This window comes from Procambarus clarkii, chromosome 10 (assembly GCF_040958095.1).
Source record: "Procambarus clarkii isolate CNS0578487 chromosome 10, FALCON_Pclarkii_2.0, whole genome shotgun sequence".
Taxonomy (NCBI): Eukaryota; Metazoa; Arthropoda; class Malacostraca; order Decapoda; family Cambaridae; genus Procambarus; species Procambarus clarkii.
Genome location: NC_091159.1, coordinates 47,243,288 through 47,349,899, shown reverse-complemented (window position 1 = coordinate 47,349,899; position 106,612 = coordinate 47,243,288). Strand labels below are relative to the sequence as shown.

The following is a 106,612-nucleotide window of genomic DNA, read 5'->3' as shown; positions in this document are numbered from 1 at the left end:
CAGACAAAAATCAGAAGATACAATTGACGATTTACTATAAAACCAAGAAAACTGCCAATCTACTCATGAAAAACTCTCCAGACACAAAGCAGAACGCTTTGAAAGAGACTAATGTCGTCTATGCCTTCAAATGCCCACTTGGGGACTGTAAACCTCAAAGAACTCAGTATATAGGCACGACAACTCAGTATATAGGCAAGAATGTAACAACTCTTGTATATATCTCAAGAACAACAACATCTCTTTCCAGGCGATTAACGATGCATAAGCAACAGGGTTCCATTAAGGAACATATAATCTCTTCCCACAACCAGACCATCACCAGAGAAGTCTTAACAAAAAACACGGAAATCATCGACAGATACAGCGATAGCAGGCGGCTTGATATCTGCGAGGCACTACACATTAAGAAGTCAACACCAGCAATCAACAGCCAATTAATGTACAACTATAGTCTACCCACTTCAAGACTCCGCACCAATATAGAAGCATCAAGAAATATGGGCCAATAGGCCCTTTGCATTTACTTCCATTCTTCCCCTTTAACTTTACCCAATATTACCCAATATTTCGTGTTCTATCCTGTGTTGAAAGTTTGTTTTCACCTCATCCAAAACTGTTGCGACATATCACCTCACCAAAATGCAGGTGTATAAAATGAAAATCCGTTTGAATTATAACATAGTAAGAAATCTGTTTAGTGTTTGCAGGTTATAGTTGTGTGTGTGTTAACTCAAGTTCAAGTTCAAGTATGTTTATTGAGATAAGCAATAAATACATCTCAAAGGGATAGAGTAGCTTAGGCTATTTCTACCCCCCCCTCTACTTCAAGTCCCTCAAGAGGCGCACAAATGCAGTGAGTACAAATAGACAAATAACATTACAAGAATCCCATTTAACATTGCAGGTTAATATAGTAAGTACAGCATATAACTGTTACACTCTTGGGGCAAAATTCTTGTAGCTCCTAAGTATACTGTCTATCATACCATTATCACACATCCAAACAATTTGATGTGGTACACTATTTATTTCCTTATTTCTATAGTTTTCAATAAGTTGACACTCTAATACATAATGTTCTAAGGTGTGGGCGTGCGGCATACTACATAATTTACACACCTTATCTTTTTCACTGACATCAACACCATATTGCCAGATATATTTGTAGCCTAATCTTAATCTCATGTAAATTGAATCCTTCCAAGTAGACTTTCCTTTACCATAAGTGAAGGACGAATTTGTATTTATTATTGAATAATTCTTAAGTGTGTTACTACTGTCCACCATTGCCATTCTCTTTATCATTTCTTCACCCTCCTGGATCATCTTGATTCTTGTTTTTATTTGTTTCAAGGTTAACTGACATACAACATCAACAAGAGTTTTTTCAGTGGCTCTCTTCGCTATGTCATCAACTACCTCATTCAACAGTATTCCCACATGTGAAGGGATCCACATGACTTACTTTATACCCAGTTTTTTCTAGTCTCTTAACATTCTCTCTACACTCTATCACAATATTCTGATATACTGGGCGTCTGCTATTTAAAGACTCTAACGCTCCTCTTCTGTCAATAAAGAAGCAAGCATTTTTACCACATTTGACTACTTCCTGTAATCCTGCTAATACACCTTGAAGTTCAGCCTGCGTTGAAGAGACATTGTCAGTTACGCGGCGTCCAATAACAGTATCTACAGTGCCGATGTCAGTGTACTCCCTGATCAAGACTCCACATCCTGCCTTCCCATCCCTAGCTACTGACCCATCACAATATACATGTAGAGTGTTTTCTGTGGGCAGTTTTCTAATTATACAATCATATGTTGCCCTCAGCTCTCCTATTTCACACATACTTTTTTTCTTTTGCAAGGGAGTAATTACTACATCTACATTACAATCCTCCCATGGTGGTGTGAATTTTCTCTTGGGCACAGCAATACACTCTGTAATAACATCATACTTTATAACATTAGAACATAAGTTATTCATATATACTCTCTGCTTCATCATACACTGTTCACTACTTCCCACCTTTTGAACCGAGAGGATTAATTCATTAGCTCCCCCACCTCTCATTAATCTAATGGCAGAGGCTACATTTATCTCTGCAATTCTATCCCCAATACTCTGCAGATTCAACTCCATCCTCATTATCTCAATCATAGCATTTCTTGGGCATCCTAAGATAATTCTCATGGCTTCATTTTGTACCTTCTCCACCTTGCCCATCCTACCTTTACCAAAACAAGAAATGACAGGTGCAGCATAATCAATAAGAGATCTTACAGTACTCAAGTATATCATTCGTAGCACAGGGACTCCCACTCCCTTTCCACAGCATGCCAAGGCCTTCAGAGGTTGTAATCTCTTCTGACATTGGCCCAACAGTTTGTTCATCTCAGCTTCCAAACTCTCATGGGTATATCCAACATATATGCCTAAATATTTATATATATTAACTCTCTATATTTTTACCGTTTATTTTCAATATAATGGGCCTCCGACTTCTACATTCAAACTTAGTTTTGTTTTCATTAACCACCAGTCCCATATGGTGACACAGGTTTCCGAAATTGTCAATACTGTTTGAATTTTTGAAATATCTTTGCCCTGAAAGAAAAGTCTAGATCTCTCCTACACACTCATCTTCTCTTCCGAAACACATACAAGTCCTATCTCTGCGCGCGCGTGCGCACGCTTCCCGTTTCTCCCCCTTCCTCTCCCCTGTTCAAGTGTTGTAACTATTATCAATGCACACTGTCTTCACTGTAAACATCGTCACACCACATCCCCTCTACCACTCTTCCCATTTACCCCTCACCCTTCCAGTCTACCCCTACACACCCCCATTTCTCTCCACATACCCTCCCCATTTCCCTCTACACACCCTCCCCATTTCTCCCCCACATACCCTCTCCAGCTACTCCCATCACTCACACACCCTCCCCTGTCTGCCCCCTCCCTAACACAAGCCCTTCTCATTCCCCCTTCCCTTCACACACACACTCATGCATGAGGTGTTTGCCAGGTGTTGCGTATGAAGCAACACCTGTCGGGGACGGCTAAAAAGTAATTAATTATCAAATTAGTAAGTAATTAGTAAGTAAGTAATTACCAAAGAGGGTACAAAGCCAGGGGAACTATGTAGCACAAAAAAGCTGCTGAAAGAAAACATCAGAAAGCTCTGTTCCACTTTTCCGAACAGTGGTAGACGGTTGGAACAAATTAATTAAGAAGTGGTGGAGGCAAAACCGTCAGCCTATCCTCCTGCTTTGGTAGTACTTATAGTAACGATGAGGACCATAGTACATATACCGATGTCCACCGCAAAAGGAAAGTAGAAATCGGTACTATTGAATTTGGACAAACTGGAAAAGATTTATGTTGCAAAGACAAACTAAACTAATGTAACCTAACCTTCCGAGGCCTAATACACGATATATGAAGCCTAATATGGAACATATGTGTGTTATACTATGCCTAGGAATCATTAAGTTTGTTGCAGGCGATGAGTCACAATAACGTGGCTGAAGTATGTTGACCAGACCACACACTAGAAATTGAAGGGACGACGACGTTTCGGTCCGTCCTGGACCATTCTCAAGTCGATTGTGTGGTCTGGTCTGGTCCATTCTCAAGTCTGGATTGTGTGGATTGTGTGGTCTGGTCAACTTTAAGTTTGTTTTTTAGATTTATTTTTCGGACTATAAAGTGAACAGTACAAAACTCTACTATCTAATTGCTTAGTACGTCAATATTTGTACTATTTCGCGGTTACAAAAGTTACAAAGTACAATACTATCTAAACAGGAGGATGGGTTGAAACCGTCAGTAGTTCCAAAGAACATAAGAATAGAGGTAACTGCGGAAGGCCTATTGGCCCATACGAGGCAGCACCTATCTACATACAAAGATTAATCAGGTGTAATTGGCCTGTTATGTTGAACAGTGTCTTCTGTGTTGGCATCGTTATGTTCTGGTCTTGTCCTTACTACAGCATATGATAGAGAACTAAGAAGGGACACCATGAGCGTAGCTATAATCCTGCATAACCACACGTAGGTAATGACAGACAGATAGACAGACATGCAAGATTCTCAGAGGTATTAGGGTAGATAAAAGTTAATTTAACACAAGGGGCACACGCACTAGGGGACACAGGTGGAAATTGAGTACCCAAATAGGCCACAGGGATGTTAGAAAGAACTTTTTTAGCGTCAGAGTAGTTAACAAATCGAATGCATTAGGGAGTGATGTGGTGGAGGCTGACTCTATACACAGTTTCATAAGAACATAAGAACAAAGGTAACTGCAGAAGGCCTATTGGCCCATACGAGGCAGCTCCTATCTATAACCACCCGATCCCACTCATATACTTGTCCAACCCGTGCTTGAAACAATCGAGGGACCCCACCTCCACCACGTTACGCAGCAATTGGTTCCACAAATCAACAACCCTGTTACTGAACCAGTATTTACCCAAGTCTTTCCTAAATCTAAACTTATCCAATTTATACCCATTGTTTCGTGTTCTGTGTTCTGTTGATATTTTTAATACCCTATTAATATCCCCCCCTGTTATGTCCATTCATCCACTTGTAAACCTCTATCATGTCACCCCTAACTCTTCGCCTTTCCAGTTGAATGCAACTTAAGCTTTGTTAATCTTTCTTCATATGAAAGATTTCTAATTTGGGGAATTAACTTAGTCATCCTACGTTGGACACGTTCAAGTGAATTTATATCCATTCTATAATACGGCGACCAAAACTGAACTGCATAATCTAAATGGGGCCTAACGAGAGCAAGATATAGCTTAAGAACCACACCAGGTGTCTTGTTACTAACGCTTCGATTAATAAATCCCAGTGTCCTATTCGCCTTATTACGAACATTCATGCATTGATCCTTTTGTTTTAAATTCTTACTAATCATAACTCCCAGATCCCTTTCGCAATCTCAACACCATCTAGCTCGTATCTTGTAACTCTATCATCATTACCTAGCCTCAGAACTTTACATTTATCAGCATTAAACTGCATTTGCCAATCATTTGACCATTTCAAAACCCTATCTAGATCAACTTGAAGTGATAGTGAGTCCTGCTCCGAATTAATTTCCCTACCGATTTTCGTATCATCGGCAAATTTGCAAATGTTGCTATACATTTTTCAAATGTAGATATGATAGAAACCAATAGGCTCAGAAATCTTTACACCGGTAGATTGACAGTTGAGAGGTAGGACCAAAGAGCTGAAGCTCAACCCACGCAAGCACAACTAGGTTAAGTACAATTAGGTGAGTACACACACACCATCTCCACCACTCCCTGTCTCCCCATCACTGTACTCATTTTTCTCTACATCACTATAACCAAAAGCTCCATTTAGAATAAAAATATACATTTTGAAAATCAATTCACTAAAATTGAGACTAATGCTAGTCTTGAGACTCGTGGCATAAAATCTCACATTCACAGATTTCATGAAGGAGAGGTTATTGTGGCAATGCCCCCCCCCCCTTCAGGGTGGGGCAAGGCCAACCCCCCTCCCTTCCCCTCCATTTGACACCCGATAAAATCACAATTATTCTTGCAAAGTTTAATGAGGCTAGTACTAATTATCTGACTTCCGTCCTCGAACAGAGAAACAGACATCCTCTCTGATAGATATTTCTTATGTCTCATAAATGGAAGATGGTCAGTCTCTAGTAGCGGTAGAGATGATGTCCTACACTCATTTTATTTTATTTTATTTTATTTATTTTTATTTTATTTATGCATATACAAGAATGTACATAAGGAATGTGAGGATACAAATATGGTAATTACAGTCTTGTAAAGCCACTAGCACGCGCAGCGTTTCGGGCAGGTCCTTAATCTAAGAAAATTTTAAGGAGGTAAATACTTGCAAAATTATAGACAAAAAATGATAACAGATTACATGAAATGAAAAAAAAGATGAGAGAAAATTGTAGGTACAGTATATTAAAGCACATAGGTAGCTAAGATTGATTGCAATGACAGCTTGAATGGTAGTTGACAAAAAAATTGGTAGGCATAATACAGCAGAAACAATATAAGATTGGTTGCAATGACAGCTTGAATGGTAGTTGACAAAAATTGGTAGTCACAATACAGCATATGGCTAGCACATAAAAGAAGACAGCAATGAACACAATGATAAGGTTGTTTGAAATTACATAAAAATTAGGAGATTGGGTAACACTAGGTACAGAGCAAATTTAAAGCTCAGTATAGGAAAACTAAGAAGATGAAGTTAGGTACTTTTTGGTTTTGCTTTTAAATAAGGCAAAAGTTTTACAGTTTTTCAATTCACTAGGGAGTGAGTTCCATAAACTAGGTCCCTTAATTTGCATAGAGTGTTTACACAGATTAAGTTTGACCCTGGGGATATCAAAGAGATATTTATTTCTGGTGTGGTGATAATGGGTCCTATTACATCTGTCCAGGGAGAGTTTCAGAGCATGGTTTGCATTTAAGAACAGGGTTTTGTAAATGTAGTTGACACAAGAGAATGTGTGGAGGGAGTTAATATTTAGCAAGTTTAGGGATTTAAACAAGGGAGCTGAGTGTTGTCTGAAAGCTGAGTTAGTTATCATTCTGATAGCAGATTTTTGCTGTGTGATGATGGGCTTAAGGTGGTTTGCAGTGGTAGACCCCCATGCACAGATACCATAATTAAAATAGGGGTAAATTAGTGCATAATATAGTGAGAGGAGAGCAGAGTTAGGAACATAATATCTGATTTTGGAGAGTATACCAACTGTCTTAGAGACTTTCTTAGTTATGTGTTGAATGTGGGTGCTGAAGTTGAGTCTCTTGTCTAGGAATAGGCCAAGAAACTTGCCATCATCTTTATTACTGATGTTAATGTTGTCTATCTGTAGCTGAATTGCATTTGATGATTTGCTTCCAAATAAGATGTAGTAAGTCTTTTCGATGTTTAATGTTAGTTTGTTCGTTGACATCCATAAGTGGACTTTTTTTAATTCATTATTCACAACATTATTTAGTGTATGTGGGTTGAGGTTTGAATAGATAAGAGTAGTATCGTCAGCAAACAGTATAGGTTTGAGAATAATAGAGACATTAGGCAGATCATTTATATATATAAGAAATAGAAGAGGTCCTAAGATGCTGCCATGTGGCACTCCAACGGTAATTGGTAGAGTGGACGAAGTTGTATCATTGATGGTTACATATTGGTGTCTGTCACTAAGATAGGATCGGATGTAGTCAAGGGCAAGGCCTCGGATTCCATAATGCTGGAGTTTAAGTAAGAGGTAGTTGTGATTAACAGTATCAAAGGCTTTTCTTAGGTCAATGAAGAGTCCAATCGGAAACTCATTTTTGTCAAGGGCTGAGTAGATAACGTCAAGGAGACTAATGATTGCATCGTTGGTGCTCTTTTGGGACCGGAAGCCTGCAAATTCTACAAATTCGCTGGTCGGCTGTTGTTTCCATTTCGAAGCTCCATGAGTACTTGTATCTATGACGAATTTGTGCAATTTCGGATTCCCTCCTTCGGCTGTGATGAGCAAGCTAGTTGTCGGCTGCGACTGCATTGTGCCAGAGTACAGATTCAGTGACTTGCTCTTCTATCCTCCTTTCATTGGCTACCTTGCAGTGATGTGTGATGATGCCCCTGATTTGCAAACGGGTCTTGGGGAATGCAATATTATATATGGTACTTTCAGTACCTTGGGAAGCCAGCACATCTGCTTGTTCGTTTCCACAAATTTTAATATGAAAGGGAATCCACAGGAACTTAATCATCCTTTCTTGGATCCATAGCACTTTCACCGTTCTGCCTCTGTTTTCAGTCTAACTTTCTGAGGCTTTGCAGTGTCGCTCTTGAGTCAGTGCAGATCACTGGTTTCCCTGGGCACCGTTCAAGATATATTAATGCATTACAATGACAGTGAGCTCTGCCTGCATTCAGAAGGCGTGGTTATTTAGGGTGAGGAGAAAAGTTCAGTTCACCGTGAGAACAGGATGGCGGTGGGTGGTATTCGCGGTAGTGCAGCGACCATTTGCAGCGGCCAATGGTCGCTGTGGCGATTGGTGTTGGTAGTGAGTGAAATGAAATAGTGATCATTGTGGCGTCGGGCGGTGATGATAGCGTCGGCGGTGGCATCATGACCGATGTCGACGGGTGGAGGTATGTGGTAGTGGTGGCAACTAGCGGTATTTTTTTTATTAACACATTTAGGTACATCTGTATTTGTGCAGCTACCCTAGACTATATGAAGGGGAGTACAGTGTGTGTCAAAAACTAGTTACGTGATGCTAAAACTCCCCATCACACAGGATGGTTAGTCATACAAGGCCAACATGGTCTTGTATGACTAACAGGGCCATATGATGGTCCAGCCATGTGATCAGTAGTCTGCAGTGGCAAACTCTGGGTGCATTATAAGGATATCAAGAACACGAGAGTGAATAATGTAGCAGTGATACTAAAAAGTTCCCATCTCGCAGGATGGCTACTCATACAGGGCTATGTGATCAGTAGCCTACACTGACAAATTTTGGGTGCACACTGAGGATATCCTCAAGAACACGAGAGTTAATAAAGTAATTACAAAGCTCCAGGTATGGGTAAATACTGGTTCAGTAACAGGGTTGTTGATTTGTGGAACCAATTGCCGCGTAACATTGTGGAGGTGGGGTCCCTCGATTGTTTCAAGCGCGGGTTGGACATGTATATGAGTGGGATTGGGTGGTTATAAATAGCAGCTGCCTCGTATGGGCCAATAGGCCTTCTGCAGTTGCCTTTGTTCTTATGTTTTTACCTCATGCCAACGGGTCTGAATTGTCTAATAGCTGAGCATTCAGTGATGTAGTGTGTGAGATCATTACCCAGTTCCTGCTCAGAGGTTGTACCTGGAGTACTAAGGATTGGGAGATCCGTCACCTGTAGACACCTGCCACAGGTAACGGTAGGCCCAACCTGATTCTGGAAACGACTGTGTCGCACAGTGGTTGCGAAACAATGGTGAGGTACCCCACCTCTTTATCTGTACCCCACTGGTGAGGTACAGATATTGAGGAATATCAGTGACAGGTAGATTGCATTTAAAAGGAACGCTCAGCTGGATGAGATTGTAGACATTTTTATTCAGCATTTATCATATAAGGAGTGAGTTGGTAAGTTGGCACCAGTCAATAGCTTTACAGGCTTGGATACAACATCTAATAGAAATGAAAATACAGTACAGTAAGTGTGAACTATGCGCTATGTTAGAGCCTCACACCCCCACCTATTATGTTCTTGATCGCCCGTTGATTAATGTATATAGAGCTAATGAGATAATACAGTTCCTGGTCATAATGGGAAGATGATATTCTGGAGAGATACAAGAATTTTGCACCAAGATTGTAAACTTTTTGTTGATATGCCTGAATGTATATTGATAGACATAAATAATAATAAAGACTATGTGCTTAGTTATAAAAGTATTGTGTGTACGTTTGATATAATGCCCGTGTACAGGAAGAAAATGTATATTTATCAATCAATCAAAATGAACAGCAATATAGCGAGTGTTTGTGATGTGTGTAGAGATATGAAGAGGTACGTTGTACTAAACCCAGTAGCTTGACTTGCCACATCACTTTATTTGTATTTATATTGTAATAAGCTTATTTCAATCAATAATCTTATTATTTACCACAATCGACTTGATATAATGGTCCACGACGGACCGAAACGTCGTCGTCTCATCTTCTGCCGTGTGATTTGGTCATCATCTTATTTCAATTTCAATTTTAGTACTTGTTCAATGTTCTGTATACGCTTCACGAGTTAGTTTAGTTCATTTATTATGCACCCCATATCCATCTTGTGGGCGGTAGTGGAAAGGGTTACAGAGGCACATAATGGGCTCAGGGACTGAACCCCACAATTCATTTAGCTAAGCAAGTTACAATCTTGATGAGCTAGTTACAAAATTCAATATAAGTCGTCACATCAACAATGGGTTCGAGATCGACCTCAAGTACAGTTTCTAAATTAAGCAACTGACATATGTGGAGAGCCTAGTGTCACAATTGATGTTTGTCCTGCACACCGCCCCCCATCCAGGGGCGGTGGATAGGTTACAATCACTCTTAGTTACTACCTACAATTAGCAAACTGGGGATATTTGGCTAAAATTTCTGGTAGCAGATCATTTTGAATGAAATATTGACACATCGTTGGTACATTTGTTATAGAACTGTCTCTAAATTCACGTATTTTTTCGCACTCTATCACATAGTGACGGAGGGTGTGCGAATAATTTTGTTGACACAGTTTACATTTGGTCAGATCTACATCGGCAGATAATGAGAATTCCCAGAGATACTTGTAACCGAGTCTAAGCCGAGCAGTAGTAACATCTAGAAGTCTGCTGATTTTATTGGATGAACCATAGATGTGTGGCTCCTCTTGCATGATAGTATGATGATAGATGGAATTACTGGTGTCAATTTCACTTTGCCTCAGATCTACAAGATCTTGTTGAAGTTCTCGGTGTACTGCTGCTCTCAGATTGCTCATTGACAATCCAAGGTTACACTCAACATCTCCTTTATAGGCAGATTCTTTGGCTAACTTATCAGCTCTATCATGCATTCGGAGGCCAACATGAGATGGAGACCGCATGAAGTGGACTCTGTTACCATCCTTAATAATTTTGTTGTATTTGTGTCTAGCTTCGGACACGAGCATGTTACAGTTATGTCTTAAAGAGTTGAGAGCAATTAAGGATGATAAGGAGTCACAATTAATGTATCAAGTTTGGAGACTTGTACACATTTCAGTGCAAGGATCAAGGCAAATAGTTCGGTCTGAAGGGTAGAGGCCCAGTTGTTTATACGGACTCCCCACTCAAAGTACAAGCCATCGCCCATTGTCAGAACAACTGCACTTCCAGCTGCACCCGTGGTGCGGTGTAGGGAACCATCGGTGTATATGATTTGAGAGAGAGAATGCTCTGTGGACAGAGCATCAACGAGGCGAGTTAAATATTGGGAGCTGAATTCTTCAGGAAATGTTGTTAACATGCTCGCCAATTTCCTATGCACCACTAATGTTATCATGTTAGGGTGTGCCTCTGGTACAAGTGTTTTAATTACAGCTACACAGATTCCTTTTTGTATTTTTGTCTTGAAGTTTTCTTTCTTTTATGCAGAATATTCCTTTGGTTTCTATTATGAATTTCCCATCTTCATTACTTTACTGTTAACTGCTTTGAATTTAACAGCCACCAGTGTGGTGCCACATCTAGAGTATGTCAAAGTTTTCATGCAGGACTGTACAGTCTTCCTCAGTCTTTACTGTCTTTGTTATATTTGTATCATGTGCAGTTGTTGAAAAACAGAGGTGCAACTGGTACTCTGAGAGAGAACTCTATCAACATCAGAGGTCCGAGACTGTTCAACACGCTTCCACTACACATAAGGGGCATAACTGGCCGACCCCTCACAGTGTTCAAGAGAGAACTGGATAAGCACCTCCAAAGGATACCTGACCAACCAGGCTGTGACTCATACGTCAGGCTGCGAGCAGCCGCGTCCAACAGCCTGGTTGATCAGTCCGGCAACCAGGAGGCCTGGTCGACGACCGGGCCGCGGGGACGCTAAGCCCCGGAAGCACCTCAAGGTAACCTCAAGGTAGGCATCCATAGCGTTTCGGGCAAAAACTTAAGCATTAACCTACTATAGTTTTAATATTTATAATTTTGTCCTGGAACATGCTAGCTAATCGGTGTACAACCAGATCCCCATTTTCTGCTGAGTGAGTAACTGGCTTGTGGTCAAGGATCGGTGTCCAGTTGACTCGATCCCTGTCCAGGGCTCGATCCCGGATGAAATTGCTTGTGGTTTTTACAGCCCGTCCTCCAAACAAAGATCCAAAAATGATTCCATGCACCCGCCAAACTCCCTGTTTATGAATGAAAAGCGGTTTACACACGACTCACAACTGCTGACGTTCGAACATATCCGGAACAAGTGTTTCACTGACGATTTTTGTTCGAATGACAACGCTATAAATGCTTCACCCACGTACTACAAATACAAATAATCGCCAACAGAACCTAAACACCTGACCTAACCTAATCTATGCCTATATATACACAATATGCCAATATATTATAATATTAATTTATACTTGAGAAAATTCCCGTTTTGAATGAACAGCATGTAAAAATTTATGAATGCGTCTGTGGGGTCGACCGCTGAATGTAATGGACTTGAGTCGAGGACGGGTTGTTTTTATGAGGGACATTAAATCCTTCTTGGCAATCTAAGATGTAGTCTATCATTATTTCATTTCGTGTATTTGATGACCTTGTTACGCGAAGGAGGTCGAGGGTGGTGAGAGAAACATAAGAGTGGCAAGGAGCAGAGGGCGGCGGGAGGAAGATGTCGTCATGTGGCGGCGGCCTGAGGTCACTGGGTGGGCGGGTGGGGCTAGGGTCGGTAGTGGGCGGGAGGGGATAGGGCTGTTTGTGGGCGGGCGGGGCTAGGGTAGATAGTGGTAGGGGGGGGGGACTAATGGCGGTAGTGGGAGGGCGGGGCAAGATCTAGTTGTGGGCGGGCGGGAATAGGGCTGGTTGTGGGCGGGCTGGGCTAGGGTAGGTAGTGGTGGTGGGTGGAGGAGGGACTTGTGGCGGTAGTTGGAGGGCGGGGCAAGGTCTAGTTGTGGGCGGGATGGGCTAGGGCAGATAATAGGCGAATGGAGGGTGGCGGCGGTGTGAGGAAAGCGTGGGGAGGGTGGCGGAGGCGGCCAGAGATGGCTACTGGAGGAGGAAGGGGGCAGTGGGTGGCGGCGAAAGATGAGGGCGGCAGGAGAGCGGTTGCTGGGGGCGGCGGTAAGGTGTCGGATATAGGTTGTGGCGGCGGCCATGAGTAATGGTGGCGGGTGGTGACAGCGGGAGGGTGGCTGTGGGTGGCGGAGAAGAGTAACGACAGCGGGTGTCGACGGTAGGTAATGGCAGCAGGAGATGGCAGGAGGATAGGTGTTGGTGGCGGCTATAAGTGAAGACATGGGTGGTGGCGGCGGAGGGTGGCGGCTGGGTGGCGGGTGGCGGCGGGGTGCGCACGCCGAGGCTCGCGCGTCTGGACATTCAAACCTGGCGGCGGCTCGACCAATCACATTCGAGTAAGGTTCCCGCGCCACCAAACACCAATGGCTGTCAGCGAGGAGCGACGGCCAAGTAAATACAACCTGTAATATTGGGTATGTTGGTGATATTTGTTGTTGGCGGCGGGGAGGAGGGCGTGTAAGGGTGGAGGCGAGGCCGCAGGTGCGGGCTGGCTGCGGCAGGAGCGGCCAGGAGCCGCCCTCGAGGCTCCACCACCTCTGAGAGTGGCACAAGTCTGGAGGCTGGGGGGAAACAGGCCGCTCATCTCCTCACTATTTCACTTACAAATCGAAATGGCGGCTGTGTTTTGGCACTCACCGGTGATTTTGTTGTGGTTATTCTGTGGCAGTGTGGCGTTGGTGTGGTAGACGGTGGCGGGAGGCGCAGTGGCTCGCTAGAGGTACAAATGTGGCGTGATTACCAAGGTGCGTGTGGAGGAAGAGTATTATGTTTGTGAGTGACTGGTAGTGACCCCCAGACGGGCGTCCATTAGCCCCCCCCAGCACACCCTGGCCAGCACAGGGCCGTCCTGGGCCTCCCACCTGCCTAGTGCCACCTGGCTTCACCACCCAGCTGGCCCCCATGGTGGGCTGGGCGTCTCTGGTCCACCAACACTCCTAAACTGCCCAAGTCAACACCTCAAGACATATTAGGTTTGAAAATTAGACAAATATAATTAACTGGTTCTTTTTTTTGACGTGTATGAAATTCGAAAAGTAAATTGTTATATTTAAATTTTGAATGGATCAATTTTTACTTTTTAAAGTTTAATTTGTTTACTTTGAAAAATGTGGAAAAATTGAATGTTGCATAAATGCAGAAAATTCCAGAGCTTGCTTGCCTAGTTTGTGTTTTGAGTTGTCTTTGGTTGATGAGGGTCGTGACGGCATGCGAGGGTCGCAGCCTTGTGCCTGTGGCACCCAGAGTGCCATAAGGGTACCGTAAGAGTATTAGAATTTGCAGTGTTTAAATTTTATTAAATATAATTGGAGAAAGGCAGAAAGTAAACTTTGTGAAAAATTCAAATTTACCTAAGTATTCTCAAAATTATTTAAAATTTGTGACTATACCTAATTTGAGATATATACAAGAGTTGTTGCATTCTTGTACAGCCACTAGTACGTGTAGCGTCTCGGGCAGGTTCCTGGAATACGATCCCCGCCGCAAAGAATCGTTGTTACAACCAAGTACACATTTTACTGTCGAGTTAAACAGTCTACAGTTATGGATTTGTGCTCGGTAAATCCTTAATATGTAATATGAACTGATGGGATATTGCGTAATTTCAGTTGATGATACAGCGGTACGTCGCTTACATACCACCTCTTACATTTTCATGACTAGATTTGAAAGAAAAGTTTAGTTGTGTCAACTTGAACTATGTAATACATATGGTTCATATGGCTCAATTGCCAATTTTTTGTTAGTATTACCATGGTGATATGGGCAAATGAGGAATTTTACTCTTGGTCCCTGTGATACAAATTTAGTACTTGATAGTCTTATGATCTCTTTGGAGAAAGTTTATAGTGATTAGTGTTCACTGTGATGAACCTTGTGTATTACTAATCATCACTCGCATGCTCGGCAGGGCATCCGCATCGTACGGCAAGTGGGCCGAGCATTGCCAGTGAGCACACAACCCAATGTTAAACACTCACTCACAATGTTTATACTTAATAATAAGACTAAGCAAAAATTAATGCATGATGCCGAGAGCGTCATCCCCCACTCTGTGTGTATTGTTTTTATGACGCTGAGAGCGTCATCAGGACGCCAAAATGGTAAATGCCAGAAAGAGACCTACATTACAAAGTGATATATATAACCTTTGGAATGTGGATAGTTCAGATACAGGTTGGTATTAGGATACAGGCCAAAGGAATGTGCATTTTACATGCTGGCTGAAAGGATTTACTGTTGATTAAACACTTTACATAAGTTCATAAGTGAAGCACTTGTTTAATAATTCATTTTATCAGAAACAGGCAGCCTGTATATGCATGTAAGACTTGTATCAAGGTCCCTCGAGGTTAGACTGCTGACCCTCTGCAGGATGTGACCCCACAGCAAACTTACTCTTGGGCACCTATTTACTGTTAGGTGAGCAGAAGCATTAGATGATAGGAAATGTGCTCAACTATTTGTCTCGCCTGGAATTTGACCTTGGGATTCCCAAGTGAGAATCAAGTGAACCCAACTATAGTACTGCAGATTTATTACTAAATACCACATTCCTTACAGATTCAGTCTTGCACTTAATGATCGTCAAGTTCATCTTGTTGGTGGCCCATTCGATTTTGTTCAGTATATTAGCCAGTCTCTAGTATTTTGGTCCAGTTGATTTATTATACATCCTATATCTGTCCTGTGAGCGGTAGTGTGAAAGGTTACAGAGGCACATGATGGTCTCAGGAACTGAAATCCAAATTAATTTAGCTAAGCAAGTTATAATCTTGATATAACCTCTCCTAAAAATCATGTAAAAAAAGTTACACGAATTAATACTTACGTCAACAGCTATTCCAGTTTTTACCAAACTAACGTAATGTAGTAGTGATCCCAAGAGGCTTAAACACAAGTAAGAGTTTGTTTAATTAGTTTACTATGGACCTCATTCTCATCTTGTGGGCGAATGGCAGAAAGGTTTGCATCATGGGTCCAACGCTACAGTCTCTCTGGCTTGGCGCCTTCTTTTGATAATTACTTACAATGGGTTGAAGAGATGGACTAATTACATATAGCAATAAAGTTACTTTTTTTTTTTTTTTTTTTTTTACTAAACTAATGTGTGAAATGGTCTGCAAAACTACTGTAACAGGTTAATGTTATCAAACTTATCCTCTTCTAAAAACAGCTATTAGGGTTATACAATTTATTTTAAGGAGCCTTTCTTAATGTTCTATTTTAGTAATTAATGTACTACAGTATGAGAGCCCCTCTTCAGTAACTTTAAAGTGAAATATATATATATTTTTTTGGAACCTATGTACTGTGCACAAAATATGCCGGAGAACAATTACTAATTATCAACAGATGGCACCAAGTTGGGTAGACTATGGATCACTGTTAGTACTGGAGGGTTGCACTGTTAGTACTGGAGGGTAGTTGCCAGCTATTCTTGTATTTTTTCCCCCTGTGGGAGCTTAAAACATAATTGAAACAATTCAATTAAAATAATTAAAAATATATACAGTATTTATAAAGTAATATTTTTTAATTTTACTGGTATCAAATTTTTGGTGGGAAAATTCAAATCATAATTTCATTATGTATGCACCATGGAACTTATTTAACTTTGCTTAAATTTTGGCACTGCACACTGAAAGTTTTTAGCACTGTAAGTTTACTGCAATAAGTCGTTGGAAATTTTTTATAATTTTCATTTCCAATTTTTTGGTCGGACATTATTTTTTTTATTAATGACTTTAAAAAAATCATTAATATAACACCTGTTTAAGGTCTTATTAAAAACAAACCATTTTAAACAGCTGTCCTCTAACTACAGTAATAGTAATGCTGCATACTAGTAGAAAACTAATGAATTACCATGTACTGTAGTATCATCTACTACAGTACTGGCTTGCCCACTGTATTGCCTCCTGTACTCACCTAGTTGTGTAGTCAGTCACCTGTACTTACATTGTCTTACAAACTCAGCTTCTTCCAAGGGTAGGGAAATTTGCCAAGTGTGGTCCACTTTTAAATAGGCCAGGTGGTTACTGCTTTCAAGAAAATCAGTAGGGGCATTGAGGAGGTTTTGAATCTGCACACAGTAGTACTTGGGTACTCCCAAGTAGATGTCCTAAACTGCTAGGTCATAATACAGTACAGTATGCTAAAAAATGTAACCTTGGATTCAACAGAATCCTCTAGGGTTCCAGAGGCATCCTCTGTTCCTACGTCAGGGTTTTACACATTGCTCTCATACACTCTTTGGCTGTGGTATAGGAGTTCTACCCCCCCCCCTTGTGCTTCTCTTCAAATGCACAAAGAGATCATTAACGTGAAGTATTAATGAGAAAATCAGTAGGAGCCATAAGGAGGGCGTGTGCAGGTTCAAATCATCCTCATGGCTTCTGATTTCCTCATTGATACTTCATGTTACTGTGGTTTCATTTTCCATTACTGTATTAATTAATACTGTACCTGTATCTATACAGTATATAACTAATTTTGTGGTAATGCAAACTTAACCAAGGAGGCTGATGGACACCTTTAAATTTTTCAAGCATTTGTTTCACGTGTACATTGTTTCAAATGTACAGCATTTGTTTCATATTTTTTCAATTAGTCCTTGAATGAACTTTAGTAATGCTGTAAATTTTGTATGTCTCCATTGAGATAAAAATCTTTGAAGTTGTAACTTCGTTAATTCTTTGTGGTGCAGTGCTTCAGTATGGGTATGTTGTAGCCAGGACTGGAATTTGTAGGTGTGTGTATGGGTATGCTGTAGAAAGATGTTAAACAAGTACAAAAATGCTGATACTGTATACAAGATGGGAATTCAGCCGTTCTGTTAGAATGCTATAAAAATCTTGCTAAATGTTTTGCAGGCATATTTTAGTTGAGAACTAAACAAATGACTATAAACATGTTAGTTGCAGGTTATATTCTGAATTCTGATTATATTCTGATATTCTGATATTTTTTTTTAAATACATACTGTAATGTAAATTCATTTTGAGCTGATCAATATGCATTATAATTGTATGAAACCTTGAGTAAAATGTGGGAAGCATCACGGTTGAGTTTTCCTTCTGTAAATGTTGGCACTAACCTGACAGCTGAGTGGACAGCGCTTCGGATTCGTAGTCCTGAGGTTCCGGGTTCGATCCCCGGTAGAGGCGGAAAATAAAATGGGCAGTTTCTTTTACTCTGATGCCCTGTTCACCTCGCAATAAATAGGTACCTGGGAGTAAGACAGCTGCTATGGGCTGCTTCCTGTGGGGGTGTAACAAAAAGGAGGCTTGGTCGAGGACCGGGTCGCGGGGATGCTAAGCCCCAAAATCATCTCAAGATAACCTCAAGATAACTACTGTACTGTCCAATATCATAAATTTAAATTAAATGGATCTGTTTAAAATGATTTTAATGTGAAATTGTTTTACAGTTGCCAGTGTTAATTTTTATTATAAACATTATTTAAACTTAGAATTTACTTTTTTAATGGTCAAATTTATTGGATTTAATTTAAAAAAAAAATACTGTAGTCATGTATTGCCATGTATACAGTACTGTAGTGTGTTTGCTAGATTAGCCATAAACTGATAATTATTTGGCCCTTCTCTTACAACTACTGTACAGTATTATATACAGTTCAGTAATACATTTTGCTAGTAAATTACTGTATCATTTAATTGTATGTTTGGTGATTGTGTACAAAGTAATGAACTACATACTGTAAATCAAGTTGCAAACAAATTATAAAAGTGGCATTCTTTAATTGTCCAATAATTTCTAAACTTTTCTGTAGGTAGTTTTGCAACAATATTGTAATTGAAGTTCTATTTTGTTAAAGCATTTGTTTTTTTTTAGTATTGTAAAATTAATTGAATTGTCTCTGTTGCAGTTAATCTGGACAACACGGCTTATAAAGCCTCGATGGATGATGTCTCTTCTGGATCTGGCATGGAATATGGCACCTTGTACCTCACAGAGGTTTCAAGAGAGCTAGAAAGCATGTCTCGAGACACAGAAATATGTGATGTACATTATTCCCGGAGACCAGAAGATGACGACCAAGTAAATATCCATCAGGAAAACAGCATGGAAAATTGGATTGCTGATGATGATGATAATAGAGAAGAAAAGATTTGTGATGGTATAAGTAACGATGATGGAATAGGGGAAGGTTGGCTACAAGGTGAAGCGAATGACGGTGTCAAGTCTAGCGCAGAGGAGGAAGACAGTTTCAGCGCAGAAAAGTTTGTTGCCGAAGATGAAGAGGAAAAGTACAGTGCAGATGATGAAGATAAATTTAGCACTGAGGAAGATACCAAATACAGTGCAGAAGAGGATGACACCAACTTGAGCACAGAGGAGGAAGCAAAGTACAGTGCTGATGAAGGCAAATCCAGTGGAGAGGAAGATGCCAAGGATAGTGCAGAAGAGGATGAAGCAAAGTATAGTACAGATGAATGTAAACTAAGCACAGAGGAAGAAGGGAAATATAGTGCCGATTATTTAGATGATGAGTGGCTTGGAAGTAGGGGTCATGTGGATGGTCATATTGAATTGAGAAACAAAAGATGGATGAGAAATAATAAATATGAATTAGGCAAAAATGTAAAAAACTGGCATAGTAGTAGTGAGGACATGGAGCACACGTCAACAGAGAGCGAGGCAGAAATAAGTGAGGAAGATCAAGAGCAAGTAAATGATAAGGTGAAAGTTGATTTTCCATCTGCTTCTTCTGGCAACTTAAACGAAACAGCTGTTGCTCGGCCAGTATTGTGTTTTGATGAATATGGGAATCTAACTACAGCTTATCATAGCCCAGAAGTCAGTACAGTTGACATTAAAAAATTAGCAACAGAAAGTGAGATGCAAGAGGCCAAAAGTAATTCCGAGTCTGTGGAGATAATTGAAGAGAAAACAAAAAGTAGATCGTTTGAAAGTGAAGAATGTGGTGATTATTCTCCTTGTAATGGAGAAGTCAGAGTATTAAGGAATAAACCGAAGATTAACCAGGAAAGTGGGGAAAGTGCATTATCAGACCAGGAATTGAAACATGTATTTAAGGAAGAATTTATGACTGCTGCTACTAGCCGTTATGGGAGACCACGAAAGCGTAAAACAGAAGATGGCTTTTTCTTTGGTACCATAAATTTCAACGAATTGAGAAAAATAACTTCAGGTAGTCCAAAGAAAACCAAGGGCTTAAATGTAAAAAACAGTCCTGAACAAAAAATTAAGCTTGTTAATAAAGATGACAGGAAACAGAAGCATAATTTTGCTGATGAGATTGAAGATTTGATATGTAATGGAACAGAGGACTATAAAGATATGGCAGATGAGGAAGAAGTGAAAGGTATTATTCCTACAAGCAAAGTACAAATGTGTGAAACCAAAGATGAAGCTGTGTTAGTACAAAACTTGAGTGTTGGGCAGGGTGATGGTAGTGATAAAATCTTAGATAAGTGTATTAGTAGTAACCATGACTCGCAAAGAGAGCTGCAAAAAAATGAAAAAGCCTCTAAAAGTTCTGGAAAGAATGATCTTACAGAGGAGCAACTGAATGTAAGTCCTAAGCCACCATGTATATTTACACAGGAAGGAAATTCTTTTGCAAGTGTGGCAACCACTGAATCTGCTGAAAGTAGTGGGGCCTCGGTAGGTTTAAGTGCTCGTGAGAGAAGAAAAAAATTAAGCCTCAGAAGACGGTCGGAATTGCCTATAAGCTCGGGAACAAAAGCTACAGAATCACATTCCACCACCTCCGACAGATTACTTAGGGGTAGATCAGATGTGTGTAGAATAAAACGTTCTATCCAAGCACATGATGAAGTAGTTCCATATAAGCGATCTAAAAGACTATATACAAATATAGAACCTGTGTGTGTAGTTAATTCACCTTCTACAGATTCTCAAGATTCACAGGACGAGTGTCTGGAGAATCATACATCATTAAGAGAAAGTTCTTCCCCAACTAAAACATCATGCAGATCTAAAGAAAGTGCAGAAGAGGTAAATACTAGTCATTTTACTATTTTATTTATAATTTTGAAAAATAATTTTCAAGTTCAGTCCTATTTAAGTAGCCTGTATATGCAGTTTTGCAGAGCATATTATCTCTCTAACCCTTTTATTACCATGATTATTCCTGCAAGAGGCAATATATGTACATAATGTGTGTGTATGTGTGCGTGTATGTGTGCATGCATGCATGCATGCAAACAAGCCTAAATGGGCCCCAGGCATACATGCAACTGAATGTATGACTCTTGGGGTGTGAGTTTTCAGTTATATATACATATGTATGTATATGTATGGGGGGGGGGTATCACCTCTGCTGCAATTGCAGGGACCCACAGCTTCAAAGAAGGGAACACAAAGCATTCAGAGAAAAACTTGCCACATAACTGTGAATATGTATGGGTGATCACTTCTACCTCCTCCCTTTTATGTTGTACACTTGATTATGCAAGGTTATACAGTTACATATCTGATTGTTTGCAAAAAATGAACATTAAGAGGAAATAAGAGGAAGTTTGTTTCCTAGAGGCTGTAGATTTCTTCGAACTCCTCCGACGCTGGGCAGGAACTGAGGATGCAGCGGGCATTTTCCCCTCTGGATCATGACACTGAGGCGCTGGAAGAGTAAACTTGCCCCTCTAGGTTCTCTTGTGTCAATTAGCCTGGAACCATGATCCTTAAGGGGCCAAGTTACCTCTATCTCACAAAAATAGACAATAAATGAAAACTCATTCGATTTCAATCAAACTTTTTTGACAAGTTGTATATGAAAAGGGTTTCATCTGGTCGAAGTCTCAGCGTCGTAGCATAAATAGGAAGGGAGAAAAAATATTGAATAATGTGTCAAAAATGTTCCAAAATGGTCAAAAAAGATTATCAAACACAAGTGTCAACTGAAATCATGTCTGACTCTCAGCTATCACAATAGTATATATTAAAAACAAATTATAATTAGTTTTATTAAACAAAAATTAGTTAATTTTTTTATTTTATTTTTCATTTTTGTTTATCAGACGATTTGCATGAAACTTACACTGTACTGTACTCCTGACTGCATGCAAGCCTATCTGTAAGGGTGCCAATTTTGAAGGAAATTGGTTGATGTCATCCTCTGCCACAGATGGCAGCACCTTAGACTATATTTTAATGATTTATTTTTCAAGTAACATAAACGACTTCAAACTTTTTCATTTTTATTCAATTTACATGAAACTTATACCTTATATGTAAAGGTTATGTCTCTAAAATCTATGGCTGTTTTGTTTCCCTAAGTTCATTTATTGATTTTATAATAGCAATAAACACGATATATTTGCATAATTTTTTTGGGGAACTTTGACTATTTGTATTAAGAAATCGAAAAATGTTTTGGAAAATCCCCGGCTTCAGATCCTTTATTATATGCTAATATGTCAGAAAAGTGTCATAGAATGATTATATCTGAAAAGGTGAAAGTTTTGAACTCGCTTGAAAATGTGTAATATTTGTTGAAAAAAAAAAATCTCCCTTTCTATTTAGGCTGCAGTACAGAAACTTGGAACAATTGCAGCCCTTTTCATATACAACTAGTCAATAAATATTGGTTGACATTGAACAACTTAAAAACTTACCTATTGGCTCCTTAAGAAATCTTCTTGCACTCTCTCCCCATGGGTCTAGGGACTCAGATCCTATTGGAACAAAGTTGTACTGGTGATCTAATTCCATGTACTTGGTCGACTTGTATCTTTCTGTGTCGCTTGGCCAGCAGAGAGGTTGATGTATGTGGTTGCCAGGGTGGATATGCAAGTAGTCTCACGCCAACTGTCTGCCACCCTTCCAAGGGTGGCAGACATTGGAATATGTGATTCCATCTAGTCGGCCAGCAAAACTAGCAGAGTTATGGTTCAATAGATTGTGCAGCACTCGCCGCTGGACACTGGGCAGAGGCAAGGCTCCTCTTAATGATGTCATTGACTTCGTCGTGTCTAGAGTGCCACCCGTCTGATTTTCCACAGTGCAGGCCATGCAATCAATATTCGTCTGCATCTGCCTCGCTGTCTGACACTCAAATTTTTCATCACATGTTAATTTTCGTGATTTACACTCTTACACTCCCTCGGTATTTTTTCCCAAATAATATCGCATGTTACAGTAGTTGTATGAGGATGTCTGTAGTGTTATGGTATCCAGTGAAGGTAGTAATTTACCAGTTATAAATATATTGATCACTCTGTTGTACTGATAATATTGTACTGTACTTTTTTTTTTTTTTTTACATAGTTCTGTTTGTCAAGTTTCTGCAAGGGGTTAGTTAAAATTTGGTGAAGATGACCACTAAGCATTGTTTATAGTATTTTTTCCTGTACATATTACATAAGAGTGTGAGATTGACAAATATTATTGTTTTTAAAAGCTGGCCTCTATAACAAAGTCGGGGAGAGTGATAAGAAAACCTCAACTAATGGATATATCAGATGAGGACAAGCGGCAAAAGTTGTCAAGGGAACAACAAAAACAAAGTGAAGCACTGCTTAACACAAGCCTAGATGAGGTGAGGCTCATGTACTTTGCAGTATACATTTACAGTATTTAATGCTATAAATTAAATGGATATTCAGTATGCTTCTATCATACCTGTTTTTATATAAAAAAAAACGTTCATTTGTTTTCAGCAAGGATATATTCTCATTTTTTCTCTTCCCACCATGTTTCTGGACTATATCTTAAAAGCAACCAATCCTCCAAAAATTATAGTTCATATAGTTATATGGTTGAACATACAAAAATATACTTTTGTAATGAAAATGTTTTTATTTTGTACTAATGGAATACTCCAAATGGTACTGAAGTATTCCAATAGTGGAACGATAATGGAACAAAAAGTGTAACAATAATTAAACATCCTAACGTGTCTTAGGCCTTAATAAGCAATCCCAGGCATAATATACACTACGTTTGTTTGGTTACTTTATCATGACCTCAACAAGATTAATAAAACAGTATGATCTTTTTTGGGAGAGCAACAGTTCATTTTTGTATGTTCAGTCAATAATTGCTCCAAGTACTAAACTTTTTGGATGACAGGGAGCTCAACACACATGTTTGCATCGACTTGAAATGTGAAATGCTTGCATATACGCGTAACTTCACCACACCTAAGTTATTAAAATTTCACAGCATTTTTATCACAGTTTGGAATCACTTTTGATTATGTAATAACTTGAAACCAGTTTTAGTGAATAGATTAAGTACTATATTGTACCTCCATGCCTTTATATTTTTCAATTGTTCTTCAGTTTGAATTATTTCTTGAAACACCTGTGTATGGTGATAAACCAAATTGATGATGATGATAATACCGTACAGTAATAATACTACTAATACTCTATAGTAGTACTGTAGTAATAATAATACAGTAATATACAATAATACAGTAATAATAATAGTAAAGTACTAATACTGTACAGTAATAATATAATTTGTACAGTAATTATAATAGTAATACTGTACAGTTATAGTAATAACACTGTACTGTAGTAGTAATAATATTGTGTAGTAATAATAATAATAATAATGTACGGTAATTAATAATAAGAATAATGTTCAATAATAATAATACTGAACAGCAGTAGTAGTAGTAATAATAATACAAATTTGTACAGTACAGTAGTAGTAGCAATAATAATCTGTAATAATAATGTACAGTAATAATGTAATATAACTGTACAATAGTAGTAGTAAAATGTACAGTAATAATAATAATACTGTACAGCAGTAGTAGTAAAATGTACAGTAATAATAATAATAATCAGTAAAAGTAGTAATAATGTTCAATAATAATAATTACTGTGCAAGTAATCATCGGATAAGGATTTTAATTATGGATAAGGTAGGTATAATGCCTATGCCCACACAACACTCATCAGGTTCACAGTTCCAGGCGTTATTGATAGTTGTGTGTACTTGAGTTTTTTTTTTTTACTCGTAATTGGTTGCAGATGATCAGTGTAAATATACACATATACTGTATTTATGTGTGTACCTTCATTCATACATCCCTTTACAAATACTGTATAAACTGACACACTTTTCAGACAAAATTTACTTGCCTGCTTTCCCAAAGTGTGTCGTGCAGAGGATGATGCACCTGAAACATTTATAAAACCAGTGTAAATATTGTTTGTTATGGTCCTAATACAACAAAATCTAAGACCAAAAATTTTTAATATATAATATTACGTACAAGCAGCCTCACTTAATGAATGAAATTTTTCCTAGAAAAGTTGTCAATGTAGTGTATCATAAAATGCTGCATAGCATTCAGTAAATAATAACAAAAAAGTGGTTTTCCATTAACTGTTGACTAAAAAAAAAAACATCCCACCTCACCTCCACCCCTTCACCATCCTCACTTCACCACCAGAAGAGTGAGTGGATATTTATATTTTATCTGTAAATCAAGCATTTGTAATTGTGGCATGAACAAGCCTCTCATCTCCACACCACCCACATGACACTTGCTCTGGTTCCAGTTGGTCTGCTCAAGGTCACATATACCAACTCTTCATAATTCACAAGTAATTCTCTTTTTCTGAATAAACAGGCAATAGTAATATATCTACTTAGTAATAATGTATAGTACTCAACACAAAAAAGCATGGGTACGTTATCTACTTATTGCTTTTATGCCTAACATGCATGCATGCTTGCATGCATACATACATACATACATACATACATACATACATACATACATACATACATAGTCATTAATGATGGCTTAAACAACACAATATAAAAATGTGTAGATGACACTGAGCTAGGTAGCAAAGCTGCACCATCCATAATGACATTGCAAGCTAACCCAAACATGCCAGTAAACAGGTCTGACACATGACAGGTTATTAATGTTGATAAGTGTAAAATACTGCACATTGCAAATTGGAATGAAAAAGCGAACTATGAAACGAGCACTAAAATTCTAAAAGCTTAAAACAAGGAGAGACCTAGGAGCAATGCTAGCTATTGGCATGAATCCAGGAAATCATAGTTTAGAAGCTGTGGGGAAGGCAAACAAAATTCTAGATTTTATTTGCAGACATGACAAATTTTGATTGAAAAAGGCTACAATTAATTGTTTTCCTATTCTTGAGTATTGCATATTGTCATGGTCTGTATTTAAAAAGGATATTGATAAGCTGGAATGAGTTCAGTACCTGGAATAAAGATGATACAAAGACTTAAGAAATTAATCATATGAAAACTGCTTAAAGAAACTACAGTGGGTCCTTGCTCTGACAAATTCCTGAATAGTCCAAAGAATTTGTTTGGTGTAAGTTATTTAATGGAACAAATGTTTCTGTAAGGATTGTTCGCCTAAGCCGCTGCAAATCCTGGCTATTAGGGCATGGCAAGCAGATTTTATCCAACTGTAAACTATTGGTCAGTGCATATAATCTTTTTAAACTTAAATACAATATTTTATGAATTATAAATTAATAATTAAAAAATACACAACAGCCAAAATTGAATGTTGTTGCATCATGTATTATTCTGGATTGTCCATGCCTAAAGGAATTTTAATGCCAGGTCAAAATGTTGATAAAATACATAACAATTAAAAGAATACAACTTATGTAAGTACGGTTATTGTCAGACAATGACACCTCGATGCCTATGCACAAAATTACCAAAACACGTTCCCAAGCCACATTCTTATCATGCATTCAAGCACCAGAGATGTGTTTGCTTGCTGTCTACAATTTTATTGTTAATTATTGCACTATATGCATTGTATTTGCTGTTTTTCTTAATGAGATGTCTTGCATCATGATGGTTCTGAATGTATTAGCAAAAAGCAGAAATTTATTTCTACTTGGCAGTAGAACCCCATCAAACAAGCAGAAAAATTGACAGATGCTGCTGACACCACCAATTTTCATGGTATGATAGAGGCAGGTGAGGCAGCTCACCCCTGCGCCATGCACACACCCACACATGCTACCTCCCTCCACTCATTATCATTTGCTGAGACAGTCCTTTTATCTGTTTTACATTTTTGGATCCAAGAATTTTAGTTTTCTATAAATGGGGTGTCAATATGTATAAGTATTAAATTCGTTTAGTGCCCTGTTTCTGAAATATATGTAATACATTTTTTTCCCCATTTCCTCAGGAGCTAGCCCTCTCTGGTGTGGATATGCGTCTCTATGAACAAAAGAACCCATGTAAGCATCTAGTTGGTGATCTTGTTTGGGTCAACATTCGGGGAAGTCCTCTCTGGCCTGCAATGATATCTTATGATCCTGTCCTTGGCCAGTTTAGTAAACTATCATGTGAGTACTATTATAGAATTTGTAAGTATTTTGATGCAATCTACAGTAATTTCCATCTCCCCTTCATCTCTCCCAACCTCCCTGATACCCTTCTCATTCCCCTTGCCGTCCTTCTCATCCCCCCCTGCCGTCCTTCTCGTCCCCCCCCCCTGCCGTCCTTCTCGTCCCCCCCCCCTGCCGTCCTTCTCGTCCCCCCCCTGCCGTCCTTCTCGTCCCCCCCCTGCCGTCCTTCTCGTCCCCCCCCCTGCCGTCCTTCTCGTCCCCCCCCCTGCCGTCCTTCTCGTCCCCCCCCTGCCGTCCTTCTCGTCCCCCCCCTGCCGTCCTTCTCGTCCCCCCCCTGCCGTCCTTCTCGTCCCCCCCTGCCGTCCTTCTCGTCCCCCCCTGCCGTCCTTCTCGTCCCCCCCTGCCGTCCTTCTCGTCCCCCCCTGCCGTCCTTCTCGTCCCCCCCTGCCGTCCTCCTCGTCCCCCCCTGCCGTCCTCCTCGTCCCCCCCTGCCGTCCTCCTCGTCCCCCCCTGCCGTCCTCCTCGTCCCCCCCTGCCGTCCTCCTCGTCCCCCCCTGCCGTCCTCCTCGTCCCCCCCTGCCGTCCTCCTCGTCCCCCCCTGCCGTCCTCCTCGTCCCCCCTGCCGTCCTCCTCGTCCCCCCTGCCGTCCTCCTCGTCCCCCCTGCCGTCCTTCTCGTCCCCCCTGCCGTCCTTCTCGTCCCCCCCCCCCTGCCGTCCTTCTCGTCCCCCCCCCCCTGCCGTCCTTCTCGTCCCCCCCCCCCCTGCCGTCCTTCTCGTCCCCCCCTGCCGTCCTTCTTGTCCCCCCCTGCCGTCCTCCTCGTCCCCCCCTGCCGTCCTCCTCGTCCCCCCCTGCCGTTCTCCTCGTCCCCCCCTGCCGTCCTCCTCGTCCCCCCCTGCCGTCGTCCTCGTCCCCCCCTGCCGTCCTCCTCGTCCCCCCCTGCCGTCCTCCTCGTCCCCCCCTGCCGTCCTCCTCGTCCCCCCTGCCGTCCTCCTCGTCCCCCCTGCCGTCCTCCTCGTCCCCCCTGCCGTCCTTCTCGTCCCCCCTGCCGTCCTTCTCGTCCCCCCCCCCCTGCCGTCCTTCTCGTCCCCCCCCCCCTGCCGTCCTTCTCGTCCCCCCCCCCCCCCCCCCTGCCGTCCTTCTCGTCCCCCCCTGCCGTCCTTCTCGTCCCCCCCCTGCCGTCCTTCTCGTCCCCCACTGCCGTCCTTCTCGTCCCCCCCTGCCGTCCTTCTCGTCCCCCCCTGCCGTCCTTCTCGTCCCCCCTACCGTCCTAGTGTGATAGTTATATAATAAAATGTGTGAATCATCGCTATACTCAAAAGTATGGTGTTCATATTAGTGGTTCAATTATTTTGTTCATAAAACAATAAACAAATAGTTTTGCAGTTATTACACTATACTGTATACACACACATTATATATACGTATCTATATGTTTTGTTCACCACAACTGCACAACTAAGCTTGATATAGTTAGTTCAGGCACTAAGAGACCACTACACTCACAGTCAGCTGGTGGCTGCCTCCCTCACTCATTCAAGTTCAGGCGCACTAAATTTCTCCCCCAACAATACTGTTTGGGGTGTTATTACACTATATACACATTATATATAAGTATCTACATGTTGTATGCACCGTAACTGTACACCTAAGCTTGTAGGGTGCATAGTGGCCACCCTCTACACTGCTAGACAAGTCATGCAGGCGACTCCACCTCCATCACCCAAATGGCTCCTCCCAACATAATCCTTTTGCTGTTATTACACTTAATACGCACATTATATACAAGTATCTACATTTGTGTTCACCATAGAGAACCACTTGAGCTGGTATGTTGAATACAGACAATAACAGGTGACAATAACAGTCAGTAAACGACGTAATACTGAATATTATTTCTGCAAAAAACTAAGAAAAAATCAATCACATTGAAATAATTAGGTAATAATATCTTTGTGGTAACTCCCACCTGTCAGCTTTGGTGACGCTGACCGCTCTGTCAACGCCCATATTTTGCCAGACTTCCACAGCCTATTGCGCCCAAAATATGTCACCAACGATTTATTTTTTATTTTTCCCGTGCTCAGGGAACACAAATTAAAATTTTTAGATGAAAAAATTAATTTTTTTTTTCTTGAGCACGGGTGTAAATCTCCTCAGGACCCCTTAGCAGCTTAAGGGTTAATTATTAGCACAACATTGTTACTCCACAATTCCATTTTCTGCTTGTCAAATGATTTAGTAAATATTAAAGCTAAGAACTTGCTAAGCTTATCTTTATATTTTTTTTTTTACGTTCCCATCAAAGACTTTCTGGTCCCGGGGACTTGTTGGCTTTAATTTATCTTTGTTCATAATTTTGTTTTCCTGTTCTTATTTCTTTTTTAACCATTCTTGATAGCTTGATTTATTGTTTTTCTACATTTCCCCTCCCCATTTTGAGTTAGCCTGAATTCATTGAAGTGGACTGTATATTCTTAACCACTGTGCTGCGCAGAGTACCTTGAGGTGCTCCGAGAGTTGTGCTATTTTTTTAATTGGGCTATACTGTATTTAAATTTTTTTTTCATCACTTTGTGTTTTGAAATGAAAATGGTTGAGTTTGGAAACTTTTTAACATTAATTTTACCTTAACATTTATAAAAACAAAAATGTCCTTAAGAATTGCACTATGAGGTTTTTGCCGAAACCAGGTGCGCAGTGCGGTGGTTAAGGTATTAAACATAAAATTGCATGAATTATGAATGATCTCTTGAGATTTCATAACCATAAATGGTTTCTCAACAGTGATGCAAGTTTGGCACAAGATTCGCAGTACACGAATGTACCATGTGCAGTTCTTCAGTGACAATGCTTTGACTTATTGGATTGCCCCTGGCAATGTTCTGCCATTTGAAGGCTTTGTGAAGCTTAAAGAATTCCTCACAGAGCAAAAATCTAAGGTAAATATTTAATATGTTACATTTAGCTCTATGATATTCTGATTTATTCTGAACAAATTACAAATTTCTCTATGGTAGCAAGAGTGATTTGAAAATTCACTAGGAGTGTTATCATCATGTACTGGGTGGCTGTGTAATGTGATCTAGCAGCCTTCACCATGCCTTATTGTGTACTATATTCTTCCGTGTATATATTATTTTATTATAATATATTATTATTATATTTAAGTTGTGTGTGGTTGTCCCCGGAGGACTTCCAGTCCTCCCCTAGGAGGTTCTGCAGGGGCTCTTAGCAAGGCTACCAGCCTGCTGCAGGAGTAGTTCCAGGGGTGGCCCTTCAGATTCTTATCCTCGTGCATGACAAGGTCTTTAAGGTCATTACCTCAAGGTTAAGGTTATTATTGTGCCTTTACAACCTGCTGCTCCGGGTAAATGGGACTCCACAGCCTGGGAAGGTAGTTCATCTAGGGAAAGGAAGCTGTACTGCTCCCTCTTTTAAATGTTGACAATGCTGTAGTGCACAAAAAGAAATTGTTCTAAAATGTGTTTTTTGTTTCACATTGTTAATTAGCATCCAAAAAACATGAAAATCCAAGTAAACATTAGCTCTACCTCCTGTGGTTTTGCTTTAGTGGCTAAAGCTGTATTTGTGTTTACAAATAAAACTCCTTTGAGGAGTTGTATTTGTAAACAAATTAGAATTGAAATCTGGGTAGAATTGAGGTGAGGTGCCGCATGGGAGTAATTTTGTTAGATTACTGTATTTTCGTTAAAATCCAAAATTACTGCACACTATGAATCGGATGGACATGTAATAGCCCAATAAAAATCTTCCAGATAGACCACCCAAAATGTCAACTTCTTTGTATATGCCAATATACTAGGCTTAATCAGTGAGAAACAAGGTTCTCTTCATAAATGGCCTTGATATAGAGTAACATGTAATGTTTGGAGAAGTCACTGAAACTCGTACTTGAGATTACCCAATTTACCTGAAGGCCACTAACCCTAGTATCCTCGATGAGCACAGGAAGCTGGCAGCTTGTCGAAGGTCCCCTCCCCTTGCTCCCCCATTTGCATTGATCTTTTCCAAGTACATTATATTTTAAAAATCGACTCAGTTTTGGCAGCTACGGGTTTGACTGGTAAGTGGTTTCATGGGCTAATAACCCTGTGGATGAAAAAGCATCTGTTCTCATTTCTGCATTGCGTCTTGTTGAGCTTGAAACTGTTGCTCCTTGTTTGTGTTACAACAAACTTGTAACTTGTCTGTATTTGTCATCTGACCAGACGAAAATGACAATGAACATCCTCTAACTTGTTCAGCATTTTAAAAGTTTCAATAAGATCCTCCCTGTCATGACTGGTTTACAATGTTGTTAGCCCTGGGGCCTTCAAGCGTTCTTGATATGAGAGTTGATTTAGCACTGGAATGATTTTTGTTGCCCGATGTTGCATTTTCTCCAGAGCAACTATATCCTTCTGAAGATGAAGTCTCTATGCTTGGATACAGTAATCAAAATGGAGGCACGTCAGAGATTAATGCAATTGAATCACTACCTTTTTTTCCTTGAAGTCAAAGGTACACTTGATTATTCCAAGTGTTTGGTTAGTTTTTTACTGCTGCCCCAACCTGCTGTGCAACTTTCATTGAGTGGTGGATTTTGACTTTCAAGGTCCTTTTCTTCATCAATCTGCTATAATGTAATTTTATTAATTTGGTAATTGTGGCATGGGTTCTTATGCCCCACATGAAGGATTGCATTTGTCAATATTAAAAAGCATTTGCCAGTCATCTGACCATTTGTGGAGTTCCTGCAAATCTCTTTGTAAGGCTTTAACATCATCATATTTCCCACCTTACCATAAATCTTTGTGTTGTCTGCAAATTTGATGATGTGGTTTGTAATATTCTCATCTATGTCATTGATGTATATGGCAAAAAGGGTTGGCCCCAAAATGTGAACCCCTGTGGTATGCCACTTACCACATTTCTCCCATCAGATTCATTCTCATAGCACCTCTTTTTTTTTTTTTTTTACCATTGTTTTGTCCATTCTAGTATTCTTCCATTTATTCCATGTGCCTGTAATTTATCAGTTCCCACGAGAAAGGGAACCACTGGTCGAAAGGCTTTTTTTCATATAGAGTGGAGCTGTGGTGCAGTATTGTCATTTCATTGTGTTTTGCGTTGTTCCTGCTGTTCCTCTGGTGTAATATTGCTGCCATTTTCACAATGACAATCAAAACAAAACGGGAAGCAATATGAGTTCAAGCGAAGAGAACATGATCCGCGCCGCACCACACAATCGCACCACTACACGCTCCTCACGTGTTGCTGCGCTGTTCGGGCACTGGCAGGCACTTTCCTTGCACATGGATCAGTGCCATTTAAGGCTGTGAAAGAGGAGGCAGTGGTTGGCACTGCCATCAATAAAGTTCCTAATATGTATTTGTTTTGTAAACCCCAGCTCCCAAATATTATGCATACCATACTCATAAATGGTGCCATCATAACACAGGTGCCAATATGTGATACAGCCATGCCAGTAAAGCCAATGTATTGAAATCAATGCTGAAAACTGTTATATAATTAAAATTTATGTATATATGTATTTATTCATATGTAAATATATGGAATTCACTTTTTTTTTGTGTTCCAAGAGGTATTGACCTAATTATTGTTGAACTTCAATTTCAATTATTTTTTTAAACAAAATTACAACCTTAAAATTTGATAGAGCTACTAATTACCAGTCGATTCGCATCTTTTTCACGTATTGTTTGAAGCTTCCTTCAGTCTAAAAGTTGTCTGCACATTTTTCCAATAAATGCAAAACTTTTGGAGTTACAGATTTTTAAATAAATATGATAGCATATTCCATATTAACTATTTTCTGATTTAGGACTTCTATCTTACTAGTGTTCAGAAAATAGTTAATACGGAATATGCTATCATATTCAATGAAACATGCACAAAAGAAAACCTGCTGCCAGTATACAGCAAAAATTTTAATTGTCTATATTTGGTATGTAATTGGAAGGGTTCGTTGATTTTTTTTGTTTACGACAGACTATACTTGATAGAAGTATTCCCTGTACACAACATGAACATTATGTTATTCTGATAACATACTGAAAAGAAAAGAAATTCTGAATATTTGTGGTCGATGACATTTTTTTACAACTGCAAAAAAAGTTAAAATGATGAACATTTAGACAAAGTTAGAGTATATAATAAGTAGATCAAGCCCCCCCCCCCCCCCCAAAAAAAAAAAAAACATTAAAAAAATTAAAATCCATGCATAAGAGCACCTGCCCCCTTAAATGTTCTTAGGACGTGTTAGGTAGTCACAATGAGTTTGTACATAATTTCTGGCTGCTTTGCAAATTACCTGAATTCCAGTAGTTTCTTTTATACAATATTATAGTTCAATCATGTGTGCATATTTTCATTGAGAAACTCTTTGATTTATGTGATATTGAAATGTTTATAAAATGGAAGATAAAACAGTATCATGACAGGTAATCAAACTGGAAATAACCAAACAGGTTAAGGGATTTTGAATTTTGTGAAGATATTTTGCATTACCAACAAAAACTCCCAATGTGATCTTCACAACAATGAAGAAATTATGAGGGACCTTACTACATTGGCACCCCTATTGGTTGGATTCTCAGGCTACTGTATTTGGCATAAATTTCCAGTTCTTCTACTTTGAAGCAGACCATGTGCAGTTAATGGGTCTTAATCACTATTATCTGTGAAGTCTCGGTGCAATTCAGCTGTAGATGATGGATATTTATATAAACTAAAATAACTTGTTGGTTTTTATATATTCTGGTACCAGTATGCAGTACATTTGTATAAAATACTAGTAATGGTTGTATAGTAAATTTAATTTCAACATTAAAGGAAACATTAACCAAGACAAAAAAAATAGCAAAAAGTGGACTGACTTACAAAAAGAATGTATAAGGCAGCACAAAAGGATAAGAATAGCCTAAATGCTCAAATGGGTACAAGTATTTGAACAAAGATAAAATTTCAACAATGAAAGATTACAGAAATAAAGAAAATGCTAATGTTCTACCAGACAAAAGAAATACAAATTGAACCAAAAGCCCTACAAAGTAGGGAAAACAAAAAATCCAAAATAATTCATATTTGCAAAAGAAGCAAAAAAATACCACTAGTATTGGACATATAATTACAATAAGAGGGTAATACACAAATGGTGACAGGAATGAGTGCTATCTTGAAAGAAGCAGTATAAAGCTATGTTTTTCTCCAATACACATTAAAGTTTATAATTGTGATTAATTCTTCATTAACAAAATAAAAAATTTAGGTAATGTAATGGATATTATCACAAAGAGCAGACTTGTATATTATTTTTTTTTAACATACTGTACCTATGTACTTGGTCCTGGGTTACATAGCCTTCCCAGTTTAGTGCCTTCTTTTGATAATTATTTACTTAGTCCTGGGTTCTGATTCCTGGAACGTAATCGCTATGAAAAATGCAGTCGGTAACACTAGTGCTAAGTGTAACATAAAGAAATAGTTTGGGTTTCGGCGAGGTACCAGAAGCATTTAATTCGACAGATAGAGCGAGTGTCACATTACTAAAATCCTTCACACGATGGTTAGGATTTTAATCTTCAGTTTTATTTACATAAATGAACTACACAAGCCAAGCAATAATGCATATGTATACAATGAAAGGCATTTTATAAACATGATCATGGCGTGATAGCTTCAGTGGTAAAAATAGGTGTTATTGCAGTCTTCTCTAGGCAGATGGAATGCCTGTCACAAAATTAAAGTAAAAAAAAAGTTGAACTGCAAGTTGTCTTCACTGTGAGGTTAATTGTAAGAGAAAACATACAACAAAAATTTAAAAATACTTTAATAGAAATCTTTAAAACAAATTACAAAATAAAAATGTTATTAAACTTGGCTTTATACAGAGTGCAAATTAAACAAGATAAACAGACAATTAAATTTACGTTACGTTAATACTAGAAAATATGGTGCAGGAATACTGAGAGCTAGGCTGACTAAATTCGTTATCACACCGAGATGTGTTAAAGGGGTCTATTCAGTTGAGCACGCAGGAGTAATATAATTTGTAGTGGGCTAGACAGCCCTATATATATATATATATACACAATGTCAGCCGGGTAGATGGTGCTGGTGACTACTTTAACTATTAACCGGCTCTTAAACTGGTTGTTTCGGGTGGCGTGAGCTCCCGGGGCGTCGCCAGGTGTGAGGTGGGGTGACGGGCAGTGGTGAAGGGGGGGAGACTGGTAGTACTGTCTAGACGTTTGGAAGTTGTTGTTGTTGCTGCAGTACTTGAATATATAGATGTGGTAATGGGTAGAATAGGTGATAATGGAGCAGGCCGAATCTCTTGCTAAAGATTTTACCATGACATAGCCTTTAAATGTTAAAAAAAAAAAGCTATTTATGTTTGTTACAAACTGGTCACAAAGGGTATAAGTAAGATAAGCTCACTATCTTTGCCCCATTACTCTTAACATGTATCAGACAATACACATGTACAATCCATATATACAAACCAACTAACAGCAGCTTCATGGGATCCTTTATAGATGTAAAAATTGGCTTGAAAATCACTTTCGTATAAGACATTGGGCAACAGATAACTAGTGAAAAAATGCAACTGCTGTACATAGACATGTTAGAATCTCATAAAATGAAAATACAGTATGTAAAGGCTATATCATACGAAATTTAGCATCTGAAAAAAAAAAAAAAAAAAAAAAAAAAAAAAAAAAAAAAACCTGGGTAGGTTATGAAAACCTTCAAATCAAGGCAGGCAAAATATCTGAAATGCAAGAAATAGAAAATATGTACTGTACACTTGACAGTAAAGCATCTAAATTACTGAGACTGTTTTAAAACAATATGAATATGCACTGAAATGGAGACAGAGATGTCGCATTATACATACATGCAGGAGGCATGAAGGTCTGGTTCCAATTATAAGGAAAAAAAAAATTGCATGAGCAATAGCTATTGTTTGAAATGCAGAATATACCAGTGAATAGCATAGGCAGACAGAGCAGTTGACTGCTATGGATTCTTGTGACCCTTAGCTTTTCAACCACTTAATATTAAATATAGTTAAATATTTAATTATATTAGTATACAGGTGTATATATATATACAGTATACTAAAATTAAATATAGTAACCACTCAATTTAATGACCTATAAGGGACTATACCCGACTCCCCCAACCAGGACACAGTAGTTGCTAAATCTGAAGTTGTTGAATGTCGATAACACTTGGTTATTTTTGGGCCCGCAAAATACTTTCTTAATGAAACTTATTGTGTTTATTGTGAAACACACATTCAACACAAGGAATTAAAGCAAAGAAAATAAAGGTGCCCCAAAAATATTAATGTTATCTTTCGCAAAGAGACTGGTAGGCGGAACAAGGTAAGCGAGAAGGTGGAGAAGGCCATAACCGTCGGTAGTTTAAAAGCGTTATATGACATACTGGGAAGACAGATGCCACGAGCATAGCCTCATAACGTAACTACACTTGGGTAATTAAACATGCATTCACATTTTGCCAACTAATTACACCCATTGTAATTTTACCGGCCATGTTATGGGGGTCTAACAATTATGAGAGGTGGGCACACGTCATTCTGAGCCTTGTGTCATTCAGATTTAGGTAGGTGCTATGATTCCATGTGTTTTCTGATCTTACTTTTTAGCACCTCAAACATTTTAATGATATGTGATGTTAGTGCTATTAGTCTGTAATATTTTGTGTCTGATTTATTACCTCCTTTGTGAAGTGGCACAATTTGTACAGTTTATATGTTTTAGATAACACCAGTGTTGACTCTGTCTCCAAGTACCGTACTGTACTGTAATGTTTAGGGCCTGCAATAGTGGGATTTTTGCAATTTGTGATGAATATAAATTCCAGAAATCTGGGCAGGGTGCAAAGTGCATGGGTGTGCTATAAGAAATTACAAAACATTTTGAGATAAATTACCAAAAATGGGGCAGCTGTTTGGTAAACTGAAAATGCAGAAATGCAAATCAGCCAGAATTGTTATCCTGACTTTAGAAGGTACTGTACAGGTTCAGACCAACTGCATCTAGGTGACTAACCTGTACTGTACAGTATTAAGGATATCTTGTCAAAATTTTGATTATCTTACCACATACTGTACATACATACTGTACATACATACTGTACATACATACTGTACATACATACTGTACATACATACTGTACATACATACATACATACATACATACATAAATAATTGTATATACTGTATAGATATCTCTGAAATTTGACACAGTAGATTCTCAGCTTTGTGACCATCTTGTGGTGTTACTTTAGAATTAGTAATATATTTCTATTGTACTGAACAGTTGCAGCAACCTGGGCATGTGGAGTTGTGCTAATATTCCAGGGTACGGGTTGTACTAATATTCCAGGGTAGCAGGATTATTATAACTTGTGTACATCATCTGTTTCCCACACACGAAAATTATTTAATAGTCCCAATATTATTTGTATCATGAAATATTGTACCTTATGTAGTTCTTTTGTTTCCAGCTGAAAACCTTGAAGAGTAATGAGAAAGCACAGACAGAGAGCCTGCTGAAAACATTAGGGTATATGAACAAGATATCTGCAGGACACAAGTATGAACGGTGGATTAAGGCTATTGAGGAAGCAAAAGCTGCTTCACTAATGGATAGGTGAGTACTTAATCATCAACTGAAAACTGCTTACTTGCACTTGATCTTGGCAATATCTAGTGGCTTTCTGAAATTAATGAGGTGTTACATGCATGTGGCTTATTTCATTCCTGTACATGTGTACTTTTTATAGTGGGGCAAATGAGGCCTTATAATCTATCATCTGCTACAATCTAGTATTTAATTTTTAGCTTATTATTTTTTGTTAGCTCCTATTGCTAATAAATTTAGCTCCCTTTGAAGATTTTAATTTAGGCATCACTGCTTCTCAGTCTTGCTAGAGCTTCTGTGGTGTGGACATGTGGTGCAAGGGACTGGTACAGTACTCGCCTAGTTGTGTTTGCGAGGTTGAGCTTTGGGTCTATGGTCCCGTCTCTCAACTGTCAATCGACTGGTGTACTGATTCTTGAGCCTATTAGGCTCTATCATATCTACATTTGAAACTGTGTATGGAGTCTGCCTCCACCACATTACTGCCTAATGCATTCCATTTGTTAATTACTAACACTGAATAAAATCTTTCTAATGTCTCTGTGGCTCATTTGGGTACTAAGTTTCCACCTGTGTCCCCTTGTTTGCCTACCACCCATGCTAAATAGTTTGTCTTTGTTCACCCTGTCAGTTCCTCTGAGAATTTTGTAGGTGGTGATCATGTCTCCTATTACTCTTCTGCATCTGTGCATGTAGTGATAACTTGATAAAGTGTGAAGCAACGGATAAGAATTACACACACAGTGCTGCAATTCATTTATTTTTAAAGGCCACAGCAGCACCAGAAAATAGTTAAGGCAGGTGCTACCGTGGATGATAGACAAACTGCCGTATGCGAATAAGAGTTATCTGGAGTCGAGTTGATTTCGGGGCTTTTTTTAGTGTCCCCGCGGCCCGGTCCTTGACCAGGCCTCCACCCCCAGGAAGCAGCCCGTGACAGCTGACTAACTCCCAGGTACCTATTTACTGCTAGGTAACAAGGGCATAGGGTGAAAGAAACTGCCCATCATTTCTCGCTGGTTCCCGGGATCGAACCCGGGACAACGGGATCACAAGTCCAGTGTGCTGTCCGCTCGGCCGACCAGCTCCCGTGAGTGAGCAAATAATATGTGACAGCTGTAGAGAAAATAATTGGTGTTGAAGAAATGCAAGGAAGTGTTTACTTAAAATATGGATTATCAACAGTAGAAATGTGCTGAGCTAAATTGAGCAAATAAGACAGAACTTGTTAAGAGATTCCAAAATATAGCCGGTAAAGATAGTTTTCTTTAAACAGTAAGCCCAACCACTTGGGCTGGACGGTAAAGCAACTGTCTCGCTTCATGCAGGTCGGCGTTCAATCCCGACTGTCCAAGTACCATTTCTCCCCCCCCCCCCCCCATCCCAAATCCTTATCCTGACCCCTTCTAAGTGCTATATAGTCGTAATGGCTTGGCACATTCCCTCTCGTAAACAGTAAGTGCTAGAATCACTACTACTATGATAACTACATCATTACCACCACCAGCCTTTTTTTGCTGTTACCAATCTCATTTCATCCACCCTATGTCTGTACAATATTGTGCTCATCATTCCACATCTTTGTGTTCTGTGAGATATCATGGCCTGGGGGATACCTCAGTTGGTCAATTATGATCAAAACATACCTGTTTAAGTGTCATTATTTCTCACAGTGCCACCTTCCTTTAACCCCGTCTCCCTCGTACACACTTTCCAGCTCTGCTTATAGCATTTTGTATTATTTCCACCATTGCTGTACAGTACTTCACTGTTCTCTGCATTTTATGGAAAGTGTTTTAATATAAACGTATTATTATAATGCATTATTGAGTACCTTCCACCTTATTATGCAGAGATCCATTTCTTTATTTGGTTTTGTTTAGAGTTCTGTGATAGGTACAGTGTGTTATTGTGTGCATTGATATGTAAACATTTTATTTTGGTCTTTTTCAGATATGAAAGAATACAGAAGTATGCCTTGCAAAACTCTGAAATTAAGGCTCAAAATGAAAAGAAAATTGTTGACAAACTTTCCCACAAAAATCTTTCTATGGTTAAATTCAGGAATCCTGCTGTTGAGGATAAACCAGAGAAGAGGAAAAGAGGACGTCCAAGAAAAATCCGTCCAGAGGACCTGCCTGTTACAAAATCTCTGAAGTCAAATGGTGACTCGACAGACGGGGAGTTTTCTGGTTTTGATGAGAATTCTTCATTTGAGGATAAGAAGAAAAAGGCTGACTTAGTGGCTAAGCTGAGTAAGGAAGGTGACTTTGCTGTGTATGCTGAAAATCATTTAGAAAATTTTATGCTAGAAAACCCAGACACGTGTGAAGAAACTGCTCGAAACAAATTAAGATGGAAATGGAAGATGTCAAGTTCAGCGACAGAAAAATACAAATCGAAGCTTACGTATGAAAATAAATTGATATCAAAAGACTGTGATATGAATATGCTGAAGCGTAAGCTTGGTAGTCCTATAGAGAAATATGAGGAATGTGATGAAAATGATGCATTGTCTATAAAACGTCAAAGAACAGAGGATGAAGTAGATGGTATACGTGGTGTTTACAAAGTAGTTCGTAATGAGAAAGTGTGTTACCGGTGTGAAGGTGTGAGTGTAAAGGCTGGAGCTGATATGATTCGCTGTAAAGGACTCTGTTGTGGTGTTTTTCACCTCTCGTGCTTAGGTTTAAGTTCAATGCCAAAAAGGGATTTTAAATGTGAAGAATGTCAAACTGGACAGCATGCATGTTTCCACTGCAAGATAGTTGGTGGTATAATGCAGAGATGCACTGTACCTTTCTGTGGCAGGTTCTATCATGAGGAATGCTTGCAAAACTGGCCTCAAGTCTCCAAACAGCGGCAACAGGAGGTATGTTTGTGTGATTTTAATTTATTAGAATTTTATTGGTGTTTTGTTTTACATCATTTGGGGAGTAGAAGAACTCCCAGAACTCCATCAAGCAGGTATAAATTTTATAAGTTTTATTTGAAATGTCTTTTCCCCCTCATCAGCCTTTAGTTTTTTCTTCATCTGGAAATTCATCACCTCTGCAAAAATAATTATTGACAAGTCAGAGTAAGTTGCATGCATGAATCAAGCATTCTTGAAGTAAAAGTAGTTCAGGAAATCTTGTTAGATAACTTTTAATGATGCTGTGTAGGTTTAGCAACCTTCACAATCATTGTCGTTCTTAATGTGAGCCCTCTGCTTTTACACACATACCATAGCAATAATCTATTCTTTACAAATTGTATGGCCTGGACTAATTTCCTCGAATCTACTTGTTTGCTTCTCTGTTGGTAAACCCCTCCAAACCAAAACATGTTTCATCTGGATTGTAAACCATGCAAAGCAATTTTCAATTATAAAGTGTGGTTTTTAAAGTACAGTGTAATATACAGTTATATTTTGAGAATAAACCCTGTTTAGGACATGGGTTCACTTGCCAGTTCACCAAACACTAGTAATGGAACCTTAATAAGCTTCCAGAACGTCATAAATATCTAGGTGGTTTAAACAGGTAGGATGGACACTTACTAGTCACTAGGGTCAATTCATAAATGCTTTTTCTAAATAGTAAAATCCACTGTGTGTACTTAGTTTATAAATCAACTAACTTGAGGATGGGCTCCTGTATACACATTATACATAACTATCTATATTTGTATGCACCATACCAAACCACTAAGCAGTTCTGGTGGGCATTGTAATGAAATTTGAGCACAGCATAGTGCCACAAGCTACTCAACTGATGACACCACTTGACTTGGTAAAATTATGCCTCCCAATGTACTATGCTCAACACTAACTCTAGTCACAACAATGCTGTTATTAGAATATTGTTAACTAAATCATGAATATGAATAACTTTCCTCAAGTTTATTTTCTAAAGGAACATGAGGTTCCATTTCATGATGCATAGATGCATGATTCCATGATGGCATTTGTTTCCTGAAGATCTGGGGGAAGCAAATGTGAACTCCGTGTATGTGCAGGACTTGAATTTCCTGTGGTATTTTAAATCGTTCCTCATTGACTCGGGCAGTGGGATAAAAAATGGTGCGATTGTTACGGCCTCACTTGGCCAGTATCCGTTTTTTTTCAACTCAAACTTTTTATGGGGCCTCTTCTTACTTGATCCAACCCTTAGTCATAGGTAAGGTAAGAACTGGCAGTAATAGTCAATTCAGCAAGAATAGAGGTAAACAACACTAAACCCCACCATTACCACATGTACTTCTTAACTATATACACTTCTTACATAAAACATAATATCGCACGTGAAACGATGAAATGAAACCAACTAAGAATTAAAATATTCTATATCTGGTCTTTACAAGCAATGAAGACATAATCAGGGACGTTACGATCTCTGATACCACATACTTGGATCACAAGCTCATTAAAGTGCAATCTAACATCAATACTCATAATAGAGCGAGAGGGTTTATTCAGTAAATTCAATTTTAATAATAAAAGGATAGACTGGGGAAAAAATAAACAGGAAACTTACAAACATTCAATGGGAAACTTCTAAGTTTCTAACACTTTAGAACTTTCTAAAGTTAAATTTTTGAGTTGAGAGTTTCTTTAACTCTTCTAAGTTAAGTATGGATCCCAAACCTGCTCATAAAAATAACTCCACATGAAATCAGAAGGCATAGCAGGATGTGCAGAATACCCCTGTTGAAAAGCAGAGGTGCATTAGGTACTCTGAGAGAGAAAACTCTATCAACATCAGAGCCCAAAACTGTTCAACATGCTTCCACTACACTTAAGGGGCATAACTGGCCGACCCCTCACAGTGTTCATTACTTCGCTTTTTTTGTCTCTTCGGATACAACTGCCTGGCAATACATGTTGTCTATATTTTGTTGCAGTGTGGCTATTTCCTATACTCAAATTAATACTCTTTAGGTCCATGCCATTTTAGATCAGTCATCTGGAATTTTATACATGTGATGTTCTTGACTGATATTTGCCTTAACAGACAATAGAACAGTTACAGATAATGTAAAATAACCATTAACATGTAAATTCATTACCTGAATTGTTTCAGAGATTTGTTTGCCCTCGTCATGTTTGTCACATGTGTGCTGCCAATGCTGATGACATGGGTGACCCAGTTGCAAGAAATCCTCCATTCACTCGCTGTTTGAGATGTCCGACTACTTACCACACAGGTATGTATGTCAGTTGAATGCTCATTGTTCTTTTGAGTGTTGAGATGTGGCTGTGTCTGTGTCCACTCTCCACCATTTGATGGATGCACTCAGCTATATTTTTCCCTGAATTTTAGAAGTGTTTAATCTTTGCAAAATTTCTTCCTGCCTAAGATAAATAGTCTTTGAATTTGGGCTGACATTTGCTCAGGTCTCAAAGACAAGTGAGGGTTGTGTGGTTGTTTTATTGAATGTGGACCAGATGAGTCTGTAAGTGGTGTAAGTCTTTTAGGAATAGTTCAATGTGCTAGGTTTATGTAAAACAAAATGAAATGAGAATGAGACAATAAATGGATTAAATATTATAAGCATCGAAGTGAAAGAAAATGGGATTAAAGGCGGGGAGTGTGTGTGTATGTGCATCGTGTGATGATGCAAGTTAAAATGAAAAACTGTGTTTTTGGGGGTAGCTTAAAGAATGTAGCATTTTGTTGTAAGCTTCTTTCCAAATGTAACAAAAATAGATTAAAAAACAAATAATTCCATATACAGTAATGTACAGGTACTTGTATGGATATTTAGAATTTAAATTTAAATTCTGAATGATATCAGTTTCTGAAATTTTGATATAGTACACACAGAAATCACAAGAACGTGGTATATCAAATGAACAAATCCACAAGGGTCGAACCATGTCGTGGTACAGTTGACTAAGGACCATAGATGCTGGGAACATCCTGTGTGTGGGTTCGAACCCTCATCATGGCCCCTTTGGATTTGTTCATTTGATATAGTTTTATCTTAATTTTACCTTTTCTTTTCTAATATAAGTTCTTTTAAGTAAATTATGTTCTTTATATTTATTATTAATCATTATATCGGTGATAATGGTCAGTGTTCTGAACAGGGGACAAGGTATACGAAGGGTTTGGGTCAATCATATTGGCTGATGTGCTGTTTGTTCTCTTGCTGCTTCAGGACCTAATTACCTGTTTTGAAGGCTAGGTGTCTGAGCAAATATTACAGGATGTATACATTTTTTCTGATACATTTAGTAAAACTTAGTAGTGAAGTACATTTTTGTAATTGAAGTGCTTTCACTTTATCACATCCAAGTGTTAAAAGTACTTGTATTTAGTAACCTGGTTTAAGTTAAATACACGTCACAATTCGCCTATATATGTCAGATATTTATTGGCGTTGCAAATATTTTTAGATGATGTGGTATTTAGGTTGGTCGTAGAGTCTTACTTTCATTTTCAGCTACAATAAATATAGTCATGCTATCATATCTGTTTAGTCCACCCAGTTACAGATTTTGTCTAAATGAGTGCAGAATATCTTTTATGGTACAGTTTCTTAGCATAATCTTTGTATGCTTACATGGGTTCCCTCATCTTGGACAGCTCAAGGCTGCATGCTTTCGTTTTCTGTATCTTTCGAGTGTTTTGGCTTGAACCGCATGATGTATACATGCTCTTTGATTGCAGAAGGTCTTAGTGTTAATGAAGTTGGATTATTGTATTGATGTGAATGGATTTCCTCAGCAGCACCAGGTAGGTTATGAACCATAGATTCCGCCTACCATGTCTAGTCACCGATTGTCTCCAAACTTCTAACCTATTGATAGATGAATTTGTGATGTCAGTTACTGGATGCATGTATTGGTATTATATTTATATATGTCGTACCAGATTTTTTCACTTTTGCCTCTGCTTTAAATAATATCCAGCAATTTCTGACTTTGCTCATGTTTTGCACATCTCTTTTTGCTATTGGATAATTTAAATTATTAATTCCTTCTCAACCTGATTTTGTCTTGCATTGTACGGAAAAGTCAATTCTTCTATTTTATCAAAGATAGTTTACTGCAAATATTTTGCTGATGCTAAAGACTTCATTCCTCAAAGTTTCATGTCCATTATTTTTAGAGCATTTTTTCTTCCATAAAGACACTGTTCATGTATATACTGATGGCTATTGATCCTGATGCTCTACCAGATTTGGGCAGTCTTTCCTGGATGTTCTCTACCATAGCATCCATATTTACTAAAGAACTCTGCTATTCTCTGTTACATCAGCCTTCATCTGTTACTCAACGATCTCACTAGATTTGCTATACTATTCTCATAGCACCCTTGAAGCATTGCAACTCATACTCATTACACCAAACCCATTTTATAAGGTGTGCCTTCATGGGGGTACCTCGCTCGATCATTTTCATCTGAAATATGTAAAGTTGATAATTTTGTATTTTTTCTTCATTAGGTGAAGATTGTATAGCTGCAGGAACCGAGGAAGTATCCCAGAGTCACCATATATGTACCAAACATCTTAAAATACCCAAGAACGGCACCCACCATGTGAATGTTAATTGGTGCTTCTGCTGCTCGAAGGTTTGTGTACTTGTAACTAATAGTTTGCATTTACAATTACCCAGTGCTCTGTAGCTGATCATTTTCTTGATAACTTATGTTGTCAAATATTTTATATTACAAATCCTCATGCTCTGTTAAAAATTTATTGTCTAGATGCTGATAGTTTGGTAGTTTTAGTAGCTAGCATTCTTTTTTTTTGGTGGGGGGGGGGATAATATTCTGAAAATGGGCTAGACGTAGCATCAATGAACGACACTCATTATGTGTTAATGACTTCAACTGATTTTTGTTGGCACCTTACCTTCCTTGAGGGAGGGTAAACTCGTGTACAGTTTTGAACCACATTTTGATTGATAGCAGTGAAACGTGGTTTTAAGGTCAGATTGGAGATGAATTTCACTTGCTCTCACGAATTATTAAAGTTGCAATTGAAAACAGTGTGAGTCAACTGAAACGAATTATAAAGGGCAAAGCTGATTCATTGTAATGGGGTTTTTGGTCAACACTTTAGGTCCCACCAAACTTGTATGCAAAATTTTTGTGTGGTTTTGGAGGGCCTCAACCACTATTGCATGTGCAGGTTTGTTATTTACCCGGAGAGTATTATAGTGAGATATCATTATAGACACTGTGAAGCATATTTAGCTTGCTACAAATGCTGTATGCCATAAGCAACCATTGTCCAACACTGAATTAATAAAAAAATATATAAAATTATTCTACAATCGTTGAGTTTGCCTGTCAGATATGACGGGTGAGTCTCAAACTTATTTTGCCTGCGTTTCACTTTTGGAATAAATATTTGCGCACACCACATAGAATATTTAATTGATTAGAAATACGTAAAACAAAAAAAAATCCTTTTAGTACTTAATTCATGACTTGGAACACTGAAGTGCTTTATAATATGATTATGGAATGTCCAGTGTAAAACAGTACAGCTACATAAAAGCATGATTCATTCTCAAAATATACTTTTAAATAGGCTTTTTACGCATATAACCTTGAATAACTATTCGAGCAGTTACAGGTGTGAGGCTCTTTTATGCAGGTATTCTCATTTTTTTGGGGTCTGTTTTGAGACAAACTTTCATCTCCTTATGTACAAAGAAGTCTTTCTCTTTTCTGGTCTTTGTTGATAATAAAAATATCTGTATTATACTGTATATTTAAATGTTTCATCTAAAAGCTCTCAAAATGTACTCTAGAAAGGAGATGAGAGAGGTGTCAAATACATGAAAGGTACTGGAGGGTCAAGTCTCAAATTTGCACAGTATAATAACATCAAATTAAAGTGAATGATACACATGGTTGTTCAGTAGCCCCGCAGCAAGTGTAAGAAATATTGCCAGAGTAAAAGTGGAAGTGTTCAAGAAAAAACAGGATTTTTTTTTTTTTTTCCAAGAAGTGCCGGGCCAACCGGGTTGTAGTGGATATATGTGTACTTGTGGGCTACTCCAAGCAACAGCCTGTTGGACCAAGGTCCAGAGGTCAAGCTTGGCCCTGGGCCAGGCTTGGGGAGTACTACAACTCCCATAGCCTTACCCAGGTACTTGCCATCCTATTACTTAATCGTAATTGTTCTGGGCATGAATGAAATGCAATAAAGCATGGTGCAATGACTATAAAGTTTTACAATTCTGTGTAATCATGTTTTAAATCATAATATTTGTCATATTTGAATTTGTTTAAAAGGTTGCATGTCTGAACAGAAGTTTACATTTAAATTAGGTTGGCTGTTAAGACAGCTGTCTCAGCATTCTTGCTCAGTGACGGCTTGGGCTAACCATTTTCATAGAACTTAACATTTGTTCGATATTCTACAATTTGCACTGAACGTGAACTGTTGAGCTCATGCAGGGATTCAATAGAGTTAGTCAATTATTTATGTTGATGATGGGGGTGCTAACCTGGAGAGGGAGATCTAGCTCTTTATACCTCCTCCTAGCCTTTTATGGGTATGCTAATTTACTTTTCTTGGTGTTAAAATTTCCATCATATTTTTGCTTATACTACTATAATGCATTCAACTTGCTGAGCATCGTACAGGGTACGAGAATTACCTCACATCTCTACGACTCAATTGTGTATCCAGCTTCCATCGATGTCATTTGTCCTATCTTCCAATTGAAATATGCTACCCCTTATCTAAGTCTTATTTCCCCAAGTGTCTTGTAAGTAGTGATCACATGCCTTTTCTAAGGTTGTGAGGTTAAGGAACCTTAACTTACCTGAGCCCTCTCAATTCCCTCTCAATTTAATTGAGAGGGCTTTCCCAACTTTCTCTGGTTTTCATTTGTTCTTCTGGAGGTGTGGGTTTCATGCCGATACTCATCTAGTTGTGCTTCCCGTGGTTGAAAGTTGAGTTTTGTCTTTTGTCCAGCCTTAACTGTCAATCAACTGGTGTTTAGGTTTCTGAGCCTATTGGGCTCTGTATATAGATACCTATCTGTATGGTGTCTGCCTTCACCACAGCACATTGATCACTTCCTGATGCATTCCTTTTATTAACTAATCTGACATTGAAAATTTTCTGTCTTTGTGGCTATTTGGGCACTTAGTTCCCACCTGTGTCCCCTTGTTCATGTACCACCTATGCTAAATATTGCTGCATACTCGAGTAATGGTCACTCATAGTGCATGCGGACTTCAAATTCTCCTTATTTAGATTCTTGAATGTTATTCAAATGTTATCAACTTTCCATCTGCTTCTGACTTTATCCCACTTACATGGACTTCTGGGGTTAGGTTGGATTATTTCCACTCTCAGGTCACTTTTATCTGTTGGTTCTTGTAATTGCATTTCTCTCGGGTGTAATCATACCTATAGTTCTGCTATCTCCTTTCTCCATCTTTATTACCTCGCACTTATTTGGATTGATTTCTGGAAGCCGTTTATATGCCCACTCCTAAAGTTTGGCAGGGGTCTCTTGCAGCAAACTATACAGTCAATTTTTCTTTCCTCATTTAGTTTGTATTATCTGTAAATTTTGACATGTTTCAACTTGTACTTTTTGTATGTGTGTGTGAATTCTATGACATTCTGTAGTACATTGATATATGGTTTAGTTGTAAATTAGGCAGTGAGCTACAAAATATGATAAGGACCATCCTCATTTGTCCAAAAACTTTGACATATTGCTAAGCAAGAGTGTTTGAGTATGAGGGAAGTGGGGGTGAAGAAGCTGGTGAGCCATACCAACACTCCACATTTCAATCCAAAATATAAGCTATACGAAATGGGCTCCAGCTGATAATAGACAAATTATCAGATGGGCCCATTTTTCTTCTAACTTTGCTTTAACACCCGTCAACTACTTGTTACACAATACCTACTGGTGTATCTAAATTCTCAATTGTAGTTGAGCAAAAGACTGAGTAGATTCTGGCACATTACACTTTACATAGGCTGCATACAGCTGTATTTATACTAGATTGTCTATAAATCATAATATGTAGTGCAAGTGTTGCCCACTATAATATGTATGCTGTACATACCTGTGTAATTAATCAAGTTCAGAATATTGACTTTATCTAATATAGTAAATGATCCTTGTATGGTGTTACAGCTCGTACAGTGTCAACATGAACCTTTGTGTATCCATGCATAGTTATACCGTGATTTCTTGGGTAATTAAGATTTTTAACTGTTAAACATCATTTATACAATTAATTAATATTACTTCTTTGTGGTAAGATATACACCTAATTCGTGCCAGGCGTTACCAAACGGATCTCTCATTAATGTGATTGCAATTGGATATACTTTTCTTACATTATAATAGTCGCAAAATATACATAAATGTAACATTTAATTTTAGTGGACAATTCCTTGATACCAAATTCTCATCATATTTCAAGGTTTGAAGTATTGTGGGTAGCAGTTAAATGATGTTTAATTTATTATGATACTTATTATAATTATTAATAATGTTTTTACATTATATGCTGTTGGCTAGCTAGGCCTGTCACAGCAGTGTGGTAGTTACTTCCATACCAAGAATACATTGGTACTCATTCATTTACCCTCCGGAAGGGAGGATGAACAGCCTGCGTGAGGTGTGTGCCTGCTGCCCGCATCGGGGATTGAGCTCAGGCCTGTAGATTAGCAGTCAGCAACACTAACCATTGCACCACGAGGGCATGGATACTGAGAAATATCCAAGATAAGTCTGGAAGGTATACAGATGGCAGATGCTCTGAATAATACAAGGGGAAAATGTTGTGATTATAAAGTGTAGCCTAGCTTTTTGAAATGTGTAATTCACTCTACAGTATTTTGATATGTAGGAGCAAAATGGAAGTATTCAGTATTATACTAGGATTAATTGCCATGAGTTAAAGTATTGGAAATATTTGTGGATGTGGTTTTGTGATGGGTATCAAAAGATCTGTATGAAGTTGTGCAAGGTTATGAATGTTTGGGGGGTAGTGATTAAACAATGTTAGATGGTGAGAAATCGGGAATTAGGTCGATAATTCTCCTGGTTCGTATGTGATTGACCTAACTGAACTATGTATAATGTCCCCATTTGACTTTTGTATGTTAGTAAATCCATTATCTCTTGATCTTATACTGACATTTCGGACAGGTACATACATGGTACATCATATCGACAGGTACATCATATATGGGCATTTCTTTGTATTGATATTAGCATTTCATTGTTTATTTTTTGGTAATTAACACACACTCACTCATGCTCTCTTATACTTTTATTATCTCAATCATTCTCACTCATTCTCTCACTCTCTCACTCTCACTCACTCACTCACTCGCACTCTCACTTTCACTCACTCTCTGTCTCACTCACTCACTCACTCACTCTTTCTCTCACTCTCTCTCATAGGGTGCTTGGTGCCTGAGTGGACAGCACTCAGGACTCGCAATCCTGGGGACCGGGGATCGATCCCCGGCGATGGCTAAAAACAAATGGGCATAGTTTCTTTCACCCTGATGCCCCTGTTACCTAGCAGTAAATAGGTGCCTGGGAGTTACAGCTGTTATGGGCTGCTTCCTGGGTGTGTGTGTGAAAAAAATAGTAGTTAGTAACAGTTGATTGACAGTTAAGAGGCGGGCCGAAAGAGCAGAGCTCAACCCCCGCAAGCACAACTAGGTGAATATACACATACACACGAATCTGTAGACCAGATGATTGACAGTTGAAAGGCAGGACAAAAGAGCCAAAGCTCAACCCCCCCACAAGCACAACTAGGTGAGTACACAGCATATATTGTGCTAGCAGACTGAGTATGGAATTTGGGACCCCTTGAGTACCCCTATGCCCTTTGGACCCTTCCTACCTCTCAGACACCCCCTAGGTGGTCAGAACCTTTTCCCCCCCCTCCCCCCAGCTCCCCCCAGAGATCTCCCTAATTGCTTATACCCCTTCTGCACCCCCCCCTCCCCCCCGCCTTCCTCCTGGCTCCCAGATCCTCTCAGCCTCTTATCCACTTCCCTATTCCCAGGCACTTTCCACCTCACAACCACTTATAGGAGATAGGACTGCATCCATCTCTCACCTGCAGCTCACACAGAAAAAGACAGGTAGGCAGATGAGCTATATGAACTCTTGTTACCAGAGTTTCCAAGAAGAGTCTCAAGGTTTTGTACACCAATGCTGATGGGGTATCCAATAGAGGAGAGGAAATAAAAGAAAGTGTTAGTGAAGCAGATCCAGACATAATTGCAATAGTGGAAACTAAAATAAATTATATGATTTTAGATGCAATCTTCCCATGTGAATACCACGTGATAAGTCAAGAAATGACACAGACAGGAAGGGGGAGTGGCACTCCTCATAAAGTGGAAATAGAATTTTGAGGAACTAATGGAAACTCAAGCTTCATACTTGGGATTCTGACAGGTGATGGGAAAAGGATTTTGAACTTTATAATCTATCATCCCCCACCAAACAATAGAAGGCTCAGACAGGAATATAATGATAACAGCAAAACATGTATAAATGAACTGCATAGGGAAGCAACAACAACTCAATTATTGAGAGTGAAACTGTTGGTCATGGGGACCTAAATCATGGAGAGATCAATTGGGAATCAAGAAATCCCCATGTTGGGGAAAAAATGTGGGGAGCAAAATTAGTGGAAGTTATAAACAGGAATTTCCTAACACAACATGTGAAGGAAGATGCAAGGGAAAGAGCAGGGGATTCACCAAACCTATTAAACCTGATTTTCACCCAGAATGAGGAAGACATTACAAAAATTGAACATGAAATGCCACTAGGAAGGAGCCTGTGACCATTGTGTCCTGGTCTTTGACTTCATGATCTTGTTTATAATTGTGACCACAGGGCAAGAGGTCTGGGAAAGGATAGTGGACTATAAGAATGGAACTTAGAGGAAGATAAGAATATCTGGTAGAAGTTCAGTGGAAGGAAGAACTGAGAGGAAAAACAGTGCAAGATATGATGGACTTAGTCAAGTGGAAATGCAAAGAGGCCAAAGAGTTTTATACCAACAGTAAAAGAAAAAAGTAGGAGGTAATATAAAAACCCATGGTTTAATAGACAGTGAGAGGAAGCAAAAATGAGAAGCTGGAGGGAGTGGGGAAAGTACAGAGGACAGTAAGATTTATATGCAACAGATCTAGGAATGAATACATTAATATAAGGAGAGTATCGGAAAGGAATTATGAAAACATTATTGCAATGAAAGAGAAAAATTAACCTAAATTACTACATAGTGATATAAGAAGGAAAATGTCGGTGAACGACCAAGCGACAATACTAAGGAAAACAGAAGGGGCATATGCAGTAAGCGATAAGGAAATATGCAAGGTATTGGACGTCAATTTTCAAATTTCCAATTTCACAACCGAGCCTGAGCAGCTCCCATTGTTAGAAGAGTAAATCATTCAAGATGAGAGACTAATTGATATAGAAGTGAGAGCAGAGGGGGTAATGAGACGGCTAACAACACTGGATGAAACTAAAGCAGTTGGATCAGACAATGTATCATCGTGGATATTAAAAGAGGGAGCGCAGGCCCTCAGTGTGCCTCTAACAAAGATCTATAATGAGTCACTTATGAAGGGAGAGTTGCCCAGTTGCTTTAAGGGGGCCTCAGATTCCAATTTGCCCTAAAAATGCAACAAATGAAAACTCGTTCGATTTCAATCAAACTTTTTTGACAAGTTCTATATGAAAAGTGTTTCATCTGGTCCAAGTTTCAGCGTTGTAGCATAAATAGGAAGGGAGAAAAAAAATATTGAAGTAGTTGTGAAAATTATGCCAAAATGGTCAAAATCGATTATCAATCAAAAGTGTCAACTGAAATCATAGCTATGACTCTTTGCTATCACAATAGCATATATTAAACAAATATTATAATTAGTTTAATTGAAAAAAAAAATTAAGAATTTTTTTTTTTTTTTTTTGGCAATTTGCATCAAACTTACACACCTGACTGTACGTAAGCCTATCTGTAAGGATGCCAATTTTGGAGAAAATTGGTTGATGTCAACCTCAGCCACAGATTTTAGAACCTTAGACTATTCATTTTTTTTTTTTTTTCAATTGACACAAACGTTTACAAAACTGATTCATTTTTTATTCAATTTAAATGAAACTTACACAGTATATGTGGAGGGCATGTCTCTACATTGGAGAGTTTTCATTTTTCTTTAAGTTCATTTATTGATTTTATAATAGCAATACACATGCCATATTTGCAACAAAAATTTTGGGGAACTTTGAACATTTGTATTAGGAAAACTAAAGATGTTTTCGAAATTCTATATGTCAAGGTCCTTTATTATATGCTAATGTGTCAGAAAAGTGTCACAGAATAATTATATCTGAAACGTGTGTTCTGAAGTGTGGACTTGAAAATGTGTAAAGAAACGTTGAAAAAAACAAAACAAAAAAAATCTCCCTTTCTATTTACGCTGCAGTACTGAAACTTGGGACAATTAAAGCACTTTTCATATACAACTAGTCAAATAATATTAGTTGACATTGAACAACTTTGACCTGACAACCTGAGGCCCCCTTAAGATGACAAATGTGGTACCAATTTTCAAAGAAAGGAGATAGACACGTTATTACAGACCAATATCATTGACAACCATTCCCGTAAAGTACTGTACTTGAAAAAATAATCAGGTTGATTGGTTACACACTTAAGAGAACATTAGGTATGTAAACAAATGCCAGGAGTCATTGTTTTAAACAACTGATGGCTAGAAAGGCGGGATCCAAGAGCCAATGCTCACTCTTGCAGGCACAAATAGGTGAGTACACACACACTCACTCACACTTATAAAAGTCTATTAATCATATGTCAAACTCTTAACTGTTTTGTCTGAAAGTACCTGGTACACATCCCTCTTCTTCACTTGCTGCTCAAGCGTAACTGGAGCTGGTTTTTCTTATGAACTGTGATGTGGATCTAGCAATATAGCCTTCTTAAATTTTGCATAATTGAGTGTTAGAATCTTTTGACCCTTGCCACTAACCAGTTAATGAACAATCTCAAGGTTTTGTAATATTCTCTCATCTAACATTCATTAGCTTTACTGTATATATATATTTTAGCACATTTGACTAGCAAAGGTTCTACCATTTCTCCGTTTTAACTTGAAAATATTTTTCCTTATATTTTGCAGGGTGGGTCATTGCTTCTCTGTGATCAGTGTCCTGCAGCTTTTCATGCGGATTGTATGAAAATAACTGCTCCAGAAGGAGGTTATGTCTGTGAAGATTGTGAAAATGGAAAGTTTCCCATCTATGGAGATGTTGTTTGGGTCAAACTTGGATTGTACAGGTTTGTAAATTGGTGTATTAACATAATAATAGGACTGAGTTGATAGTTTTACTATAAAACTAATTTGTATGATGACTGGTATTTGATGTGTTTGTAATAAGCTAACCAAATAATTTATGTATGTACAAGTGGATGTCCATGTTTCATCTGATTGTATTAAATGTGTGGTAAGTGTGTGAATGCCTACGTACATACATATACAGTACTATATTTACATACCTCAGACCTCATGAAACATTTGATTTTGGTTGTTGGCAAAACTTGGTTTCAGGGAAGATTTTGAGAGGGATAGTTTTAATGCAAAAATGTTTGTGCATTTTATTTTACATTTCAATACTTGGCATTTATTTACCTTGAATTTGATTTGCATTGTGTTTCTCCATTCATTTGTTTTGTCTATGATATTTTGAAGGTCATGACAGTCATCCAAGTCTTTTCATTTCTTTATTAATTTTACATCGGCTTGAAAATATTCATGTAACTTGAATCCCCTCATGCTAGATCATTTATATAGACATTGATCATCATTGGCACTAGAACTAAACTTTATGGTACTCTGCTAGTTGCATTTCTTCATTCTAATACAATGCCTCTACATTGGTTTATTTTTGTTAGAAAAGTCTTTTATTCTGTCAGTAGTGTGGCTGTCACATCTTCCCATTGTGTTGAAGCTTCTAGAACAGCTTGTTTTTTGTTTGGGAGGAAAGGGGGTAGATATGAGTGTTTGTGTCTGAGAGTGCATGTGTTATTAATTAGTAAACATTGTAGTTGCAACATTAGACCTGTGTTGTGGTGTCCTTTCTTCCATATAATCTTTGTCATTGTTTTGAAGCTGCTGGTGGTTTTGGTGTCTTCCACATACCCATTTACATTATTTCACCCAGCTTCAACCCTGCAGAAGAGTACTTTTATAAAACAAGTTTATACTTTTATTTTCTTACCTTAAGAGTTCATGTTCTTGTTCTTGAATTTGCAGGTTTAGAGTAATTTTTCAACTTCTTTCTCAAGTGACTAAGTACATAAGAAAATTAGCGAATATTCACATTATAATCATTAATATAACTGTTTCGGTCGTATTTGTTAACACTAAGCTAGAGCACTGGGAGAACATATTCTATTGATTGCCATTGGAACAGGTTTAAAATGGGAAAATTGCAGAAGCATATTGTCTTTAATATTTGGTTGCTTATTCAAGTGAAAATGCTTTATTTTTTTTTTTATTTTTTTTTTTTTTTGAGATATATACAAGAGTTGTTACATTCTTGTACAGCCACTAGTACGCGTAGCGTTTCGGGCAAGTCCTTAATCCTATGGTCCCTGGAATACGATCCCCTGCCGCGAAGAATCGTTTTTTCATCCAAGTACACATTTTACTGTTGCGTTAAACAGAGGCTACAGTTAAGGAATTGCGCCCAGTAAATCCTCCCCGGCCAGGATACGAACCCATGACATAGCGCTCGCGGAACGCCAGGCGAGTGTCTTACCACTACGCCACGGAGACTTTTATATTAAAGCTGTGTGTGTTAGTCTGCACTTTTATCGATTACTTTGTATTCCTATGTAAATTACATACTTAATATATACAAATTGTGTTATTGGACAGATGGTGGCCTGGTCAAGTCTTGCATCCCCGATACATCCCAGACAACATAGAGAACTTGCAGCATCAACAAGGCATGTTCTGTGTTCACTTCTTTGGTTCCAATGACTATTATTGGGTTACCAGAGGACGAGCTTTTCTTTACCAGGAAGGGGTGAGTTGCATTTTTCTGACATTTAATAATTTTATCTCTAATTCTTTTAAGAATGATAGCATACAGAATGCACCCGATTTTCCATGGTGTAATTTAACATGTTATTTCTATTTCAGATTCAGATTTAAAGTTTTTGGTTTAAAGAACTCAACTCTTAGCGAGTTGTATGTACTGTACTACGAAAGTCTTTTTCTGAGCTGGGTCACTCAGTTGTGTTCTTTACAATGTCCTCCTCTTCCTAGGACACGTTTGGTCACAGTCGGGTACTGTACTGTCAAAATTTACTACTTCTCATGACAGATCTTCTTAAAAGTCCTTGCCAGATGACAGGGGGGGGGGGGAGGACCTACAAGACAATTTTATTCAGTCCAAAGATTGCCAGGCATTGCTCGGTGACTGTTAGTTGGTTCACCCGATTGTTACCTGAGGCCATCACCAGGTACCAACACCCTTTGTCAAGATTTTTGCAGTGAGTTCTTATCCCAACATTTAGTCTTGCCTTTCCCTAGCTGTATTCTCTTATGTTACAAATTAGAATTCATAACTCTTGTTCATCCTTGACACTTGTTTCATACAAAGTTGGAGAACTCTGCCAATGGTGGCAGCAGTTTTTAATGCATTTCGTTTGCTTGTCGTAATTCTTCTCTTTGTATTTCCTTTTTGTTTTCTGAAGTTAAATCTTAGTGGTGTAGATCAAGAGAGTCTGTTTCTAGCATACCTGGTCACTGGCTGATAAGGACACGTTGCTCCTCTTTGTGGCCTCTGGAGTGGTGATTGTGGAAGTGGAAGCAGCAGCACTGTTGAGTGGGTGCTGAGTTGTCCTGTTCTTTCCTAATTGTACAATACTTACCAAGTTTTGCTTTCCTCCTTTATTTTTTATAAATACAACTTCGTTTTTTATTATTAAAACTAATGTCATCGTCCCTCTACTTCCTTCCCTTCTCTACTGTGTCCCTAATCCTTTATTCCTGTATCTGTGTTAATGTATCCCATTTATTCTGTTTTTAAGAATTTCTATTCTAAAATTCTAGTGTTAACTTTCATTCTATATCAATAGGATAAAGGATCCAGAGCACAGTCAAGTAAAACTTTAGAGATGCAGTTTCGACGTGCATTGGAAGAGGCAGGAGAGGCATACAGAGCTCAAAAAGCCAAGAAAGCTCAACTGGAGCTGCGGTGGTCTGAAAAGGGAAATTTGGTATGTTTTGGTTAAAAGAATTGTTCAGTTTGGTAATTTTGGCTTAGCAAGTTTTTTTGTTTTCTTTTCATCTAAAATAAGTATTCATGTAGTAAATCTGACATTTGTTATGGAAATGTGAAAAGACGAGAAGAAATCAAGTTACATCATCTCAAGCGGAAGAATAAGTTTTTAAATTCAGAAGTAACACACGTATTTTATTGAAGCTTTCTTAAAAGTTGTGGCATACATGCTTATTTTACGGAAGTATATAAAGTTCTGTACACATGTTGCCTAGAAATGTAATACAGTACTGGATAGTTTTGGTTTTCATTGCTGAAGCAATAGTCTGTGAATCTGAGTTATTTAGAACTTATCATTATTCCTGCTTGCTGTTCATGCATGCATTGCTGTAGTTTGATAATTCCTTTGTTTATTTGCTTGTAACTTTCAATACTTTGTATTATCTTGTTTATTCAAATTTTGTGAAAGTGAATAAGTACCTGTGAATACTTCTAGTCTTTTTATCCAATAATACTCTTGGACGTAATTCATATAACATAGTAAGTACTATGAATTTCTTTACTCTTTGGACGGATGGTTAATTTTTTTACATTTGGAATGTTTATATCATAGAACTAACCATATACTGTATTAAGCTATGTGTATTTTTGTAATTCCATTGGTACTGTAGTTTTAATATTAATAAGCTCTAACATACTTACATTTGATAAAAGTTATGGGGTGTGTGTGTGTTGAGTATATCGGACAAATTTAGGCTTTTACCTAATGATCCACACTTTAGTGCTCCAGACTGGTGCTGCATGCATGCCCAGCTAGAAATGGTTCAGAGATGTGTAAAATTATATACACCTTTGTGTCAAATTGTTTGGGTGGGAGGAGGAGGATGAACACATACTAATGAAACTTAATCTGTCGGTGTCCATGAACACTGATCATGGACATCAGTGTTCATGAACATGACTTTTGAACACTGTCTTAGATTTATTAGCTTTGTGTGTTTCTAATGCAAACCATTCTGAACACCACTTCATCCAAGTTTATTTTGCTTTGTCTTTTGTCATTATAGCATCCGCTTTCACCACCACGAGCCTCTTATTTTAGCAGCCTCTTCTCATTATGCCAGCTTCTCACCTATGTCTTCTCATTATATTAGCCTGTTTAATAAAGATCAATTATTTAACCACTTACAAGCATTATTCATAAAATCATGCTATACAGTATATGTATTTTTTCCCCCCTACAGAAGCCACCACCATATGTAAGGATTGATTCTAATCGTCCTGTTGGGAATGTACGCCTGAGCAAGATAGACCTAGCAGCTGTTAATAGATGTGATTGTGATCCAAACTCTGAAAATCCTTGTGGTTCTGACGAGAAGTGTTTAAACAGGTTTGTTTCCATATTCCTAGGAGGTGCCTTTTGTATTTTAACTCGTGCATGCAAATGTCTTTCGTTGTCTCTCACATAAAGGTTTATATATATGATGGAAAAGCAGGCTTGTGTAACTGGAAAGATACTTAGACAAGGCTTAGGACTACTTGACACAGGAGTCAGTCATATCTAGAGTGTCTTGAGAGAATTAGAAAGGTCATATCCTTGACTTTAGAGATTTTTTATATATGTTAATGACTTGCATGTTTTATGTACATGTACAGAACAGCATTTATTGTTTTACAGAATGCTCATGTTTGAGTGCATGCGTGAGGTTTGTGGTGCTGGTGACAGGTGTGGGAACCAGAGGTTTCAAAAAAGGCAGTATCCTATGGTGTGCTCTTTTAGAACTGAAACAAGGGGATGGGGTCTCAAAACAACTCAGGATATCAAAAAAGGTAAATATGATTGTCATTCATTACACATTACTATGTTGCAAGATTACTTTACCCTTTGACCGCACAATACTTATATGATTTGACATAAAATATTTTAACGTAAGCTTTTAAAACTTGCTCAGACACTTTTTTTCATAATCAACTAGGCAAATGCTTCAACTTTGGGTAAATGATCACAGTGTAACATGAAAAACAAGAGAATCAAAATTAATTTTAAAATTGAATATTGAAAACTTCAGATTTTAAATTCAGACTAAAAAATATGAACTATCACCAATTGTTCATTTAATGTTGTTATTCTCTCAGAATAGGATATGATCTTCATTTTCAACAAATTAGAATATAAGTTTTCAGTATAGTTTACTGTAAAAAAAATCGTCAATAAGGCATTTGAAATATGCGGCAATTTAGACCCAAAAAAATTGTAACTCCAAATGTATAAAGTTTAGGAAAAATTCATTCTGAAGGTATTGTAGAACAGACAGCTGAGCACATAATATATCAAATGAGTGAGAATTGGTCAAAAACTGGAATTTTAGAAGCTACTCAAAGTTGACACTAGTTTCAGAGATAATTGAAGTTGAAGGTATCAACAATGAATAAAGGTAGTTTTAATTCGTTAATTTAATTGTATGCTTTAATAAACAATGTTTGGCATTTGTACTCAAATATGTGAAAGTTGTAGGTCAATGTGTGTTGAAATGAATTGAAAAACACTCATGGTAAATATAAATGGTTTATTTTACTACATGATAGGAATAATAGCATCAGGTGGATGTGAAACCCCAGAAGGAATATGCTGGCATCAGCAAATCCTCCCAGCATATCACCGAGAAGGTAGCAACATAAATATAGCAAGCAAAGCTACAAATGACCCCACTGAAGTCTCCTATCATATTACAGGTTTCCTCAGTATATCTCTTGACAAAGCATTAATATATAGTACAGTATAGACCTAACTCTTGATACAAACTATTTTTCCACCTCACTTGTTACCTCATGTGTAATTGTTACAGGAGAGTTTGTGATAGAATATGTTGGAGAGCTGATAGATGACGAAGAGTTCCGACGTCGTATTGAGGAGATGCATGAAATAAAAGAGGAAAATTATTACTTTCTCACAATTGACAAGGATATTATGATAGATGCTGGACCAAAGGGTAACCTAGCCAGGTATGTGATTTTTTGTAGCTTGTTTACTGCCTTCCATTTTATCCACTCACTATACTCTCATGGTCTCCCTTGACTTTCCTCACCATGACTCCATGCATAGTCATCATCTTTTGTTTTACCTATCAGTTGGAAATTATGCATTTATTTCTTAGTACTCATTATGGTGTTCTTAGATAAAAATATGGTGGATAAAAAATCACCTATCTTGTTTCATATCCAAATCTCTAAAATGTTATATCTATTAATAAACTACAACCCAGTGTTGGTGCCAGAGTTGGACTAGCACATGTTAAAACAGCAAAAGTGAACCTTTTTTTATATAAGCTTAAACATAAATGTGTTCAATGGTGTATCAGTGGAAGGCTCTTCGTGTACATAAAACTCTTACCTTTGTTTCACTATGAAAACTGCTACAGTATTTAAATGTTGACTTTATTTTTCTTCCCTTTCTAATACTTTTAACTCTTCAGATATTCTTCCTTCACCATTCATCAACACACATTAAACTGGATAAATCCCATGGTTCCCCGTTAACCAAAAATAAACAAGTACTAAATGTCTGTTACAAACAATTCTGAAAATGCAAGTCATAATCTGATCTACCTGTTGACCAATAAATTTTCAGAGATGGCAGGTCATTTAGCCTTTTGCCGTTTCTAGACATCCATGTGCCAATGCTAGTGTTGAACATATTTTTATCTTAAATTTTGCCATTTCATTGTTCAGTAGCATTCAATGTTGAACTTATTTTATAACACAACCTTTCCCTTGGAATCTCTCTCTTTTTTTTTTTATAGGCTCTATCTTTCTTGAGTGCTTGTACCCTCATAAAGAGCAAACGGCCCATAAAATTTCCAGCGTTCACAGATTTGACATTGCTGATAAATGTTAGGCATGGACTGTATATAGCAGTTTATAGTGCATATAGGTCAGTTTTATGTACAGTTCTGTTTTGTTATAATCAGTTTTCATTTCATTGTACAAGTTTAGATCCAAGGTAGCTATTTTTAACTTGTTAATCATAGATCTACTTTTGCAGTTACTGAAGGTTTTCAGGCTTCCAACCTTGCTCTAAGATGCCTATATTTCTCAGGTTCATGAACCATTCCTGCCAACCCAACTGTGAAACTCAGAAGTGGACAGTAGGTGGGGATACCCGAGTAGGCCTCTTTGCCATTGAGGATATTCCTGCCGGTTTTGAGCTCACCTTCAATTATAATTTGCAATGTGTTGGAACAGAAAAGAAACGATGCTGCTGTGGTGCTCCAAACTGTAGTAGCTTCATTGGTGTTAAAGTACAAAAGGTATGAATTTTCAAGAATTTTACCTGTTCCTTAATGTATTAAAATTTTAAGTATACTAGTGTAAAGTTTTGTCTTTTCTATTAAGTTCTTTTTCATGTGTTCACTACATTGGTTCTAAGAGACAATGCACCATTATGCTATTTAACATGACAATAAAAAAAATTTGGGTATATTAAATAATTATATATCAAATTTGTTGGTAAAGGGAGACTGCCGTGTATGTGGCCTCACCATCTTCACACGTATTTCAAACTGTTACCAAGTACATAATTTTGGGGTCCTTTCTGCAATATATCCGTACTTTAATTGTAGCAACATTATGGTGTATGAGAGCATATCACTGAGATCTAGTTGGTTATTATAATAAATACCCATATACTTTGATAACCAAAGGATTTGGTAGGGAGGTGAATGTAGGATGAGGATGGAGATTGGGCAGTTTGTGAAGTTTAGTGGACTGTCCTCTTTGGATTTGAAGTAGTTGTGTTTCTATTATGTAAGTGATGTGTGGAGTTTCTGGGTTAGCCCATCAACATAGTTGGCTGCTGAGGGGTGTTCGTGTTGGACTGCTGCCATTGTTCTGATTTGTTGGGCCGGACCCTTTGGCTTGTTCAAGGTGGTTTTTCCCAAATGCCAAGCTTTGCACTGCTTGCTTGCCTCATGAAATGTGTGTATTTTTTCTTTGTAATTATTTTTACTAGTCTTTATTTTGTTACGATTTCTGGGTCGTCTCGGAGGTCATTCAGGATATGGGGGGGGGGGTCTTAGGAAGTTAGGGTTATGAATATATCCAATGACTTTGTTGAAGGACTTTTCTTCTGGTTTATATGCAGGAGTTCTTGGCTTTCAAAACCACTTGTATTAATAATTTTGAGGGTTTCTTCAGGGTCAAGGATGATGAGGCATTTAATTTTGTACAGTTACCTCCTTGAGAGGTTGCAGAGTCAAGTGCTTATCAATCTTGGCTTGTGTGCAGGAGAATAGGTTGGTGGAGGAGTTGTGTGTCATCCATGGTGGTCAACTAGTAACTGATGTCCTGTTGGCATCTTGTATTCATTTGATTCATTTTCAAGATGGTAACCGACTGCTAGAGCCATGTGCTGGACACCCAGTAGACGATCATGGGAGTCGTAAATTTTAATCGGTGCTTCTCATCTTCTATAAGCACACAGACAGGCGTCTATTGTTTGAGGTGACAGCAGCAATTTAAGGGTTTAAAAGTAGTTTTGAAGTGCCTATAAAAATCGGAGTCCATCTTCACAGCATTAAATTTTTGAGGATTTGATTAAAAAAATTTTTTAATTTTGTTGCCTGACTGGTAATCTTGTTTCACTCCCGTTGATTGGAAACGGAGTGAGATGTAAACCATATAAAAATATATAATTTGTTATTTTCTTTCAGATAGCTATATCTTATTTTTGTTTTTTCCATCTTAATCATATATTTCTATTCTTTTCTGTAAAAAGAAAAGCTAATTGTAAACTAATTTTAATGTTCTTCCATTGTATGACAGACTGAAGTGTCCGGTCCTAAAAGAGAAAAAATAAGCAAGCAGAAACGAAAACGGCGGCGACGGGAGATCAAAGTATCTGAAGATGAATGTTTTAGATGTGGTGGCCCAGGTGATCTTATTCTTTGTGACATTTTTTCCTGTCCCAAAGGTTATCACCTTGAATGTTTAGGGCTTGATAAATTACCAAGAGGTAAGGCAAAAGATTGAAATTTGTTTTATGATAGCAGAGAGTTTTATTTCATTGAGTTATACTTTATTTTATGATAATAAACCACCTTCGGTTTGAATTGCAGGGAGGATAGAAAACTTACATGAACAAAATTTTAATATTGATTTTATTTCGTTCCCCAAATGAACATTGTATAACATGTGGACATTATATTCATGTTCAAAATTGTTCTTGAGAGAAGAGTACAGTTCAACAGGAGAGGGATTATGCAAGGCTAGCAGAGAGGGAGGTCGAGGCATCCCCTTTACACGCCAACAATGTTAAACTCTACTTTTCTCAATTTTACATATTCTAATTTCAGTAATTCTATTTCATGTCACATTATATTTTGTGGGGTAATTTTAAAAATATTTTAGCTGTTAAGAGAAACTTATAATGGTTATATATTAATACATAGTACAATTTAGTTTTTTTTTTATTATAAGGAGACTGATTATGCCATTGGCTATTGAATAAAGCGATCAATGCTGTCACTACGTGATGTGAATTTACTGTTATTTATGGTTTATGGCATAATAGAACTGGTTGTATTGATGGTTGTTAGTTTGTTCTTGCCCTCAATAGCTTATGGGTGCATTAGTTCGGGTACTACAGACATACCCACAAAACTGCTGGGCTTCTGGACTTGTGCAGGTCACAAGGATCACCAGGATTAAAATTTGGGGTGCTCAGAGGAATGTGGAATATCATAGATCAACCTTAAATTAAGACTTAAGTAAATCAGCCTATAAAGCACAAGTTAAGGGGGGGGGGGGAACTGATCTTGATTAAAGAGAAAAACGGAAACAAACAGTAGTAGTTTGCCCAGTGTCATCAAACCATGCACTTAGTATCTAATTTAACACCAGCTGGCAGCTCAGGTCACTCAAGGTCTCTCCTGTGGTAATACTGTATTTATTCATATCATATGTTCTAATGTACTAGACAAAACTCATAGCCTTAATCAACAGTTATACACTATAAAATTAATGAAACTTTATCTACAATTCAAATGCAAGTTTTTATGGTTTTATCTCTACAGGTAAATGGATATGCCCATGGCATCACTGTGATGAATGTGGACAACGGAGCACACGCCTTAATCGCTGCGACTTCTGCCCGAACTCATTTTGTCGTGTACATCTTGAGAGCAACCTCCAACACATACCTGGCATCGGCAGCGTGTGCCACGATCATAATTCACAAGATCTAGAAACGGTGATTTGAAAAGCAGCCGACTTGTTACTGTGTGAACATAATTTAGTTATGTTTGCACGAGTGTCAAGTTAATTTTATTGTTTTGTAATCTACTTAAAATTGTTATGTATTACTAGCTTTTCAATCATGACGTACTTTAATAATGATACAGTATTTGGTTTTATTAAATAATCATGGAGTTTCTTTACTTTCCAATGAGGCAGCCCATATTTTAATAAATATTTTACTTATCTCCAGATTACCATTCATTACATTGCATTGAAGAGTTTAGTTTTGCTCTTGATCTGTTTCCTTGTTCACTTTCAGAAATCGTGAAACATGAGGAAGTGTCCACATTTAGGACTTGCCTCACATTCCAAATGCTTTCAAAATTTGACCCTTCTCAGTGAATCTGAATCACTTGTCTAGAATTTAACATTTAAAGATTTGAATGGTGAAATATTGGCTTCATAAATGTGTGACTGATATAAATAGGGCTTGGCATTGCCTCCTTGAAATATGGTGTAGTTTCACGGAAGTTTTCCCTGTGTGCATTTCAATGCAGGTGTTACTCTATATAATTCTGTAATTTAATTTTCATTCAGTCAACATAAATATTCTCTGATTAGTGGACATGTTTTTATATACTGTATAATTATTTAGTGTATTCCATCCTACTGTTGTAATTATATCTTTAATAAAAACCCACACTTATGTATTTGTGAAATTTCTGTAAAGATTTAAAGATGTAAGTCTCATCCTATCCACATACTCAGACCTTGACAAAGCACTCAGGAGTGTGTGAAAGACTTGGTGTAAATCTTTACATAAATTTCAGAAATAAATTAGTGTGGGTTTTTATTCTTTGTGATGTCTGTGAGAAGACATTACCATTGCTTATAACTTGAAAAATAATTTATTATCTTCAGGTCATAATTTAATTTGGATAGCTTCACATTCAGTAACCTCGATATACTGCCAGATAACATCCAGTCAGGTTAATCAAATTGTGTTAATGAAATATAAATTCTTTAGGTTTATTATAATAGTTGACCTTCCATTTTATTCATTAATTTCAACCAACTGAATTTAAGTGTATTAGGTGATTTCAAATAACAAAAATTCCTTCATAGATAAGAAACTTAGACCTTTTCTATTTTCAGCTCAGAGGTCGGATGGAAATAACAGCAGTGACTGAAAAAGTTACATGCATGCCAAAGAAGTTGGAAATTGAAGATCCGGCAGTTGTCATGACTGAAGGAAGTTCTCAATGTACAATGAATACTGATTCATGTAATGTAGTGAAGTGCTCTCATAATGGCAGTGTTCATGTCCCCTCCAATGATATTTATGTAGATGCATTGGAATACAATGCCAGCACTAAGCCACAGGATGAAACTGACCTACATTCCCCTCAGGGAAAAATAACTGTTCTTCCTTTAAGAATGAAGACGGGTTCTGGAAGACCTTCGAGGCTCTCCAGTGTCGGAGATGGACATGAGAATAGCTCTGCTGTTATTAATGTTGCTGGGGATGGAGAGGCAGGTAAAACACCAATGAAACAAAAGCTGAGAGAGAGAAGAGTACCGATAAGAGGATTATTAGTCCAAAGAAACGGTATGTTGCGTAGAGTACACAAGTCGGAGGATAATTCTAAACAGGTGAACGAATCATGATTGTTGGTACTGTTAAAATTTACACAAAAGTTAATTTTCAAGTTAATTATTGATTATAGGTGATCAAAAGTGTAAACAAGATTGGTGTTATGTATTAGAATAAATTTTTCCAACTTACCAAACCAAATATATTTATTTTTATTTTTTTGTCTCTACAGTGAAGAAACTGCAGCACAAGTTGTTAGGTTCAGTGGTAGGGTTTTAGTTGCTTAGAAGCTAGTCGAACATCTGTTGTTTACAGGTGAACACAAAACTTAATGATGGTATTTATTTTGTTAACATATTGCCAGTTATCATTTTAATCATCATTTTATTTTAGCTATAAATATCAGTTATTATTCCTCTGTCATCTATCTTTTATTTTCCTTCAGTGATTTTTGATACTTTTCTCTCGACATGACAGCTTATGTAATTTATGAAACATTAGTTTAATATAAAGCCTCATTATTCTTATATTTGACTGTTTATGCCTCTTGATTATATATAATTTAAACAAAACTAGTATCTTTGATTTAACTAAAAATAAATTAGTTATTCAGAGATTATTGTAAGATAAACTATTTTGTCCCTTTTAATATAATGTAAAAGATTTTATAAATAGAATTAGGTGTTTGTGGGGGTTGACATGTATTACATACAAATCTTAATGTATTAGAGACTGTTATTACTTTTTTCTATTTTACAATGCACATTTTCTCAAGTACTTTCATATTGACTGTCAAGAGTTCATAAAATGTCTTCAATGGACAATAAACTCCCTTTATTAGGTTCGTTTTTTGTGAGCTTTGTCCTTAAATTTAAATCTTTGATGTATTTATAAAGGCCTGTTAATGTATATAGCCAGAATTATTTATATTTAAAGATTTATTTCTGTATGATTATTTTGGGAGGGGGGGGGGTGAGAGTGGAGGTGTTTGAAGTAATTTCTCATATTGGCTGATCTCTATCTGACGATCATGTATCTGTTGTGAATGCTTGTTTCTCTAATAATAAGCACTGTGCTCATTTGCCAACCATCTTTCATCCTGGAAAATGTGCTATTGAAGATTTATTTGTGCTAGCCAACCTACAGTTCACTGTCATTTTGAAAGTATACATCTGTAGAACCAGATTTTGAAATCTACACAATTTCCCACGTTGTACACAATGCACAGTCAGATGTTATGAATATCAAGCTGCATATTGTTAAATGTGGTGTATACTCATGACCATCCTCCTTCAGCTATAAGTGGTGGGAAATGGCTCTGGCTGCCTGTACATTGACCACTTGTGCTAAACTGATGGGCACTTATTGTGAGCAACAACCTTCTCCTTATTGTCTAAGCTACATTGTTTCACTTAGTCATGAACTTCCTTGCAGAATGTCTTGGTATGCAGGATAATTGCAAATCTTGCTTAGCAAATGTTACTTGTCTTTCAACAGAATCCTTGGTGAATCAAATGTCTTTGACAGTATTTGTGTGTTTTAATCTGATATTGCCATATTGAGAATTTTTAGGCCCTTTTGTCGATGCAGCAAAAGTACTAGTTTCCAGGTATTGGTACTTTCTTCGATAATTACTTCAATAAATGTCTAAAGAAAAAGAAGTTACGACATTGTTACTGGCACTATATTGCCTTTAGTACTTGACAAAAGTTCACTGACCTCAGTTGTATTAAGATAGCTTTAATCAAAACCAGTTTTCCAACTTCACAAGTTGTATTTTGAAACTTTTTTTTGTGTTGGAATATATGTATTGTTTGCTTCTCATTCTTCATGATGCACAGGGTCCTTTACTTATGAAGAGCCTCCAAAGTATTTTTTTTCTATTTGGAGCTGTTATACAATCTTCCTCTATCATCCCTTGTAGCATGAGTGTCTACAATTGATGATATATTTGTGTGGGGGTGATACAAAAGTATCCAAGAACTGCACTGCTCTAGTCAGCAGTATTCTTGTGTCTGGTGAATTTTTTAATCAGGTTTTGTTAACAGTTTGAATTTAAAAATTTGCTTGGTAAACTTTGCCCATTTAGTGTGGTAAAAAAGTTTGAATGTTATCTTTATTAGTGCTTGAAATTACTTTTTAATGGTTTCCCTAATTGGTCATGGCTTGAAAAAAAAAAGTTGTCTTGGGGAAGGCCATTTTCAGATCCATGTTTATTCCTCTGCTGCTTGTATCTGTATAAGTAAATGGTACACTGCCATTTCTCTCTCCCAGCATATTTCCCTTTTTCTTCCTGATCTTAGCCGCCTCTTTGACTTGTTACTGGAACCTGTGCCTTCGGGTGGTATTAACTATCGGCATGCCCTCTAGGGTGATGCTCTGATGAATACCTGATGCCGTCTTCTGGAACTTTTCATCCTTCCTTCTCCATTGTTTCTTCTGAATCTCAGAAAGCTCACACACTTGCACGTTTCCTGAATTGATCTATCCCTATGCTCATCTTCTGTTTATATAGACATCGTGGAGGGTCTTCAACGACCTTCATAACAGTGGCCACATTCCCGATTCTCTTTACCATCTTTTCTTTTCACCCTCCTCTTTCATTTCCTTGGTTGTGTCTGGAAGAAAATCCAGAAGATTGCTGGTAAGTTTGTACCAGACTTATCACCTGTCCATCTCCATGGTTTCGTTGTGGCAGATCCAGTGTTGGTCATGGATGAACTAGATTGCACTTTTCAGCCATTAGCTCCAGTGCTCGCCTTCCTCTTATTTTCCTTATTCATAAACCCCTTTCTTGAGTCTCGTCCCTTGGTTTTTCACACTCCTCCAGCTCCCCTATAATTGTCAGACCTCCAGTCTGCCGTCCCATTGTGGTTCTGTGGCAACAGGCTCGGGTGGCATTCATTATCAGATGCTTCACCTGCTTCCTCATGATGCCTTTCAGTATTAATAAATACTAGTATTTATAATTAGATTTGAGAGACATCAGTTTCCAAAGACTAGCTTGAGATGGTTGTTTGGAAATCCAGTTCTCTATGGACCTTCCCTTAGGATTTTTGTCCCATTTCCCTTACAAGTTACGTCTGTAAGCTTTCCAAACGTATGGTCAATGTATCATGTGGTTTTTAGAACACTATACCTATTCCCCCCTCTTAATTTGGCTTTCATAAGTGTCACAGTATGTTGAATTAAGGCCTAGAGGTCTACCTTTGTTCTGCTCCTACCGCAAAAACCTTTGGTTGCTGTTCTTCCCGACTTGCAAAAAGACTTATGACAACACCTGGAGGTGCAATATTTCAACCCATCCTCCTGTTTAGACTACTTTTTGTAACTATGTGCACCATAGTACAAACATTGATGTACTAAGCAATTAGTTGAACTTTGTACTATTCACCTTATAGTCTGTCTGTCTCTCTCTCTCTCTCTATCTCTATCTCTATCTCTCTATCTCTATCTCTCTCTCTATCTCTCTATCTCTTTATCTCTCTTTATCTCTCTCTATCTCTCTCTATCTCTCTCTATCTCTCTATCTCTCTATCTCTCTATCTCTCTATCTCTCTATATCTCTCTATATCTCTCTATCTCTATCTCTCTCTATCTCTCTCTCTCTCTCTCTCTCTCTCTATCTCTATCTCTCTCTATCTATCTCTCTCTATCTATCTCTATCTCTCTCTCTCCCTCCCTCCCCCCCCCCAAAAAAAAAACACGTAAATATTGCTAAGCCTAATATAGCACACTCTTGCACTATATTAGGCCTAGGAAGGTTAGGTTAGGTAGAGTTTGTCTGCAAAATGAGTAGAAAATAGTTTTCCGGTTTGTCCAAATTCAATAGTATCGACTGTATTTCTAATTTCTAATTGCGTTGCTTGTCGGTCTATGTACTATGGTCCTCGTCCTTCCTGTAAGTAATATCAAAACAGAAAGATGGGCCGAATGTTTTGACCTAGCTTCATTCTTCTGTCCTTCATGGCAATCTCCCACTTTTCCTTCATTCCTCTTATGTTGTTCCTTTAAAGTGTGACTTTGTGCCATCTTCTCTGCCTCTTTTTCACCAATTTGAAGGTGTTTCTCCAAGGATGATCCTTTCAGTCCTGAGCAGTCTCGGGTAGTGTTTTGCTTCCTAAATGTATCTCGTGGTCAGTTGTCCGTACTGATGGTGCTACATAGCCTCCGTGGCTTTGTTTTTTTTTTTTTGTTTTTTTAAGTACTTTGGGAAAGCTATTCACCATGCTAAAAATAAAATTATCACTTTTATTTTGAATTGGATGTAATTTTGTTCACCAGGTGTGTGGGGCTGCCTTTAAAAAATAAGGTTCAGTGGCTGAGATGTGGGAAACATGATGGTAAAATCTACTTACAATCAGATTTGGTAAAATTCACCCTTAGAGCATGGAAATAAGAAGGGTTGGCATTTTTTAGTTTAAATTTGCTCAGTGAGTTCTGAAGTTGCACTATTATCAAGTAAAATACTAACAAAAAAAAAAGTATTCTAGAGTAACTAGTGATAATGAAGACAACCAACAAAGATTTTTGTACCTCTTCCTTTAGAAAATAGGCCTCTTTACTGTTCTAAAAGCACAGACAAGCTGTGAAACTCCATCATTCAAGGTAAATATTAGTTTATTTCATTTACCCAGAAAATTTGTGCTATATACTGTGTTAATTTAGTGTGGTCTGTGAATACATCTCTATAGCATTGCACCGGTTGGTGCCTCTTCGAGCCTGGCCGGGCTTGGGGAGTAGAACTGTCAAGACCCCCCTTCAGATAGTATAACAGTGCGATCCTGAATGTAATATTGCTCAATCCTCGCTGGCGAGGTTGCAGAGTTGGAAAATAAGATGATTCTTTACTGCTTGCATAGAATGTATGAAGTACAAACTACAGCACTTGAGTCTGCCAGAAACCATTACTTGTACTCTTCGGAAAATGTATGCACAGGAAGTACTAGGTTAGGTGGTAAATCAAAATAAAAGGTACAACATGCTGGAGTGAGAAATATGGAAAGTGTAGAATTTATCCAGCATAAACTCAGGGTGCCATACACATTTAGAAAATGGTGAACTCGAAGACTTCAATCTCCTGCCCAAGAAAATTCAAGAAATATAATCAAAAGTAGAAACTTTCCAAAGATGTTTGGCAAGTTTGTTGGAGGTACTGGAGCAGTCTTAAGGCTACCAAAACAGCTTCATCCAGGAAAGGCTGGAATACAGCTCATAAGTACCCATTCTCTTGTTTACTCGTGGCTCTAAATCTGAGGCAAGTATTGGATTTTCAGCTGTTCTCCCAACACAAAATGCAAGTCATTTTTCTGGAGGCACCATAAATCTTAATTTTTAGTAAACAATGAATTTTACTGTAGTCATAACGACTGGCCACTATAAATGCAAAATATGCCATTTGGGCATGACCCTTATGCAGAACACTATCAAATAATACATTTAACCATATTTTTACAGTGATGACTAAATGGGTAGCTTTATCCAATAATAAACAACTGTCAAACATGATGTTTCTTATTGGCCATTCTTATTTATTCAGGACCGGAACCTTCCTTAATGTCCTTGGAAACTGGATCCTGCTAATTTACGATCATTAGTATGATCGATGGTCTGTCATCCATCTGTCTGCATCTATCCATCCATCTATATATCTTATCTTTATTTCATATACCTATCCATTTATCTATCAGTCTATCCATCCATCCATTTATTCATTCCTCTAAACATCTATAAAGCTATCCCTCCTGTATTTATCGACCTATCCATCTACTGTCTGTCTATCCTTTATAAAAAATGTAATTGTCTAATGTGTGTGAGGAGCTTAATGTAACATTAAAAATAAAGAATAGTTATCACTTTGATAAAGGTTGGTGGCTTGAGAAATGTTCAAAATTGTAGAAGAATCTCCTGTTTTATGTGAGTACGGGCAAATTATTGACGGCAGGAAATTGGTGTACATTTTTCCTAAAATCAATGAACCTGCTTGATAAGGTTCTGGGAGTTCTTCCACTCAAAACCCGGCCCGAGGTCAGGTTTGACTTGAAAGCTTTGTCCACCAGGTTGTTGCTTGGAGCAGCCTGCTGGTGCTACATAGCCTTCCCGGCTTGGTGCCTTCTTTGATAATTACTTACTTGGAGTGGCCTGCAGGTCCACATATCCACCACAGCCCAGTTGGTCCGGCACTCCTTGAAGAAAACTATCTAGTTTTCTCTTGATGTCCACAGTTGTTCCGGCAATATTTCTTATGCTCGCTGGGAGGACGTTGAACAACTGTGGACCTCTGATGTTTATACTGTGTTCTCTGATTGTGCCTATGGCATCCCTTCTCTTCACTGGTTCTATTCTGCATTTTCTTCCATGTTGTTCCTTAAGTAAGTTGCTATTTTACTGTGTAGATTTGGGACCTGGCCCTCCAGTACTTTCCACGTGTATGTTACCTGATATTTCTCTCGTCTTCTTTCTAGCGAGTACATTTGGAGAGCTTTGAAACGATCCCAATAATTTAGGTGCTTTATCGCGTCTATATGCCGTATATGTTCTCAGTCAGTTCTGTATATATTCTATGTATGCCGTATATGTTCTCAGTATAAGTCAGTACTCAAGATGGGACAACACAAGTGATTTGAATAGTACAACTATTGTGATGGGATCCCTGGATTTGAAAGTTCTGGTACTCCATCATATCTTTTTGTTTTGGCTGACTCAATATTTGCTTGGTTATGCTCCCTAAACGTTAGGTCGTCAGACATCATTATTCCCAAATCCTTTATATGCTGCTTTCTTACTATGGGCAGATTTGATTGTGTTTTGTACCCTGTATTATGTTTAATGTCTTCATTTTTACCATACTTGAGTACCTGTCATAGTGGTCAAGTAGCTGCGAGAGGCATGATCTTTCCATTCTAAATCCATGTTGGCCTGGGTTGTGAAGGTCATTGGTCTCCATGAAATCGATGACCTGACTCCTGATGACTCTCAAATACTGTTATTATGTGGGATGTAAGTGCAACTGGTCTATAATTCGTTTGGCTCTAAACCATTGTCTCAGAACAATGGTGCACATTGCTACAAGTAAGTGTAACTTACGGGCAATGCCAAAAATGGTCGCAGGGATCTGACTGCGACCCCGGGCACGCTGTTTCCTTTTGAAGTCTGGTGACCCTGACCAGTCTATGTTCATCTCGAACTCCAGACTATTCCCTCTGCCAATTTGGGTGAGGCTGCCTCAACCGTATTCACCTAGTTGTGCTTGCGGGGGTTGAGCTCTGCTCTTTCGGCCCACCTCTCGACTGTCAACCGTCTGTTACTAACTACTGCAATTTTTTTCCCCACACCACACACACACACACCCCAGGAAGCGGTCCGTGACAGCTAACGCCCAGGTACCTATTTACTGCTAGGTAACAGGGGCATTAGGGTGAAAGAAACTTTGCTCATTGTTTCTCGCCGGCGCCCGGAATCAAACCTGGGACCACAAGATCACGCGTCCAGCGTGCTGTCCTCTCAGCCACCGGCCCCACCGTGTAGTTCCAACTTTAAACATTCATTCTATCTAATAGTATATTTATATATATGTAGGTAAATTACAGGAAAAGTCAATAATTATATAAATAAAGGATTCATATTGTGTGCTGGAAAACAAAGTTCAGAATCTTTATTATCACAGGTAATTCAAAATCATTTGTACAGTAACAATAAATTATTTATATGATGCTGCTAACTCTGCAGCTATCAATATCAACCAACCCTTTTGGAATAACTCCCCTCCCCCTTTTTTTGTAGATGTAACTGTGTTGTACCTGATTACTTACTGGGGTCAGTTGCCCACTATCTTGTTTGACGTCCTCCGATTGTTCCAAGCCTACACACCTGACTATTGTTCAGGTGTCCACACTGCTGTGCTAACTGTCACGTGTTTACAACACCTTGCCAAGTGGTCCACATCCACGTGAGGAACGACTAGTATGATGCAGTCTTAAGAATGCCCTAGCTATAAGGCTATGCTATAGCATTGAGTGCGACTGGACGGTTGTGAAGATTGTCTGGTCTGTGCCTTCTTGATGTGCTCCTGGTGCCTGACCAGCATCAGGTAGGTGACGGCGCCGCTGGTCGCAAACAACACGGCACTGATGAAGCCCAGAGCCTGCCAGTATGAGACCTCCGTTACAAATGACTAAATGTAGTCCAAAATGGGAATATTAAGTAGAGAGAGTGTAAAAATGTAGTGAATATTAAGTCTGATACATGATATTAGGATAGGATAAGAGGATATAGAAACAAAGGTCTTGCATGTTGAAAATCACAGTCAGAGTGAACTCACAATTGAGCCTATGAGTGAACATACATATATCCTGTGAGTGAACATTTTTGTGGTTATTTTTATCTATTAGGGAGTTTTAAGCATATTGCTATATGGAGGTATGTTTACTTACAAGATGAGTGACGCTGCCTATAAACTCGCACCAAGGGGCAAAATTAAAATACTGTATCCGGAATACTTACAATAGCAGTGACGGTGAGGGAGGTATTTGAGCAGCCCTCATTGGTGAGGGTGATGGCGGAGCCCACAAGCATCAAGATCAGGGCTGCCACGTTGAACCACACGTCCTGTTGATAAATCCATCTCAAATCTCCACTCTCTTGCCTGGAATAAAGTATACTGGCAGCGAGTGCTAAGAACAAGACGCACCATAACAAAAAAATGTCGGGAACCTTATGATGCATAATAGGGAGTGTTTAGCGTAAAGGCAGAATAAGAGAATGGGTCTACGTCTGTCTCAACTTGTTCTCTCGAGTAATACGTCTCATTTTGTACATTATGGTCCTTAGCTTATAAATAACGTTTTCTATACGCAGGATGGTTACATTAGGTGGGTGGCTTGGGTTCGTGCGCTTTAGTACCCTTTATATTGTACGCTGTGACAAATCAAAAGAACGGACTGAGTAGGCAGCCATATTATTTATCTAACCGAAAAGAGTACTGGTGCTACATAATTTGGAAAAATAGACTTGGTGCACGATTTTGTAGTTAAGAGGCAGAAGAGAGCATAACTTAATAAGTAGACGGCGTATGTAATTTACCCCCGCCCTCTCCTGCTTTATAGAAAATTTAAGCAGATCCTGGGCTACGTAACTACAGAGGGGGCATAGTTACGTAACTACAGAAGGGGCACGGCTACGTAACTTCGTAATCTATCTGGACCAAAAAAGGCTTTCGACAGAATTCCACATAAGAGGTTGTTCTGGAAACTGGAACATATTGGCGGGGTGACAGGTAAGCTTCTAACATGGATGAAAACATTTTCTGACTGATAGAAAAATGAGGGCTGTGATCAGAGGCAATGTATCGGACTGGAGAAATGTCACAAGTGGAGTACCACAGGGTTCAGTTCTTGCATCAGAGATGTTCATTGTCTACATAAATGATCTACCAGTTGGTATGCAGAATTAAATGAACATGTTTGCTGATGATTCTAAGATAATAGGAAGGATAAGAAACTTAGATGATTGTCATGCCCTTCAAGAAGACCTGGACAAAATAAGTATATGGAGCACCACTTGGCAAATAGAATTTAATGTGAATAAATGCCATGTTATGGAATGTGGAATAGGAGAACATAGACCCCACACAATCTTTAAAGACTTCTTATAAAGAAAGAGATCTAGGGATGGTTCTAGAAAGAAAACTATCACCTGAGGACCACATAAAGAACGTTGTGCGAGGAGCCTATGCCACGCTTTCTAACTTTAGAATTGCTTTTAAATACATGGATGGAGAAATACTAAAGAAATTGTTCACGACTTTTGTTAGGCCAAAGCTGGAATATGCAGCGGTTGTGTGGTGACCATATCTTAAGATACACATCAACAAACTGGAAAAGGTACAAAGACATACCACTAAATGACTCCCAGAACTGAAGGACAAGAGCTACGAGCAGAAGTTAGATCAAGAAGTTTGTTTCCGTCTCTACAGGGAATCAAACCCGGGCCTTTAAGACTACGATTCCCGAGCGCTGTCCACTCAGCCGCGAGGCCCCCGTATGGAAGTACAGTATGTGTTAGTTGAGCCAATTCACTGTGTGTGAGCACGACTTAATCAAACTAGAAATGTTCTACAAATCAAGGGACCCAGAATGTGGAATGACCTTCCCAATCATGTTAAAGACTGTACCTCTCTCAACCAGTTTAAGATAAAAACTAAGCACTACCTAATTAACTCCCTGTAACCTACCTTACCCCTATAATGTCAACCCATGTCTGCTATTTTTAAACAACGCTGTTTGTCGACCAAAGTGTATTTTTTCTGTTTTTCTGCCATGTTCCCCCATTTTTTATTGTTATATTTTCTCAACACATTTTATACTTTAATCTCAGTTAGTATTAAGTTTTAGTCTTAGTGTTTTTCCTGCCCGAAACGCTTTGCGTAATAGTGGCTTTAGGCATTGTATGTACTAACTCTATCTATAAATCCATCAATGTTCGTATCACACCTTGTATGTATGTACTTTACCTGAATAAACATTTGAATTTGAATTTTGAATTTAAAAATTTGTGTGTAGGCTGCCTGTGTGGCCTGCCAGTGTGGCCTGCCTGTGTAGCCTGCCTGTGTAGCCTGCCTGTGTGACCTGCCTGTGTGTCTCTCACTCACTCACAGACTTACACCCTTGACCCAGGTGGGTGTGGTGAGGGGGTTCCTGCCGCCCGCCATCACCAGGAGGGCTGTGACGTAGGTGACAACTGTGACGGCGACGCAGACCCCGCACGGCAGAACGTACAGCGTCACATAACTTGTGTTGTTCCCACACTTGTTGCTCATCAGGAACATCACCATCCCCGTTACCAGCACCACCTGCAGGAGGGAGAGTGTCAGGCGCGAGCGTCACCGTCACTACCAGTGAGGGAGGGAGCGAGTGGCATCAAGGAAAGGGGCGCAGTGTCTCTTTATTGACATACTCAGGTACATTCATGCAGCTGCCCTATAATATATAACGGCTACATAGTGCGTGGCATGAGCTATATAATGCTAAAATATCCCCATCTCACAGAATGCACTGGTAAACTTTGAATGTATTATGAGGATATCCTCAAAAACACGAGAGTGTTTTTGGTTTGTGGTTTGCACAGATCCAGATGCTACTTACCACCAGGTCAGAAGGATGTAATGAATGAGCATTCAATAATGTAGTGTGTGAGATCATGACCTGGTTCCTGCTCACACAGTTTGCATATTGTTGTCACCTGTAGCCTCCTGCCCAAACGGTGCCCAAACTGGCTCCTGGCAACCACTAAGTTATACTGTCTGGTGGACGTGTTATGCTGCCCATATACATAGGTTTCGGAGCTAAACGAATCACAGTTATTTACACTGGTGCATTCAGGCCTTTAGGAGTCTGTATTTTCTCTCCTATCAGACCTGAGTGCTTGTAACAATATAGTCTTAGCAACAGTATATTGTTGCAAACATCAGTGCCTCAAGGTTCTCTGTCAGAGCTGCGGGCCACCATTTTGCTTCACAAAGTCAGACAACGAATTCAAGAGCGCTGGGAGAGTACTAACCAATCAGAGGAAGAGTGGCCATATTTCTGTGGCTTTCCTCCTTTGTTGGAATATGTGGAAATAAACGAGCAGATGTGCTGACTGCTGAGGGCATTGAAGGACAGCATAGTGGATACTTCACAACCAACATTTTTTTGCAAGTTAGAGGTATTATCAGGCTATATCACCGCGACAAGGTAACTGAGGAAAGGAGGAGAGAAGAACAAATCAGTCAATCTGTACAGTGGTACAATGTGGTTGCAGCTGGCAATCCCAATCATTATGGACGAAAAGGAGGTGGCCACGGGAGGGAATCAGTAATAGCAAGAATCCGTCTTGGATACAAATATCCATGGAGATTTGGTATAGAAACAACAGCTGAGAAGCGGAGTTGCAGAATCTGTGGTGAGAGTGATGGACACCGCCTTGACCACTATCTGAGAGAGTGTGAACATCTAAGGGACATTATAAATATATGTAGAATAATAAACCCCACATTGTTTGAGTTAGGAAAACGCTATTTGTTAAATATAGATACTGTTACTAAAAGATTTCCCCATTTCACTGGTTTTTGTGAACCAGATTGATTAGCACTTGAGACAGTTACCTTGCCCACAGGCGGCTGATATACAGTCTTGATGGTATTGTGCCTGGATGGTAATGATGAAAGCACATACAGATACACACACTTACACCAGTACAACTTGGTACACATACACACACGTGCCTCACCATCTCTATGACCTTCAGGAGAGCTGGTAGGGACACCAGGAAGTGCTTGCGGCGGTACACCTCCATCCTCAGGTGTCACCCTGGCACCACTTGCGTCACCTCAGTGTTGTCACTGGTGGAAACACACGACGACACTCGCTCTCCACATCTTAATATGTGAAGTGGTTGCTTATCCTGTCTCTATCACGTCCACGCTGCAGTAGGTAAGTTTCTGTTCCTATAGGCGAGTATATTCTCACGTAGGTGCTGTATACTCCTGAATAATGTGCATATATGCAATATTATGGCAAGCGTTCGTCACATTATCAGGGGAAGTATTACACACATTAAGGGTAGTATATTCCACACATTAGGCAAGTATAGTTCACCACTAAGGTAAACTGTTAGGTGAACTTCACTACCACCAGTATACCGCGCCCTGTGGTGCTAGGCTGTGGCCAGCCCGCAGGCCCAGGCCGTGGGTCTCCCGCCACCTGCCGCGGTACTCCGTCACTGGGAAAGATAAACCTTTGTTATGAACACAAGGCACCTGTCAGGAGCAGGGAGAGTGTCCCGAAGAACGGATTCCTCCTAAATATAAACGCAAAACGACTCTTGGTGTCCCAGGGCTGTTAGATCGTTATGTAGCTGGAGGTGGTGTAGATAATGATAGGGGCGGCTTGTGTCGTGGTGGTCGATGTTATCAGCGAGGACGTTATCACACACCCAGCCATCTTCCTTCCCCTTTCTCACTCCCGGAAAATATAACCATCTGGAGCTGCCGTAATTAAGGTAGGATGTTCTACAGTAAGCTGGAGACTCAAGCGTGAGCTCCACTCTACTGAAATGACACCCATTCAAAGCTTTAGCACCTGCTCATGCTGAACACCAATGGTACCTTAACATGCACACTGATTCGAGAAGTGTCAAAGTGGGAAGATCGAGTAGTATATAGCCTGGAATAAGTCCACCTGTTTGAGCAATATACTGCCACGAGAAATGAGACATCTTGATGACATTAATAGTGAGGCAGAATATGGATTGATTGATTGATGAAGATTAAGCCACCCAAAAGGTGGCACGGGCATGAATAGCCCGTAAGTGGTGGCTCTTTTCACCCATTACCAGTATCAATAGATGATACTGGAGATCTGTGGAGGTGCGACTGCACCCTGCGTGACGGGAGATGTCTCCCAGAATATAGATGATATCTACAGTCTAGTACAGTAACTGTTCTCCTGATTCTACTACTGAGAGACATTTATTTCATACTGAAAATGAGGGCAAAGCACGAATTGACAACCATGCCTCTTATAAATTTATTTTATATTGCACTTATTGCATAGGGGAATAGCACTCGAGGCATAGTGAAGTTAACAACATTATCAAGAGGAACCTCACCACTGATGGATGCCCAGTTGAGAGAGAGCCTCGTTACCTAACGCCCCGTAACTCTGATGTTTTTACTGGTCGCCCAGATGGCATCACGGTGAACCCCTTGGAAGAACAGCAGTTGGTGTACTCACCTTGTTATGGTTGCAAGGGTTGAGCTTTGGCTCTTTGGCCTTGCCTCTCAACTGTCAATCAACTGGTGTACAGATTCTTGAGCTTATTGGGCTCTATCATATCTACACTTGAAACTGTGTATGGAGTCAGCCTCCACCACATCACTGCCTAATGCATTCCATTTGTTAACTACTCTGACACTGAAAAAGTTCTATATAATGTCTCTGTGGTTCATCTAGATACTAAGTTTCCACCTGTGTTCCCTTATTCATGTTCCACCTGTGCTAAATAGTTTGTCTTTGTTCACCAGGTCTGGCGAACAAATTCCTCTGAGAATTTTGTAGGTGGTAATCATGTTTCCCATTACTCTTCTGTCTTCCAGAAACGTAAAGTTTAGTTCCTGTAGCCTTTATTCGTAGCTCATACCTCTCAGTTCTGGGACTAGTCTGGCATACCTCTGAATCTTCTCTAACTTTGTCTTGTGTTTAACTAGGTATGGGCTCCAGGCTGGAGCTGCATACTTCAGGATTGGTCTGACATAAGTGGTACACAAGGTCCTGAACGATTCCTCACACACACACACCCAGGAAGCAGCCCGTAACAGCTGTCTAACTCCCAGGTACCTATTTACTGCTAGGTAACAGGAGCATCAGGGTTAAAGAAACTCTGCCCATCTGTTTCCGCCGGAGGCCGGGATCGAACCCAGATCCTGGGATTACGAGTCCCGTGTGCTGTCCATTCAGCTACGGCCCCCTATGTGTGTGTGTACTCGTACCCATAAGGATTGATGGTTGATGAAGATTAAGCCACCCGAGAACCTATAAGGTCCCATTATGGTTGTTGTTTAAGATTCGCTACTTGGAACAAAAAGTTTTAAGCAGCACGGGCTATGGTGAGCCCGTAGTGGACTTACCTGGCACAGGATCGGTGCGTGCCCATTAGGATTGATGATTGATGAAGATTAAGCCACCCAAAACGAGGCACGGGCATGAATAGCCCGCAAGTGGTGGCCCTTTTGAGCCATTACCAGTATCAAGAGCTGATACTGGAGATCTGTGGAGGTGCGACTGCACCCTGCGTGACGGGAGATGTCTCCCATGGCCCATTAGGGCTGTTGTTGTTATAGATTCAGCTACTCGGAACAAGTTCCAAGTAGCACGGGCTATGGTGAGCCCGTAACTTACCTGGCACAGGAGCGGGGCCAGTAGCACGGGGTATGGTGAGCCCGTGGTGGACTTACCTGGCACAGGAACGGTGCTGAATCGCCCATTAGGGTTGTTGTTGTTGTTATAGATTCAGCCACTCGGAACAAGTTCCAAGTAGCACGGGCTATGGTGAGCCCGTAACTTACCTGGCACAGGAGCGGGGCAAGTAGCACGGGCTATGGTGAGCCCGTAGTGGACTTACCTGGCACAGGAGCGGGGCAAGTAGCACGGGCTATGCCAGTCGTGTACTGGCACCGCTCCTGTGCCAGGTAAGTCCACCACGGGCACTGGGATGCTCTCGGACGCAGGTTCGAATCCTCGTCACGGCCCTTGTGAATTTGTTCTTAAGTACTTACTTTATCTTGCGGGTGCAAAATGGAGGACTATTTTAAGAACAGTATCCATATTTGAAAATTGTATTTTCCTAACTCAGACAATGTGGGGTTTATTATTCTACACATATTTCTAATGACTCTTAGGTAGTGGTCAAGGCGGTGTCCGTCACTCTCACCACAGATTCTGCAACTCCTCTGCTCAACTGTTGTTTCCATTCCGAATCTCCATGGATATTTGTATCCAAGACAGATTCTTGCTATTATTAATTCTCTCCCGCGGCCACCTCCAATATTATTGAAGTATTCAATATGGTCTCCTTCAGCAGCCAGCACATCTGCTCGTTCATTCCCACATATTCCAACATGGGAGGGGATCCACAGAAATTTGACGACTCTTCCCTGATTGGTTAGTACTCTCACAGCTCTCTTGATCTCAGCGACTGTCGCAAGATTTTCTGCCCGATTTTACTAAGGCTTTGTAGTGCTGCTTTAGAATCAGTGCAGATCACTGCACCATTAGTGTTCCGTTCAAGGACTCTCAACGCCATAACAATGGCAGTTAGCTCCGCTTGCGTTGAAGAGGCAGAGTTCTCAATACGCGCTTTTCCTCCATTTCCACGTTGAAAGGCATTATTCCTAATTACCGTGTATGCTGCACCAGCCCTGCCATTGACAGGGTTAGATGACCCATCAGTGTAGATTTGATCTAATTAATTTCCGGCTTCTTTATAGATTTCCTCAAGATAGTTGTGACTCATTTCTTGAGTTATCATGGTGGACTTTTTCGTTGCCATGTCATTGATGATAATCCTGCTTGGGTCATCCACCCAGGGAGGTAACCTCGGGTCTAACACTTCCACCTACTTTAACGAGGACGACAGTGCCTGAGCCAGCCAAGACTTGACCAGGTCGGTGTGGATGTCTGCTCAAGACCTCGGGGGTTACACGAGGAAGGACTGTGTTTGCAACATTCCAACTAAATCAACGTTAAAAGGCGCATTACTTTGGCATTATGGGTGTTGCGGCATGGAAGGTGCATGGGTGAGGGTAAGGTTGTCCACTGCAACCATACACATCAGACCCCCTGGTGGGAAGGGGGCGTGGGGGGGAAGATGGAGTCAAGGGGGAGGTGTTCAAGCAGCCTATATTGAGCACAGCAGACAAGCGTTGTCAGTGCGTTCCCAATCAGATTCGGCGAGGCTGTAGTGTAGTGTTGAGATAAAAGTGCACCAGTGCATTCTCGAGTACTGGAATTAATAATAAGTGTTCCGCCGCCTCCCTCGTTCACCCTAGAGAAGCCTAGCTCGACACTACACACATTACAGCTAGGTTTTGTTCCTAGCTCGACCCTGCAAGCACATCTGAGTATCCTCTCCGTGTTCCGTGCCTCAAGCACAGTTCACCCGCCATCTTCCCCCACCAGACTACGGGCGCCAGGACCAGCTGCTGGTGCCTGACGACAGCAGCAGCCTACCCGTACGCCCAGGCCATACCCCACTCCTTACAACGGTAATATATCTCCATAGCTCTAACAATTATGTATTAGCGATAAGACCTACCATTAATGTATAATGATTAACTGTAAATACATAGCTATAGAAATAGAACATTCTCTGTAACTTATTTTTATTTATTTATTTATTTATTTATTTATTTATTTATTTATTTATTTATTTATTTATTTATTTATTTATTTATTTATTTATATACAAGAAGGTACATAGCATGATGTGTTTACATTCTTGTAAAGCCTCTAGTACACGCAGCGTTTCGGGCAGGTCCTTAATCTAACAGATAATATTAAGTAGGTAAATTCTAGCAAAATTTATAAAATGTTAACAAGTACATTGTAAGAAAATTTGATAAAGATTAGTAGGTATATTAAAGCACATTGATAGCTTGATTGATAGCATTGATAGCTTGATTGATAGCATTGATAGCTTGATTAATAGCATTGATAGCTTGATTGATAGCATTGATAGCTTGATTGATAGCATTGATAGCTTGATTGATAGCATTGATAGCTTGATTAATAGCATTGATAGCTTGATTGATAGCATTGATAGCTTGATTAATAGCATTGATAGCTTGATTGATAGCATTGATAGCTTGATTGATAGCATTGATAGCTTGATTGATAATTTGACAAAGATTAGTAGGCACAATAAAGCATATTGATAGCACATATAAGATGACAGCAATGATCACAATGGTAAAGTTGATGGCTTAGGTACATATATTGGGGGATTAGGTAGCACTAGATACAGTGAGAGTTTTAAGCACTAGGTAGGAAACTATGAAGATGAAATTAGGTACTTTTTGGTTTTGTGGCTTGCCAGCTCTAAATAATATACACATGGAAAATACTGGAGGGACAGGTCCCAAATCTGCACAATAAAATAACAACGCACTGGAGTGAACGACATGGAAGAAAATGCAGAATAGAACCAGTGAAGAGCAGAGGTGCCATGGGCACAGTCAGAGAACACTGTATGAACATCAGAGGTCCACGGTTGTTCAACGTCCTACCAGCGAGCATCAGAAATATTGCCGGAACAACCGTGGACATCTTCAAGAGGAAACTAGATTGTTTCCTTCAAGGAGGACCAACCGGGCTGTGGTGGGTACAACACGGCCTGCGGGCCGCTCCAAGCAACAGCCTGGTGGACCAAACTCTCACAAGTCAAGTCTGGCCTCGGGCCGGGCTTGAGGAGTAGAAGAACTCCCAGAACCCCATCAACCAGGTATCAAGCAGGTACCTGACGCCCTTGGTACTGGCTCTTGGTCTAACGCAGCCTTATAATTTCCTCAAGAAACTAGGATTGATATCCTAAACATATAACATATCAAAAGCGTCCGTCATGATGTCAAAGTGTCTAATCAACACATTGAAAGGGAGATAATATATATACCTTGAAGTGGGTACAAAAGTAAAATAGTTTAATTTGAAACTTTGAAAATATAACTTATATAAACTTTGGTATCAATGTCAGGTATGCGAGCTTATACTAAACAATGTTGTAAGACCCTAAATTGACTTCCATAGTTTACAGATAATTAATTTACCCAGTATGAGGCTGAAAAACTATAAACCATATACTAAACGAATACTAGGGAATGGATGTTGCTCCCCCCCCCCTAAGATGTGCAAGAATCATCATGAAGAAGCGTGGATGAGGCTTCCCACTATATGCGAACGAGCTGCACAGCCTAGCACAACACCCTACATTGATATCATAAAAAACACTCACTATCACGAACTCTCCTGGGAGATATACTATCTGTTGATGCCACTAGGCAGGCAGTAATACAAAAAATCAGGCATCAACACGCTATCAGCCAGATTACAGTGCTGACAACCTAATTAAATTAAATACTGCTAGTTGCTATGTACCATTGATTTGATTGTTACCACCGGCTAGTTTATTGTGCACCCCATACTCATCCTGTGAGCGGTAGCGCAAAAAGCATCACAGAGGGCACAAAAGGTCTTTATCAGACCTCAACTTAGACTATTACATAAACAATTTCATCCATACTTTACACCTTATAATTACAATGACAGCTAGTTACAGAGAATGTTCTATTTCAAGAGCTATATATTTACATTAAGTCATTTTACATTAATGGTAGGTCTTATCGCTAATATATAATTGCTTGAGCAATGGAGATTTTACAGAGTCATAGAGGAGCTGCTGTTTATTATTAGTCTTCACAATACACTACTTGTTTCTTAATCTCATATGTCGTTTTTTTACTGGAAGCTAAATATAGATACAGTGCAAGGATTTCAGATATTTTATCCTTAGTAATAAGATAGGTTGCCATATCATACAACGTGAGTTATGTCCCTGTCTTTGTCCACACACTTTACACTTTACTTCATCTAGATACCAATTAATGTCCTCCCTCGCTCTTTGCACCTCATCTTACACGAAACATACACATACACATTGTAGCGGGGGTAGAGAACTGAATTAGTTGTTTACTCTATAAATTAAATTAATACATAAATTTATCAATGACTTCTACCTTAAAAGATGGAATCACAACACATGCAATATAATTGATAACCACTTGGAACGTGGACCGTTGGGCAAATTGATAACTGGGGAGAAAGCATGGGATGGTTGAAGATAACTAAAAAGTGATAATTACTAGGGAACGAGAACACTAAGATAACCGAGGACTTGAATAAATGCAACTACAACGAACTAAAATAAAATTGATAATGTATTATATATTGAATTTATTTACCTAACATATTCTCCAAATTACATTAAAGCATATTGCTCAGCAATACACAACTTCAGTCAGAAACTTTGAAAACGCTTACAGTACAAACCATGAAAACGCTTACAGTACAAACTATGATAACGCTTACAGTACAAACTATGATAACGCTTACAGTACAAACTATGATAACGCTTACAGTACAAACTTTTATACCAGCATCAAACAAAACATTTCACCTTGCACATCAGTTCTAACACAATTGAAGAGGAAACTGTCTTCTTCATATCAATGTTTGCAGACAATACAAAACTAATGAGAAGAATCAGGTCAGCGTTAGATTGTCATGCATTTGAAAAGGATTTGGACACATTCCAGAAGTGGTCTGAAAAATGGCTGCTAGAATTTAACCCAGTCAAATGCAAAGTTATGAGGATTGGAACAGGAATGCAAAGATCAATACAGCAGTATAGGATGAAGGGTAGACAAATTCTTCCATCAGAAAAGGAGAAAGACCTGGGAGTTGACGTAACCCCAAATTAGATAACAGAAACCCACATTAGTAAAATAATAAACGCTGCGTATGGCATACTGGGTAACATTCGTGTCTCATTTATAAACTTGGACAAAGGAGCTTTCCAGGCTCTATATACAGCAAAAGTGAGACCCACTCTTGTAAATGCGTTCCCAGCATGGAACCCTTACCTGAAAAATGACAAGGAAAAACTACAAAAGGTCCAAAGATATGCAACGAGACTCGTTCCGGAGCTGAGGGGATTGAGCTATGAGGAAAGACTGAGAGAACTGAACCTTACTACACTGGAAGAAAGGAAAGGAAAGATAGTGGGGACATGATAACAATATATAAGATTCTAAGGGAAATTGACTAAGCGGTGTTGTTCAGAGCTAGGAACACACAGAACGAGGGGTCATAGATGGAAACTGGAGACGCAAATGAGTCGTAGATACATCAGGAATAACTTTTTCAGTGTTAGAGCAGTCAATTAATTGAATATGTTAGATGCAAAAGTCACTGATGCCCTGTAGATTAAAATTTGTAAATGTAAATATGATAATAGCGTGAGAAATGAATCATTGGATTCATGAACGTTCAGAAGGCGGGGTTAGGAGCCTTGCTCGACCCGGCAACATTTGATGCATCACGCTATTGTGATTCCTGTGTGAAAATATAATTAGTTTGTGTATCGCCTCACCCTCAGCCTAGGACGTTGTTGAGTTCCTACCCGCCACAGCCGGCAAAATTAAAACAACACCTCCTTTACAAACGATGTACAAGAAGCTCTAACGTTGTCTATGTGGCTCTAACACTGTACAAGACACTCCAACACTGTACAAGAACATCTAATGCTGCACAAGTGGCTCTAACGCTGTATAAGAGTCTCTAATACTACAATAGGCACTGCACAAGACTCTAACACTGCATAAGAGGCTCTAACACTGTAAAGGAGGCTCTAACATTCTACAAGAGATTCAAACACTGTACAAAAGCTTCTAACGCTGGACAAGACTGTAACACTGTACAAGAAGCTCAAACACTATACAAAAGGCTCGATACAAGAGGCTCTAACACTGTACAAGAGACTCAAACATTATACAAGAGGCTCTAACACTGTTCAAGAGACTCAAACATTATACAAGAGGCTCTAACACTGTACATGAGACTCAAACATTATACAAGAGGCTCTAACACTGTTCAAGAGACTCAAACATTATACAAGAGGCTCTAACACTGTACAAGAGACTCAAACATTATACAAGAGGCTCTAACACTGAACAAGAGACTCTAACATTATACAAGAGGCTCTAACACTGTTCAAGAGACTCAAACATTATACAAGAGGCTCTAACACTGTACAAGAGATTCAAACATTATACAAGAGGCTTTAACACTGTACAAGAGACTCTAACACTGTACATTTCAGTTTATTATAACAATAAAAAATTTGGGTTGAGAAGTTTTTAGGCTTGTAGTGTTTAATAAATAAAAACAAAGCCAGCATCATTAAATAAAGATGCACAGGCTTCGTAAGTGGTTATGTAAATGGGTGACGAGTTCTGGCTTAGTATTCCGTGCACTTGTCTGTGTTATGTACTTATTTCATCCTGTTTATTCATCTCTCCCAGAACTATCTTAGTATCTCTCCCAGAACTATCTTAGTATCTCTTCCAGAACTATCTTAGTATCTCTTCCAGAACTATCTTAGTATCTCTCCCAGAACTATCTTAGTATCTCTCCCAGAACTATTTTAGTATCTCTTCCAGAACTATCTTAGTATCTCTCCCAGAACTATCTTAGTATCTCTCCCAGAACTATCTTAGTATCTCTCCCAGAACTATCTTAGTATCTCTCCCAGAACTATCTTAGTATCTCTTCCAGAACTATCTTAGTATCTCTTCCAGAACTATCTTAGTATCTCTCCCAGAACTATCTTAGTATCTCTCCCAGAACTATCTTAGTATCTCTTCCAGAACTATCTTAGTATCTCTTCCAGAACTATCTTAGTATTTCTCCCAGAACTATATTAGTATCTTTCCCAGTAACTCCCAGCAACTCTCGTAGTATCTCTCCCAGTAACTCTGTTAGTATCTCTCCCAGTAACTCCCAGCTTAGTATCTTAATATCTTTATATAATATATAAACTCTTATTATCTCTCCCACTAACTCTCCCCCCAGTAACTCTTGCAGCAACTTTGTTCTTGTATATATTTGTGCACTTCAGCATTGACTGTCTAAACTGTTATTGTCTTAAGGAATTATAACCAATATAATTGTCTTGGTTGCAGAATATTGACCATCGTCCTGAAGCACAATGTCTGAGTTAGGCTACAAGAAGAACGATCCCACCTTCTCCTCCCGGGCCATCCATGAGGGCAACGAACCTGAACAGTGGAACCATTTAGCACTTGTTCCGCTAATTTCCTTGTCAACAACGTATAAGCGAGAAGGTCCTTCTGAGTTTAAAGTTAGTGTTGAATGCTTAAACTTTTCCAAATGTGTCGATACTGTGCTAACATATGGCATGTTGTGATGGGACAGCGGTAGGCTTCGAATTTTACAATTAGCAACATTGGGCTTGTCAATTTCTTGGATTTAAGATGCCATATAGAAAACTTTCTTATCAAGTGCTATTGGTTTTGTATAGGCCTGATTAAGGCTTATACAAAACCAATAATATTTGAATGACAGTACAATAACTAATGGTATTATCATTCAGTCTAAGGTTTCTAGGTCTGGTTCATTACTACACCTAGGAACCTTTGAGATTTGTTGAAGTGTTATAAAGTTTTCATGAAATAACATAACACCCATTGTAGGGGATGACAATATTTTGCAAATTTAATACGTGATGCAGTTTATTGAAGGATAGGGGTAATAGTTGGACCGGAAGATTATTGAAGGAGTTATAAAGTAGGGGCATATGAAAGCTGAGTGGACAGCGCTTCGGGTTAGTAGTCCTGAGGTTCCGGGTTTGATCCCCAGTGTAGGCGGAAACAAATGGGCAGAGTTTCTTTCACCCTGATGCCCGTGTTCACCTAGCAGTAAATAGGTACCTGGGAGGTAGACAGCTGCTACGTACTGCTTCCTGGGGGGGGGGGTGTAACAGAAAGGAGGCCTGGTCGAGGACCGGGCCGTGGGGACGCTAAGCCCCGAAATTATCTCAAGATATGACCTCAAGAAGATAAGGATAGAGGTAGTAGTTGGACTGGAAGACTATTAAAGATAAGAGGCGATAGTTAGGTATTGCAGGATAGCGGTAATAGTTGGACTGGAAGGCTATTGGAGGATAGCGGTCATAGTTGGAAGGAAAACTATTAAAGGATAGGGATTCCTAGCCGTATTTATTCCATGTAATCGAATAAGTAAACGAATAATACTATATTTAAAATTAGAATAAGAAACTTTACAGTTACAATAATGTCTGGATTGAACATTTAATGAAAACATGTTTTCTAGTCAAGAATATGGTAGCAGTAGTTGTAAAGTTGTGTTTAATCTTTACATATATTGCAGTTGTACAAGTACGGTCGCTCAGGCAACCCAACCAGACATTGCCTCGAGAAGTGCCTGGCATCAGCTGAAAACGCCAAGCACTGTAAGTCAACCATTGTTTACACTGTGTTGCTCAAGATTTTATAATAAAAACTTTAATTTTAGTCTAGGTATAACAACTTTTAATATAACTGCGTTATAGTAATTATTTCAACAGATGTATCATAATTGTATTCAAGTATGTATGATGGGTGTGTATAATGATGCTTACATGTGTTATTTAAGATATATGTAATTTTTGGTGGGTAGTGTGGCTTGTCTTGCAAGTACAGTAATTGTAAGAATTTGTTACGAATTCTTGCCGTTAGTCTTCATTTCTCATCAGTATTTCCTAATGAATGATCTTTCCATTGGCAGGCTTAGTAACATCTTCAGGTATGGCAGCCGTGACCGTAATAACTCAACTCATCTCTGCTGGGGAGCACATCATCGCCACGGGCGATATCTATAGTGGCACCAACATATACTTCAATAACGTGGCCTCAAGGTAAAGTATATTGTATTTTGTTGCCTTTTTTAGGATGATTTACCAAGTTGAAATTGTGTGCTCTCGTATGTGTAGTAATGGATATACTGGAGAAGCTAACAGGCCTTAGAGTTCATGTGTGCCATATTTTATGTTTTCATGAGATCTTCCTTGTTTTGCTGTGTTTATTACCTCACCATCCTGATATTCTTCGTAACTTTGCCCCGGGACTATTTTCATCAGCATGCTACGGTGGTGAGCTGTTACGTGGTGGCATACTCAAGATGGTCTTCCATGCTCGAATACAGTGGTTCAGTTGGTATCACGTTAATGATTTCTTGACCTGTATGATCGTTTTCTTACCCTTGCATACAAAAGTACATTTGGAGACGTAGTTTGTAGTGGGTTGGTTCTGCATCTTGCTGAGCTATTTTAGGGAGCAGTGAGGCATGGCTCAAGAGTAGAGCAATTCGGTATTTTCAACCAAGTACTTTTACTGTACCGAGGATCGTTGTGTTCCTACATGGTAGAAGTGTTATCATAAGTCATTTTGACTACTTGTATGAGTTCAAATATGTTTATTGAGACAAGGAAAAAATACATCTCAAAGGGATAGAGTAGCTTAGGCTATTTCTACCCCTTGTATGAGTTTATGTCAATAATTGTCAGTGGAAACTGTGTCCTCGTTCCTTGTTACCAGTATGTAGCTCTTTCTCATCCATGCTTTTAAGAATGCAGTTCGAGATTAGTTTTGTCGTGTAGAGTACGCTACTATAATGCAACTACTACAAAGCATAGAGGGCCCCACAATCTAGCCTACTGGTACTGTCCTAGGTATTACTCCACTCATATCCTCGTCTCTTTACAACATTCCTGACCATTATTTTCCATCCGCCATTATTTTCTCTGTTCAAGTATGTAGCTTAGGAAACTTGTATTTTCTTGTCAATCGTTTATGTGCAAAATGTTTCGAAATGTGCAAAAATTATCTAAATTGTCACATCACAACTTGCATTGCGGAAATTATTATATATTATTTTGTTTGCATATATTATTTTTAATAATCGGAGTACTATACGATGATGCAAATTCTATATAAATTGATAATTTGTACATTTGATTTGATAATAATAATTTTCAGAATGGGAACTGAGATTATTATTACACCATTAATTATTACACAGTTTTTACACCAATAGTTAATACTCCACGAAGTACATCATTAAGTTACACATGCATTGCTACCTGCACCTTTAACAGACATCTAGTAACTGTATATGTTCATCACACTCTTCTTCTACTTTAATAACTTTATTGTATTTTTTTAAGTCCATAAATACCACATACACCTTAAATCTTGCATGCTTTCTGTGTAAGATGTTGTATTGTAAATAACTAATCTACAAGCCTTCTTTCACCACTGAGCCCTCTTTGTTCATCAATGATAAATTTCTCTGTAATTTCCTGTACTCTTTTGGTCACTATCCTGCCACTTTATGCCCACTACACTTTCTAAACTAATGCCTCTTAATTTTTTGTCACTACTGCACTTTCACCTTTTTTTTCTACTTAATGGTATAGTGGCAGTGGCATACTCACTGCTTTTTTTTCTCCAATCCCCTGGCACATTGCCACTATCTATTCTGGCAACGTCTCCTCACCTGCATTCCCTTTTCTATAAAATCATTATTGTGTATACTGCTCAATACCTGTGCAATAATGTCAGTACAATACTATATTATTTCATTTATGTTTAGGGAATTTTATTTATAATTTCATAATGATCCTTTTCAGGATGGGAATTGAGATAGATTTTGTCGATGCAGTTGATATAAAGAATGTGGAAGCAGCATTTAAACCCAACACGAAGATGGTTTGGATTGAATCTGCAACCAATCCTACAATGAAGATTGTTGACATTGCAGCTGTGGCAGCCATAGTGAAAAAGCATACCAAATCATTCCTGGCTGTGGACAACACATTTATGTCTCCATATTTTCAACGACCTCTTGATCTTGGAGCCGATTTGGTGATGCATTCCATAACGAAGTATATCAACGGACACACTGACGTTATCATGGGAGCTGTCTGCACTAATCGGTAATGCAAAGTTTCTCGGGGATGCAAAGTAATGGTGTCCTTTGAATAGTTTTTGTGTTCTGTTTATGTTACTGATTATATTTTTTGTTACATTCTATGTGATTTTGATGGAATTGACCAATTCAGTATTCTACACATGTTCCCAGCTGTTTAACACCTGCGGACAATGAGGTTCCTTGTTCACAAGTGTTTCCATAATTCAATACATGAATAAGCACTCACCTCTGTACTAGACTGAGGAAAGAATTATGGCCTGTACACAAACGTCTAGGATAACGGAAATGCCAGCTCAAATTTGGTAACCAATATATTTCACAGGTGCAGAGGAACTAGAGGAACTATCAGGGGGAAAGCGCCAAGCCATTACGACTATATAGCACTTCACAGGTGCAGAATAAATTATAAACGTTATAACAAACTTAATTTACAAAAGTGCCACTATATTAATACTCCAGATTAGGCTTGAATGATAACAAAGGCACCTCAACATTTATCTAGCAGTATAACATGACCAGCTACTTCACTGGATCCCCCAATAATTACTATTCCAGATAGTACAAAAACAAAATTAAGGTACTCCAGTAACTTACACAGCAATGACGTTAAAAGTCTTCATAATAATACTAAGCCAACCTGCAGGATCCCTTTAAATTATGACCGTTGGGAGTATATTATAAGAGTGAAAAATCACTCCACAAAAATATCATAGTATCAATCAGTAATAATTAGTAACATGCCTGGTATATTAAACCTAACCTGAACACAGATTAAAAGGTAATTATCCAATTACTAGCCGGAAATATTAGGCTATTAATTGAAGACAGCCTTACACACACACACTGTGAAATCACACAGTCAACTGAGTTTAAACATTACCAGATCTACATTAACGACTTTCTCTAATAAGTGGTTATACAAATCAAAACAATGTTAGCAAGTTCAAAAGATACAAACAATTCTTTACAATATTTCTGATAACTTCTATTCACATAATGGTACAAGTAATACAGCTCTGGCGGGCCAAAATTTAAGCATGTACCCCGTCCTCCTAAGATTTCCAAACGTCAAGTAACAGCCGTGCTAAAGTGCCCTTATCCTAACCTACCAGATGATCCAAAACAGAAAACGGGACAGTATGTCAATTTCGCGAGCCATTTTTAGTACATCAGTTTTTGGTCTTATGTAAAGTACACGTTTAAATGTGACGTGCTATCAGGAGGACGGGTTGCTCGAAGTGGCCACATTTTGGCCAGTCATGGACCTTTATGTCCCGGACGAACCCAAACGTCATCACTTGTGTTTACACACTAGATGGTGTACGCGGCTGCGGCGGGTTCTTCTCTCTACCCCTCACCTCTCTATTGCCCTCTCTCTCATTTCCCCTTCTCTCTCATCCATTCCTGTTGCCTCCCCTCACCTTTTCCCCTCTTCTCTCCTTCACACCTTCCCTCCCCCTCTCTCCCCCTCTTTCTCTCTCTTTCTCTCACTTTCTCTCTCCACCCCTCCCCCTCCCCCCCCACGACCCAGAAAATTTAATATTACTATTTTTTAATACATGTGGTATATCTGCATTTGTGCAGCTACCCTAGACAACATGAAGGGGAGTACAGTGTATCAAAATAGCTAACTAGGTGTGATGCTCAAAAATCCCCATCACACAGGATGGTTAGTCATACAGAGGCATGTGATAGGCAGTCTGCACTGGCAGACTCCGGATGCATTTTGAGGATATCATCAACACAAGAGTGAATAAGGTAGCAAATTGAATATTACGAAATACTGAAAACTGCTAACCCTACGGAAAGCAGATCCACGATTTCAGACATCATGAACTTTGCCTGGCGTCGCTATTTTTGTCGATATTTCTTAAAAGGTGGCACTGAGCCTCAACATATTGATTGCTTGGTCTCCAAGCATCCTGCCTCATGCTTTGGAAAGAACGTCATTCACATTATTTTCAATGACCATTGCCACTGACATACCTATCATGAGGTTATCTTGAGGTGATTTCGGGGCATAACGTCCCCGCGGCCCGGTCCTCGACCAGGCCTCCTTTTTGTTACACGCCTCCTGGAACAACCCGTTCTCGCACTTGCTTACAGTCAATATTGGCTTATTTAATAAGTGGATATGTGACATACTAATTGATTGTGAATATTTTAGTTTACCTTGAAAAGCTTCATAGAAAACACCGACCTCACCTAACCTTCTTAGTATGTTAAGATAAGCATCTTATTGCTTCGTATTTATAATTATTACTTAACCTATCAACAGTATAGGTTACAATTATTACTTACGGTAATAGGTTACAACGGTAATTTACAATTATTACTTAATCTATTAACGGTATAGGTTAAGTAATAATTGTAATTAAAAAGCAGTAAGATGTTTATCTTAACATACTAAGAAGGTTAGGTGAGGTCGGTGTTTTCTATAAAGCTTTTCAAGGTAAACTAAAATATTCACAATCAATTAGTATGTCTTATATGCACTTATTAAATAAGCCAATATTGACTATAAGCAAGTGCGAGAAGTACACCTGGTGATAGTTCCGTTTAGTGTTCCTTTCCCCTTTTCCTTTAGATTATTACTGCTAATTCTTAATTACTTACCTATGACTCGAGGTGGGGTCGAGTAAGAAGGGGCACTATAAGGCCCCATATACAGTTTGATAAACAAAGAACCCGGTTACTGGCTAAGTGACGCCTTAACAAAAGCACTCTTTATATTTATAAGAAATATTTACATGAAAAAGTATTGGAAAAACAATATTTTTTACGTTGATTCTTATTTGTTGTATTTATAATATTATATGGCTTGTGAACTTTTTTAAGTTACAAGTAACATTTTTTCTATTATAAAATGTAAATTAATGTTTCAGTAAGCTCTCGGGAGACATTTCCCGTCACGCAGGGTGCAGTCGCACCTCCACAGATCTCCAGTATCAGCACTTGATACTGGTAATGGCTCAAAAGGGCCACCACTTACGGGCTATTCATGCCCGTGCCACCTTTTGGGTGGCTTAATCTTCATCAATCTTCAGTAAGCTTCATCAAAACTTGTGTATTTTAAACATCATTGTCACTTACAGGGATGACCTTCATGATGAACTTCGTTTCCTCCAAAATGCTATTGGATTTGTTCCTTCCCCACTTGATTGTTACTTGGTTAATCGGTCACTCAAAACCTTGGCACTGAGAATGGAACAACACATGAAGAATGGTTTAGCAGTGGCCAGGTTTCTGGAGACTCACCCTTGTGTGGAGAAGGTCATACACCCTGGGTTACCATCTCACCCTCAGCATGAGGTAAGGAAGTGCATTTTCCACTTTAACCGTCGCTTGAAGCTTGAAAAATTTAAATGAACAAATCCACAAGGGCCGTGACGAGGATTCGAACCTGCGTCCGGGAGCATCCCAGACACTGCCTTAATCGACTGAGCTACGATAGGGTTAAAAGGGTTGAAACCCTTTTAACCCTGTTCAGTAGAACTTCGGTTTCAACCCTTTTTAACCCTGTCGTAGCTCAGTCGATTAAGGCAGTGTCTGGGATGCTCCCGGACGCAGGTTCGAATCCTCGTCACGGCCCTTGTGGATTTGTTCATTTGGTGCATCATAGTGTGTTCATAGTGTGATCTCTGTGTGTGTTGAAAAATTTACATTTTAATACTTTTTTTAACAAAATCTTGCAACTGAAACCAGAAATGATTAGGCTTAGTGTGAATTTTCTAGTTTCTAATTTTAGATAATTATTATCATCACATTTTCATGTTTTATTGACCCAATATAATGCCTTATATAAACAAAATACATTATATAAAAGCATACTTAACACATTAAGGGTATTGGTATTTAAATATTTACTGTACTGTTCCTCAACAAAATAAAAAATGTAAATCTACCTTATTTCCATTGAGTGCACAAAACGTGAGGTTGGAGACCTGTGAAAGTGACAGGATGAACAACCCAGCGGGTTTTCTTCCTATTGGGGAGTGTTGTACATGCTGCTATGGCGGTATGTCCACTCACAAGATGAGTGGCGCTGCCCAATACTGTCACTATGGCGGTGTGTCCACTCACAAGATGAGTGGCGCTGCCCAATACTGTCACTATGGCGGTGTGTCCACTCACAAGATGAGTGGCGCTGCCCAATACTGTCACTATGGCGGTGTGTCCACTCACAAGATGAGTGGCGCTGCCCAATACTGTCACTATGGCGGTGTGTCCACTCACAAGATGAGTGGCGCTGCCCAATACTGTCACTATGGCGGTGTGTCCACTCACAAGATGAGTGGCGCTGCCCAATACTGTCACTATGGCGGTGTGTCCACTCACAGGATGAGTGGCGCTGCCCAATACTGTCACTATGGCGGTGTGTCCACTCACAGGATGAGTGGCGCTGCCCAATACTGTCACTATGGTGGTGTGTCCACTCACAAGATGAGTGGCGCTGCCCAATACTGTCACTATGGCGGTGTGTCCACTCACAAGATGAGTGGCGCTGCCCAATAAACTCGCCCCTCGGGGCAAAATTTAAAAAAAATTTAAATTTAAAACACGCGAACCCAAGCCACCCACCTAACCCAACCGACCTACTCATAGAAAACGTGGCTGTTGGTGAGCCACTAGTTATCATAGTACCCTGTATTGTATCCGTTCAACCCGTTCTCTCGACTAGTGCGTCTTATTGTGTATGTTATGGTCCCAACGTCGAAGTACTAGAGTAGCGGCTCACAAATATTCGTTTTCTATGCATCAGTTGGTTAGGTTAGGTAGGTGGCTTGGGTTGGTACATTTGTGGTCATGTTAGAACTATGTATTTTGTACGCTGTGGTAAATTAAGAGAACGGGTCCTCGCACTCACTGTGTCTAGCCGTCTTAGTGTTTCTCTAATATAATTTCTTGTCTTCTATAAATCACACTTACCTATAATTCATCTTTCTTGAAATGAAATTTTAAATACATATCTTTAAACATTTATTATTGTGATTACTAGTGATTTCTTACTGTGAAAGTACTTACAAAGTACTGTAATTAATACAACTATTCCTCCTTAGTATATGAGGAAATGTAGATGTTTATCTCTCAGAACGTTTGGTAATATGTTTATTGTTTGTGATGTGTTTATATGTATGTATTAACACGATGTACTGAACGGGGTGAGAATAGCTTGAGCTACCTCATCCCTTTGTGTGTATTTTACCTCAATAAACTTATTTCAATTTCAATTACCTTGGTATATACATGGCACTAAACTGTGTTGATGGTGTTTACAGCTGTCGAAGCGTCAGTGTTACGGCCACTCCGGCATGTTCTCCTTCTGCATCAAGGGAAACAGTTTAAAAGCATCAACTCACTTTTGCAAGCAGTTAAAGATGTTTACATTCGCAACTAGCTTGGGAGGGGTTGAGTCTCTCTGTCAACTTCCGTGAGTTAATGAAGTGTTTTGGTTAATATTTGTTTTTCAATTGAGCATTGAATTGGATTATTTTTAGAGTAATTCAGAGTTCCTGAACCCCATGTGTGCCTCTGTAACCTTTTCCATTACCTCCCACAGCATAGGTATGGTAGACGTAATAAATAAAATAAAAAAACTGACATATAAAGTTAACTCAAATATAAATGCACATGCACTGTGGGGAATCGAACTGCAGGCCAGCTGACAGGTGTTATATGCATGCTAGCAACCCGTCCTCTTAAAAATAACGTCGCTTTTGCCTCGTATGCGCGCTATGGCCAAAAGTGGACGTAATTTGAAATGAAATTTCAAATTTCAAAGGGCCGTGACGAGGGTTCTTTTAACCATGTCGTAGTTCAGTTTAGGCTTGTGTGAAGAGAATCGTTATGGCTGACTGACTACGTAACTAGAATTCTACCAGAAGCCAACTTATGACAAAACTTTATAACAGAACCTGTCAGAATACTACCACAAGCCAACGTATAACAGAACCTGTCAGAATACTACCACAAGCCAACGTATAACAGAACCTGTCAGAATATTACCACAAGCCAACGTATAACAGAACCTGTCAGAATTCTTCCTCAAGCCAACTTATAACAGAACCTGTCAGAATTCTTCCTCAAGCCAACGTATAACAGAACCTGTCAGAATTCTTCCTCAAGCCAACGTATAACAGAACCTGTCAGACTTCTAGCACAAGCCAACGTAGATTAGAGAGTTAAGGAGACAAGCAGGTAGACAGCCTCTAGTCTTTGATGCGTTACCACACACCAGATATACATAAGCTTATCTAGCGGACGAGGATATGCGATTAACTCTTACTTGAATATAATCATTATGACAAGTAGGATGCATATCCTGCTTGATACACGCCCTGTGTAGGATATGTGTCATGTGTTGGATACATGTACTGTATAACATTATATGCGAGATCCTTGAAGGATTCATTAATAAAGAAGATACCGGCAATAGGATAGCCTATCCCTTCGAGATTATTTTTATTGGCTCAATAAGTTCCAATATAGTAGTAGAAACAGTGAGAAAAGTAGAAACGATATTTGCAGAGGAAACTATGATAAAGTAGAAACAGGAGATGTAACACTAGACAACAGAATACTGGTAGGAGGAACAGCTGCAACACACACACACACACACACACTACCAAGACGACGCACAACCAGGAAAACTTTTGCAACCCGTTTACACTGTCTACACCTGTGTGTGTCGATCCACGCCTACACCTGTGTTTTGGGGTGGAGGGTACTTACCTTGTAAAGTACCTTGTAAGGGTACACCTTGTAAGGTACACAAGAGTTTACATTCTTGTAAAGCCACTAGTACGCGTAGCGTTTCGGGCAGGTCCTTAACCCTAATTTCCCTGGAATACGACCCCGCCGAATCGTTTAACAACCAGGTACCCATTCACTGCTGGGTGAACAGAGGCTACAGTTAAGGATTGGCGCCCGGTCAATCCTCCGTCGACCAATCCTCCCCGGCCCGGATTCGAACCCAAGGCAAGGCGCTTGCGAAACGCCAAGCGAGTGTCTTACCACTGCGCCACGGGGACTGCTACCTTACACCTTACAAGGTATACCTTACAAGGTAAAGTAAGCACAACTAGGTGAGTACAGACACCAACCAATCTTCCCGTTTATATAGAACTTCCTATAACTATGTGCACTAAAGTACAAACATTGACATACTTAGCAATTAGTAAAATTTTGTACTATTCACTATAGAAAATCTGAAAAAATGAAGCGAAAAAAACAAACAAATATTCCTAGGCCTAGTCTAGCACACATATGTACTATATTAGGCCTCATATAACATGTATTAGGCCTAAAAAGGTTAGGTTAGTTTGCCTTTGCAACAAATATAAATCTTTTCCAGTATGTCCAACTTTAATAGTACCAATTTCTACTTTTCTAACTGCGTTGAACGTCGGTATATGTACTACGGTACACTACGGGACCATGTCGTAGCTCAGTCGATTAAGGCAGCGTCTAGGATGCTCTTAGACGCAGGTTCGACTCCTCGTCACGGCCCTTGTGGATTTGTTCATCTCTCTTAGGGTTAAATTCTCCCTTTCTTACCCAACTTAACCTACTGTCACACTAGCAAATGAAACATATAAATTTAAATTGGCAAAAATCTAACAAAAACTGATGTTTAAATAAAAAACAAAACATTTAGATTAATAAAAATATAAACTAGAAATTCCGTACCAGTCAATGCAACTTTTCGTTTATGTATTTTCAACAGGTCTGTGATGAGCCACGAGTGTCTGCCAGCAGAGACTAGAGAGAAATTGGGCATCACAGACGGCCTCGTCCGTGTGTCCTGTGGCTTAGAGCCGGCTGATGACCTCATCAAAGACCTTGATCAAGCTCTCAGAGCTGTGGTCAGTGGTAACGTTGATCAAGTCACTCTTAGCTTTGGCAAACTGGTTAGAATAAGTTAGGCTAAGCTGTAACTGGTTAGAATAAGTTAGGCTAAGCTGTAACTGGTTAGAATAAGTTAGGCTAAGCTGCAACTGGTTAGAATAAGTTAGGCTAAGCTGTAACTGGTTAGAATAAGTTAGGCTAAGCTGTAACTGGTTAGAATAAGTTAGGCTAAGCTGTAACTGGTTAGAATAAGTTAGGCTAAGCTGTAACTGGTTAGAATAAGTTAGGCTAAGCTGTAACTGGTTAGAATAAGTTAGGCTAAGCTGTAACTGGTTAGAATAAGTTAGGCTAGGCTGTAACTGGTTAGAATAAGTTAGGCTAAGCTATACCTGGTTAGATTTTTAGTCTGATCATTATAATATTGTTTAAACATAATTGTTTATTTATTTCCAGAGTTTATTTAACTTTCTGTATTACATCATTAACCACATATATACAGTTAAACATTACAATTATGCTTAAACAAATCTGGATTATTTACTCGATTGGAAATGTTATAAGTTCTCCCAACTTTGGTACCAGTAAACATAAAAACATGTATGAAATTGGATAGAAATAGCATAAATATGTACTACGGGCTCACCATAGCCCGTGCTACATGGAACTTTTTGTTCCAGGTAGAGAATCTTAAGACAACATTAAACAAGCATAAATATATAATGATAAATGATTTTTATTGGATGTTAGTACTAAGCTTATCTCTTTTCCAGGTCCCAGGTGACGAGGAAACTGTACCAGTAAAATGCCTAGAAGATAATCTAAAGGCCTGTGGGATATAATTATCTACTGCAATAGACAATGTGTGTGTGGGGACCAAACATATTTGTGATTATAACTTGATATTGGTTTGGTGTTGGGCATGGGATCTATCAGTCTCCGGAGGGTTATTAAGGTTATTATTACTGGATAAAAAACACCCACACTTGTGTATTTGTGAAATTTATGTAAGGAATTTACAGTCTTTCGCACTCTTCTGAGTGTGTGTGAAAGACTTGGTGTAAATTCCTTACATGAGTTTCATAAATACACAAGTGTGGGTTTTTTTTTATCCTATGTTATTATGTGTGTGAGAAGACATTACCGTTGCTAATTGTTGATGTTGATGATGTTATTTTGTTATTGTTATTGTTACGTGGGCAACAAGCACTGCTGCTACCAGTTGTAACGTTAGATACATGTCACCATTGTAACACTTCCCACAAAAACTCACCGTAATGGTTGCTAAAAAATTGGTAAAATTTTAGGCTGTAATAATTGTATTTTGCCAGTTCTCTGGGGTGATAGTCTGCCCTCGCAGCAGAAAATGCCCAAACCAGTTATCGGGGGGGGGGGAGAAATGTCCAAGATGTTAAACATATCTTTGCAATTCTTACACACCAGATGGAAGATCAATTTACTCATAAACAAATAATGCTGCCACCATTCCTGGAAGTTTGATAATTAGGCTAATTGACTCATGAGGAGACCAGCCAACTAATACCGAGTATGAGGGAACTTTAATCTTTTAATACTTACTGGGTGAATAGAATTCCCTTTTAAATTAACTTCATGCATACAAAGGAGAATATATTGACTCATCAAAATGTTCATAAGATCACAGGTGATGTCCAAAGCACTTCAGAATAAACCATCCACTAGACAGTGTGATATTGTAATTGCCAGAATTAGGCTGGGATATCGATATCTATGGCAGGTGGCTGCAGGTAATGAATCCCCCAATGGTGAACATTCCAATTGTAAACTATGTGAACAAGAGCTGGGACATACTCTCCAACACTATATCTGTGATTGCCCTGTTATAAGTGACTTCAGACCAAATGGTATAAAGTACTTTGAGCTCTGTATTTACTTCATACACTCAGGAATATTGGAGGATATGCTTGTGCTGTAACCAGATTTTGCTAGTGGAGGCTAATAGATCAGCCTTACACTTCATGTTCTCACCTGATTTTTAGTTAGAATTGATTTGTTTTTGTACTGAGGCAGGTATTTTCTCCCCTAATTCCATGTATGACTAACCGTCCTGTAAGATGGGAATATTAGATGAACATATAGTTAGTTTTGATCTACACTGTATAATCTTTCATGTAGAATAGAATAGCAGCACATTGCTGTGTATACCTAAGCTTGAATAATAAAAAAAAATCAGGATACTTGTCTCAGAAGTAATTAAGGGAAAATTATATAAAATACACAGGATATAATTAACTTTAAACTTGAATAAACTGTAAATTAAATAACTCTAGGCTAATATGATATCCTAAACTTTTAAGACATGGAGAAACGGAAATACAAATTGTACAGGGAACTCGTCTGACAATTACCGTTATACTGCTTCTCAGCAGGTGTTCGTGGCCTCCTGGTAGATAGTGCTACATTGCCTTCCCGGTTTGGTGCCTTCTTTTGATAATTACTTACTTACTCCTGGTAGATACCCTCCCCCCCTTCCCCAAGCACTCCCAAGATCACACTAACTATTTTTGTTTCGTGTTGTTCAGGGAGGAGTCCTGGCTCCACCTCTCATGCTCACCCGCTATAGAAAAACTCCGCGTCCTCTCTAGGCGGGGCTCGCCATAGCCCGTGCTACTTGGAACGTTTTGTTCCCAGTAGCGAATCTTAAACAACAACAACAACTCTCTAGGCCTCTACCCAATCATCTGAAACCAGGGCTAGGTGCCCTAGTCCCCATGCCAATTTTTTTTTTCAGGGATATTCCTGCGCGGGCCCTAAGCCTCTGGCTGGCCCACTAAGTGTTGCTTGTTTCTGTTTTACTTGGGCGGAGTATGAGTATTTATGACTCGTACGGTCGCTTCAGTAAGATTTTGCCATATGTGTTTAACAACTTCTTCTGCTCTGTTGAATCTAAGTTGAAATCTTAATGGGTTTGTAAGCGTTGACATTTCCTCTCATCTTCCGGAACCTGTAAGCCTATTTCCCATGCCTTACCTACCTTACCTTGAGGCGCTTCCGGGGCGAGGCGCTGCTCGCAGCCTGACGTACGAGTCACAGCCTGGTTGATCAGGTATCCTTTGGAGGTGCTTATCCAGTTCTCTCTTGAACACTGTGAGGGGTCGGCCAGTTATGCCCCTTATGTGTAGTGGAAGCGTGTTGAACAGTCTCGGACCTCTGATGTTGATAGAGTTTTCTCTCAGAGTACCAGTTGCACCTCTGTTTTTCAACGGGGGTATTCTGCACATCCTGCCATGTCTTCTGGTCTCATGTGATGTTATTTCTGTGTGCAGGTTTGGGACCAGCCCCTCTAATATTTTCCACGTGTAAATTATTATGTACCTCTCCCGCCTGCGCTCAAGGGAGTACAGTTTTAGGCTCTTTAGTCGGTCCCAATAGTTTAGATGTTTTACTGAGTGGATTCTAGCAGTAAAGGATCTCTGCACGCTCTCCAGGTCAGTAATTTCTCCAGCTTTGAAAGGTGCTGTCATTGTGCAGCAGTACTCCACTCTAGAGAGCACAAGCGTTTTGAAAAGTATCATCATCGGTATAGCATCTCTAGTGTGAAAAGTTCTTGTTATCCAACCTGTCATTTTTCTTGCAGTTGTGACGGCTACTTTATTGTGTTCTTTAAAGGTAAGGTCTTCCGACATGAGTACACCCAGATCCTTTACATTGCCTTTTCGTTCTATGTTATGATTTGCCTGAGTTTTGTACGTGGTTTCCGTTTTTATATTTTCATTTTTTCCATAGCGCATGAGCTGGAACTTATCTTCGTTAAACACCATATTATTTTCTGTAGCCCATAGAAAGACCTGATCTACATCTGACTGGAGGTTCGTCGTGTCCTCTATGTTGCTTACTCTCATGAAGATCCTAGTGTCATCTGCAAACGATGATACAGTGCTATAGGTTGTGTTCTTGTCTATGTCCTATGCACATGGGTGTCCAAGCCTGATGCGATGTAAATGCACTTCTGTTGCTCTACTGTTCCCTTTCATCAAACCCATGCCAATGACAACAAGGCACTGGCCCTTCCCCAATGGCACTTTTAAAACTACAAGGAGGCAGGATTTTTTCACGAAAACTGGAATAAATTGACTCTTGCTCAAGCAGAGACGGGGAAGACGTATAGGCCTCCTTTGTAACCGCACAAGAGAACTTGTGACTCAAAGTTTATGGTACCCAGGTGGCGTGTGACTAATTTACCTCCAGCAATCAATGGAAAGGGAGGGAAGAGGAAGATGGGAGGAAGGAGAGGGGAGAAGGGATAGAGAGGGAGGAGAGTCCTAGGCTAATCGTTACAACCACAATAACTTACTGACCAACCGGTAAGTATACTTTAATAATACAAAACCTTTAAGCCTTTAATAACGCAAACTCTGTGTATAAACACTGAGAAGCAGGATATATTTCTTGGTGTGTTATAGCTTATACTATAATACTGATGCCAGGGTAAATTTACGGAGGCGGTGACTTAGTGTGAAGAAAAAATTATACTACAAAAAAGAATATCGTTATATAATTTATAAACTTTGTATATGCACGAAAACAAAAATGCGAGAAAAACCAGTGTAGTGTGAAAAGTCTAAGTACCAGTTAGTTTAGTTCATTTATTATGCACCCCATACCCATCTTGTGGGCGGTAGTGGAAAGGGTTACAGAGGCACATAATGGGCTCAGGGACTGAACCCCACAATTCATTTAGCTAAGCAAGTTACAATCTTGATGAGCTAGTTACAAAATTCAATATAAGTCGTCACATCAACAATGGGTTCGAGATCGACCTCAAGTACAGTTTCTAAATTAAGCAACAGACATATGTGGAGAGCTAGTGTCACAATTGATATGTTTGTCCTGCACACCGCCCCCCATCCAGTGGGCAGCGGTGGATAGGTTACAATCACTTAGTTACTACCTACAGTTAGCAAACTGGGGATATTTGGCTAAAATTTCTGGTAGTAGATCATTTTGAATGAAATATTTACACATTTTTGGAACAGTTGTTATAGAATTCTCTCTGAATTCACGTATCTTTTCGCACTCCATCACATAGTGACGGAGGGTGTGCGAATAATTTTGTTGACACAGTTTACATTTGGTCAGATCTACATCGGCAGATAATGAGAATTCCCAGAGATACTTGTAACCAAGTCTAAGCCGAGCAGTAGTAACTTCTAGAAGTCTGCTGATTTTATTGGATGAACCATAGATGTGTGGCTCCTCTTGCATGATAGTATGATGATAGATGGAATTACTGGTGTCGATTTCACTTTGCCTCAGATCTACAAGATCTTGTTGAAGTTCTCGGTGTACTGCTGCTCTCAGATTGCTCATTGACAATCCAAGGTTACACTCAACGGCTCCTTTAAAGGCAGATTCTTTGGCTAACTTATCAGCTCTATCATGCATTCGGAGGCCAACATGAGATGGAGTCCACATGAAACCATCTTCGTACCATCGCTCTGCTAAGAGCATCTTCATAGACTGAGGCCACCATCACCCACATAACCAGACCGGAAATGGCGATAATATACTACATAGTTTAATACACATCCTATAATACTAACCAATTAACAAACAACCGCTTTGTCTTATGAACCAAAAATAAATATTCGAACTGAAGCGCAACAAATTGCAAAAACACGAAACGTGAAATTATGTATGATCTCAAAATTCTAAATAAGACGTGTAAATTGACTCTGTGGAGACAGTCGCCACAGCATATTGAGGCATGGAAATTGACCAAAGGAGAATTTGAAATTCGGAGAATAACAAGTTCCTTGTATCAAACATTATGCAAATAATAAGTAATATATGATGTAGCCTCAAATATCCAATATATAAGTGGATAACACAATCAACGTAAATAATAATTAAACTCACTGAAAAAATAATAATTAAACTCACTGAAAAGAAAAATGCCAAATTAAATTTAAGAAATCGAATGGAATAGAACTATCAAGAGAAAGCGCCAAGCCATTACGACTATATAGCACTTGGAAGGGGTCAGGATAAGGATTTGGGATGGGACGGGGGGGAAAGGAATAGTTCCCAACCACTTGGACGGTTGGGGATTGAACGCCGACCTGCATGAAGCAAGACCCTCGCTCTACCGTCCAGCCCAAGTAGTTGGGAAACAAAACATTATTTAGATCCAATCCTTCTCCAACAAGGTTGGCGGGTGACTATGAAAACCTTAAATTTACACCATCTTTGAAGGAATGTTTGCAGCCGTAAATGGATCTATTTTATACTCCCCAGGACTAATATCTAACATATCATTATATTTGATTAGGTTCAATTTTAAAATGTTTCTAAAAATAAAGACGTTGCTAAAGACCGAACCGGAGATGTAATGGCTGGTAGGTTTTTGAATTTTACAATTCCTAGTATATACTTTGCAAGGAATTTGTATTCGGAATTATGTAGTCGGACAGCACGCAGGACTTGTGATCCTGTGGTCCTGGGTTTGATCCCAGGCGCCGGCGAGAAACAATGGGCAGAGTTTCTTTCACCCTATGCCCCTGTTACCTAGCAGTAAAGTAGGTACCTGGGTGTTAGTCAGCTGTCACGGGCTGCTTCCTGGGGGTGGAGGCCTGGTC

The 106,612-nt window shown here is 38.9% G+C and overlaps 2 protein-coding genes and 1 pseudogene across 16 annotated transcripts; 2 read left to right on the top strand and 1 right to left on the bottom strand.

Moving 5' to 3' along the window:
- The first annotated feature begins 13,115 nt into the window (after positions 1-13,115).
- Positions 13,116-66,831, top strand: NSD (Nuclear receptor binding SET domain protein). Of its 9 annotated transcripts, none has more exons than XM_069322020.1 (19): positions 13,116-13,254; positions 18,732-20,848; positions 23,253-23,390; positions 27,015-27,174; positions 29,963-30,117; positions 37,743-37,888; positions 39,833-40,751; positions 42,943-43,066; positions 45,314-45,441; positions 54,053-54,210; positions 55,814-55,964; positions 57,022-57,162; positions 58,409-58,554; positions 58,843-58,994; positions 60,011-60,167; positions 61,261-61,471; positions 62,985-63,174; positions 64,235-64,410; positions 65,558-66,831. In XM_069322020.1, the coding sequence occupies exons 2-19, from the start codon at positions 18,764-18,766 to the stop codon at positions 65,585-65,587; spliced, it is 5,367 nt and encodes a 1,788-aa protein (XP_069178121.1). In that variant the 5' UTR covers positions 13,116-13,254; positions 18,732-18,763; the 3' UTR covers positions 65,588-66,831. The 9 variants fall into 9 exon arrangements, with proteins under 9 accessions (XP_069178121.1, XP_069178116.1, XP_069178123.1 ...); XM_069322015.1 differs by having other exon boundaries at positions 65,553-66,831; XM_045768301.2 differs by lacking the exon at positions 13,116-13,254 and adding an exon at positions 13,265-13,584.
- Positions 66,832-73,630: 6,799 nt separating this feature from the next.
- Positions 73,631-78,394, bottom strand: LOC123774154 (uncharacterized; annotated as a pseudogene).
- LOC123774118 (cystathionine gamma-lyase) lies at positions 76,833-102,299 on the top strand. 7 transcript variants are annotated; one of them, XM_045768271.2, is made up of 9 exons: positions 76,833-76,948; positions 88,322-88,500; positions 89,550-89,631; positions 89,946-90,075; positions 91,849-92,154; positions 95,246-95,462; positions 97,430-97,581; positions 99,877-100,015; positions 100,769-102,299. In XM_045768271.2, exons 2-9 carry the CDS (start codon positions 88,348-88,350, stop codon positions 100,835-100,837), a joined length of 1,248 nt encoding a protein of 415 aa, XP_045624227.2. In that variant the 5' UTR covers positions 76,833-76,948; positions 88,322-88,347; the 3' UTR covers positions 100,838-102,299. The 7 variants fall into 7 exon arrangements, with proteins under 7 accessions (XP_045624227.2, XP_045624233.2, XP_045624220.2 ...); XM_045768277.2 differs by lacking the exon at positions 76,833-76,948 and adding an exon at positions 77,776-77,931; XM_045768264.2 differs by lacking the exon at positions 76,833-76,948 and adding an exon at positions 78,338-78,461.
- Positions 102,300-106,612: the final 4,313 nt, after the last annotated feature.

What these genes read in the sequence shown, in the direction of transcription:
- NSD (XM_045768296.2), top strand. An exon ending in GGTCTGAAAAGGGAAATTTG is followed by an intron (nt 57,163 to 58,408) that starts GTATGTTTTGGT and finishes TCCCCCCTACAG; the next exon opens with AAGCCACCACCATATGTAAG. An exon ending in GCTTGATAAATTACCAAGAG is followed by an intron (nt 63,175 to 64,234) that starts GTAAGGCAAAAG and finishes TTATCTCTACAG; the next exon opens with GTAAATGGATATGCCCATGG.
- LOC123774118 (XM_045768271.2), top strand. Translation starts at nt 88,348, where the DNA reads ATGTCTGAGTTAGGCTACAAGAAGAACGATCCCACCTTCTCCTCCCGG. An exon ending in GGAGCTGTCTGCACTAATCG is followed by an intron (nt 92,155 to 95,245) that starts GTAATGCAAAGT and finishes TGTCACTTACAG; the next exon opens with GGATGACCTTCATGATGAAC. An exon ending in ATCAAGCTCTCAGAGCTGTG is followed by an intron (nt 100,016 to 100,768) that starts GTCAGTGGTAAC and finishes TCTCTTTTCCAG; the next exon opens with GTCCCAGGTGACGAGGAAAC.